Here is a 144,179-nt window from a genome sequence, read left to right as displayed (position 1 = left end):
GAAAAACAACCAGCTACTCCTGCCCTGGAGTACAAAAAGCAACCTGAGAAGTGAACTTTCCAGTGTGATTAAATAAAATGAGGTCCTTTGTCAAAGGTGCAGAGTCTCCTCCAGGAAGAGCCAAAGAAGGTTTCTGCTGATTCACTCTCTGCCTACCAGGACTGAATTATGACCCCTGCCTCAGAAAAGAGAAAGAAATTATCATCAGATGTTTTTTTCATGGAGATTTTTCATGAAGATCTATATATATATTTGGCTTGTTTGCTCTTCAAGGTCAGAACAGAATAATCGTGGGCGAACATTTACTTCCCCTGGCAGGCACAGAGTTTTAGCCATACTTTCTGTGCTGAAGAGTTGGAAGGCAAAGTCAGAGTCATGCTCAAATTAAGACTTGAAATCCCTGATTTCACAGTGTTCTTTCTTTAAATAGGGGTGCAGTAGAAAAGATCACAACCACAGCTTTGTTGCAAAGCTCATCCATACAAGCACCTCACCACTGACTGACTGTCACAGGAGAACTTGGGGAGCGAGGAGATAAAGAGTAAAGATGCTACTCCACAGGTCATGTTGCTTGCAACTGATTTGGGGAAGGTTTCAATTGAGAAAGAAAAATATGGCAACTAAATTTGATAGCACAGACCAGACCTAAAGCATATCAAGAAAGGGAGGTATCACACCTTTTTCATACCTTAACAGAAAAATGAAAGCAAGGTGGTATCCTTGAGTCAGCAAAGCCACACAATGTTATTCATATGGTATTTCTGAATGACTCACAGTGTTCTCTGTCAACCATATGGGAACTGATATGTTAATGCCTTCCCTGGAAAATGTCTGGGTAAATACAAATATGTGCCTAAAGAAACACAGAGACAGCCAAGCTAAACAAAGTCCATTTTAAAGGGCAAAGTGTATTCCATATTTCATACAGGGCTGTGGATAAGTAGGAGGGTTGACATCAGATAAAGATGCAAAGCTGGGAAAGGATTCTCAGCTTCAAAGGCAATGAGTTCCTGGGAAATTGAACACAGAAACTGGATTATACAGCTGAGGACTCAGCTGAGAAGTCCCCAGAATTGGAAAATTGTCTTTCTTTTGATTATTGATATATGTGGCTGATTTAATAAAAAGAATCTGAATGATGCATAGAATTGGAGCCTCCTTGTACTCCCTATCTAGTACAGAATAAATCAGTTTTCAAATATATTTCATATGGAGAGAGTTGAGCAAGACAGACAAGGTTAACTGAAGGAAAAAAAAAAAGGCTATCAGGTAAATAACACATCCTGACTGAACTGATGGCAGAAAATAGGAGTGTGGTGGATTTATGGGTGGATTTATGTAAGTATTTGTCAGCAAGAGTGAATCTGGTTGACTTCCCAAAACTACCACAGTACAAACAGGAGATCTCTTAAACTAGCCTGCTCCCATTAATATCCCATCAGGGACAACTCTCTGTGATACCATTATCCCAGGTATGCAAAAGGTAAAATAGAAAGGATGGAGTACCACACATGTAAATACAGGGACATCCAAGCCACGTTCTCTGTGAGAACTTCCAAAATTTTAGCTGAGTAAACCCTGTCTGCAGCTTGCTGACATTTCTTCCTAACTAAAATCACCTCTCTGCCAGTGCCCTACCAGTGGAAAAAGGAGCCACAGCCCAACCATTACCCCACATTTCAGTGGCCCCTGAGCTGTTGCCCCCACCCCCAAGAACATCAGACCTTTGCTATCAAGGTTATATCTTACCAAGAACATCAAAGACATCAGATGGAGTCAAGATTCCAGTGATGGCCTGTCTTAAGGACAGGCAGAGTTGTCATTTAAGCCTATCAATTAAATGCTACTGAACCCCCACCATCACACATGAACTTCCATCTTAGACTTTATACTTATATTTGAACTATTTTACGAGAATATCTGCAGGTAATTCAGGGACAAGAGTTTAAACTGAGTTCTAGAAGCAAATCTAAAGTTCACATCACTGCAGTGACCTCATGTATCTAATTGGTAATGCAATGACAAAAACATTTGGCACAGTGAATACAAATCATTATTTCAAGCAAAGAATGAGGATGCACTTTGTTTAGAGCCTTCTTGAAATTTGTAAGATTTAATTATGCATTTCTACCACTGAGCAGTACAAAATGTTCTTTAAAGCACTTCAGAGGTTTGTTAGGGTTGTAACCAGATCACAGGAACTGTTCAAACTCCAAGTCAAATGTGCTGGGAATGTCTCAGACTCCTGGTGTGGTTAGGAAAGAACTGAAAGGAAAACTGCTTTTTGCTGCCTCATCAGAGGCACTGCAAAACATCTATAAAGGCTCTCTAGTCCTACCCAGATAGATTTCAAATAGATTGGAAAATTCCACAGGAACAAGGTCTGCTTTTGGGCTCTGAGGTATCCCCACCCAGCCTAAATCTTATTTTTAGAAAACCTAAGCTCCCTCCACTCTGTATGAAGCCTGCTTATCCAACTCTTCCATCCATTTTGATGGATGTATTTAGGTCTATGTGACTAAACTTTGCCCCTTTCTGTCCAAGGAAGAAGGAAAATAACATCATTTACGTACCCGAGGTGACACAAACTGTCACAGTCACACATCAAGCCTTGTAATAGAGCTCAGTGCACATTTGCATGCTGAGTGTAATAAATATCATGAAACCTGGAAAGTTCTGAACTCAAACTACAGCTTCGGCCTAGAAGGTTTGCAGGAAAAACAAAATCCCTCAAGATAATTCTGTCAAAATTATGGTGCTGCAATTTGTCGCAATCATGCTTCGTTTTAGTTCCCTATTTTTTTTCTTCAGGTAAAATGTCTATTTTCCTTAAACTGGCACCCAAAATAAAAAGAAACCCAACTAAACAGCAGCAACAAACAATCGAACAAACAAACCCAACGAAAGAAAACAATAACAGGGGCATATGGAAAACACCTTCATTAAGCTACAGGTTCATAAGTTCAGCAGCTATGAAGACAACCTATTTCTATTTATTTAACTGCTATTCTGAACTGCATCCACAGCCACTGACTGTCCAAATCAGTCACATCAAACTCAGGCCACTACATGGTGCTCTCAGGCTGTTGTTCATCTGCAACCAAAAACCACTGTTGTTTTTTATTTGTTTTAATTACTTCTGCTTTCACAGGCTCATTTCTACTCACCCCCTTTATGTCCCAGTGATGCCACCAGTCCCTTCAGCTCCACAGCCCACTGATGACTCTGTATTTCTGTCTGTTTTCCAAAGTTTCTGGGCACTCCCTGGTGTGCATTGAGCACAAAGGGACTGTCACTTATTCTATCAGTCACTGGGCTGTCAAACAAGCTGGAGATGCATTATTTTTTTAATACCTCCCCAAGCTGACATGATTGGACTAAATTGCATTATTATGTAGTTCAGTGCAAAAAGATGGCCTGAACAATTCCTGCAGTTTCCTCCACACGCTTTTCAGAGGGCAGAGCAGTTTATTTTTGCAATATTACCACCATCAATTGCCTGTATCTTTTTTTTTTTTTTTTCCCAACATGATTGCTTTAGGAGAGCTAATTTTGATATTAAATATGGTCTTCCTGCCTGCCTGTCCTCAGGGTAAAGAGAAGTCAGGAATGAAGCATGGTATTACAATCAAGGCTGACACATGTACAGGGCATGACCTTCTCTGGGCTCTCAGATATTGTGACTTCCCAAGCCAAAGAGAGACAGCAAAGCCAAAAGGCAAACATAAGAAGCACAGAAAATGTTTGATCACAACTCAGTGAAAGAACGTTTTCTTCCAAATATTTCTGAAAAGAACAAAATTATTATTTTCCAGAGAGAACAAATGAGCTGCAGGACAGGACAACACGGGTACACTGTCACATTCTGTGGAGTTCATCCTGCTTTCCAACTTCCATGCAGAAATCACGGCCTGAAAAGGATATTTCAGAGGTTTGGCAGCACTTCTGAAATCCAGTTTACTATTTACCTTCAGAAAAGCAAAATGAGGGGAGGATTCTCAGCTCCACCCCTGCAGAACACTAGTGCACATCACAACAGGAACTATTTTTAATATAGCGTGACAGACTGGACCATCTCTTCTCTCTACAGAGCTTTCTTTACAGCTGACATGGATAATACATCAAAACCAGTCCTTGAGAAGTTGTTCACTCTAGGACAGAAATAAGGTTATTATTTTGAAATTAATTTTTTTGCACAATTTATGCATCTTTCCACGCTCGGACAATGAATAGACAAACGTTTACACGCAGAATTAAACACCTCAACCCATGGAGAAAGGCAGAAAATCAGGAGCCATTGGGAAGGGGGGGGGGGGCATGCAATAAAAAGAAATATTCTCAGAAGCAAATATATTAACCCATGGGAGGGTGACATAATTGTAATTATTTCCATGTTCAATGCGTGTTTCTATATTAAACTGACATATTTAAAGTTTTTAACAGCATTTTCCTGTTTAATGATAAAAATTCCCCTGGCGTCAGTACCCTGGACAGCAGCCACGCCAGAATTCTTTTTAATTCTCTTTTAAAGGGAGACTCGTTGCTCTGAGGAACAGGAATAATCATCTGTGTCAGCACAGCTCACGGATTTACCTCAGTGATCGAAGCTCATAATTTCTGGCTGTGCTACAGCACATCTTTCTATAAGTCACTGCACCTTGACATAAACACTAATTGTTAAAGGATTGTTTTCATTGTGAAAACCTTGCATTTATTCCCACTGTCACTGTAACTAGCTCCGGTTTTATCACCACAGTCCTTCTAGCCACTGGCAATACTTACCAGCTATGAACAAATAATTTCTGCCTTGATGAGCAGTAAGAAGCTGAAGAGCAAACTCCTCCAGTTCTCTCATTTTGGGATATTTTTCCAAAACTCAGATCATATTCTGGACTGCCTCAGGCATTTCACAATCCAGAATACAGAATTAAGCTGCACGTTTCACCAAAGCTAAAAGCAAAAATATTATCGTGTTTTCAAGTCTACTTAATATTCACTTAATCCCATGGCAGTTTAATAATCTCAGCACACCAGTGCAGGGCAGGCTGCGTGCACACAACTCCAGAGCACATTCCAAGTGAGCCCCCATTCCAGCCTATGTGCTGGACACACATCCTTTGACCCCAACAGCACAGTCCTGTGCTCAGTTATGCTAAAGCAGCCCACCCATCAAACCAAGCCCATTTTATTGGGATATCTTTGTTCTATCTGATTTTGATCACCATTAGTATTCCTTCTTCCAAAAGTGATTAATTCCATAGCTGGCAGCATGGATGCCTCAACCCTGGAAGTGTTCCTGGTCATGGATAAGGCCTTGGACAACCTGGTCTAGGAGGAGGTGTCCTTGCCTGTGGCAAAGGGGTTGGGACAAAATGATCTTTAAGGTCCCTTCCAACCTCTCATCATTCTGTGGTGTAGAAGCCTGGGAGATGAGGGGCTACTGGGTATGTCTCAAACACTGATATCCAAACAGCCATCCAGGAGCCATCCAAGGAGTGTTGGTAAGAACACACTGTCACAAAGGACAGGATGTGGACAGAGAAAGGGCCATACCGAGGTAGGGCAGCACTTTTCTGGGACAAACATCCTCGTTTTGGCTACTGGAGATAAGCACAACACAGTAAAGAGCAAGTGCAGGAATGAGGTCGAGAAGTGGGCATGGATTGTAGGGGGGAGTTCAAGACCACTCAAGACCCCTGAAGCCTCTGACACACTTCCAGAAAGGTCTGGAAGAACAGACTGTGTATGAGAACTAATTTGCACAGAAAGCAAGAAACTTCTCTCCAGGGTGGAGAAAACTTATCTATTAAAAGGTACCCCATGAAACCCTGCTGTGTGAACCAGGACCCTGGAAAGCCTATCAGTTGGATCGATACTGGAGCCAGCACTGGTGGGAGCGATAGGGGGAGAAGGTGAGTGAGGTGGGTAGGGAGGGGAGGGGCGGGTGCTGGGATGGGGGTGCGGGAGTGAGGTGAGGGGAGGGTGAGGGAGGGGAGGGGGGGAGTGGGCGGGAGGGGGAGGGATTGGAGGGGAGTGGCGAGGAGAGGCGCTGCGAGGGATAGAGGAGAGCGAGATGAGAGGGCTTCGACGGAGAGGCTATGCGCCTGATGGAGTGTAGAGGGGGGAGCGGAGCTCGAGGAGCGGCCTAGCTCGCTTCTCGTCGGGTTGCTCGTGCTTTGGCGTGTTTCCTTCATTTCTCTCTTTCTCCCTTCTTTTTCTCCCTTTCTCTATTTCTCTCTCTAGTTCTCTCTCTAATTCTCTCTTTCTTTTTCTACCTTCCTTTCTTTCTTTCCTTTCTCTCTTCCTCTCTCTAATTTTCCTTTCTCTCTTCTCTTTCACCATACTCCTTTATTCAAAACCCACCACCACGTGTTTACACTATAAAATAAGGGATTAATTACACCAATTTCCATCCCAAGTATGTAATTTACTAATAAAACACTGTTTCTTCTGCAGACCCTCTGAGTTTTGTCATTCCTTTCGACCACAAGCATCCACAAACTTTGTGTGCTCCCCTCCCCTTGAGGGTGGCACATCACACGTGGCAAATCCTCCCTAGTTTCCATTCCTTGGGCTATCCTAACGCACGGAGAAGGAAGCAGAACCTAAATTCTGCCCTCTCCACTTGACCCTTAATGTTGAACCCAAAGGTGAAGGAATATTGTGGTACATATTAATTTGAGGTGTGGCCTGGGGGTGGTTTTTGTAATCTAGTTAATGAAGTTCTGTGTAGTTTTTGTATGCTGATAAATGTTTTTAATTACTTTCATGACACTAAGTCGATTACTTAATGTTACAGTCCATTATCACATTACTCCTTTTCTAATGGTGAATTTAAAAAAAAATAAAGGGGAAAAAAAAAGAGCAGGATCAGATTTTCTGACAAAATATACTTTTCATAAAACTGAAAACTATGTTGCCATCTTTCAGTGCTTTGGTTCGGGGGTTTTTTGTTTGAGGTTTTTTTTGTTGTGTTTTTTTTTTCTTCTCTCTTTTTTTTTTTTATTCCCAGATCAGCCTGTCTGTGATTCAGAATGGAACTGGCAGTTGGTTAATACATTTTGAATTAGCATGAAATTAATGTTCTGTACTATATTTTGAGGGAATGAGTAAATCTGATTAGTACCAGACCTCCCTATCGTACCCTGCAATTGCACTTTGCTGAAAGCTACAACTGTATCTGGAATATAAACGAGATGAAACTTATGGAAGTGATCAGCAAGTTATGCAGAACTACATATAATTATCTATTAACTAATTATAGCAGGTTTTGAGTCAGAAATATTATTGAAGGGGAAAAAAAAAGCAGGTCATCTCAAGCATTGGAATACTCCAGTTAATTTTGGAGGGCTGAAAACACTTGCTGAAGGTCAAATTTTGAAGTCACAATGTCTGTCTGGAAAATAAATTTAAAAAAAAAATTATTTATAGTTATATATACACTTGGATTTATAGAAGGCAACTATGTTCCTTCACTTTTACATGATACATTTTGAGAGCAATTCTAAACCTCTTCCTTCTTCACTGCTACATTTTTAATGGAAATTTGGTAGAGAGAAAACTGATCTTTTCTCATGTCAACATGATACCAAAGCAGGATTTTGCTGGGGCCTTGGATCACTCCTGTTTAGAGGATAAATTTGTGCTCAACATATTCAGAAATTTCCCAAGACCTGAATGAAGGAATTCCATTCTCAGCAAAGCAAATAAAAACATTTGCTCACATAAGTAATTTGTTTATAAAAGCTTAAATGCCACTTTTAAGGTTTCAGCCAACTATAGGATGAGGAGCGTTTTCCAAAGAGCCAAGTAATTGCAAAGCTTTAATTTTCACATCAGAGCTTCTGATAAATCACTAATACATTGCAAGGAGAGTAAATCACAAAGGAAATAATAATAGAGGCAACGTAACAGGGTAAAAAAATAATTATAAACCTATATTTTATCATCAACAAGGGTCCAGCAAGACTTATGCTGGAACTCAGATGTCTTCATTCAACCTTAAGCTCTCTGTCCAGTTTGACTGGATTTATTTCCACTCATTCTTCTGCTGCAGCCAATAAACAAATAACTACTCAGCCACATAGGAAACACAGAAACACTTCCACAAACAGACTTTTGAGTTTCCTATTGCCAGTATATTCATGACACTGCTGCCTAAAAGCAAGCTGAGGTTGGTGTCCTTTGTACTGCTTGCTGTACACACATGTAATGAAAGGTGGTACCTGCCCAGAGAATCTTAAAAAGAAAAAAACAAATAAATAAAAAATAAATCAAAATAGAGGGGAAATAGAGACAGAGAGCAAGGCAGAAACAAGGCAAAATTTAGAGAGACAGAGAGGGTCTCTCTCCCAAACAAACACACAGAAAGCCAAGGACAGTCCTAAAAATATAATCAAGTCTCAAAACTTCTGGTCAGTGGTTTTGTTCAGTAAAAAGTTCAATCTACCACTACACATTTTATTAAATTGCAGTATTAGGATAAATTTGCAAAAAAAAAAATATACATATTTTAAGGATTTAAAGGTTTTCATTGACCTTATTTCCCCCCTTCTCTCCCCCAGCAAACTTCTGTCTCAGTTCCCCAGAAAACAATTGTCACAGTTCATCTACTTAGGCTTAAAAATAAAAACAAAAATTGGCAAGTACACACTCTGTATTTCCCAAGAATCAATATGGCATTTCAATTTAGCAAAAAATGACATGATGATGGGTTACAGAGAGATGAAATAAAATCATATTGCTCAACCTAACTTCCTAGGACACCCTGGGAATACTACATGAATCTTCATATTCATGAAGCTTAATTATAGCAAAATAACCAATCTGTAAAATACAGTCACGTTCAAGTGCTGATTTCAAGACTAAAACACGAACAAAGAGAAGATGTTTCCCAGGAGATGCCTCTACAAGATGTGCAGAGGCACAAATGTAAGCAAAAACCAAATAAGACAGATCAACAGATCCTATAACATGGAAGAACTAGAGCAGAAGCCAAGGAAAGAATTAACGTAGCTTTGGGAATTAAGAGAGTTTAAAATATAGTATAGCCTGATGGCATAAAAGGTCTGCAGCAGCTGCACTGCTTGTTACCTGGATATCACCAAAAAAACACCAAAGTAAAGCACAAAACAGAGATTGCAAAGCGTGAGGGGACAAAGAATGTGCATTTCTTTGCCAGGAACAATAGCAAGAGGTCACATGCTTTTCAAAGTCAATTTTCAGGTGCTACAGAAAAATATTGTCACTAGACAAGTGATTTCAAGGAAAACCACTTGGCAAGGATGCACAGTTACCTGCAAGGGCTGGCAACTGGCCACAGTCCCAAAAGTTTAGGCTCAATTTCTTTACAGTAATCAGTAAAAATGTTACATCCAAACCTAACTCCATAATTCATACATCTCTGGACAGAAAAGGCTTTTAAGTAGGGAATATCTAAATAATCTCTTTGAGGCACTTGAGGTCCTAGAAAGGGACGGGTACAGAAGATTTGAATCTGCATTTCATTAACCTGTGGTTAACAAACTGAATTTGTTGTTCCCCTAAGGCAGTATTTCCACCTCGCTTGTTTTGAAAGATGCCATTCCTTACCCACCTCCTCCAGCAAATCCTCAGGCAGATTAACATAAAAAGTGATTGTCTGTACAAAAAAAACTATGAGATATTTAGAGCTACTTTTCTAGTCCTGTGAACATCCCTCAAATCCCTCCTCATTTAGAATGTAACTAACAAACTATTCCCCACGCTATTATAGATAAGGCAATTTCAGAAAAGAATTACACACCTTTGAATGAACAAAAAATCCCAACTAATGCCTACACATCAGAGAGGTGACTTGCAAGGACCAGCCATAAATCCTATAATTTCAGAAGGGACTGGAAGTAAGTCCAGCACGATTTAGCTGCTGGCAAGGTGTCTGTAAGGTGCATCCTTGCACTCTCCTATTTCAAAAAGCACATCAAGAAGCAGAAGAGAATTGAAATTTATCACAGGGGGATAATTTCCCACGCAGAAAAAAAAAAAGAAAAGATCTTTCTTTGGAGATTGTTTGTTCTGCAAGTTCAAAATATAAAACATATCCCGGGTAATTATTAAAATATAATGGTAGCAGTGCAAGGGAGAAAAATAGTGGTGTTGTCTCAGTGCCAGCTCTGGTAGGAAGGGAAGAATGTTTCCACAAGAAAAAATGAGGGATCTCAGTCCTGAGTCCTCTGTAGAGTACTGAGCTTTTTCATAAACCTTGCTTTCTATTGTGCTTGATGAAATTTTTCACAACAAATATACGCACAAAAATGTTGCTTCCTAGGCCCAGGCAGCTTTTGTTGCACAGAGAGCCCAAGAACTGCCTTCACTAAAAATTCAGAGATGTAAAAGTCTATGGCTTCCTCAGGAGGGGCAGGCACTGATCTCTTCTCTCTGGTGACCAGTGACAGTGTCTCAAAGATACACATTTCAGTGTAAGAACCCTCAGAAAAGTCTGCCAAATTTAAGTCTGTAAGCACACTTGGTGTCTCTACCTGCATTTTTTGTCACTGTCTCCATCAAAACAAACAGAACTGATACATTTTGGCATCAACATTTTGTTTTGTAAGGAGGCCTGTCTTGAGGCCACCTGCATTTTTAACCTTTATTTTACTCTGGTGACCCTACCACAGTAGCATAGTTACCCCACAATGGTAAAAGTTTGAACACAGAAGCAAGAATTCAAGTCAGAAACGAGGGATTGACTAACTGCCAGCAACCACTGTGGTGTAAAAGGGGGCTTACAAAGTGCAGAAAACGCTGACTTCTGTGGAGGTAAGAAAACAGAAACTTATTTTTCTTATGCTGAATGCACTAAAACATGCACCTATTACCCATCCACTCTGTGTGGGAGCACAAGCTCACCTTTAAAATTAATTACCTTCACACCACTGATCATTTCAGTAAACTCCACGACCCATTTGCTTTCTCCACCTGAAGATCCTTCCATCCTAAACCTTTCCAAACACATCATTTACAGTCCTGGCTGGAGTTTCCCTTTCCCTGTCCTCAGCTCAGACACTCTCCCTGCTACCCTCTCACCTTGCATCCAGCTGAACCTGCCCTGAGCAGTGGCCCCTCATCCACAGTTTGGAGCTGATGTTCCTTCTCCAGCTTTCTTCCCTCACCAGACACCTCCAACTCAGGCACCATGGTCATCTTTGTAAGGGTTTTGTCCTCTCTTGGGCTCTGCAATCCTTTCTGCCCTAATACCTCCTTCCACTTGTCCTTCAGAGACTCCTCCTCGGCCTGACACGTGCGGATATTCCCACAAGATCTGTTTTGGGAAAGAATTTGCTCTTCTTTTGAAACTAAACTGCAACTGGAACACCTGAGCTGACTTATTCAAGGCAAGAGGGCATCAGGTAAATACACAGGGCTAAAAGTGCTCCATGGTTTGGGGAAGGGCTTTCCTTTCTACACAAAATATTGCCATGATTACACGTCTCTGACTGCTGCCCTCAGCCAGAGGGAACCAGGAGAACCTCTGAGGTCCAGGGACCTTTTTTGGGTCCTGGGGGTTCCAGCTTTTACTTCCATTACTGAAACAGAATCCTTGAGTTGCCACTGTTGTTGTGCTAATTAGTTGTGCCTTTGTAACAACAGAAGAGCACTGCTTAAATATAAAGCACCTCTAGGCTTTTTTCTATTTATTATAAGCACATGAGATACTCTTATTTTTAAGTTCATAGAAGGGTGGATTGCAAACCACTTCTGATTAACTAAGTAACACAAGTCAGAAAAACGTCTTCCCTTGGAAATGAGATTTTTTAAAATTTATTCAGAAGTTCTAATGCCCAACCCAATGTCTTTCTTAGAGTTTGCATATTTCTAAGTGGTAGGTGGAATTTTGCTTTTAATTCATTTAATTTAGTCAGTGATGTATTATTTGGGGCAAAGTTTTAAGATTATATGACCTCTCCAATGGCATATCTTTATGTTTCCCACTTTTTTTTTCCCCCAGCTACAAGGTTTTTGTCTTCACCCAGGTATTAGTGCATCACATTTTTAAAAGTCCTCCAAAACCACCTACCAACACACACTCCTCTATTCCACAGTTTAATTCAGCATCAAGTTTTTACACTTTACCAACATCCTGAGCAATGCAAAAGCTGTACTTCCACCAGCTTAAACCTTAAAAGGGAAAAAAATGTCAACTACGTATATTTTGAAACACAATGTATAATGAAAATAGGGGTCACAAAGCCTATAACTTCATTACCTACACACAGCAAGGATGTTCTGGGATGCTTGCAATATCTATTTTCTATAAGATTTTAGTTCTCTAACTTCAGACACTGGGGGGGGAAAAAGAAAAGAAAGCCCCAGCTTCCCCAGCAGCACCTGTTATTGAAATGCTAATTTTCATTTAAATATAAAAGAAATAATAACATTTGCATTTAAACTGCAGAGATTAATCTCTGAAAGGCCAGAAATTAAGTTATTTATCTTTTGGGGGGATTTTATAAATCCCTGTCTCAGTAGCAAGTGATGAACAGAAACAAAACAGACTAGTTCTGGTCTCTGCTTATTAAAATTTTTTACATCTGCAAACTAGGAGACCACAATATTTATGATTATGAAACTGTTCCCACAGCAGGCAGTAAGAGGGGCTCACTACAATACAAATGGAAAAGTGGGAATGGTTTCATCAGTGCTATAAAAAACAGAGGGGAAAAAAGACAGACGGACATCTGCCTAAGGAGCCAGAGAAACTAGAGGAGACTTATGGCTCAAAATAGGTTTTAAAATGGGTCTGAGAAAAAGAAGTGCAGTTTTGAAGAGCATAATATGCATTGAGACATTCAGTGTTAGATACCAAAATCAATCAGTTGTGTTCAAATCTAATCCTTTGCACTTTATTGCTTTAGTTGAATATATGCTGATAGGGCAGACAAAGGTTTTCCTTCAGTGTGATAAATATTTTGTGAGGCTCACAGGAAGCCTGATATCTTTTGTGCATCTCAGCCAGGGGAAGAATTGGAAAAAGCAGATTTTGATGCATATTGTAAAAAAAACCCAACAAAAAACAACCTTAAAAACTGATGTGTTTATTTGGCTTTGTAAGCAAACTGAACAAAAATTTGATTATTCATGCAGCTGCAATAAAAGCCCAGTTACAGACTTGTTTCACCTATTACTAAAGAACCAAATCAGCCATTGCCACAGCCAGTTCTATTAAATGCTCAAGTACAAACTTATATTTGCCCTTTCTACCAATACACAGACAGAAAACAAATTGTAGCTGTAAAAAAAAAATAAGTTATCTTTAAACAATAAGATTTTCAAAACTGCATCTGTCTTGAACCAGAAATGTTTTGATGCTGAAGGTTTGAGCTTCAGAGGAAGGTTTTCACTACTGTTCAGAGAATGCTTTTACGGCAAAAAATTTGATACTAGTAATTTGATTATAAAATCTCTCTAAAAACCAGTTTCATCCATTTCTGACCAAACCTTCCACGGAATGAACACAACAGATTTTCAGTGGCACCACAGAGGAGCTAAATCATACAGTCACAGAATCATGAGATGGTTTGGGATGGAAGGGACCTTAAAGAACATCCAGTTCCAACCCTCTGCCGTGGGCAGGGACACCTTCCACTAGCCCAGGTTGCTCAGAGCCCCATCCAGCCTGGACTGAGGTTTCTAAAAGGTTCCTTTCAAACGAGGAACACAAAGCAGGCGGCAATAAGCAAATCCATAAAATGAACTGGGAGCGTTCAAAGAGACTTAGATATAAAACCAAGAAGCCTGTTCTAAAGGAATTCTTCATCTGAAGGGAAAAGAAAAGAAAACAAAACCCAGGCAACAAGGAACTTTCTCGGTGTCAAAAGACTACTTTAAAAGGGATGTAAGTAACGATCTGAAAGAAATGTCACAGTGTAGCACATTCCCGAATATTTTCTGAAGGAAAAAGAAAAATGAAAAAGAAAAATGAAAGAAGAAAAAGACCACTTTTTTTTTCCATTTTTCCATTTTAAAAATTTAGAAATCTGTATGAGCTGATTGCATGGCAAATATCAGAAAGCTAGAAAATAACACATTTTAGTAGTGCAAAATACTGATTAGGAACTATGAACTATTTTTTTAATTCTTATTTTTATTGAGATTAACAACACAATACAAATATTGTGAATTAATCAATAATATAGTAGTAACTATAATCATAAGCAAGCTGGACTGACATTCTGACCCATGTTCAAATCCAGGGGAGAACAGTCAATATCTTTAAGTGAAGGGCTTTTATATTTTAGGATATTTTTTTAATACTAATGAGAAGGAACATAACTTCTAGAATCCTTTGCAATCTAAAGCTAGAATAAGAAAACATCAAACTAGTGTTCAAATATTCTTAATGTTCAAATTATTTTAAATTCATATTCTAGGTAATTTATATTTTAATCTTTTGGGGAGCATTAGGTGATTAGATTTTTGGGTAGCACTCGCAAGGAGTGAACACAGTACATACAATTAAAAGTAATTCTGGGGGGGGAAAAAGCAACCACAAACCAAAACAAAGGAAACCACCAACTTCAGCTCCTGCATTTTGATAAAACAGGCTGCTATCCCTCCTCTCTTCCCTCCCCCTCCCAAAACAGACATGTCAAACTTGAATATCTCTTGCTTTAGGCAATAGACTGATGGATGGTATAACCAGATGTCCTTTGCTTATCATTAGACAAGACACACATTTCTCTGACCTCCACGCTGAAATATGTTCCAAATTCTGCTTTTTTTTTTTTTTAAAAGCAAAATTCAAAGATAAACACGTTATATGAAGCCACTGTCTACCTCTGTGTATGTTTTGTTTGCACAAAACCAGCCAGAGTCTCTCGTTTTTTTAAATATGGGAAAGAGATTTTCCATTTTTAGACAATTGCTTGGAAGGCACAACCTTCTGCTCACAAGCAGAACACGCCAGTGACAGTAAACCACAGCCAGAAGGCAATAATCAATTTACAAAGGGCAACATAAAGACCACACTGTCCCCATTCATATTCTGGTGCTGTCACCTCTTGCTGAAGCATCTCTCCAAGTAGAGGTTTTTCAGCAAGGAGCAATTAATAGGAACACTCTCCCATTCATCTTTCTCTCCTCTGCCTTCCCTTTACCTGTCTCTGTACACACACACACACAGGTCACAGTCCCACGGTGCTCAATCTTCAGTAAGGTAATTTTTCTCAAGGTCTGCTCAGCACAGAGTGATGCAAAGCTCCCTTCCTTCTGAAGGACAGGCAGCTTTTGGGCTGAGAGACGCATCAGCATGTTGTGTTTGCTCCTTAGACAAAAAACTACAGGAGAAATCCCAGAGGAACAGCGGAGGACAACACACCCGATGCACCTGAGACCTTGATGGTCCTAATCCGGACCAACCATCACACAGCAACTACACCTCAAGTGATTATTACCTTCCACAAACAACAAACAAACAAATAAATAATTAAATGTTAAAAAAAAAGCAGATGTGTGCACTGCAGATTCCCAGTGCCATGTGTGATGGTGGAATGCAAACTGTTGCTAAATCCTCCCCAGGGCTCGCCTGTGCTGTGGGAAAACAGGGAGTGAGGCCAAGGACGCTCAGGCCCTTCTGGCAGCCCCTGCCCCAGGCAGTTGCCTCATTTGCTGAAGCCCAGAGACTGGCTTGTCTCATCAGAATACTGTGGTGAATAATAAAACGTCCCCACGTTTCCTAGGGGGAGAAAATACCACTGGAATTATTTTCCTCGCACAACATCGAGAAGTTTCGCGAAACGAGGCCACTCTGCTCGTTTTCACTCTGATTAATAACCACGGCTTTAACACGAATGTTAAGCACTTGAGGAGGTTTTGTGACGCATCTTTTTAGGTGAAATTGGGCAAAACAAAAATAAGCATCGTGGCTTTTACACAGGAAGAAATGGTTGACATTTCCAGTAAAAAAAAAAAACAGGCTACATGGGGATCATCATTAAGGTTATATATTAGCATGGCATTGCATCCAGACCAGGCAGGTACTTTGCTGAAATCTTCATTATACATCATTCTCTTGCTCTTTTCTGTCCTCCTCTTTCCTCTTGTACATAAGCAATGTGAATTTTCCTATCAGTGTGAATGTGATGTCTGGTCATGCACTAACTAAAATGCAGCACACACTGAAAAGAGGGAGGAATCCACACATCTGTGGAAGGGGAAGCAGTACCAGCAGCTCTAAATCTGGGTGATTCAGTCTTTTCCAAGACAAAACAACTATGGAGGTCAAGTGAATGTTTTGCTTTTAAAATGGAAATTGCCCATCCTTTGAGGCAAAATAAAAGAGCTATGCCTTTGCATAAAATGGGAACTCTGCCTTGCTTCTCAATAGGGAAGCCAGGTGGCATACTGGGTAACAGCTACAACGTTTTCCCAAACTTTCATGGTTGCATTTTTTTTTTTTAACCATCATCCTTCAGAACAAGTCATATTTTTTAAAATATATAATAATTGAACACATAATAGAGCAGTCAGTGGTGACAATCCAATGAAAAGAGGATTCCATTACAGAGCAACTTGCTTTTAAAAACATCCGTAGAGAACAGAATATTGAGCTGCTTCACATCAGCAGCCTTGAATACACTTTTTCAGTGACCTCTGACACGTACTGAGGTACTTACTTTACTCAGTTTTTAGTCTTAATCAGTTCTGTCAACAGGTATCATATTATAGTGCTTTTTATGTTCCTGTCTAGTCACAACATTTTCGGAAATTTGGTGTGAAATCAAGAGAACTAAATCTATTAGATTAGGAACACTACAGATAAAAATGTCAGGTTCCTTAACTGACATCTGTAGTTTCCCTACAAGCAATGGTAATACAAAACCTACAGAGTAGGTTGACATTGGATATTAGAATTAAATTCTTTACTGTGAGGGTGGGGAGGCCCTGGCACAGGTTGCCCAGAGAAGCTGTGGCTGCCCCATCCCTGGAAGTGTCCAAGGCCAGGTTGGATGGGACTTGAAGCAACCTGGGCTAGTGGAAGGTGTCCCTACCCGTGGCAGGGGGTTGGAACTGGATGATCTTTAAGGTCCCTTCCAACCCAGGCCATTCTATGAACAAAGAGATTTATGAGTATTTATGACTTCTCATGTGCAAGAACTGCCAGTATTACCTGAAGAATAAACTACCAACCTCTAAATTGAGGCCCACTGTTCTCAATGTGCTTTTCTCTCTTTCCCATTCCTGATTTTTATTTTTGTAAGGAAACAATATTCTTTCCTCAGAGAACAGAATACTTTTTGGAGGGAACATCATCCAAACAGCCAGTCAACTTAGAACAAGGTAGATGAAGATTAAAATCCAACTCAACCAGGCAATTTTCTTCCTGATCTAAGTGTTTTCCACTTTAAAGACATAAGGCAAGTTTCATAATTTCAATTCCCAGGAGTGAGCTTCTTCTGTCATTATGGGAATTTCCAAGGAAGACACACCCATCTACAGGGACAAACACATTTTGACCTGAGTTACTCAGTATCTCCCAAAGGCTCCTTATTATACACTGAAGGAACATGCTGCTTCCCCTCAAACTGGCAGGCAAGTATAAAAAGTGCCCCAAAATAAGCAGCTGTGTCATCCATTTAGGATTTGAGGGCCAGTGACAAACAGCTACAGCAAGAAAAATTGCCATTTTCTGATCTGTGCATTGCTAGATCTCCAACCTGCAGCCAGTGTAGCTCCATACAGGATGTTTAACAGGTGGAAGGCAAATTGAAATATCTGATTTATTATCTTTATGTACAGGCTGAGGCTCTTCCAAAAGCCTGGGCATCTACTGTCTAATAATTCAACTAAACTGGATGTTATTAGTCATGTTACCCACAAGGGCAAGAAATACGTAAAACCATTTATAAAAACAAAGAAAAAGTCATCAACATTGAATATTTTCCAGGTTGCAAAAACTTTAAATCATAGCTTTCTGTTCCTGCTGCAGCTCTTTCAATTAGTATCACAAAGTGTTTGTTTTTAGAAATGCAAGTCATTTAAGTCCCTTCAGTCATGGATGTCTGTGGTCTTTCACTGTTCCTCCCGTAAATCTCAGACAATCAATTCAAAAGGTCAGTGCTGATTAAAAGAAATAAATTATATAGAGAGACATTTGTTAGACTTCAAATTACTCTTTCATGTCTTCTGAAATAGTATTTCTCTTGTTTATTTGGGAAATGTGAGTAATTAAAAAGAGAAAATAATGAAAGCGTGTAAGGAGGAGCTTCCAAAAGTCCAATTTCAAATATCTTAAATGCCTTTAAGCTTGGCTCTGTCAGTCTGCTGTGCCCTAAAACAGGTTTTAGGCTGCAGCCACAGAAACAAGTGGTCATCCATGTTTAGAGAGCACAGTGCCAACAAAACAAAGTTACCCTTTGTCTCAAAGAGCTGAGGATTTTTCTGCAGTGTTCACAAACCCCTGAAATGTAGATTTAAGTTTGACGTTTTCCAAGTCAAATAAGAAGATGGAAAAAATTAGTATAGTTCCATTTTTCCTTAATATGCCTATTTTCTCCTCTTCACTCAGTTAAGCTTCTTTCATATAATTCCTTACTTTGCTTGTATTGCATTTTGCAATCTTCAGGCAGATTGATAAATATTACAAGAATACATAGGTGGTGCAAATGAGTACCAAGATAAAATAGGTGATTTCTTATATTTTCATGTCCTAAAATATTCAAAGTAAAATCCAAAAAGAGGCAACAATCGAGACAGAGCAGAATCAAACATAAAACACAAACTTACTGAGAGAAATATTTGGAACACAAGGCCTAAAATTTGTACAAAGGGGGCCTGGATGATGTTTACATACCGAATTTTAAACCTAGTAAAGCTTTGAAGCAAATTTGATGTTTTCTCTATGCTCATGCAAAATGGAGACAGCACTTACTGAATTACTACTGCACAAGAAGAGATTTATAAAGGAAAAGGGTAAGACCTTATGTGAGAGATAAATATCATTAATAGCCACTGCAGTACAGTAATATTCTGACTCTCCTAACTCCTAGACACAACTATCTGTTTTCTCCATAGTTTGCAAAGTGTATCCTCAAAGACAGGAGTAAAGAATGAGAATGCTGATTTGCTTCACTGTGACATTTTAGTATCCTTTGAGCCACTGAATGATGCTTGTGATCTATCAAAACAACATTTTCACGTTTTCACAAATTCGACGTTGTACAGACCAAAGGAGTTATCTGCACTTGTGTCCAGGGGTGGCAGGGAGAGGGAATGGCTACTTTTTTATCTTAAGTGTGCTAACTTTTACAGCCATTTCAGTTACAGCAGATCAGATGAAAAATTCTGCTTATTTTTGGAAAAATTGACTCGCACTCACTGCTATGACACGAGGGCCAAAGCGTGGAGGCATCTGAGGCAGCTCACTGAGTATGAAAGTACGTCAGAGTTTGTGGCCTGGTCGTTATCCTGGATCTCAGAATGACAGAACAGAATCACAGAATCATTAAGGTTGGAAAAGACCTCCAAGATCATCGAGTCCAACCTGTTCCCAATCCCAACCTTTTCCCCCAGCCCAGAGCACTGAGTGCCACATCCAGTCCTTCCTTGGGCACCTCCAGGGATGGGGACTCCAAACCTCCCTGGGCAGCCCCTTCCAATGGCTGGCCACCCTTTCAGTGAAGAAATTCTTCCTGATGTCCAAGCTGAACCTCCCTGGGCATCCCTTGAGGCCATTTCCTCTCATCCTGTCACTTGTTGCCCAGGAGAAGAGACAGATGAAATACGCTGATTTTACAGAGCAGCAAGAAGCAAAGTTTTGAATCAGCTTGAAAAAGTTCTTTAGCACGACTTACACTCATTTGCTTGAGTCTGTGCTCTTTAAGTAATGCAGTACTTTGAGGGGATGCACCAGTTTCAGCATTTTTAAACTAAATTTTATTATTTGGGGGATTTTAAGATACATGCCTGCTGGTCACTTTGGGTGAAAAGTTGTCAAAAAATGGGACAGAACCTCATGTTTTAGCTCCTTCTTTTCCATTCCATTCTGACTGAGACTGGCCTCCTCATCCCTTTGTTTTAGTAATTCTAACACAGGGGTGGCAGTGAGAGATTTTCCAAATATTTAAACTTAGGAAGCACAAACTGATGCCATCAGGCAACAGCACAGGGCCACCAGAGCTCAGTAAGGGAAATAATTCACAGAAAGTTCTCCTCAGCCCCTACCCAGCATTGCTCCTTGCTCTTCCTCCCAGCCACAATGTACACCCAAAGGGGGAGATAATTTGGGTAACAATAATATGGTGATTTTTATTCCAAATTCCCCCTCTAGCCTTCAGTTATGGAATGCAACAGAACATGTGCAGTTTTCTCTTCCCATCCCTGTCCCCTTCACAGCTTCCTTTTCCTCATTTGCAGTCATTATGCCATTTCTAAAATTTCCTTACTTGGGGCGTGATTTTACAACAAATTTAGTTTAAATTCAGACTTTTATGCTAACATAAGAGGTGAATTACACTGTGGGAGAGGAGACAAAAAGGAAATGGGGAAACTTTTTTTTGAGAATGTGAACTGTTAAATATTAAAGCTCTTAATGAAAAGGTTTTACCTGGAAAACAACTCTATTTGAATCACCTGCTCCTCTGAGCCTGCGGTACTTTTGGCTTGACCTCTTCCCCGGTGTTTTGGAAGTGGAGAGAAACATTTTCTCTCCTTTTGGGAACAGATGGGCACATTTGGACTGTGTCAGAGGCAGCTGGTTATGCTCAGACCTGGCCTAATTGCTTTCTCCTTAGTGTCTCCCCAATGTTTTCTGAGGAAAACTAATGAGACACCTACTACAGTGTGGGATAAAGTCACTTTATGTTGGCCTACACATTTTGCCACATTTTCCATTCTGAACTTGCTTGTTCTATTCCTTGTTTTGAAAAGCCGCTTCCCAAATAATAATAAAGCTAAACCTCTTTTTCTTCCTCTGCCCTTCCAGTTTCCTGCTCCACTCTATTCCCGTGGAATACACTCATACAGCCAGCCTAGACTGCTTAGAAGTTCCCATCCATATTGACTTGAAAGCCAGTAGATCATCAGTGGCCCAACAGATTGTTTGTTGTTCAAATTAAAATAATTTAGAGCCAAGTTTCCACCCAGATTATTGCTTTATAGGCATCTACGAACTCCAGAAGGGAAGAATTCTGAACACAAGCATTAAATGCTGCTCCATAACAACTGTCAAGTAGGCAAAGAGAGACTGTGTGAAGTATTAGAGAGGGAAGGGATTAAAATATACTCCAGATGAGAATCTCCAGTGACACAGTGCATCAGAAAGTCCTTAAAAATCCAGTAACCAAGTCACCCAGACATAGAATTGTGTATTCCAAAGTTCCTCATTGGATTGAATCCAGTGCTGACTTGCCCCTGTGATGTGTCTGAGGTTAAAAATGCCTTGTGTACTCAGCTTAACAGGTTCCCATGAGGGAAATGCAAAATTAGCATTGATTTTACTTAAGAAGAGCATCTCAGAAAAATGGTATCATTAAAAGGCTACACACAAAATTTTTCTGAACTCTGGCAATTTTGTTCCCTAGAAAGTATCCTATCTGGATGTGACAGAGGTGTTTGCCAGTGTCCATATGTTAATTACCTCAAAAGACTCACTATTCCTTTTCCCAAAACAGGAATTCATGAAGGAAAGTGAAAAATAAGTAGCATATCAAAAAAAAAAAAAAAAAAAAAAAAAAAAAAAAAAAAAAAAACCACACACCACTGCTAATTTTGGCAATGGAACTGAGCAATCAACCAAAAATCATGCAACCTCTTTATCCTAAGAAATATTTTTTTCCTAGAGAATTACATGGGTATTTTTTAAACAGTTTTCACTTTTAAATGAAAAGAGGAAAATACTTAATTTTGAAAATACTCTGGCTTTTTTGGCATCCCTTGCAAGCTTCTATTTATTTGTTTGTTTTGGCTGAAATACGACTTTTTCAATAGAAAGACATAATTTTTAGCCAAAAATATGTACACATTTTTCCTAACAAAATATTTGACAGCAAGGGATATCAACCATTAGAGAGACAAAAAAATTATCTTCTTCAAGACAGCAAGGAGGAAGAGATTTTTGATTCCAAATGCAATTAATTTTCATTAATTTAAACAACACGAAGGTTTGGGCAGAGGGAATTGGAAAATTTAGGGCATTCGTAATTATGGTCCTCTGTTCCTGTGGTTTCCTTCCAACAATTTATTATCAGCATCAGATGTAGTAAGAAAATAAATCTGAATGAAAGCGACACAGCAAAGGCAAAACACTTCATCTTCTCCCAGCTGACTGTGGTTCTAAGTCAGGTTTTACCAAACCCACCTCTCCCACTGAGCTTCACCTTTTACATCCTCACACAGGGAACTCCAGACCGAGGCAATAAGAGCTGCATAAGCAGAAATCTGAAGCAGTGGTACGTGGGTTTATTATAAATAATACATGAATATTAATAATATTATGTAATATGTAATATATAAAACATTCCCACCAAATTATCAAGGGTTCCAAACTTCCTTCACACTTAATTTCTGTCATTTCATATTTTAATACTTGGGAACAAACACAAAGCATGAATCCAAGTAAAGGACTGTGTTTTAGGAGATCCTCCCTGTTTGCAGGAGACTCAAGGAGAAACAGAGCAAGTCTTGAAGCTTCTTTGTTTTTCAGTTTCCCCCTCTATGAAATGAGCGATAATTCTAATTAACCAAAAGAGGCTTTGGGTTTGGCATAAAGAGAGATCTAAAATAAGCAGAAATAAAGGTTTCCTTGATTTTAAACAGAGTTCATGATACTTAATTTTTTTAGCACTTAAAAAAAAAACAAGTCAGCTCTAGAAAGTGCTATGAATAACCATTGAGAAGGATGCAAAGAATTCCTAATAATAAATAGAGCTCGTGCAAGAAAGGAGAAAAAGCATGAAAGAAAAGGAAAGCAAAAATCCAGTGAATAACTTCTTTTTCTTAAATCCCTTTTGAAAATGCAAAGAGCATCTCACAAAGTCTCATTGGGCCACTGACATTTAGAGGGGGTCTCTTTTCCTCACTCCTTCCATGGAAGTGCTGAATGGATGCTGTGACACAGCACACATTATCCTATCACTGCTTATTTATGGAGGCACTTTTGCTTCCCAGCCCTGAAATTGCTTTTCAGCAAGTCATAAATGTCCACTTTGAAAAGCAGATCAGTTTTGCTTCCCTTGCTCTAACTGAATTAATGGCTTGTTTTCAGAAAAAAAAAAAAAAAAAGAAACCATGATATCCAATACACTTACAAACTCAAAAAAAAAATTTCAGTAGATTAAAAATTATGCAGATGATCAATCACCTTATTTCTCTGGATTCTTCCTTAAGACTTCCCCATTTAAATATAATACAGTATTAGCATTTATTATTTTCCTTCTTTCTTTTGTTCCCCTGTTTTGTTTTCCTAACCTCTCCCCTCACATCGGCAGCTACTTCCATATTTTATTATAATTAGGAATTCATTGCAAAGTATTTCAGATAAATACATTGCAAATGGAAATATTTTCAATTCTGCTGCACATAAAGATTTTTATGCTTGTTGAAACTCCTGCACTCCTGTGAAATTATACATTAACAATTTATTTTATAGAAATGTTTTGCTTTCAGAACACGCTGACTACAATGCCTATTTCTTTGTATAGAATATATCTATATAATTTTATTAATAGCTTTAAATCTTTATACAGTTCTGTACATTTAAGGGATCAGGGTTACTACAGCATAGTTGTGTATTTGTACCTAGTAATTTTTAGCATTTCAGTTGGCGCCATTATTTTATTTTTTGTCTCAGATACACCTCCTGGTTTTTAAACAAATGCATTTCTCATCAGTTTTCTGTGAAAAACAGCTTTAAATTGGAAGGGAAAATGGAGCACATGGAAGGATTCTCTGTCCTCAGCACTGAGAAAGAACTCTTAGAGGCACAAAACAAATGTAAGTCTAAAAGAACAGAGTCAAATATTTGTTACATGATTATCACTCAGGTACTGCCTGGAGGATCAGCTGCAAGAGAAATATCAGAAGAAAAAGATATTATTTTTGTATGGTTTATATCTCTCTAAAGAATAAGATGTGGGTTTACTAAACAATGGTATTTCAGTCGGTACAGTTGGGCCAGATGTTTTATAAACTGAGGGCAGTAAAAAAAAATAAAATCTCTGCTGCTAGGAAATTAGAATCTATTTGTCTCTTTACTAGTTCAAAAATTAAATTAATCTCCACAGCTGAACCCCGACGTTTTTTCTGAGCGTGTCAGGAATTTGGTTCTGTGTTTTAATGGAGAAAGGAAGGAGAAAAAAAAAGGGGAAAAAAAAGTCCCTAGGCATGCAATTGAAAAACAGGAGTGGTGTATGTCAGTTCTGTTTTCCCTGCTGGAATATATAATCCCTGAACAGAGCCTGCCCTGACCTTCCACAAGTAGCAGGGCAATTGTTCCTGGGGATTTTGTGAATATCACTATCCATTTGCAAAGAAAGCCACGGATGAAAAGAGAAAAATGAATTTGAATTTGCAGCGAAAGTGAGCATCCAGCACAGGGCTGGCCCCCGGCTGGAAGAGAGCCAGACTTGATCCCCAGGCAGGGAGCCAAGGAGACATCCCTGTCCTGGTGCACGACCAAGTTCTGCAGCTGGAGAGTGAAGCTGGGACAGAGGAGGGACCTCTGCACCATCTTCGGGGGAGATAAAGATATAAAGATGTCAAGGTCTTAATTTTACTGTCCTTTCTTGCTACCAGCCCAGAAGCAGAGCAGCAGTAAAGTTTTGCATGGGGAAGCTGTACAGGATAATCCTTCCAGACCACTACAAGGAAGAATAAATCCTTCTGAGCAGAAGGAGACAGTGAAACCAAAACATAGAGCTGAAAACACAAAAACACACATGGGATGTATCTCTTAACTCACAATTCCTTGCAGTCCTCTCAAATGTCAAATTACCCCACCTTGAGGTACCCTTTTAGTTCAAAGAATATGCTGAGTTGGAAGGGACCCACAAGGATCATCGAGTCCAACCCTCAGCCCTGCACGAGACCATCCCCAAGAGTCACACCCTGTGCCTGAGAGCATCATCCAAATGCTCCTTGTGCTCTGGCAGCCTTGGTGCTGTGCCCACTGCCCTGGGGAACCTGTTCAGTGCCCAACCACCCTCTGGGGGAAGAACCTTTTCCTGAGATCCAGCCCAAACCTCCCCTGACACAACTTCAGGCCATTCCCTCAGGTCCTGTCACTGGTCACCACAGGGATGAGATCAGTGCCTGCCCCTCCTCTGCCCCTCCCGAGGAAGTTGTTCTCCAAGGCTGCACCTGATCGCTGTCCAGCCTCACAGAGCAGGCTGGGAAACATTTCCTCCTGGCAGTGATGTTCAGTGGCCACATCTGTGAGGCAGAGGTGGGTGTCAGCCCCAGGGAGGAAGATCTGGCCCAGGCTGGGGGGAGTTTAGCCCTCACATCAGGGCTCATCCCCCAGCCACGCTGCTGCACGAGGGCTCAGCAAGAGCATCCTCTCACCTGAGATGTCAGCAGAGCCAGCATGAATTTTTAACTCACTCCTCTGTTCACCGAAGCAGCAGCTGCTTTCGGTCCAATTCACTGCACAAGATGTGCAATGTTAAGTTTTACGCCGAGGTGAAATCCCCGTATTAATTCATATTGAGTGCACACAACAGTCGGTGAGGAATTGGCAGCGTGGAGAGAGAGAGACAGAGAGAGAGAGAGAAAAGGGGAATTTCTGGGATCAAAACTGAATTAGCTACTTCGAAATGACTTCTGAGTGTTCCATGAAGGCGCCCAAACAAACAGAGGGCCGCTCAGACGGCAGCAGGGGAAAGGAAACTTGCAGGCACAGAAAGGGACACGACGAGGCAGGAAAGAATAAGTGGCCATGGATATGTACCTACAGCCTTCATTTCATGAGCCCATAATTCTCTCTGGCAGCTGCATGATTAATTCAAAGATTATTGATTTTCTTTTTTTTTTTTCTTTCTTGCTCAGTCCTGTTGACCTGCTTTTGTTGACAGGGCTGTGTGGATCCCACTGCTCTGGCATCACGTCGGGCTCCGTGGCCCTCAGTAAACATTTCAGCTCGTTCGACACCAACGGTGCTCAAGTGCATGGTAAGAACACGCAGAATTTATTTCAAACCAAGCAAAGGTGAACAGACAAACTGATAAGCTACTTCTGCTGCGAAAAATACCTGTAATTGCAATTATAAAGCAATTTTGATGGCGATGGTGACATCTCAGTAGTTCTGTCTTTCTTCTGTACTCTCATTTTTGTGAAAGAATCACTGGCTTTAAGTTTTCTGGATATTTTGGTACAGCAACATAAAATGTTTAGCCTTTGCATCCACCACCTTTTGCAGCAGGACAGAGCATCTGCCCCTGTGCAGTTACGCAGGTCAAACTCACACACCAGATCACAGGCTTTAAAAACTCACTTTATTCTAACTAAAAGGTCACCTGGCCTTCATTGTAACCTTCCTCCAAAGAGAAAACATACATGCAATTAAAATACACCTTTACAGTTTAGCAAATCAGGTACAACATTGATGTCACAGCAAATGAAACAATCTCTACCAGAGATATATTTCCACTTCTTTCTAATGAGTCATTATTCTAACGAGCCTTTCAATTAAAACTGGACTCCCAACAGGGAAGACAAACCAAATGAGCACCTGTATGGCCATGTACAGCCCTAAAAAAATGTGGATTTATCAACTGAATAGCACCGTGCTCCACAAGGTTGTTTTAGTTGAAATCGGTGACTTATTACAACACATAAGACTAGAATATTTCTGTTTCTTCTAGATGTCACCTGTAAGTATGTCTGCTGTCACCATTCTTCTAGATGTCACCTGTAAGTATCTCCTTGGTGTTAAAAAGTCTTTGGTTATTAAAAATAACCTAAAAAAACCACAGCTGGTGGCAGTTTTGCCATTCTAGTCCTCTCAGAGTGCAGCTAAACCACGTACACAGGTAGAAGCTGTATAGTATAAAGAATTCCCAGTAGCAAGGCACAAACTCATTAAAATGGATCTCATGCATCAATTTTGTCCCCTCATATCAAACCTGTCAGAGCTCATTGGCTGTTTGCTCAGGTTAGACAGAGTTTTGATGGGAAACCTCAAGCATACAGTGGCTTAACGTGGTCACCTGCTTATCCACTGCCTTCAGGAAGGTGACAAGATCACAAGCTACTGGCAGAGCAGCTTTATAAGGAAGAAGACAATGCTGAAATCACTATTTATTTCACAAAGCAAAGAAATTAAAATAAATAACAAATTCAGACCTAAAACCAGCACACTGATTCATCAAAATGTGTTCCTGCTCTTAGAATTTTGATGCCAAATCTGAGCCTTGCTGTCTACAAAATCACCCCCCCCCCAAAAAAAAAAATCCTGCAATCAAACCAAAGCAATAAAAATACTGCTTCAAATATTTAAGAAAAAGTAGACGAACCAAAAACTGCCTGAAGAATCATAAACAAAGAGGGAAGACAAAATGGAAAAATGTTGAGTGAGCACCTGTGAAGGTTAGCAGTCAGTCTGCTCTAATTTCACCTTTAATAAAGATCTGGTAAACATCCAGCTAATTAAAATGCAGGCCATATTTATTTGAAGGTTTTGCAAAACCCCAGAGAGAATTAATATTACAGGAAGCGTGGGGGCTAGAAAAAGCTGGCCAGATGATAAAATGGGATTCAGCCAGGAAAATGAAAGAAATTTCAAGTACATCTGGGGAGAAAATAATGTGACACAGATATTTCCAGTGAAAGGCTAACTGTGTCACTGGATTCAACCATGCTGAAAGAAACCTCTTCATGACTGGCAACATCAATAACAAGGTGGTAAAACAGAACAGTTTGGGCATCAGATTGGATAATGTTATGCATGGTCCAACACACCCTCAGGCCCAGAGAGAGATGTGATAAGTGCCCATATATATGTATATGTATCTGTATACACACACTGATGGATACAGAGAGGGAAAGGGAGAGCAAGGCATATTTTATAAAAAAAAAAATAATTAAATTGAAACCTTAACAGAGAATACAGAGTTGCAATCTCCCCCTCTCTCTCTCTTTAATTCACAAGGCAAAAGCAATTCTAAAGAGGGCCTGAATCCAATCAAGTTTTTCACATGCTTTAATTTAAGTAGACAGAAAAATAAATTGAAGAGTTGAGATAAAAAATAGAGAAAGAGCACTAGGGGGTTGTTGGGTTTGGTTTTGGGTTTTTCAGTTGGTTTTGAAGTGAGTAGAGGAAAAGAATCCCTTCCAGTGATGGAAATGGAGGGCTGCCCGAAACTGAGCAGCAACAGAAGGGGGGGAAAAATTATGATACACTTGTCTCTTAGACATGCTTCATTATTGAAATGCCAAAGCCACTATTTGTGAATCCCATTAGTAATTAAAAGTTCTGGATATAGTGAGACAGAGCAAATTTTGGCTTTCTGCACTTTAAGCACCAAGACACCCCACCCAAAGACACTTTTCTCCTTCATCTCTCACAAACAGCCACCACTGTTCCATGCTGTCAGAACAGCCAGAACACCCAGTCACACCGAGGAAAATCTGCAAGTTCCCTCCACAGGAAAATAAGAGTTTCCTTGATATTAACACCTCCATTCCACAAGCTGATTAAAGAAACCACTCCTATAGCAGGATAACATCGCTCACTTTCCTCTGTGACATCAAAACGTGACTCTTTGACATGTGGATCAGATGTTTTCCACCTTCATCCCTTCGAGTCACTCCAAACACCCGCCTCCCACAAAGCTGCTGAAATCCTTGCATCCAGTTCTAAGGATACCACAGCTGCAATTTTTAAATTATCCACCTGATCAAAATACTCCAATGTAGAGGAGTAGGAAGCAAGCAGAGAGTAGCCAGAGGAAAGGTCACAGAGTCATAGAATCATTTAGGTTGGAAAAGAGCTCTAAGACCATCGAGTCCAACCATTAACCCAGCACTGCCACGTCCACCACCAAACCACGTCCCAAAGTGCCACGTCCACAGGGGTTTTTAGCATTTCCAGGGCCAGTGATTTCACCACTTCCCTGGGAAGCCTGTTCTGGCCACCCTTTCAGTGAGGAAATCTTTCCTAATATCCAATCTAAACCTCCCCTGCCACGACTTGAGGCCATTTCCTCTTGTCCTATCACTTGTTACCTGGGTGAAGAGACCGACCCCCACCTCACTACAACTTCCTTCAATGAGTAGTTTTAAATGCATCTCCTTGCTCAGGTACATTTTTAGTTTACAATGAGACAGAGTGCAAAAAATGTTTGCACAAGCAAGAAGTGCTAAGTTTTTACCATTTCCACTTTTTGGTACTATAAGAGACACTGTCCTCTTAAAAGAGCAGAGCTCTCAGGAAAAATGGGGAAAACCGTCCTTTTGTTAAATAATGTAGGAAATAACTTCTTCCTGGGTCCCTTAGGAAAATAACCTTGCTGAAAGGGAAAGTGAGGAAGCAATATATTGTCTTTGGAGATGGGCAAGTGCACTTCACAAGTCTTCAAGAAGCCTGGAAAACACATTACTGTAACAGCAAACCTGCAGCCTGACCTGAGCATGGCTGAATGCTACTCACAGTAGCTTTCCAGGGAGTCAAGGAAGTTCAGCAGATGGAGGGGGTTGATTGCTGTACTTTTTACCAAAACATTCTGTGCTGTCACAACTTTGAGCAGCAGAATTAAACCTCACTGACAAATTTCTGGTAGAAGGTAGTTTACATCCAGAATTTTTTTTATTTTATTTATGTTAAAATACCTAAGCATAAAAACATTGTCCTCTTCATCAGACTCCAGCTGGAAGCAGGAGAAATCTTGCATCTAGAGCATTCAGTGGCACGGGGTGAAATGTATGCTGAATGCCTGTTTTTTGGCAACTCTGGTTAAGCACTGATGACAAACTGAAGCAAGAAAGATCATAGCTCATGACTAGACACAATTGCAATCAAAGGGCTGGACTTCATCCTTGTGATCATCAACAGCAATCTCATTCTGATCACAGGACTCTGCACACAGGACCACTCTGCATAAAGAGATATTTTTTTTTCCTTCCTGTAAGTACAAACCTCTTGGCTGAAAAAACAGTGATTGCTCTGTGTGAGCTGAACCTCTGCTGTAATCTCCAAACCCCAGCACAAACTGCAGTGCTGTATTTCAGATATCACCACGTGATAACTACTGGCAAACACGGACTGCTTGACTGGCAACTGCAGCAGTTCAGAAAAGCCCTTTTGTGCACAAAGAGATCCAGGAGCCCCTGAGCCTTTTAAAGACGAGACTTGAGGAACTGTGTGTAAATAAATAATGCAATTCATTACATCAAATGTAGGTCACTGTACATCAGTGACACCTCTCAAGCCATGGTCCAGTGTGACTAATTCCTGGCTGATGGGAAGTACCGTGGCTGGAAGGCTCATCTACTGTCACCAGCACGTCAGTCACAGCCCTTCAGGGAACTCTGTTCCACCCGTGCTCACCCACCTTCCCTCAGAGCTGCCATTCCTTCAGTGCAGCATTAAATATGCTGCTGTGCACAGTCCATATTATCTGTCTCTCTCCTTTTCTATGTTTTTTTTTTAAGCAGTCACACTCCATGTATAAATCAGATTCTTGCATGGTATGTCATTAGATGGGAAAATGGGAATTCGGAGAGGTCAGGGCACAAACCTATTCATGATCCTGCTCTTGGCACTGAGCTATTCAGACACACAGAAAAACTCCAAATCCCTTGCATCAGCATCAGGATAGGAGGGATTCATAACAGAAGTACAGTACGTAGTGACAGACCCACGTTAATTCCTCAGCCTTTCTCTTTGTTTACAGCTCTTCTCCGTTCTGCTCTTTTCTCTCTGCTGATCCCTGGACACTGACCTTCAATTTTAGCAACCCCTTTCTGCCCTCCTTCCCCTACAGCCACACCCATCCTTTGATCTCTCTGGGACTAATTAAGACATGGATGGACTCTGCCCTCTGTTTTCACCCAGGCAAAGCAGAACCAGCAATTATTTTACCTTCCTTTCTAGCCCAGCTTCACTGTTCTGTGTGTGAAGAAGGAATGAACCAAGCACTGGACTCCCACCTGCCTTGCACTTGCTCAGTGGGAGCAAAAGCACAATCCGTGGCACTTTTCTCCACTATTGTCTCTTGATTTTATGGCTGTTATTACAAAAATATTCTTTGCTGCACCCTTTGGTCCTGCAGGACCTTGGCTGTTGTCAGCGGTTCCAAGGTCAACACAAACCTTATTCCAAAAGCCTCTTTCTTTGGGAATGCTTTGTGAAGGAAAGCTGTAAGAGGGAAAGGAAGCTTTTGAGCAAGATTTACGCAGCTATCCATCACAGTGTACTAGGAGGATTTAAGCTTTTATGGTTAGTGTCGTCTAATGAAAACACGTAAGAGCTGGTTACTGATCTGAGAGAACACTGCACATCATTACTCTCCCTGTTATAATTCAAATGAACTTCAGATTCAGTCTCAGGTCCACTGACAGTATCAAATTCTTTAGAATAAAGTGGGATCTTCAGAAGAGATCCTGAAGTTCCAGCTGTAGAGGTTGGTACAGCAGCAAACCTGCACTTTGTGAACCCCTTGAGACTTCTCAGAGCTACCATCAGTCCTTCTGTTTTGCTGACACCTCACAGGTCTTTAGGCAACACAGGCACCTTCTGCACGGTTTGACTGCTTTTGCTAGAGGACACAAAGAGGCAAATACAACACACTTGATGCACCTGGAGCAGACTGACAACTGCCAAGGTCTGCTGCTGTCCTTCTCTGTCAGAGAGTTTGTAACACAGCTCTACACAGTGGAGGTGGCTCAATATTTCATCTAATAATTATTATTCAAAATGGAGCTTTCCAGTACGAAAATATTTCTGGGTATTTGCTGTTGGAGGCCGGGGCTTTCCACTTTTCCTCTAGAGAAATTCATCCAAATAATTGGGTTTGCCTTGCTTTAAAAATCTTTTCTGTTTTTGCTACCTTGGCCCCAGAGGACACCCTGAAAAAGCTTTTTGGCCTCAGATTTGCTGCCACATGGAAAAGACAAAGTGTAGGAGCAAAACCCCAATTATGTAGCTGTTCCCCTGAGAGATAGACAAGCACATGCACACCTTTTCAGTCTGCAGCTGTCCTTGCACATGGAGAGTTCATAAAAATTGTTTTTTCTGCCTCCAAACGTGGGCACCTTCCCGTTTATTGAACATGGAGTCTGACCTAGTGGGATATTCCTTGGAAATGCTCCAGCAATGGGTCTTAATATGTTTCAACTCCCAATTACTTTACAATAACCTGGAGGCATGACATAAAATTGCAGCCAGGAAACAGAAGATGGTTTTGCCCAGCTCTATTTTTTCCACACTTTGATCACTGTGGACATCACTGCGCTCTCTGAAAATCAAGCATACAGACAAAAGCAGATATGCTCAGAAAATATAATCCTGCTTTAACCAAGGAATAACCTTCCTAAACACTCTTTCTAAAAGGGTGGGATATTTTTACATTATAAAAGTAAAAACACTGCTTTTCTTGTTTTTTTCGTTTAAAATTTTACATGTATATAAAAAGAGAGCTGATATCTAGATCAGTAACAGCTCCAATAAAGGATTCTGGTTTATCTACAGATCTCTCTATCCTAGTAGTCAGAATTGCACTACAGGTAGACAGGTATATGAAATATTTACTTTAAATTGTTTTTGGAAATATTGCATTGGGGTTTAAGTCATGCAGAAAAGAAAAAAAAAATCCTCTCTGTTGATCCACTTGCTTATAAAGCCTCCCCACTGAAAAGCTCCCCTATTTCTTGTCATAGGGTGTTTCCCTTTCCCTGCTGTAAGGTTTAAGCTTCCTGGGCTAGTTGTGTCTTCCATTTTAAATGTATATATCATCCCAATGAAAATCATGGATGTATAGAATGCTGTGGGTTGGAAGAGACCTTAAAGATCATCCAGATCCACCCCCTGCCATGGGCAGGGACACCTTCCACTAGCCCAGGTTGCTCCAAGTCCCATCCAGCCTGGCCTTGGACACTTCCAGGGATGGGGAATCTACAACTTCTCTGGGCAACCTGTGCCAGGGCCTCCCCACCCTCACAGGGAAAAAATTCTTCCTAATATCTAATCTAACCCCACTCTCTGTCAGTTTGAAGCCATTTCCCCTTATTCTGTCACTACCTGCTCTTGTAAACAGTCTCTCTCCATCCTTCTGGTAGCTCCACTCAGAGCTACTGTTCTTCTCATCTTGATCCTCTTCCCCACTTTTTTTTTCCTCTTTGCTTTTTCTTATTGTTCCACAAATACTACCTTGTTTTCCCAAAAAAGTCTCGTCCACCTCAAGCCATGGAAACCATCATTCTCCAAGTGTGTATCTTTTTATATTCTCGCTCTTTCACAGCAGAGGTTTTTTTCCCTCAAGGTGACTCTCATTTTTGCTGATGCTAATGAATAATCAATAAATCAGTTACATTAAGAAACAAGAAGAAAACAAATCAGGACTTGATATTTCCAATATTTAACGGTGAAATTAAAATCACACCAATGAATCCGGTCTAGCACATAGGAAAAAAAAAAACAAACAACCACCCAACATGCAAGCAGGGGCTGCATAAGCAAGAATATGCATTTCCTTGGAATATTGATCATTAGGGAAACAGCTCAATAGCCATGTTATGCCTTGCATCCTATTCATCAGCACTGGCATTCTAAGACAGGCTTGATCAATACCCCTCATTTGGGTTCGTGGCCAGATTATTGCAAAATTGATTATGGGCAAAACCTAAGCCAGTTGTTTTATGAAACACGTGTGGGTTGGGGTTTTTAAATGCTCTCACTGTTAAGCTGCTGTTACAGAGCATTAAATGGTGAACAAACAAATCTTGCCATCCCTGTGGTTAAAGCAGAGCAATGTTTTCCTGCCTCCCTCCTGCCCTTGCATGACAGGTAGCACTGACCTGTCATCTAACCTGTGATTTCATCTCTGAAACTAAATCTCTTCCGTGACATGACCCAATGTGATAAACTGAGATTTTTAATAGCTTCGGTTGTAATGAATTATGTTTTATTTCCATTTAGGGTTCTGCCAACTGCAGAATTAAGGGATTGTGAGATAATTAGAAACTTGTTAAAGTTTGTAATAGATATTTTATGATGCTAGCCTGGTCAACCACAGCCAGAAGTTGCATTAAGGAAAGTAAATTATTAGATTTAGGTCGATATAGTTAAATGTTATTACACACTTTTATCCCCCAAAAGTTTAGGGTTAAAACCAATATAATCCACTCAAAATAAAATTGTCTATAAGTAGAAGCCATGGTGGTCTGCAGAACTGCCATATTTTCTTCCCTAAAGAAGGGATTACAGAGACCTGTGTGCCCTACTCCTGATTCCAGGGGGAAGGGCAGGACTGAGCCACCCAGGGATATCACAAAGGTACAAGGTATTAATGTTCAGCTCAAAAAAAAATCAGATTGAGAGGATACAATCTATGTTGACTGAGGAAATATGCATTTTTTCTTATAATTCATAATGAACAAACTTAAAAAAAATAAAAATTGAGGTAGTTAACCACACAGACATACACTTTTTTTGCTCCAGGCAACACTCACACATACAGATATATGTGCATCATGTAGCAGTCTATTTTAAGATGAAGGAAAATAAGCACATCCATCCACTGTTGCATTAAATAATCATAGTTTTGATAATCCTAAACATATTTCTGTATCATTATTTAGAGAATAATGGAAAGCTTATTTGTGTATTTAAATACAAATCTGACTTGTGTTGGCTGAAGTGTTGGTGAGTCCTACAATTCAGGTATTACAGACCTCTTTGAGAGAACACACTCCATTTCAGTTGCTCAATGACAAAAATAATATTTCCTATTAAAATCCAAGAGCATAATAAGGAAGAGAATTCACCAAGCCTAAACAGTGAACCAATAATACAGAACAACTGCTCATCAGTTACATGGTACTTAAAATATCTACCAAATCCTTAGAAAGCTCTTTGAAATATATTTTTTGAAAAAGTAGAACAAGGTGATGTCAAGAATCAATAAAATACAGAGAGAAATGAAATCTATAATATGAGTCATATAGAGACATAGATATTCCATCAATGCCATGTTTGTCAGAAAGAAAAGATCATTAATATCCTGAGGCCTGAGGATGTTACAAAAACATTTCCACACACTGAAGGATCATAAACACAAATATATTCTTAAATATATTCTGCAGCAACATTTAATTCCAACTGTTTTTTTTTCCATTCTGCATCACTCTGGACCGACACATTTCCAATTTCTTCACACATAAATCATTTGTACAGGTAACAACAGCAGCATGTGTGTAATACATAGAATTTAGGTATGTACTATACTGAAAATAGTCTTCCTACGTTTTCCTTCTCCCTTGAATTTCTTAGAATGTTTGTGCTTTAAAACATTAGATATTCTTTGCCTGAATTCCCTGTACTTCCTGAAAAATGCCTCACATTTCCTCACTTTGCCAGTAAATAGATTAATGCACATAACTGCTTTAGTATAGATTGTTTCACTTCAATATGTTCAGATTATGGCACTGTGCTTAAGCCTCCAGTGTTATCTGTGAAGATATCTGAGATTAAAATGCTGTGAAAGTATAAATATCAATTACATACCTCATTTAAACATAACCAAACAAATTTAGACTCTGGGTTTCTCCTAATCCATGAGTAGCATTACGAGTGGAAAAAAAAACAATTACAACCCAGCACATGTTTTGTGACACTCAAATTTCTTCGGCACATGGGAGCTCTTTATCAAAGTTAAACCACAAACCCACTGCCACAGCACCAGAAGGTTGGTTCTGTGTCTGGTATAAAACAAAAACCACGTTATTTTTTCCCCCAAGCAGCGCTGTCCAAAGCCTTCACGTCACACACCCAGTCACAGGGATGCAGCAATGCTGAAGTGCAAGGATGACATCCCGTCCAGCTATAACTGAATCCAAGGAAACATCAGGCATTTGGGGAGCGGGGAAATCATCCAGAAACATCCCTGCCAGTGCCAGCTGGGAAGGAAAACCGTAAGAGCTTACCTGAGACAAGCGAGACTGTGTCTTTCTCCCATGAGACAACAGTGATGTATGCCTCCACAGAGGAGGGGATAATGCACTTGAACACTGCTACATTGCCTCTCATGGCTTTCTGGTCCTCCACACGGACTGTATAGGGTTCCCGTAAAACTGGAGGGGGGAAAAAGAGGTGCCATTAAACAAGTTGCCACCGTCTCATCCCTTTCTTCAGTCGGTTTTGCAGATCCCCCCCCCGAGAAGGTGACTCAAGCTGTGAGCTCTTCTGCCTCAGTAAATGACACCATTTCGCAAAGTTAACATCTGAAAGCGTTCCCGGGGCTTTTTTTTTTTCCCTCAAAATCTGCATTTCACCATTTCTGTGCCCTTCCCCCACCTCATCCTGGGGGCGAGGAGAAAGGCTGGGGTAAGAACTGTGTGTTGATGGGGGTAAATGGTGTTATGCCTTCTGTTAACTTGTCTAGTTTCCTGTGCCATGTTTCCCTTCACGAAGGGTTTTCTGCCCTATCAAAGAGCACGAGGAACATGCAGGCTCTGTGTGTGAATTAGACATCCAGAGGGGAGAAGAGAAGGTCAGTGTCATTTAGGATTTTGAAGAAGTGAGAAGCAAAGGAGAAAATCAATGGAGGTGACAGCAAGAGAAAAACCAAAGTGTCTCAGAAACACAGAGAAATGAGAGTACGAAAGGTAAGAGCTACACTGGATTGACCAGCCCTGAAAGAAATCAGATAATGGTAAGAGAACAGAAACAAAACCATGATTGCAGCAAGTGAAAACATGTTACATTAAAAACCAGCACGATTCAAAAAACACTTAGGTCCAGACTTATTTGTCTTGCATCTGAAAGAAATAATTTAATGAACAGAGAGAAAAAAGCACAACTGGATGGACAAAGAGGATAAAAGCACAACTGGAGAAATCCTAATATTGCTGGGATGATATGGAGCTGCATTGTGTAGGAGAATGGAAAGAAGGAAAATCCTGGCTCAGAAATAATTCCATGAAGAGTGAGGGATGAAAATTTCTGTGAGCAACAGTTGATGGAGAAGGTGGTAGAGCAGGGAAGAAACAGATGTTGTCCACTACAACATATAAATAAATGGGTAAGACAGGACAGGCAAAGCCAGTAAATCCTTTTCAGAGTTTACAAAAGCATTTCTATACAGCAGGAGCACTGGAATTTTTAAGAGTCAGCCCCATTTACAATGTATTTCATGAAAAAAAAGGCAGAGTACTGAGATGTAACTGTAGTCTTCACAAATGGAAACAGCATCAAGTTTTCAGGTCCAGTGCTACCACTGCAAGAAGGAAGAATGAAGTTCTCCACCCCAAACATTGCTATAACAATATAACTGTTAGAAGCCCTAACTAAAAAAATAAATGTAATAAAAATAAATTCAATTAAAAATTAAATATCTTTTTAAAAAAGAAATAAATTCCATTTTCTATTATACGAAAGGTACTACTAGTTTTTAAAAGGTAATTTATTTTTAATCAAAGGTTAAGATTCTTAACCCTGCTGTAAGTGTTGAACTTGTATTTGAAACACTTCAATACAGTGACTTTACAACAGTGGCTGCCCTGTGATGAAGCAGCCCCCTAATCTTGTTCTACACCGAGGGAATGGCACACAGATCATCTTAATGAGGCTGACTTTTGTCTAAGGCTCCTGCTTCAGCCATCATTTACAGAACAGGCCTGTTTAGCAGCAATGTCCTAACACACTGCTAAAGGTATTTGTACCTTTCAGACCAGTTGGCCATTTTGAAAATCTGCCCAAATACAGAAACCATGTGGGGCACAAAAACTGGAAAGAGGTTTATTCACATCATTGCTTAAAAAAATTTACATTATTGTGATTTACGAGGCCCCTCAGCTATTTCCAGATTGTAGTTTTGAGAGTTCCCATGAATAAATTGCTGATTTTTACTTCTTTCAAATTTTTTTTTTTTTTTTTTTTTTAAATCCCAGGTCCCCAGGTCATTAATTTATATGAGAATTTCTTGGCTAAAAAAATATACTCTTCCCTGCCATGACTGCACAGGGAAGCTTGAAGACAAAAAGGAGATATTCACCTTTAATCCCATGTGGGACAGGCCTGGAAGAGGGTTGGGTTTGGGTTCATTGGTGGAGGGGATTATGTTTTTGGAGAGGTTGGGGATATGTGTTGCACTACATGCAAAATTACATGAAAAAACACAATTACAGTAATTTGTGAGCTGGAACTCTTGTATCTGCTTCCCATATCCTTGGGGAAACAGGTAAATGAGGCTCAGACTTTCTCCAGCCAACTGTGAGAATGGACAGAGCTGTGCTAGTCTTTGTGCTAGGAACACAAGCTCCACAAAGCTTCTGCATTTTTAGGAAACTCTGTTGCTGTTGGAGGGGCACTGGAAGCAGGAGAAGACAGAGAAGGGATTAGAAAAGGCCCCTCCAAAATCATGCTAATTAGGGCCAATCTGAAATAGTGTTCAGATTTCACATGAAAGTACCACATTAACAAATGAAATTAATAATTTCACATTTTAACAGCACAGGGGTTATCACCTGAACATAAAATACACTTACTGCTATGCACAGAAGGCTCTCAAAATTGTGTTTTGCTATGAATGAGGGATTACACGAGCCTTTGGAAAAGATGCTCAATAACAACTATTCTCTGCCATCAGGCACAATGAGAGCTCTGACACACAGTACCAGTTCACATGAAGGAAAGGGACTTGTTTAACTTGTTATCCAAACCTCAGATTAACTGAGAAATTGAGTCAAATGGAGAAATGAGCGGTAAAAGGTTAAAAAAGGGAAAGAGAAGAGGTAAAGGGACATTTCTGACTTGGTCATAATAAAAAAATTGTTAACTTATGAGTCAAGCAGCTACAGCTGCTACTGCAAAGCCCTGTTTTGAGGTCCTTTTTCTATTTGCAAAGCTTATTGCTCAAACAGAGGGAGAAGATTTCTTTTGAGGTTCCATGGATTGATGGGTCACTGCTGGAGAACAAACAGAGCTACATCCTGTCACCCCTGTCATCTACTTTACACCTAAAGGAACACCAAGCAAGTCATTGCAATTTTTAACCTCCTTTACATCACTTCTAGTTTATCTAAGAAATAGAAAAATTAGAAACTAACACTGGGGGAAAAAAAATTATGCCCAAAAGATGTTCAAAATTGAGATACACAAACAAATCCACACATGAAAAAAGTATATTATGCTGTCTCTAAATATAATTCTTACAGACAACTTGTCCACAAATCCATGAAAGTAAAACCAAAAGCACAAAAACCAGAAGTGAGTTTCAACCATTAAGTTGGTTACAATGTGTTCTTATGAATCTTTGATTTTCAAGCTTTTCTTTGTGGACAACTGAACATTTTCATAAGGAACACGGACCATTATGGAAACTCCCTATATATGTAGCATGATAACTTGCTTCTTGTGCAAGAAAACCCACTTTTCTAGACTAAAATTTTAATGAGACATGAATTTCATGGAAACCTGGTTTTTATTCTTGCCTCCCCATTGTCTACCAGCTACAGATCTCTGAATGTTAATTTATTGTTCAGAAGAAGAGAATACATTTTCCTATTTAAAAAGAAAGTCACGGGCAAATCTACTTGCTAAGTGTCCACGGTTCTCCCTGTGAAATTCCTGTGAAGAGATATCTCCAAAGGAAAGATAATTCTCTTGTGGGAAAAGCCAAGCTTAGCTCCACCAACAACAAAGAGGTTCCAAGGATTGGCATTTGCCAAGGGTCAGCTCCCAGACTACTTTTTGTTTGTTTGTTTGAATATTTTAATTAACTGAAGTGGGTAGACAAAAATCTTCAAAAACAACGCAATCATGTGTTTATGTTTTGTAACAAAAGGCCTGATTTTGATCCCACTCTAATTCTCCACTTGCTGACCCAGCCAGTAGAGAAAACAGATGCAAAACCATTGCACTCATTTGCATCTTTCAGCTTAAAGAGGAAGCACTGCCTGTGGACCCACAGCAGTTGCAGAATCATTGCACAGGACACAAGTTTTTCCTCTCAAAATAGAGCACAAGTGACTACAAGGAAATGAGAAGGGATGTGATTGGGCAAATATCCCTCTTTTCTTCCAGCCCCTGTACAAAATATCCAAGAACTCATCTTTTTCCTTCATAGCTCTTTAATGTGTGAGCATGGTCTGATTTCATTATCAGTTCGTTTTTCCTTATACTTTTAATCCCAAAAATAATTCAAACTAAGGAGGAAAGAATCCAGTATTTTACTGAATATTGTTAAGAGTTCAGAGGTTACACTTCTGTCCATTCTCCCTCGAATTACAGCTGCTGCTGCCCTTTGAAACACCGAAATTTCCCCCCTCCTCAAGCCCCTTCGAACCCAAATAAAAGACAGTACTTACCAGCCTTAATGTGAACATCCTGACTCCTGATTTTCCCTGAAGGATTTTCAGCTGTGCAATAGTAAGTGTTATCATGGATTAAGTTATTAAAGCTTGAAGGAGGGAAGGGGAAAATTTGGAGAGTGCCATTGGGGTGGACGTGGCGGATCCCTGGGACATCGTAGATCTCCTCGCCCGTCGCTAGGTACCATCTGAGCGTCACAGGGGGGATCCCTGCAGCTGGACAGGGGACCAGTGTCCCTGTGGTGCTGGCAAACACTACCTCTTGCAGAGATGCATTGACAAAGTATAGACTGGCGTGTAGCTCTTCACTGAAAACTGCAAGACAAAAAAAAAAAAAAAAAAAAAAGAAAAAGAGAGAGAGAAGAAACGTTGAAAAATCGAAGGAGTTTTTTTCAGCCGCGCGCGAAATAATTCGACACCGAAATCAAATGTGATGCCCAGGGAAGGTAATCAAAGCATCTGGATCCTAAGGTGAGCTCTAATAGAATGTTCCTTGTTTTCAAAGGATATATCACCAGATTAAACACACTAAGTGTAGTTAAAACGAGAAACTCCTTTCAGTGTAAACTGATGCAGGCCCGTTCGCTTTTGCATTTGCTGGTGCAGCACTCTTTGTGAGCCCAGCAAAAATCTAGTAATCTACTTCTATGACATTTCTAGCAACTAAAGTTCTGCCTGGAACACAGGCATTTTCTGTTAGCATCTCTGAATTTATTTCTACAGTCTTACCATGGCAAAAATGACACATAAAGTAATAAAAAGAACTGAGCAAATGGTGGAAAAAATCCCCATAATTCTTCAGTTATAATACATACCTATACTTAATACAGATGCAGGTTAATAATAGATTATACCACTAGGTCAGATCTTTCTAACAAAGACCTATAAACCTGGGTACAAAGCATGATAATCTTGGTTCTGCCACCCATGTGACTGCAGTTCCCCTCCCAGCCTGAAACTGTGGATTCTATTACGCTGAAAAAAGTCTGTACTGGTCAGAACATAAGATTAGCCCTCATTCCTCTGAACACTCCTGCCATGGGTTATTCTGTTGTTACCCAGAGAGCTTGAAAGTTCCGGGTGGCTTGAAGGTTTCCCAATATTTCATCCAAAGTACCTTCCTAACCTTCTCTGTCTGAGAGCATATCAGCATAACAAGATTTTTGTTTTCCAGTAAATGGGAGGATACATTCCAATACCACCACCCTGAAGCAGGGTGAAGCACATTTCCTAATAGTGAAAACATGACAGTTTAGCTTGACACAAACACAGAAATTTGGATATTTCATTATATCTCAAAAGCATTCGATTCTGACATGATTTTCTAAATCAAGTCTGGTAAGGATTAAGTTTCTGAAAAGGTGACCATAGTGCAACAAACCCCAGTGAGCATCAGTGGGACATATTTGAGTTTAGCCTTCATTGGCCCAAAGTGGATTCTCTTATCCTGCAGAAAGCACTTGTTATTTATCCTGCATAAAGAACTTGCAATCCCAATCCTAAATCATGAAGTGCCTTGTCTACCTCTGTCTCTTATGGTAACCTGGAGCACAAAATAAGCTGTTTTATCCTTCTCTCTTTTGATATTTTGAGAATATATAAGGCGGGAAGATGTTGTCCTCTAAATGTCATCTTGATATTGACCATCAGGAGAGACTCAAAAGAGAGAAAAACTGGCTCTGGGAACCCCCAGAAATAGAAAAGTAAGAGAGACACTCCCCAGTAAGTAAAGATGTCTGGCACACAGGAGACAGACAGATAAATGAGCACCACAGAGAAGGATGAAAGGCACTTGGAGACTCAGAAAGGAGGAATTTCAAGCACTGGAGCTGAGCCCCTGCATATAGATAAAACAGGTGCTACTACAGAATAAAGTCCCTTGCAAAAAAACAAATTCTACCGAGTTGGTGCAACCCCAGGAGAAACGTGGGTACCTGGAAAACAAAAATAGTCACAATAGGACTAAGCCCAGGAAGAAGCAGGACTGAATAAGATGGTGCCACTTTTACATAATCACATTTCTAATTATAGTTGTACTTTGAAGCAGAGAACAGTATTGTTTGTAACATAATAGAGAACTAAAAAAAAAGGAAAGAATTTGGCATTGTTCATCTGCTGTTCAAGCCATTCTCCACAAATACAAATGAAACAATCAACAGGGCACTTTAATTTCCATTGGCCAACAAGACAGTCGTGTAGAAGTAATAAACACAGCTCACATTTGCCAACTTTTATTATGCTGTACTGCTTCTTAACACATATTCAAGCAAAACCAGTAGGTTCCCTGGCCAAGAACAAAGAGGTGAATACTACATTAGAAATGCCATAAAATTAGAGAATATCAGGAACTCTGTTTGACACTTCCATAGAATCTAACTTTCTAATCAAATGCAGCACAGCTGAACTAGAGACTCGTACCAGCAGCACATAACAATGAATTTTTCCAGCTGCTTTGCATCCCCTGTAGAAGCTTTCACTACTTTTGACAAACTTTCCATCCATCAGCCTATATAATAGTGCTTCTTTTTAAAACAGCAGCTGCTGCACATTCATCTTAATGGCAGCCACAAACACACCAAGATCCCTGGAAAATAATTGTAGTGCTGTAATGCACACACATAAACACGGAGCTGACAATCCAGATGCATTTTATGGTGGAAAACACTGTGTAAGATACTTGGATGCATTCAACAACAGAAGTGGGATTTCAGAAGCCTTTATTAAAAAGATATTTCTCTGCAACGTTCCATAGGAAGAAAGTGATTAACTGAATAACACAAGAAGTGATTTATCAAAACCTAACTGGAACTGAGACAATTTAAAGATGATATATAATTATATGTTACTTAATGGTAAAATATGATCCAGCTAAACAAGGTATTTTACAGCAAGCTCAGACCAATAGTTGCAAAGAAGAGCTGCAGAGGAAGTTGATGGAAGTTATTGATATAAAACAGCAAAAAGAAATATGTGAAGAAAAGAGAAATGCCCGAAGAACCAAGTTAACAAACAAATAAATGAAAGGTAATCATAAAAGAGGAGGCAGAACTGAAACAGTTCACAGTCAAGTGACTGCACTTGGCCTGGACAGAGATGACATCAGATGATGTTGGTTGGTGGTGCAAGAGAAGAAAAGGCAAAGGTGCCTCCTGAATAAGGTTTATTTATTACTAAATCAATAATTCTTGAGGGAAACAGGAGGAAGCACCTCAGCAGTGCTCAGTGGATGCCCCAACCGAAATGAGAGGGTGACAAACAATCTGCAAGAATTTTGGGGCGAGAAGACAAAGATCTGTGCCCTCAAGTGTGTGGTTAAAGGAGCACATCAACAGTTTATGAGATCAAGAGACACCGGACAAGAGGCACTTCTTGATTCTCAGGTTCAGCAGGTACCATTATCCTCCTCATACAGAAACAGGAGGGGAGGAAGGGGAGGAGGAAGCACAGGAGGGAGAAGGGGGTGGATAAATGTTTTGCAAGTTCAATCAGCATTCCTTAGACTCAACTGCTTGGAGCACTAAGGATGAACTGACAAAGTATAACAGCCAAGGAAGTTTCTCCTGCTTTTCAGGGACAGCACTGCCATGTTGTGCCTCGAAAATGCCATTCCTGCCTATAAGGGTGTGGTTTGTCAGGGCTTCACTGTATATTCCACAAGATAAAACAGGCTGAAACTGGTGTTTCACAATTCTCCTTCTTAATGGGCAGAAAGGAACATCAGCAAGATGTGAGAGAGAAGCTCCAACATTTAAACTACCAAACTGGGTCAGGCTTGGGCTTGCTCTGTGTAGGATTTAGTGACCAACAAAGGGATCAGCACCAACAAAGAGATGAAAGAAAGCAAACCATGAAACCACCTGTCCTTCACTTCCCTTCCTCCACCCTTCTCTACGTCCCCTTCAGACTGCTTTACCTGAAAGAACCTTTGTCCTAATGACACCAAAAGTGAAAACTTCCCTGGAGTTTGCATGTAATATAAGAAAATTTTATACTTTGTATTCCCAGAATGCAATGGAGAAACTTGGTGTTGCACACTTCCCTTTCATCATGTTCTCTTTCATCTTTCAGTAAGTTTAAATAACACCTTCGTGATTTTGAAGCTATCTTTTTGGGCCTCAGGTTCTTCCAAAGACCTCTTCCTATATCCTGCAACTGTCCATTTAAAGCCCCTTTTTTCTCTTCAGTTCTTGAAAGCAACACACAACTCAGCATACTCAAAAATATTAACAAAATATCTGTGAACAATTAATTGAAACTTATATTTAATTCACCTTCCCTGCCCTTTTCAAGGGCTAAATACTAGTCCTGTAATGCTTTTGCAAGTGGAAAGTTTGGTCCTGAATGAATAACAATTTCAAAAGTAAGGGGGAAAATTAGTTCTCATCCCTTTGATTAATCAAATCCAGCATGAAATATTTATGTAGATAAAATAAAAGATATGAATCAAAGTGAAAGTCTGAAGCGAAGAGACCACTGAGATTATTTAGATAAAATAAAAATCAAAGTAGGAAAGATAAATTATGTAATTAAGCAGTCGACTGCTCTCCTGCACTACAGCAGGTTTATAGCAACAGCCTTGACTGTCTTACAGTGGAACATCAGGTTTGCCACAGCCTTGGACATCAAAGTTTCATCTCCTTTTCTCTGGAACTGGGCTACAATCAAGTATTTTCTTCAGGTTTAACAGATTACATAAGGTGTCATCTTCAAATTTAATATTTTTTCGCTGTTAAATACAGCTACCTAAACACAAGAGTCACAGAAGCAAACAGAATGAGTATAATAAAAACAGAGGAAAAAAAAAAAGAAAATAAGACAACTACAGTACAAAGTCCAAGCTTTGCCTCTGTCAGAAATCAGTGATCCAAGAACACCCCTTTTTCTGAAAGTTTTTCCCAGTGCTGACACTTGCAGTCTGCAACTGGAATGGCAGACGCCTGGGAATGCTTTGTACCATGATGGGACAACACATTCCAGCAAAAGACAGTTCTGACAGTCGGGAAGATTTGTTCCAGGCACCTCCTCAGCCACATAAAGCAGGGGCAGAGCAGGATGAGGCACAGTCCCTGAAGTACTTAAGGGACTAAGAACCAAGACATTCTTATCGATGCATTGAGCTCTAATCAAAGCTTAAGAAAAACAATAAAATATCAACAGTCTGCCTGGCACGGGTATGAGCCTAAAAGCATCCATCTTTTGCCAGTCCTCACATCAGAAATTCTTAAATACATCTCCAGGCTTCAGAAAATTTGAAATAAAGGCTTTTTTTGTGTGTTCATTTTGTTGTGGTTTAGTGGGGGAGGCAGCACATAAAAAGCAACAGCAGAATCACTGCAAAAAAACGAGACAAAGATGTTCCCTTTTGCTCCCAAAACAGTGTGGGGAAGGGAGGCATAAAGGAAATTATCTGCCAAAATGGGAGGAAGAGGTAACAAGACAGGTGGAAGTCAGAAGGAGACCTCAAGAAGGGATTTTTAAAAGAACTCCTCGGAATCCCACATCTTAGGAGAGATCTGAAAGCAGCAAGACACCTCCTTTTTCACTGGCCTGAAATCAGAGTAGGAAGCAGACAAGGAGACATCATCTTAATCATAGCCATTAAAGACATATGGCTATTAGGTGGAGACCTAAATAAAATGAAAAGCCCAAATACAGCAGAACAATTGAGAAATTTAAAAAGCAGAAAAATTAAGACTCATTTTCCATATGGTCAGTGAAAAACATTGAAATCTTCATTAGCAGGGGAAAATAAAATATTGATTTCTCGCTGTAAAGACAGATATCTTCTAAGACAATTTAATGGAATTCATCTAAAAAGCACTCAAAAAAAACCCCCAAACCAAAACAAAAAAATTTGTAAGAAATACTGAAGACACATAAACAATAAGTTATATTTAAGGAAACTGAATTAACAGGATTGTGCTACAGGTTAATTACCCTGTCGGCACTCAAACAATACAGGATAATCTTTTTCTGCATAAACACACACAGAGAGAAGTGATAAATGAAATATTTCAGAGTGCATTGCTGTGCCTTTCAAATCAGGAGTAGAAGCATTACAAATGCAATCACAAATATGCAGATTACTTGATGCAGAACACTGCTCAAGAAAGAGTCTGGGTGAATAGCTGGGTACAATGCTAGTGAGTTATGCCACTGTTTAGGATGATTTTTAATTATTTTTTTCAAGATTCTATATTGTATTACCAGGACTGAGATTTAAAAAGGAAAAAAAAAAAAAAAGGGGGGGGGGTTTGATTGGCCATTTCTTTTTTTCATCCAATACATCTGAACCAAAAAAAAAAAAAGGCCCTTATTTTAAAAGAATCCAAACCTGATTAGACACTTACAAACAAGAATGTTGTTATCACTACTCAATTATCCTGTAACAGGCTATGCAAAGTGACCTAGAGAAATTGCTTCAGCTCCCGTGGAAAGATCAGAGTGATGAGGCATTACAATAATCCATCTGTGATCGTGTCTCCCTCTAGGGGTTTAATCTAATGACTAACATAGAAGGTTGATAAATATTGTAAATTTTATTAGAGTAAAGGTAAAAGGAATGTCCTTTTACAACTTCAGCTTTGATTCTGACTCCAGACAGGAGTTTCATTTGCCCCTCTAAATCAACAAAAATTGAATATTCCTCACTGTTTGGGGGGAGAGAGGGTAAAACACAGCTCACACAAGGAATAAGTAACTTCAAGAGCAGGAAAACAGCACTGGAGAAAGATGCTCTGACCAGACTCCAAAGCAAGACTTACTAAAAGGAATTAATAGAATGAAGAAAAGTGAAAATAACATTAAAGAAAATTGATGAGAGAATGCTAAAATCAAAATACCTTTAATATGGGAAATAAAATTAAACCAACTGCAGAAAATTGTCTGATATTATAAATATAACTAGCAAATAGATGAGGGTATTAAACTAACATACTAGAAAATAAATACAAAAGCACCAATTAAGCACCACCACCCACAACAGATTTAAAAAAATAAAAGAGTCAAGGCAAAAACATTTGTTTGCTATCGGTGACTTTGATCTCATTGATCAATGTTACTGTCTTTTAAACTGCTCAGAAAAACAGGGGAGCAGCCCAAATTTTTTCTGCAGTTATTAAGTCCTACAAAAATGAAGATAGCTCAGCACTGGTCAGATCACAGTGTTCATGAGAACCATGGGCAGAAGACCCTTTTTTTTTTTTGTTTCCCCCAGAAAAATATATCTTCCATCAGCGAATGCTGGAGCATCCACTGCTCAGTAAAATTAATTTCTCTGATACTTCTTACAGAGGCCTCCTAAAGAGTGAATGAGCAACAGCATGAAGAATCTTTATCACCAGTTGTTTAATTAGAAAATGTGAGGTTGCATGGGTGAGATGCTCATTGTCCTTGACCCACTGCACCTCAGAGGTCACTCTGAAACCCAAAATCTCTGAATTTGGCCAAAACATTCCTCGCTTCCTCTCTCTGGTGACTATAAGAGACCTTGATGAAGCCAAATGATAAAGTTAATTTATCATTAAAATCCCTATTACTCCCTGCCAGGAATTCTTCCCAGACTTGACGTCCAGGAGCAGTGGTAGAAGGTGCCCCAAGAAAGAGGGGACAGGGAAAATGGCATCAGGGAATAAGGAGAGGAGGGGAGGCCTTCCCTCTGCTCCTGGACCTGCTTCTCCTCTCATCTCCTCAGGGAAGAGTATAAGGGAACAAGAGAGGGTTGGCAATACAGGTGGGATAAAGAGACAAAGGACCTCTATCAGTTATTTATGTCTTTCTCATATTAAGAAATGATCTGAGGGAATCAGGATATTGATAACTTGCAAAATGTAACGTTTCCGAATCGTGCTATCACAGGATACGCCGAGCTGGAAGGGACCCGCAAGGATCAGCAAGTCCAGCTCCTGGCCCTGCACAAAGAAACGGAATTATTCACTAAATTCACCCAAGCAGGTGCCTGCTTTGAGTGGTCATCCCAGAGACTTGGCTTAACATATGTCCAAACAAAATTTCCAAGTAAGAAGTACTTCTTGGGTGTTTTGCCTTTTTGGTGTCAAAGCAGTCTTGTAAATTGTTCCAGTTGCTACTGTAGTAAAAAAAAAAAAAAAAAAAAAAAAAAAAAAAAAAGGGGGAAAAGAAATCAAAATGAGCAAACCTGGGGTGCACCGGTTAGTTTTTGTACTGTTTTAATTTATATAATTGCATAAATGGTATCATTCTGAAAGGGAAATTTCTTTCCACAGTGTGTAATCTCTCAACGTAGAACTGTTTCCCATGTAGTGTGCTGTGGAATGGCAGCCAGCATTTCAGGGCTAAACACTATAAAATTATGAGGTGTCCACCAAAAGGAACAAAAAATGAATTATGCTTCTTCAAATTGCTACTCTGATTCAAAGTGCCAGTGCTCAACCTTTTATTCCAAAGAGATATTCATTTGAATCAGTTTCAAAATCAGAGCCACTAATGAGGATAATTAAGTATGCAGTTGGTTTTGCCTACAAATAATAATCACTACAGAAAAAAAAAGCATGCAGAGTTCCATTATCATTCTCCCAGGACAGAAACTTCCATTAAATCAAAGCAGGATTCCACAATTAAAAGAAAAGGTCCTCAGGTGAAACCATAGAAAGAAGTAGAACTCACAGATGAGTTGCCTCTCTGGAAGGGGGAGAAGTGGGGGGGTTTGGGGCAGTGCACTGTAGAGACCTGAATGCGCAGACAAATGCAATGGATGGAAGTGATGGGAGCCCTTAATCAGCTAAAAAGGAATAATCTGTTTGTGGTTTAACAGTTTACTTTTATTTGCGTGTCCAATAATGGATTGAATGAAAAGGCAGATGCTGCATTCAAAGCAGGGAGGGCAGCAGGTGAGGGGGGGATTCTGCCCCTCTGCCCCCTCAGGTGAGACCCCACCTGCAGAGCTGCTCCAGCCCTGGGATACCCAGCACAGGAAGGACAAGGAGCTGTTGGAGAGAGTCCAGAGGAGGTATCAAGATGATCAGAGGGATGGAGCAACTCTGCTGGGAGGAAAGGCTGGGAGAGCTGGGGTTGTTCAGCCTGGAGAAGAGAAGCTTTGGGGTGACCTAATTATGGCCTTCCAGGACCTGAAGAAGCCTGAAAGCAAGATGGAGAGAGACTATTTCCAAGGGCCTGGAGTGATAGGACAAGGGGGAATGGCTTCAAACTGACAGAGAGTAGGCACAGATTACATATTAAGAAGAAATTTTTGGCTATGAGAGTGGTGAGGCCCTGGCACAGGTTTCCCAGAGAAGCTGTGGCTGCCCCATCCTTGGAAGTGTTCAAGGCCAGGCTAGATGAGGCTCTGATCAATCATGCTTCTCATGTCCTCAGGAAGCTTTCAGGAGCTCTCACTAGTAATGATGGCGAGTTCAGTGGGTTCCTGCATCTTCAGCCTGGAAGGAATCTTTGTTATCACAGCTGACAGTTGTCTCTGTTAAAAGCTTCTGTAAATCCAAAGCAGGGTTGAACATGTACCACAGAAAGCTCTGTCCCAAAACTATGAGAGAAAGGCAAAGGAAAACAGAGGGGAAGATTTGGATGATGCCCAGTTTATCCCACTCCCCTTCCACGCTGAGCCACTTGAGGGGAAAGGTTCTCCTTGGCAAGAAAATTATTGCTCTGAAAGAAAGATAAGGATGGAAATCTGGAGCTCGGCTGAGCCTGCACAGCTTCTACCCTGACACCATCAGCAAGCCCATCCAGTAAATCCAAGCCTGAGAATCTGAAACACGTGCTGACAGCCATCAGCATTCAAAGCACAAGGTTTTACTGTAAGAAATCACACAGAAGCATTGCTAAATGCATTAGTGTTGAAAGAAAACACAGGAAGAATGAGGTCAAAGCTTTGGGGGTGCAGTGTTTCCAACACAGCACACTGGGTAGTCCCTGCTAAAGGAAAATGCACAATCTGCCCACCACGGGAATAAGCAGAGCAACCTCTGCAGCTCTGCCTGAAAAAACCAGAGTTTCTGCCAGAAACTGCTGAAGAGATAAGTAGTGCTGAACTCTACTGTGTTTCCTAATTAGGAAATGCTGAACAAAACCTGTAGTCTTAACAGTCCCAAGTCATCCCCATCACCACCAGCACATGAAGGACAAAATGTTATATTAGTGGGGTGCATCATTTGCCTCACACATCATATAACATTGTGTTATAAGTGCCTTTCCATTCAAGAAGATTCATTCAGCTCTCTCTTGTGATTCTTCTCTTTTCATCTCAGATTTAAATGCAATTAACTGCAATTTGAGCAAGAAAGAGTCCTTATTCCACGAGTCTGCAGAAGTGGAAGAGATCAGGGTACTTGAAAATGCCGGAATGGGAAAAGATTCCTGAGTCACAGGCAAGAAAATACATATCCCTGTGAATTACTCTGCAGGGAGATAAACCTGGGCTCTAGAAAAGGCTCTGTGGAGCAAACCCTTGCCTGGATTAGAAATCCCTGCAGGAGAACAACCACCTGGCACTGGATTTCCTGGTGTGCTGTAGGATTTCAAGCCACTGTAGAACACACAGCACATCTTAAACATTTTGCTGCACTAATGTTGCTCCACAACTGTGCTGGACTTTTCCACCCATGGGGACAAGTTCTCCACTGGATTGTTTCTGACAGTTTGCCTGTCATATTAGACAGGGCTGGCTTGGGCTGAGTCACAGCAACAGCACAACTGCAGAACAAGAGCAGCCCTTCCCCCAGCTCCAAACAGCACCAGCAGAGGAGTGAAGAGGACACAGCTGCCTGACTTGCTCAGGGGATGGCTCTCATCCCCACAGAATTCAAAAAAAAAAAAAAAAAAAAGGGGGGGGGGGGGGAGAGGAGGAAAAAAAAAACACAAAACCCACCTAGCAATTACTTCTGGTCAGCATAAACAGCCAGTGCCAATAAGATCTAAGCAGACAGTCTCACTTCTGTGAAGCAGAGTTGTATATAATAATGACTACTTTAATAAAGAAATTGCTAAAACAGTGACTCACACTGCCACTGAGCAGCTCAAATACTACAGCACAATAATATCAAATATAGCTTTATAATATAAGGGTATCTATGTAATATAAGGACATATAGTGACAGGACAAGGGGACATGGCTTCCAACTGAAAGAGGTCAGGGTTAGATTAGATATTAGAATTAAATTGTGAGAGTGGTCAGGCCCTGGCACAAGTTGCCCAGAGAAGCTGTGGCTGCCCCATCCCAGGAACTGTCCAAGGCCAGGTTGGACAGGGCTTGGAAGAAGGATGACAATGTTCTACACGAATCTTAGTGAAAGGAAAAAGAACTCTTGAGTATTCAGTTTCTTTTCAAAAACAATAAATCACTAAATTTTTTTTGCATAACAGTAGAATAGGGGGTTATCCAAATGTTCATGTACCCATCCCTCGTGCTCCAACACTGGCTCATAAAGGATGTTTGGGGAAGAGTCTGTCACAATCCTTTCCTAGTGGTGACAGCTCACAGTATCACACCCCCACTGCAATTACCTTTGCTGTTTGCAGTGTTCTACATTCATTTCCTTCCCTGTGTTTTGTCCCCCATTACTGCATGATCTTTCCAACTCTTTGCAGCCCTGTTTCTGCCCATGTTGGGCTATCTTGAATAGTGTTACCCCAGAAGACTTTAATATTTATAACCTTCTTCAGTTCATTTATGTCAACCAACCCATAAACCAGCACAGATCACTGACAGTGTTTTCTCTCCAGCATGAAAATCAATTATATGTTCCCTATTTCTTTTCTAGCCTAACATTAATTTACATGAGGACCTCCCTTACCTCATGGCATCTTTCTTCCATACTGCTACATATGACACTTTGATGAACTCATTTTAAAGATCTAGTTATGTTACACTGACTGTATTTTCCTTGCCCACTTGTTTTGATTTCCTACCAAAAAAAGAATTGTAATAATGTGCCAAGTGTGGCTTTCCTTTGCTGTGTCAGATTTCTTTCCCCAATGCATTATTACATTTACTTATGTGTTCTAAAAACTTAGTTCTTTCTTAAGACCTGCTTGTAGTTCTCTACCTGAGCCCTTTAGGACAACAAAACCCCCTGACATTAAGTACCCAAAGCAAAATAGCAAAAAGTTACAGCAGTCACCATTTCTCCAAGTAATTATACACCTATTTTTATTTATAAATCTTGGAGGAATCTCATCCATGCCTGGGGATTCATTGGCATTCAGTGGATTAGCTCCTTCTAGAATTTCTTTCACTTGCAATGTAGTTTTGGATCATTCCTCAGAACTCCTTCTGACAAGTTTAGTTTGGGATCTCCTGTACACTTCAACCCCAACCCTAAAACATCTCTGCTGGTGGGACAATCACAACTGAGAAAGTCAAGAAGGTGGTTGGTGCAGAGAATTCATGTGAATTCATACCTCCCTAAACATTCCCTTTGCTTCTTTAGCAGGTTCACCTGATCTTTTATGCACAAGGCTAAGCTACTTCTCAAAATCTGTTTTAGTGGCTTTGCTGTGAACAAATGTTTCACTTGCTAAGGTTTATTAGCTTCTTTTACTGCTGGGATACAACAAACATTATGAAGGATGCTTTTAATAGCTCTGTGTACTCTCCTTAACCACATTCATGTGGGCTGTACAGGAAAGAATACATCTAACATCTGGCCCTTTTAGAAGTGTTAAAAATTATTCTAAATTAATTTTCTAGCATCAATTCCTTAGGGATTGAGATGCTTTGTCCCAGACGCCCATTTTCAAACATTTAACTCATTTGGGAATTTTCTAGGTTCACTATTTTTCACCTTCTCTGTATCACCATTTGTCCAAGACTGAAGGATTGAACATGGTTGTTCTTCCAGATTTCAGCCCTGGAAGACAAGTTTCCTCCAATTACATGAGAACTTCTTACCAATCACCTCCACAATTTTCAACTCCTCCTGTCTTTAAGTTCCAAACCATCTGTTTCTCTGTCCTGTTTTAGTTTGTATGACATCCTAACTTACCTTTAAAGATTCCCCTTTCCTCCCAGAGATCTTACTCCTTCTCAACACCATTTATTTTAGTTCAGTTATTGGGGCTGGGCTGATGACACAGGAGCCTGCAAGAAAAGGCTGAGTACAGAGGTCCTACTATTCAACCTTTTATTGGAACAATCTATTTCAAGCAAGTCTTTCTCCATTATTTGCTGTGCTGCTGGTGCTTTTTATAATGTCACAGCTGCAGCTCCAACCTCCTGTGCCAGACCAGGGCAAAAGCAAGAGGAAGGACCTTCCCTGGAAGATCCCAACCACAGCACATACCTTTCACCTCTCAGCTTCATGAGCCCAAACTAACCCCACCCAGCTGCAAATGCACCTTTTTCATTCATCAGTCACATTAAATCATAATATTTGAGGCTTGATACAGTAACTTTATGTGGCAAAATAGTTTCTCCCACACGCACTTCTGCTCCTCATCAGAGCTAATTAAGTATGTGCATCATATAAATTGACAGCAATGTAGATTCTGAAGCTGAGTTTAAAGTGTAAATAATGATGAGATGAAAGAGATCTTTTGAGCAAAATCAAAGTATCAAGTAGTCATTATGTGTAATCACTATTACAATTTAATGACATTTGTGCTGGAATAGGAATGTGAACAGGAATTAAAGTGTCTGATATGTTATTAATTTTTTTAAATTTTTTTTAACCGTATGTTTGTCCCAAATGCTTAACAAAACATCAACATCAGCCTTTACTTGTACCTTTAGCAGGTCAGTCTGCTGCAAACACAGAATGCAAGCCAACAATGGATGTGAGATGTGAGGAGGTCGTGTTGTGGCAAAGATTTTAATATTTATCCTTTCAGACTTTTCTGTGTAACTGTGGAGGTTAAGACTGGAAAGCTACAATAGGAGTCCACTATCCCATCATGCAAACAAATCCACATCCCTAATATTTAAATAGGTAACCACAAATAGATGTGACAGAGTAACACACAAACCTTGACTAAAGGTGTAAAGGAGAGGCAGGTGGAGGAAGAATGAGACTCCTTTGCTCCCACAGACCTGGGAAGCAGCAAATCATGACAGAGCAGATGAAAGCAAGGAGGAATCCTATCTGCTTTTAAACTTCCTCTGTATTTGTAAATACTTTTATTTCATGACCAGTTCAAAGGATAACTGGAGGAATCGGGTTTGTCCATCGTCAGGGACTCAGCAAGCAGCAGGTTTGCAGCCAACACTTAATTCATTGAATAGAATAAGTTTCTTGATAGCAAGTATTTGCATGGCTGGAATTTCCCAGGGCATCAAGTCCTGAGCGTGGCCTTGATATAGGAGGCTAGGCCCAAAAGAGTTAACTAAGATCAGCCTTACTAATATTTCATTGCTGCATTGAGAAAGTCACACGAGAAGAACAAAATAAATAAAGGAGAAGGCCAGAAACACTCAGTGACGAAAACCACTGATTTTCAGGCTGTCATTTCACCCAAAACTTCATGTGAAGAGGACAGGACACAAAGGACACATGAATCAGAAAATACTTTATGTAATCTTTGGAAACATCAGACCGTACAGCAACACCAGTGGAGTTCAGGACACTGACTAATACCAAGGTATCCCCAGGGCCTCTTTGCATGTCCTAATACAAAGCTCCTGATGTAAAAGAGCAAATTCTTTTTTATCTTTCCCCTTCTCCCCTTTCTTCATCTACATTTTAAAGAAAGGTGTCTGGCATTCATTGTTATGATCATCTTAACCCATTTCCTTGCACGAACTGAAAACACAGATAAGATGAGCTGATTGGTAAATTGAGATAGGAAGAAATCATAATATTCTTTCTTAGTGACAGAGTTACTGAGGAGTTAAAAAACAAACAAAAAAAACAAACAAACAAAACAAACAAAAAACCAAAAACAAAACAAACAAACAAAAAAGACAAAACAACAAAAACAACAACAAAAAAAACAACAAAACAAAACAAAACAAAAAAAAAAAAAAAAAAAAAAAAAAAAAAAAAAAAAAAAAGGAAAAATCAGAACAAAGTACAAACACCTAAATTTCCTCATCAAAATGTCTTGAATTTTTCACTTTGCTGTATCACCTGCCAAGGTTTACACTCCAAGCATCTGTTAAACAGGTAAATTAATGGTCAAATGTACAATGCTTGATAACATAAGGATTATTTCATTAGATCAAACTGATGGTCCGCCTGTGGTGCTGAGTGGCCAGAGATGACAGTGCAAGAAGCCACAGACATAGAGGTGCATCCTCATCACTCCCTCACAAAGGCCTTGACTCCATTTTCTTCTCTATAGCTAAACCACAGGAGAATTGAAAGGTTTTATTCCCTCCAAAATTTGTTCTACCCGTAGAAAATTTCACTTCCTCTTTGGTTGTTCTAAGGTTTCTGGCTTTAAAATCAAATAAATTTTAAAAAGTAAAATAACAATATTCCACCCAACCAGATCACTTCATCCCATACCCTATATATATTTCACAGATTTTTCCAATTAAAAATATTCTATGAACATTTTGATTTGCTTTATTATTCTACAGAGAAACTCAACACTTGGCTTAAGCTGGTACCTATTTTTAATGGCCTGTTTTTTTACTCTCCCATTGATCTGTTGTCATGTTTAATCAAGACAACAAAAAATAGAGTAGAAAGCAGGGTAAACTTCAAGTACCACACATTTAATTACATGAAGGATTAGTTGGGGAGGAAGGGGATAAATTGACCTTTGTATCCATTTTCATGAGCTTAGGTGTCCTTTTTTTAGCCTCCCAGAATGTTAACCCTGGAAGTGGGGAAACAAAGTGCTCCTGTGTTTGAATTCAGCAAAAGGCCATCCTAAGGAATGGTCTGCAGAAGGGTCAAGTGGCAAGCAGGTATTTTTAGGTTTTTCTAGGCAATGATTCGCCAGCACAGCACCTCCCCATCCTGAACAAGATGTGCACACACACACAAACATAAGAACTGGCTTTCACATTATTTGAAACAATAATGCCACGACAGGAAGATACACCAGACTGTGCAGACACACTGCATGCACCTGGACAAGCTCGGAAAGCAGGGCCATGGGAACATCAGGAGGTTTAACAAGATCAAGTGCAAGGGGCAATCCCTGGTGTCAGCACAGGCTGAGGGATGAAGGGATTGAGAGCAGCCCTGGGACAAGGACCTGGGGGTGCTGGTGGGTGAGAGGCTGGACATGGCCCAGCCCAGAACACCCTGTGTCCTGGGCTGATCCCACAGCATGGGCAGCAGGGAAGAGGGAATTCTGCCCCTCTGCCCCCTCAGGTAAGACCCCACCTGCAGAGCTGCCTCTTTGATTGTTAAGTGAATTTTATTATCAGATGGTCACTTAAGGCACCATCTAAACTAATCTTTAATCTTAAAAAGCTACAGTAAGATTTTAACTGCACAGTACTCAGACCTCTCTGCAAAGAGCATTCTGCAAATGCTCCCACATGTAAGAGTGTGGGATTGAGTACAGGGAAGGCTCAAAACAGGGTAAGAAAGAAGAATGAAAGCAAAGACAAGCATTGCAATAGAGGCACAAAAGAAACACTCTGGAGGCTAAAGATGACAGAGCATCCTCACAAACCCCAGCCCAGCATTTTAGGTAGGAGGATTCTTCAGAGATTGCTTTTCTAATCTGAATTATAGGCCTATAAACATATGCAGATAAATGTGAGTGCTCAATGAAGAAAACCTCCAAATAACCCTCAGCAGGAAAGGATGAATTTTGATCATTCAGTGAAACTGTGTTAAGAACTACATTCCCTTATACATCCCACACACTGCTCTCAGGACCATATTCATATGCAGGAAGGATTCATTGGCTACTGCAGGAAAACCCTCCGGGCTCAGGAGGTGCATCTTTTTATTGAAATAACAACAGCCCACTAGAAGAGGCAGCTGTGAAGGTGGATACTTCAATTTACTCAATTTTAAAGACCAGTTATCTCCATCAAACAAATGCAAGCATAATTTGATTAATTAAAAAGTAATTATAAGATGTGTTTCTTTTTCTTTTTTTTTTTTTTTTTACACTTGTGGGTTTTTCCTGTCCCTGTCTAGAGGTTTAGTTCTTTTTGTTGATCTTATTTTCTGTGTCTGAGGTCTTCCCAGTCAGGATGATTAGGATGCCCTCCATCCCCTCAGAAAACAAAAAGAGATACTATAACCTTACCTCATTCTTCATTTTTGACAGAAATTTTTCAGCCAGCTCTCCATCTCATAAAAACAGGTCTTCTAGTTCTGGATCTGCTAAATTCTCCCTCCAGAACATTTTGTGGTCATGAGCTGAGCAGGCTACATTCTGAGGAAAGAGGTATTTCTTTTTCATTTCCTTCAGTATCCTATTCCTCCTGGCTCTTAAGAAAAGGCAATCCACTGGATATCTCTTATATGTTTTCTACATCTTTCACCTCGGTCAAGTCACCTCCTCAGATAAAGAACTGTAATCATCCTCCTGTCTCTCCCCATCACTTGGAAGTGTCCCTTTCTTTTCAATCATTTTTATTGTATCTCTGGACTTCTTTTAGAAGTGGGGTGCACAAAATTCCCTGCTGGATGAATTCAGGGCTCAGTGAAGTCAAGTGGGAGTCCTGCCATCGACTTCCTGGGATATCATTCAGTATTCACACGGTCTTATTACTTCTCAACATTTATTTCCCACACTCCTTTGAACACATGTGCTACTTCCTCCTCTGATAGCATCCAACAAGCCCTGCTTCTGCTCTCAACCTCCACTTGGTCTCCCTTGCTTGCAGTGCTGACCCTTCTTTGTGTGCCCTTGGACCCTCCTGGCTCATGATCCTGAGCAGGAAGATTTGGGTTGGTTTGGTAGGTTTGTTGTTGTTGTTGGGTGTGTTGGGGGGGGTTGTTTGTTTTGGGGTTTTCTGGGGTTTTCTCCTCCTGTTCTGGCCACGCCAGTGGTCTGCTGGGCTTTCTCAATCAGAGGAGTAGAGGCAGCACTGTAGTCCACAGCGCACTAAATGCGGCCAGCAATCCTATCCAGTGGCACTGCCTTCTCTGAGAGCTTCCAGGAGGAGACATTCCCCAGAAGAACAGTTTTGACTCCTCTTTCATTTCTCTGCTGACCCTCAAGCTGCACAAACCTGCCTCTACTTGGCCTTCACAGCTCCATCCCTGCTGTGCCAGCACGGGGATGCCTTGGAGCCAAATGAGGGGGAGCACAAGGAACCAGAGGTGCCCGTGGGAGGACAGGGAGGTCACCCAGGCTGGGCACTCTCAGGTATTTAAAGCTGTCTGAGAGATGATGTGATCCAAAGCTGAATTTTCCTGCCTGTAACAGGAGGATTCACCAAGACAGGTTTTGCCCCCACTGCTGAGGAGCCCCGAGGTTCCTTTATGGACTCTGCTGAGCAGTTGGAACACAAACACAGGGAGCTGAAAACTAGGCAAGAGCACTCCATAAATGAGAGTTGTCAGGACATACACAAAGAGTGGCAGGTAAAGAGGGAGGAGTCAAGGGTTTTTAAGCACACTTTAAGTTTCTGGCTATTGAAGGCCCAGTAAAAATCATTCTAATCCAAATGCAGCATTACCTGTTTGATGCATTCAGGCTCAGATTCCTTTGTGATTTTACAGTTGGTTTGTAGAGTCAACAAAAACTAACGTTTTTCACACAAAAGCATTGTTACTTTGAAGAAATACCTAATGCTCTTTAAAATGACACTTGCTTAAAAAAAAACCCAAAGCATTTTTTTTTTACAAATAGATCATTCTTAAAGGATGTGTATTGTCTACACGGAACATGCACTTTAATTTATACAGAGCTGACACTAGAATGCCTTGTTATTGTTGAATTCCCTCTCTGAGCACACACAAACACCCACTTCTTCCTGGTCTTAATATCTCACTGAATAGAACTTCCTCAGTCCTATTTAGCATAATGAGGAGAAAACGCTTTGAAACCAAATGAGGGGAAGAAAATAATCAGGCTACACACATTAGGGTTTTACTAACTTTAAGGGCAGTTAGGCAAAGAAATGATCTGCTGAGGTGGGGGGGGACTGAGGGGCTGTCATTAGACCTGCTAAGAATATGATCAATGCAATACTCAAGGGATCAAGACAAGGTGGAGGGTGGGGGACAGAAAAAAAAAAAAAAAGGTAAAATAAAAACCCAAGCCACACTTCTTGCTCCAATTAAAGGACTGACCAAATGACCCAGGAGGTGGAGAACAGAATCTAGGCCCAGTACCTAAAATATAAGCATCATTTTTATCAAGATATAAGAAATAAACAAAATAAAAAGCCAAAAACAACAACTGGGTTTTTTTAAGAACACTGAAGCTCACCTGGTGTTAAAGGCAGAAAGCAGCAGCTATTTTTGTGCTTCTAAATGCCCTTAATGCATTTTCTAGTGTTTCATATTCTAGCAGTGTGCTTTTTGTGCACTGTACTTCAAGTGACTCCACTTAAATAATAAGGTCTTTGAACTGACCTTGTAAAAGTCTTCCCTTGGAAATGCACAGATAGAAATGAACTTTAAAGGTCAGCCTTAGAGGGGAGAGAAAAAGGATCTGGTTTCCAAGCTGCAGCTTGTATGTGCAGGTAAGGGGTGACTGCATTGCTTGCAAATGAGAGCTGTAAAATGGAAGCTGACTGATTTTCATTTTAGTTAAGGAAATTGAAACTAAAAATTCTAATAGACTGCTTATCCCTTTGCCACAAATAGACTTTCCTAGATATAATCTACTGGAGGTGCACTTTTTAACCAAATCAGTCTTTTCAGAAAATCATGGAGTACATTAAGCTGGAATGGACTCAGAGGGATCATCAAGTCCAACCCTCAGCCCTGCACAGGACACCCCAGGAGTCACACCCTGTGCCTGAGAGTATCATCCAAACATTTCTTGAGCTCTGGCAGCCTTGGTGCTGTGACCACTGCCCTGGGGAGCCTGTTCAGTGCCCAACCACCCTCTGGGGGAAGAACCTTTTTCTAATATCCAACCTAAACGTCCCCTGACACAGCTCCATCCGTTCCCTGGGGTCCTGTCCCTGGTCACCCCAGAGAAGAGATCAGTGCCTGTCCCTCCTCTTCCCCTCCTGAGGAAGTTTAGAGCCATTCAAGACTTCATGAGAGGACAACAAAAGCATCCTGTCCCGCACAGCATCACCCAAGGAGTCACCCACAGCACTGAACTACATCCAACATTTTCACAGTCAAAAGGGCTCATTTCCACAGACCAGTGCTACCAATGCACAGCACCAAAAAAAGGTCCTGTAGAGCAAATAAACAGCTTTTTCTTCTGCTGGCCACAGACTGTGAACAGGGGAGATGTACAGGTGTCTTTCCTTGCCTAAAAACCCAGCTGGGGAGAAGGGGGAATCTGCGGTATCTCCGCAACTATCCCAATCCAGCACCGCATCCGTCCTCCCCTCAAATGTCATTGGCCCAATTGAGGAGAAAAATAATTAGTTTCACTCTACTTCCTGCTAATTACAGAGTGTATAATCTGCCAAACGATGTACATGCTCGTGTTGGCTGTGGCCTGCTGCCTCCCCCTGCTATCACAGGCAGAGAATGGCTTACCAGTGACAGCTGGCAAACCAGCCTCTGGGAATAAAACATTTTAGCACTTCATAAATTTCTAACAAGGTTTCAAATTGCTTCAGTTTCCCTCCTCTCAGCTCTGTCAGCCCAGCAAAGGAGTTGGGGAGAGGGGAGGTGAACACTAATTAAATCTGCAGCTGAAAAGTACAACTAGTAAGATAGTTCATTATTTTTAATAAGCGGCAATTAGAACACAACTCCGAGGAAAGCCGGATTCTTCCTGCGACCCACTGGCAGCACAGGAAAGCCAAAATACATTGTTCTGCCTCAAATTTTTAACACAGGGACAAGTAAAGCTCTTTAAAGCACAGCTGCATGACATGTTAGAACTTAATGGAAGGTGACACACGAAGCAGTAAAAAGTTGAAGGGAACGTGCAGCATAGTTGGCATTAACGTTAAGGTTTCATAGCACTATTCAGATAACTAATGGTTTCCAAAGTCCTCCACGAAGCTGCCATCAGGATAAAAAGCTGTATTATCATTACTATTATTATTATTGATTAGACAACATACCACATTACACTAAATCTGACATCCTGTCCGTGGGAATGTAGCCGGAATAAAAATAATAGGATGCAAATAACTATAGATCATATCTACCTCAGCAACTTTCCATTCACTATGAATAGACAAAACACAGGGACTGATTTAGAGGTGAAATGTGCCAGAAAACCAAGTAATTGTGCATTTGACATTACAGAAAAAATGTAAAAGGTAGAGATTTTACACGGTAAATAGGATTATAGGAAAGAATTGAGTGGAAAGAGGTACTAGGAGAAAACAGAACAAATGTATTTAATAGGGAATAAACACCACAGTAGAATAATAGGGTCATATTGTTAGAGCTACACTTCCTTTGTAAAAATTGACCCTTAGCACCTATGTCCTCATTTTACTAGCAGTGGAAACAAAAAGCCAGTAACTGTGAACAGATGGATTCTTTTCATTATATTTAGCTCTGCAAAGTCAGAAAGGTGCTGCTTTCAACTTGGGAAAATAAAAAACAAAGAGCAGAAGAGGCAGAAAGGTCCCAAATTTGGGCTGTGTCACACCTAAGACTCTTCCAGTACAGGGCAAAATCCTGGAAATAAAAAAAAAAATAAATACCCTGACCCAAAACAAATGCACAGCAGAGTAGATGCTTTTATTTTACAAGAAGAAAAGATTTGCCATCAGGACCACCATCAGCTGTGTGCTCTTTCCAGCAAAATCTCTAACCACAGATGTCTTCCAGATGAAGATAATTGCCTGAAAATACTGTTTACTTTTAAATGAAAGCTGCATGTCAACAGAGAAAAGCTGTCAAAGACGTGGGCACCTTCACTGAAAAAGCTGAGGCACTGAGTGCCTTATTTGCCTCTGTCTTTACTAGCAAGACCAGCCTTTAGAAATTCTAAACCCCATAGACCAAGGAGAAAAGCTGGAGCAAGGAAGACATACCCTTGGTGCAAGAGGATGAGGCCAGGGAACATTTAAGTGAACCAGACATATATAAATCCCTGGGTCCTGCTGAAGTGTTTAACGTTCCTTCTGTAAATTAATTTTGTCTTTTTCTTAACTCAGAAGTTCATCCACAAAAAGTAATCAAAATTTTCTTCCCCGTTTCTAACATTTAATTTACTGTAAAGAACTCACAGTTCATCCATTTTGATTCTGCTGCTGCTTCATCAAAGGTAAGTAGAAGCAGGAGGGATGTTAACAAGCAGAGAAGATACAGGGAAAAAGGTGCAAGATGTAAGAGGAATAAAGGGAGGGAAATAGGAAGATGAAAAATAGGGTAGAAGGGAAGCAAAAATGAAAGCAAGGCAAGAGTAGTTATGAAAATACAGTGTTTCTGTCGGAATTTGATTCCAAAATAGACAAAAATTCCAGACTCAGGCCAACAGAACGAAACCCCAAACCTTTATTTCACTGTCATTTCTCAAGCACAGACCTGAGTGTCCTCAAAAAAACTTCTGAAAAAGAAGCCTACCACAAAGTATGACCTCTCTTTGTTGCAAAAATGAGTCATAAATGTATTTTAAACTAATTTTTTTGCTCATCTTAACTTAGAGACTGCTCAAGCAATAAATATGGAGACATTCAGTACCAAGCTGTGATGGAGACCTGGCTGCTGCACTGTGTGTTTTCCAGCCATAGGATTCCAAGCAGAAGAGGTGCCAGTCATTTCAGCCACAGCACCAAAAGGGCAAGTCAGCGAAATGACATACACTTAAACCAAATAAATGAATCTTAGGGGAAAAAGAAGTACAAAAACGTGTTTTGGAGACCTGATGCTGCTCAGGAAATAAATCTTCTGAGTTATTCAGCAATGAAGGAGGCAATAACAGTTTTTAAATTGACTTCTTCTTCTCCCCAAATGAGGGTATAAAGAAAAAATTTTATATTTTTCTCAAGAAAAAAAAAAATTTAAAAATCATTCAGTACAATTTTATTCTAATTAGAAAAAATAAGGCAGTTTTGTATTAAAGATGACACAATGGAACCTAACTTTATTCTGAAAGTACGTGTAAGAGTTCACCTGCACTAATTTTCATTGCACTTTTAAAATAAGTGATATAAAAAAATTGCAACTTTACTGAATATGTTGTTCAATTATAATTTCATCAAAATAGTTTTCCACATTTAAAACAGAGTTACGACATGTTACATCTGGAGCAAGTGTCAGTGGAAAATACAATTAAGAAAAGAAAGTCATAGTCCAATAGTGAGTGGGGGGAAAAGGACATTTTGTATTTGCTTCAGTAATGAGAGGGATTTTCTTTTGCCTCAGTTTTTGCAGTCGCTAAATTAAAAAAACAATCCACAAAACCCCACCAAACACAAAAGCACCACAAATCCCCTCGTATCATGAAAATGACCACACCAAGATGTTCCTGCCGGGTTCATTACCGGGTTTTGAGGAGTGAAGTCCAAACTCTGTCCCTCTGTGTTCCACAAACCATGGAACAACTTCAGCGTCAGCACTGGCAGTAATTTCCGGGCATTGAGAGGGTGGAAGGAGGTTTTTTCCTTTGTCCTCATGACAAAAGTTGATGGGACACCCAAACCAACCACCTCACAGGCACCCAACTCACGGCCCAGCCCACCAAGATGCCTCCACGAACCTGTGCACGCCAGGGATGTGGATCTGGCCTCAGCCTGGGCCTCCTCTCTGTACTAAAATGAACAGGTATACAAATACAAGATTTTTGGTTTAGCCTATAGATTTTTCCATTATAGCAACAAGAGATTTTTCTTCAGACAATCTGTCCTCTTACTGGTTAAATTTAACACCTCTTTTTCCAAGCAAGAAGCCAGTCAGTGGAGCCACCACAAGTTAACACCAGTGAAAGTTCACCTTTACCTAAATTCTCCTACAGCTGCATAAGGTCAAAATAAACTATTTCTGGGTCAGTCCAAAGCTTTTCCTTTATCCTGGAACACATGCTGCTTCTAATCCCCTCTCTCATTACAGCCAACAACACATACATAGGCTTAAGTAACCTGCATTACATAATTGGAGAGACACTGTCCTAATAATTTCCTGCAGAAGCACCACGGAAACGTGGCCATTAGGAACGAGGAACACACATCACCTCATCATCACAGCAAATTAAATAGCAGGACAAATGTGTAATTGGCAATATTTTGTGTAGTACAGCCAGAACAAAAACATAATTGTGTCACTCTTGCCTCATCCCAGGGCAAGCTGCAATCTTCTCCAGGGCCAGACCGTGGGCCACAAGGGTGACCCAAGTCTGGCAGGGCTCCCACTACAAGTTTGACTTTCATCTCTGACAGGCAGCAAGGCTGAACAGATTAATGGGTCTGTGTCTGAGCTGCCTGGCTGCTGGTGCTGCCTGCATGTGAATTCTGCCCCACAGAGCTGCCTGCCCGTGCTGTGCCCCCTCTTCCCTCGACCCCTTTATCCTCCTCTCCCACAGTGGTGGTAACACCAGTGGCAATGGCTACAGGTGTCAGTTTGAGACCAGTTATTGCACCTACACAAAGGAAACAAAGGCTGAAGGTATCTCATGGTTGTTCTATGTGTAAACCAGTTGCTTTGCTGGTCAGGGCTTTTTTTTTATTCCTTCATTCATTTTTTTTCCCTGTGTGCTCCACTTGTCCTATGCCCTGCCACTGCCAGAAATTCCTCTCCGCTGGATAATGCTGTACTCCATCTGGTTTTTATTGCCTATAATAATCTTTTAATTCCTTGACCTTTCCTTAACCCAAATTTTCCAGATCTCAAATCTAATTTCTTACAAGTCATTAGCTTAAAAAAATCGGAGTGCACTCCCATCAAAAATACTGACAGATCTTACTGCTGTCTGTTAAAACCACAGCAAACCCTCCTTCAATGTGCAAATTCAGGCTACAAGTGAACATTTGTAGAGAATCTCAAAAAGTTTTGCCAAACTATTAAAAAAAGACCACACACACGCACATACCAAAAAAACTCCTTTTTCTGGTATTGCTCTCTAAATGAAATGCAAAGGCTTTCATTTCATACCTGCTTTGCCTACAAGTTATCAGGGTAAGAATGCAATGGAGCATATTTTCATCAGATTGAGTCCAATATGGAAATCCCCTTCTAAGGGACATGTTTGCCCCATCAGCCCTGCCTTTACACCTTCCAAGCTTTGGTTAAAGGATAGGGGACAAAGAATATTAAAGCCCAGATGAGCCATTTGTGGGTTCCATAAATCTCCATCCTTAGGGTTTTCACCATGCCATCAAATATTAACCAGTGCTTTTAGGTTATTCCAAGTGCAGATACAACAATTTAAAAGTGTAAAGCTAGTGAAAGATCTTAATTCAAAAAGCTTTCATTCCAGATCTTTTATTCCACATGAATTCTTGCCACTGGAAGGGACTCAGGGTTGAAATACTACATGCCTATCTAAAGCAGAAAATTGGGAAATCTTAAAAATATATGTTTTATTAGTGCCATCAAACTCCAATAAAGGAGTCCCAATAAAGTACAGCCCCATGGATGAACATGGCAGATGTACAGTGACAGAAATTGGATTACCACAGAAAAGGACACATATAGGTCAACCAGCATATCAGACAACATCAGAAATACTCACATAGACAAAAGAAGCACTTACTCATTATTCCATTTACATGTAGATAGAAATCTTGCTATGATTTACAAAATATAATGCTGTTGCATAATGAAGGTGAGATAAGTGTTATTCTGATATAAGGAACATATGTTATGCCTAATATCTTAACAGAGAGTTTTAAGCAGGCCCATTACTCTGAATGCCTAAGAATAAAAGAATTAACAGCAAAACTCATCAAAATTTTAGCTTCATTTTAATGCAGGATATGAACAAAAACTGCTGGAGCTACAAACCACCAGAAAAGAATATACACCAGTGACCTGTCTTAAAAGAATATTATAACTTTTAATATTAATTTAAGTAGAATTTAGACATTTTTTTTCCTGATGTTAATGCTCAGTGCTAGCAATGTTTTAGGGTACTGCATTTTACCCTTATGAACACACACATTAAGGAGTAATTTTAATGGAGATATGAACATAACATTTACTGCTATTTTAAAACTGAAGTTGTGACACAGGAGAACAGAGAAGGACGGGGGCACATCTCCAAGATGTAAAATGATCTTACCAGGATGGCTTTTGAGTGATAATTTTATGACATAATTTTAAGTCATAATTTTTCATCTTTAAGAATATTTCCTCAGACTCCTGCAGCATCTGTGCCCTTTGGAGGATGCAAGGAGAAGGCAGAGAGAGGCTTTAGCAGATTCTCTCTGTGTACAACAAATGGTCATGTCAGGGACAGTGCAGAACACTAGAGGGCTGATAAAGGAACTAAAAAAGGTGTAAAATTGGGAATATTTTAGAGAAGAATCAACCACTACCTTAACACGCACTGATGAACTGCTTATCTGATTAGAACGTCAGATAATACAGCAATACAGGCAAATTTTCCACCCTATTTCCTGAGGTTATATATTCATTCCTGCACTAAAAAGGTGAGTCCCAGTGCCAGGATGAGCCCTGGAATGATTACAAGTGCACTGACACATACCTTTCTAAACCACAAAAGTATATCCACATCCTCCTGCTAAATGAAATGAGTGTTTTCCCTTGCATTTTGAAACAGCTGTTTTAAAGGGGATTGTTACACACACAAAAGAGTTGATTCTTCTAAAAAGGTGTGATTGAAAGAAAGCAGAGAAGAACAGTGTTTTATCAAAGAATTTTTGTGTGTATATTTCAATATCAAATTTAACAAAATTAAATGAAGTGTCAAAAGGTGCCAGGCAAATCCCACACAGAACTAAAATAAAATGCTCAGTGATTCATTTTTTACTCTATGATACTCTTTGGAAGAAAATGCATCTAATTTCATTCAATTATGTTTGTATCTGATTTCTAATGCACAGAAGTTAATGGATATATATAAATACTGTCCTCCTCCAAGCATAATTAAATCAGAGAGGTGCACACTAAGGGAGTAGGAGAGATGTTTAAGTTGCAGTAGAACTGGTAGAAGAACAAAGCTGGCTGTTAAAATATTTGGGATGGGAAATTAGAAGACTTGTTTAAATCCAAAATAAATCAAGTTCTCTCCATACAACTAAGAGGGCCAAACGACCCAACCAGCAAATTCAAGAGGAAGATTATATGAGGATAATATGACTGTCTGCTGTCACAGAGGGCTGGAGCTGAAGAAACAGGAATTATCTCCAGCTTCATGTCCTCATAAATACCATACAAGAATATGATACCAGTCACAAGTTAAATGACCACAGAAATTCTATTGGGATTGGCACTAAAGGAACCCTTCAGTAAGTCCTATGAAGCAAAGATCTGGGGATAAGGACACAGTTGATACTACTCATTGTTGGAAGAAATCTAAATTCAAACATTTTACTACCAGAAGAAATAAACTGTGAGTAGTCTGACACACTTCCCTGAAGGAAAACAAAGGAAGTGAACTAGAGGAAAGGGGCAATGAATGAATTTCATCTCCAAGACACAAGAGGTTAATGGGGTCTGGCCTATGCTGAACCTACTTCTGAATATGCAACAGCCTGTGATCAATATGCAATGATCTCCAAGGCTGCAGCTCCAACCTGCACACCTTTGACATGCAAGAGCCTCACATCAAAGCTGTAAAAATATTCCTTGAGAGGTTTCAGTAGCTCTGTTCTCTCCCTATGGAAGAGTCCAAAGCCTGAACACCAAAAATAACTTCAAGCATTTATGCTGTGGTAGGCCCTGGGGTCAAGCACAGTGGGACTAACATACCAACCTCAGGTAGTATTTAGCTGATAACCATCTATTTTGCAATGGAGCAGAAATTTTGGCTATAGTTTATAGGTTCATCTGCCTACCTATTAGCAGTCAGCTTCCCTGCTTTATTCCAGCAGCACCTGTGGATGCAGCCACTACAAACAATATTCACCCTCACCCCATTCAACACAATTCTACCATACTACTCAGAGGTCATCTTACCTCTTCAAACACAGAAAATGTTGTTAAGGAAAAAAACAACCACCAAAAACATAATGGAGGTGGAAGTTATGGCAGTGATTAGAAGCTTGGGTATGGACTTTAACAAAGATCTACAATATCTTCAAGCATTCGAGGTTTTCTCCACAGGATCCTTGAACTACACTTAACAGACAAGGTGAGAAAATAAAATGGTAACATTTTCTTGTTAGTAATTTTTTCTGAACTTCTGAAATCTTCCCATCATTCTATTTATTCCTATCCCTATCCCCAGCTTCCCAAGCGCTTGGATTTAATTTGATCAAATCTTCCTCCATTCTTATTTTAGACATTAATGTTTCTCATAGTAAATATTTTGGCCTGGACTATTCAGCTTTTACACTCTCCTCAGAACATTTTTGCCTGTTGTTTGTTGTTTTTTTTTCCCCACCCTCACTTTGAAGTTTCTGGTTCATGTCCAGGAGGGAGATTAAAAAAAAAAAAATCCACAAGAGATTTTTCTTGATTTCTGTCCCAATCAGTCTATCCCAGTGTAACCAGCACTGCTGTTTCAGTCTGCTGGAAGATTCTCCTATGAAATTTAGCAAGATCACAGTGTTTATTATTAATAGCAAAATTTCAACATGCAGCTACAAATCACTGGTTTCCACCACATTTTGATCATATTCCACTTGGAGACCTGCCATATTAGGACTACTTGACTAGATTTGCAAGACTGATGAGCTTTAGTTTGTGTCAATTACCAGCTGAGGCTCATTTTCAAATAGAGCTAATCAGAAATTATTATTGAACCCAGAAGTGAAGAGGCCAACTCTGTAACTGAGGCGCTCACCAGGGCTGCAAATGAATTCATAACAAATATTTCAACTACATGGTTTTATATATTCTTCAATGAAGACTTTTTTTCTCCTTTATTTTTCTTCATTTAAAAAAAATACACACACAAACCCCCCACAAAAAAACAAACCACACTAAAAACAACCAACCCTTCCCATCCTGCAATCAAAGGAATTATTAGAGGGGAAAATTCTTCCCCAGATATTTTATCACAAAATAAAATCACCACTACAGTGCAGCCTGTTGGTACTTCGGCAGCTTTTCATGCACCAGGTAGTAACAGGGGCTAAGACAACTGTCAGAGGACATAAAAGCAGATGTTGAACTAGATAAATCACAGAATCATGAAGGTTGGAAAAGACCTCCAAGGTCATCAAGTCCACCCTGTACCTGACGCCCACCTTGTCCCCCAGCCCAGAGCACTGAGTGCCACATCCAGTCCTTCCTTGGACACCTCCAGGGATGGGGACTCCAAACTCCCTGGGCAGCCCCTGCCAGTGCTCAACAAACCTCTCAGTGAAGAAATTCTTTCTGATGTCCAACCTGAACCTCCCCTGGTGCAGCTTGAGGCCATTTCCTCTTCTCCTGTCCCTTGTTGCCTGAGAGAAGACCCCACACCCATCTGGCCCCACCCTCCTGTCAGGGAGTTGTAGGGTGTGTTAAGGTTTCCCTTGAGCCTCCTTTTCTCCAGGCTGAGCCCCCCCAGCTCTCTCAGCTGCTCCTGGTGCTCCAGCCCCTTTCCCCATCTCCATTCCCTTCTCTGGACCTGCTCCAGCCCCTCAATGTCCTTCCTGAATTGAGGGGCCCAGAACTGGACACAGGACTCGAGGTGTGATCTCACCAGTCCCCAGCACAGCCCTGGTCGTGCTGCCCACACTATTTAATGAGGCAACTTATCGTAAGTGACACAGGAATTATTAGCCACAAACCAAAATACCTATAATGATACCTATATCATTAACACATGATCCATGAGCCCATAACACAGCCGTGGGAAAATGCTAAAATCTATCCAAGTAACAAAATAAACCCCCCTCAAACCCCCTTAAAAGCCTCAACTGAACAGATAAGAAGTAGAAGGAAGTCTAAGAGCAAAGAGATTTTTTCTTTAGCACTTCTCCTCCAGTACACCTTTAGCCTCAATTTAATTCTAAAACCTTGTTCTCCCTCCATCCCTTGTCTGATTCTTTCATTAGGCTGAAAATTGGGCTTTCCAGATCTGCACAATAAATGTACTTTGAATGAGGAAGGGAAGAAAAAAAAAATCACAATGCTTTTCCATCAAATGCTTCATCAGAAATGCATCACAAGCTCTTCTCAGGAAATTCAGAAGAGAAAAGAGTGGAAGAGGTTTATCAAATCATTAAACATAGATGTGCACATTTGGCCTGTTGGGCATCAGGATTACCATGTATCATGAAGAGATAATATAAAACAGAATTCAAATGAAAACTGGAATATTCAAATTTTTTGCATGAAGTCTCTGCTTTCTATGAGTTTTACCAAAATAACCATAAAATTATTTTAATAATAATGATATTCTTCAACACTGACAAACAAGTCTCTGTTTTGTAGGGTCGTACAGGACAGAACCAATGGTTGAGGTATTCACTCCTGCTGCTAATGGAAATAGCAATAGAAAAACTAATGCCTATAGGACTGGTGTTAAAATTTTACCTCAAGTACATGTCTGTGTGCTAATCACTTGCTGCCCTTAAGACAGCTAATTCATCTTGCTTTCGTAGATATCATAGTTATAGAATCACAAAATGGTTTGGGTTGAAAGGGACCTAAAGGATCATCTTGTTCCAAGCCCCTGCCATGGGCAGGGACACCTTCCACTAGACCAGGTTGCTCCAAGCCCCATCCAACCTGGCCTTGGACACTTCCAGAGGTGGGACAGCCACCATTTCCTTGGGCAACTTGTTCCAGGGCCTCACCACCCTCATAGCCAAGAGTTTCTTCCTAATATCTAATCTAACACTACTCTCTATCAGTTTAAAACCATTCCCCCTTGTCTTGTCACTCCAGGCCCTTAGAAATTGTTTCTCTTCCTCTTTCTTGTTGGCTCTTTCAGGTCCTGCAAGGCCATAGTTAGGTCACCCCAAAGCCTTCTCCTCTCCAGGCTGAACAATCCCAACCCTCCCAGCCTTTCCTCCCAGTATCTTGGGGCCTCCTCTGGACTCTTTCCAGCTGCTCCATGTCCTTCCTGTGCTCTGATTCCACCTCTGTTGATTTTGGTCTCCTCTTGACATTACTCCAATCAAGTTCTAATAGTTCTCATTTGCAACCATCCCCAGATGTAAGCATATACACTTTTCACATATCCTATAGTGGTAGTTTCCAGTGAACAGGAAAATTGCAAAGCGGAAACTGAAACAAAACAGGAGACTATTTACTGCAAGGAAAAGCAGTAATTTGAAGCAATTAGGACATATTTTGTGCTTCAGATGAGAGCCATCAGCATACAGATACTATATATACCTCTTTAAACTTGAAGAAAACAAATAAAAAGACATAAAAACATAGATCTATGGAGAAATAAACATAGTCCTAAATGTAGAACCCTTGAAATTAATAGAAGCAAGACTTCAGAGTAGAGGGGGTAAAAAATCAACATCAGGGACATCAGCATGAAAAATTATTTTTTATAGTTACAAACCACTGATGTAATTGCCAAATTTGAAGATCCTCCAGTACAGCAGAGTGAGCTTGGGTGTATTTGGGTACTAAGAGTGATATCTGAGGTGATACCACTGAGCAGAGGGGACAAGAACCTGCTAATTCCATGTTCTCACCCTTAAACCACCCAATTCCCACTCCATCCATCATGACTGAGTCCAACATAAACAGTTTCACAAGGTCAAAAATAAATGGAAAAACCCATCATCAGTAATACCAAGGAGCCAGTTAGGGCCAGAGGAGAGGAATGAATCATCTTTCGTTACTGTTGAGGAAATGGGATATTATAATTAATGGGAAAAACTGCATCTATTCCATGCATATAACATGAATGCCAAGGGAACCAAGACATTTCTGACAAATTGGACATCGCACACAACACACTTATTAATTCATAAATTAAAAATACATTCTGTTATGCTATCAAAGGAAATTTTGCTTGTTTCTATCTCAGCAATCTTTTTTTGTTTTTCTTTTTTGTCGTCCAAGTTGGGGGGGGGGGAGGGAAATCAGCTCACATTTTTGAAAGAAAATCATAAAGGGCTTCACATCCATCTTGAACCATCATGCTTCTCTGCATTTCAGATTGAGTTGAAATTTCTAATTGAAATGATTTTTTCATGAGTTAAACTATAAAGGAGAAATAAGTGATACATTTAAATTATTTATCCACCTTATTTATAATTAATTAGGTTTTTCTCCGTGCACAGTCGGGTTATACCAGAGCGTTTGATTTTTAGAAACTTCTCTATCATCAGGCAACAATGGATGACTGCTTTTCTCATGTCACTCTTGTTTCTGTTTGCTCTAGAGATTCAGAGAACTCCCATTCACATCTTGGTCAGCTTTAATGCATTAACCCTCTCAAGACACAGATGACAGCAGGAACCTTTCCAGAGAGAGGCATTAGGCAGAGCCACGTGCCAGACCACCTGGGTACAAGCTGGTCTAGGTGTGGAGGTGAGGAGGGCAAGGTTGGGATCAACCCCAGTTAAACATCGATCTTTCTTCCTCATCTCCACTGAAGGACGAGAGGAGAAAGTTGTACCTGGGTGAACAGACCCCAAGGATGTTTCTGGTACTGAGCAAGGAGAGCAGTTTCTTTTCTTCATCCGGGAATGAGTGGAAGAGAGAGACAAGAACTTCTGGATCACAGATTCATTTAGGTTGGAAAAGACATCCGAGACCATCAAGTCCAACCTTTGGCTGATCACTGTCTTGTCAACTAGACCCCATGGTCTAGACATGCCACATCCAGTCATTTCTTGACCACCTCCAGGGACAAGGACTCCACCACTTCCCTGGGCAGCCCATTCCAATGTTCAACAACCCTTTCCATGAAGAAATTCTTCCTGATGTCCAACCTGAACCTCCCCTGGTGCAGCTTGTGGCCGTTTCTCTTGTCCTGTCAATTGTTACCCGGGAGAAGAGGCCGACCCCCACCCGGCTCCAACCTCCTTTCAGGAGGAAAGAAGGGAAAACAGAAATCAGGTCTTACATATTGTTCTGGAAGAAAACCACATCCATATCACAGCTGGAAGAAAAGAGGGAGAAGGTCTTTTTTTTTTTTTTTTTCCAATTCACTGATGTCGGGTGAATAAGTGGAGGGAGGAGGAGTTTAAAACCCTCCCAGACTGACATCTTAAAAACATTAGAAAAAAATTTAAGGTCTCTTTTTGTCCCCAGTTAAAATTACTAGCTTTAAAATCCTAAGTAAAAAAATAAAATATTTAAGATTTCTTCTCTGGCCTCAAAGATCAGAAACATCCCTCTTTTTAAACAATGTATGTAATCACAGGGCTCCACACACAGGTGGGACTTTTCAAGGAAAAGAAAAAATTATTTCACTGTGCAATAAAATTCAAGGCATCTTAGGAAGGTTTGGGGGTTTTTGTAAGAGACAAATAAAAGTTGCCACACTTGTAAAAACTGGAGAAACATTAAAAAAAAAAAACCAGCCCTTAGTACTGGATAATTTTCATAAATATATTATTTTTAAAGAGGGTTTAAGAAATTGTTAAACCTCGTTTTCTCCCAAGGCATCTAATGACAGGGCAACAAAACCTGCATTGGCTCCTGCATAAATGACTAAACTCAGATTGTGAGGTGCCAAGAAAGCAGAAAACACTGCAAAGACAGTAAGATCTCAGCATGCAGTAACACCCTAGTTTTCATATAGAGATACTTTTATATTTTCTATTTGCCTAAGTTTTACAGTTCGTTTAGAACCAGTAAGACTTTCAGGTAATAACAGAATAATAGAGAGGTGTATTAAAATCTGCAGCACTGCATTGGGAGGGAAGGGAGGGATATCAGGGTTTTAAGATAACCTCTAAAACCAATAACAAAGACCCCTGCAGCCATGTCTTACAGGAGATAGAGAAGACTACATGTAAAGAATTACCAAGCTTTATAAAACAGCACAGGGAGCTACAGCAAGAGCAGAGAGAGGAGGAGTGGGGAGGGACAGCGAAGCAGCACAGCCCCAACAGTCTCACTGGGCTGGTGCTGCTGTTCCCTCTTTGCACCAGGAGGTCAACTGTGCACAACCACTGCTCTGAGGAGATAAACCTGCCAGTCACGTAGGACTGACACCCAATTAATGGATGGGGTGTGATGGAAGGTGCAATCCCCTCTGCTGCAAGCACTCAGGGAAGGGGAGGCTCCAGCTGGTGCACAGAAGGGTGGTTGTGTTGCTGCAAGGAAGGAGAGAGGAGGACTGAGCTGTCTCATCCTAAATCTGAGCTTAGGGGGAAAGCAGCAACATCCCTGTGTACTCCCAGCTTGAGGGAGGCTGCAGGCAGGTATCTCAATGTAGCTTAGCTGGAAGGTGTCCTTCACAGCCCCAGGCAGCACACTGAGCTCTGGAGCACAAAGCTTTCTGTGGGAAATGTGAAAAACAGGGTTCAGTTTGGGGGCTCAGCTGGCAGCAAGCCCAGAGGGGCCCTGGCACTGCAAATCCAGCCAACAGCCACAATAACCTGAGCACTCCCTGTGCCATCCCTCTGAACCCCTCCAGTTACTGTGTCCTGTGACAAATTTGCTCCTTTTCACACACACCACCTCTGCATTGGCTCCAGGAAACCACACATCCCCAGTCCTCCCCCCTGCCACATCTGACGAGAATTTGGGTTGGAAAAAACCTCTAAGTTCATGGACTCCAAGCACTAACTGAACACTGCCACGTACACCACTAAACCATGCCTGTAAATGACATATCCACACATATTTTTCATCATAGAATGATAGAATTGCTTTAGCTGGAAGGGACCTTAAGGATCATCCAGTTCCAACCCCCTGCCATGGGTAGGAACACCTTTTACTAGACCAGGCTGCTCAGAGCTCCATCCAACCTGGCCTTGAACACTTCCAAAGATGGAGCATCCACAATTTCTCTGGGCAACCCCAGTGCCTCACTACTGTCTCACAGTAAGAATTTACTAAAAATACCTCTAGGTCCTTTGTTCAAGACTGCCATGGTCCCAGGACCTGAACTGATAGGAAGTAATTAATAAAAGACTTCTTACCACCATCACCTTTTTAATGCACCTCCCAAACACATCCTGTGAGTAGAGTGGATCAGCTGAGTATCAGGATGCTAAAGGTCAGCAGCCAACCCAAATATAAAATGAAGGATAATGAAAACAGATCAGTTGATATTTGGGGGCCCATCTTTCCTCTACAGTGTGTGTTTTACTGGCACAGATAGCTCAGAATCTTTAGCAACAGTGTAAATGTGAGAAACACAACTCTCTGGGACACAACTAAATGTGAACCCAAGGTGAGCAATGCACCATATACTGCCATACCTGAAATGCAAGAACAATTCAATTGTCCCAAAAATTAAATATGATTTTCAGCCCTTCTATGCAAAGCTGCTGTATTGTACTGTTTATTTCTAATAGGAAAGTTATATAGGGTTACATGTGATTCTTCCTCCCCTTAGGGGGGCTCTGTTTCACCTTTTGATTTAATCTTGTTTGATGTTTCCCTCACCATATTAGAAATGTTTTCAAAGCAGACAATCTCCTATTGAATCTCCCTCCTAAAATAAAGCCTTATTATGGTTGATGCTTTATGTAGGTCAAGAATAGTTTTGCAAATCCTCATGCAAATAAGACTTGAAGCCACAAACCCCACAGGGATTCCCGTGCCCTCAGGTACTACAGTGTTTCCATTCGGTTGGTTACACAAACCCTACCTTTCCAAAAACGATTTTTGTTTTTCTTTGTTGGAAGCACAAACTTCCTCGTTGCCTGGCCTAAGGGCTCCTTTTGTTTGTTTGTTTAGTTAAAAAGCTGTGGGTTTGGCAGTCTGCCTGGTGATGGTGCACAGCACTGCAGGGAGTTCAAGTGCTCTCCTACCCATTTGCAGGTATTTTTTTTTTGTTGTCACAGATTTCGTGTCTGACCCTGAACCCCACGTTCTACCAACAGCTGCAGGAGCCACCCTGGAACACTGAGGAGGACCCCGTGTTGGGGGAGAAGACTCGTGATTCCCTCTCTCACAGCAACTCCCTGGCAAGTAGCCCTTTATAGAGGATTAATGTTTTATATAGACTTGTACATGAGAAACATAATCCCGTGGGTACGAGGGGACATCTCAAGGTGATCGGCCACTCATGATAAAAATAATTTTAAAAAAGGATGGAGGGCAAGATGGAAGAAAGGAAAACAATAAGTTATCTTGTGACTTGATACCAGATTTCAGTTTATGCCACATTACACTTCCCAGCTTTTAAAAGCCACTTTCGAACAGAAATAAGGAAAGACTAAAATAACACTGTGTAACTGGGAAGTCACAGACACTTAGAGACCTTCTGTGCCTTTCAGAGTCCACAAAGGTGGAGGCATCTTTGGAACCCAAAAAGAAGTTGAGCAAAAAATGCATTAACTGCTGCAGCAATCTCCAGTGCTGCTGCTATCTCACATGGAGAACTCCCACAAACTTATCTTCCAGATAATCATACCGATCCATTCTGCTGATAACTCTTCTTTGGAGAAGGGTTGCCGTGGAATTCCGGCATCCAAATTTTGGGAGAGCCTCCACAGGCTGACTTGTGCCCTCAGCGGAATGAGCAGGAAGAGCTGGGGGAATCCTGAGGTTTTCCCTATGCTGAGGAGCACAGGGAAAGGTGCACAGTGCAGGGAAATCCCTCCCATCACATTAATTTCCTGGAGCCAGGTGGAATTTTCTCTTTAAACTCCCACAACCCCACTCTGAGCTTTATAAGAATAATCAGAAGGGAGTTCTCACATGGAGAACTCCCATAAACTAATTTTCCAGCTGATCATCCCAATCCACTCTGCTGATAATTTCTTTGGAGAAGGGATGCCATGGAATTCTGGCATCCAAATTGCTGTTACAACCCTGATGAATTTTGAGGAATGATGAAACAGATAACAGCAATAACTAATAGAACAACATAAATCACATGGGAAAGAAAAACTTAATTGTTCACTCTGTTGTGCAAGATTTATTTCACCTACAGAGCTGACTTTTTAAAAGACTTGAAGATGATGCTGGGGAATTGAATCATTGTGTCTGAATATTGGCCTCAGACTTAAGAGAGTAAATCTCTCAGTCAAAAAAATAAGGGAGAATTCTCTTTAAGTAAAGGGAGCAGGGCAGGGGTGGAAGTCAATGTCCTTTTTGTCAGACAAGAAAGGCTTAATGGCATCAATTTTTTTGTTAATGGAACAAAATTTGCAGAACACAGCCCAGTTCTAATAAGAAACCACCTGCAGGAAGGAAGGGACAGCTCCTCCATGCCTGGACACCACGCTAGAGAAGTTTAGAGATAAAAAAAAACCTTGTTGCTTATTTGAGTGTCTGGGGGTTGGTTTATTTGTTTTAATTAGATCATACAGTTGAGTTGCAGTCCAAATGGATACAGATGGGACCACAACTGGCAGTTTTTAAGACTTCTCACTGATTCTCAAGTGATGGAAAACCAGATCTTCATACCAGCTCAAAATCTGTGGTGATGAGGAGAGGAAAGCATCAGGGGAAGATAAGAAAAGAAATCCACTCCTCCACAAAAGGCAGTGTCTCTTCAGGTTCTTGCCCCCGAGTATATTCAAAATACCACGACACTCCAATCAATCCTTTTCCTTACTTCTACTTAAGAGCTCAGAATTCCACTGTTTTAGAGTGAAGCAACAACACAGCATCACAGAATGGTTTGGGTTGGAAGGGACCTTAAAGGTCATCTCATTCTAAGACCCTGCCGTGGGCAGGGATGCCTTCCAATAGACTAGGTTGCTCCAAGTCCTGTCCAAACTGGCTTTGAACACTTTTTTTTATTACCAGAGGCAACTTCCCAGTTGTCCTGTTTTTTTTAGGATGCACCCACAAAGTCACACAACCAGTGGGCTGGGTCAAGACCATAAATAAGGATGCAGAGCAGTGACTTTCCATCACACAGTAACAACTTCAGGTTACTAAGAGTCACTCTTAGAAAGAATTAATTGGCAGCATATTACAGGCTCCAGAAAAATCCCACATCCCTCATCCACCTTGTCATTTTCCCATGATATTTCCTCTCCAAATCACGCAATCTGCATTAAAAACATTAAGCTATTTAGATCTATAAAACGAAGCCTGTTTTTCCACTGATAAATACATTTAGCTCATCAACATTAATGTGAGCTCCAGGCAACATAATTACAGAACATATATAATTTGAATTAGCTACTGTGAATCAAAAGTACAGCTCAGTTTTACCCTGTCTTCCTCTTCTCTCTGCGTCAATCCACACAAACCTTTTTGCCACATTCTGAGACGTGGAAGCTGCGAAGAATTTTTACTGGCAGAAACTTAAAAATACTTTGCTTATTTTTAAAGTATAAAAACATCAGCAATTTAGATACCATTTTGTTAAAAGGATATAAATACGTCAAATCATTATTTTTTTTCCTAAGTCTAACAAAATACTTGTCAGAAAAAAAGCATCACATGCAGGAACGTGTCACCACAGGTAGTGCATCCTTTGGAAATGTTCACATTAAAACCTGACAGGACAAGGGGGAATGGCTTCAAACTGAAAGGGAGGAGGGTTAGATTAGATATTAGGAAGAAACTCCTTACTGTGCAGGTGGTGAGGCACTGGAACAGGTTTCCCAGAGAAGCTGTGGTTTCCCCAACCCTGGAAATGCTCAAGGCCAGGTTGGACAGGGCTGGGAGCAACCTGGGCTAGTGGAAGGTGTCCCTGCCCATGGCAGGTGACAAGGATGCAGGTGCAAGTTATGTTGGGTTTATAGGTCAAAACTGGTGACAGAACACACAGCTGGATTTGCAAAGGAGGGCAGAGTTAAGGACACAAAACCACACTGTGATCTCTGACTGCTGAGGCTGGTGAACCATCATCTCTCGCTCTCTAGACACCAAGTCGTGTCTTCAAGTCTTATCTTCAAGTCTCATCAAAGTTCATGATGGAGCCTTTCTAATTTTAAGGACTACTTTTGTCCTACTGATATATAAATGGAATTTTCATCTTGTTTGCTTTTTAGCTCATTCAGTATCCTCAGATTCCACACCAGTGTCCTCTAACTTTGTCTTCAATGTCTTTTCTCCTCTGGGGAAGAGGAGGGAGATCAAAAGAAAGGAAGTGCAAGGAAAGCAGAGAAGAAAAATTGCTCTTTTGATAAAGCATAGAACTCATGAGAACCATATTTTGAAGAATAAAAATCTAGTTTTATTGGAAATGTACATTTCCTGAAACTGAAACGCTAAGTATAATAACTGTCAGCTTAATTATAATTGTTTACAACGTCTGAGAAACAAGCAAAATTCATCAGTAATAGAAAGTAGATAGATTGCCCAGCCCTTGAATATAGTGCAGAGGAGCTCAAGACTTTCACACAAGTAAATAAAAAATGAGGATTAAGCCTTTTTTTTCTGTAGAAAAAAAAAGTTCCAACACGAAATAGATTTAAAAATCTCATAAAATATCAGTTTCTCCTCCACTTTCTCACAGCATTTGTCTGCTGAAGTAGTGCAGCCAGATATTTTACACTCTGAAAAACAGCTTTGCCCCCACTTTTGCTTCCCCCTGTTGAAAATATTTTGTTTACCTTGACCAACTGGATGCAATCAGATATATTTGGCCAAGGCACTCATTTTGCACCCACCAAAGCCTTTTCTTTTCAGTTCAATAAAATAGAGCTGTGTTGTTTCAGTGGCTACTTTGCTCATAAGCTGTTGCTACTGAATTAATGGTATTAAACATACACACACATTAACTGCACAGATGATAAGTCAGAAAGGGGGTAAAAAGCAGTGGTTTTGTGCAAAGGAATACCAAGCTTCTGTAAAGAGTTTATAAACCTCAATAAAGAACACTGGCTTCAGACTTGACAGACCACCAAGAGCAAGTCAGCCGTGAATTCTCTCATTGTCAAATTTAATAGAATCTCAGCAAAGGGAAAATCCTCATTCTGTGCTGCAAACATTCAGAGTCACGGCCTGCTGCTCATTTCTTAATTATGCAAAAACCCATTTAACACTTACGTTCAGTATGCCATTTTCAACTGACCGAAACTTTCAGGAACTGTCCTTAAAATGGAGGGACTTAGTTCTCAGTCAGGGATTAACAGCAATTGGAGGCTTTATTTTGCACACACCAAAGCAAAAGTTTCTAATTGAACAAAACGTGCAAAAAAATTTTCAAATTACTTTCCTTTCTCTCTATTTTTTTTTCCTTAAAGGAAAGTTTTGTGAATATTTTTGTTTATTTGTAAAGAAATGGATCGAGTCTTTCTTCCATCCTCACTTCCCATTCTGTGCTCAGCATAGGCAAATTCTGAAACAAAGCTATTAATCATAAAGTAACCAAGGAACAAGAATACACTGGAACTTAATTTTTCCCAGCTGCTTGAAGAAACAAACAAAAAAAAAACCCAAAAACACAAAAGGCAAAGAGAAAAAAAAAAAAAGTAATCAATCTATAGAATAACCACAAGAAGTCTTGCCAAAATTTTGCAGTGGAAAAGGTGAGTTGACCAAGGTAAGAAAGTTATAAGGGTTAAAATAAAGTAATCTGAGTCGTGGTTTGTTATTTCATCTTTGACAACTACCCAGAGCTCTCTCCATCACCAGCCTGAATAACAAATATAAATAATAGCTTAACATTCCCTGTTAGCATTCAGTCTGAATACTATATTTTCTAGTAAATCTTTCTACTGAATCTAATAACAACAATTCAGGTTACCCAGCACTAGAAACACGCTGTGCCTCATTATGCATTTTAACTTCCTCTTCTTCTTTTCTCTCTTGATGCACAAAATAAAAAATACCTCGTGCAGGCTTATTGTTATTTAGGTTCACTATACAAAACTACTGCATTTTTATAGAACCACGATGCCATAAAATATTTATAAGGACAAACAAAACCAGCACAGCTCTTTGTAAAACCATTTAATACCGTCAGCTTTCTCCAACTCCTGCAGAAGTTGATTGAAGGAATCTTGTGAGTTCAATAGGACCGAGCCCAAACTAACAAGGCACATGTGCTGAACATGCTCAGATTTGGGTAAACAGCACAACAACACAACCTCGTTGTACTTTCTTCTCAAAAGATGTCTAAAAGATATGTCTAAACAGCAGGGGCACAATGAAGAGGGAATAATCCAGCAGGAGTTATTCCATAGAATCAGAATTTCCTTTGATTCAGCTGGTAATACCTGAGAACAATAAGGATTTCAGTTTTGTACAGGGCACCTTCAGAAACCTCAGGCTAAGTCAAGGATGTCAGAATCGAGCAACCCAGTTTTGCTAAAAGGTAACAAACACCATTCCTGGTAAAAGGAAGGGTGCAAGAGATTCCATCCTGGTGGCAGCAGGGATTTTAGACTGGAAAGAAAGCATCATCATCCATGACCCAGCAGCGGGGTGGAAGTCACCAAGGGTTCAACCCATTAGCTGGCATGACAGAGGCTCTTCCAAACATCCTGGATACAGAATAAAGCTCTTACTGATTGATAAGAGATTAAGACTGGAGAATGGATTGAGACAAGCCCTGACTGGAAGGACTTGGAGGTGCTGATGGATGAGAGGTGGGACATGTGTGTGTTGGCAGCCTAGAAAGCCCCCATGTCCTGGGCTGCATCAGAAACCTCTGGGCAGTAGGTGAGGGGGGGATTCTGACCCTCTGCTCTGCTCTGGTGAGACCCAACCTGCAGTGCTGCCTCCAGCTCTGGGGGCCCAGCACAGGAGAGCTTTGGACCTGTTGAAAAGAGTCCAGAGGAGGCCACCAAGTTATCACAGGGCTGGAGAGCCTCTGCTCTGGAGACAGGCTGAGAGACTTGGGGTTGTTTAGCCCAAAGAGGACTCCAGGGAGACCTTAGAGCCCCTTCCAGTACCTAAAAGGGGGGCTACAAGAGAACCAGAGAGGGACTTTTCCCAAAGGCATGTACTGACAGGACAAGGGGGAATGACCTTAACCTGAAGGAGGGCAGGGTTAGATTAGATATTAGGAAAAAAATCTTCCCTGTGAGGGTGGGGAGGCCCTGACACAGGTTTCTCAGAGAAGTTGTGGCTGCCCCATCCCTGGAAGTGTCCAAGGTCAGGCTGGATGGGGCTTGGAGCAACCTGGGTTAGTGTGAGGTGTCCCTGCCCATGGCAGGGGGGTGGAACAAGATGATCTTTAAGGTCTCTTCCAACCCAAACCATTCCATGATTCTATAAATATACATGAGAGGGAAAAAAGGGCACAAAATCTATAAGCAACCGATTACAGGACCTTAGAATTTACTTTTTTTTTTGCTGGCCCAGCATAGGTGAGACACAAAAATGTAACACCAAAGATTTTATTATTATTGTTTCATTAAATCTGGGCAGCACGAGGTGGGAGAGAGTGGGGAATCATCAATCTGTAACCACAAAGATGAACAAATAAAAAAAAATCTGGGAATGGTGAATATGAAAAAAAGAACAATACAAATTTATGATTTCATGGCAAAACCCCCACACTGTACCCGCTGATTCCAGCCTGGAGGTGCAGAGCATGAGGCATCACTGCCCTGGGCTGACCTGCAGCCCTTCCTCAGACACCAGCACTCAGCTCCAGAGCTGAAGCTTGGCCAGTGAGGATGACACCATCCTCCCACTGACATCATGCATCCCCCTGCAGCAGCCTCTGTGGCACCAAAGCAGTCTGTAAAACACCGTGTGTTTTAAAGGAGGAGAGAATGTTGGGTTTTTTCCTCTAAAAAAGCAGGGTACAACGAGCAGGCATTCAATTCTTGTTATATGGCTGGGGGGGGGACACACAGATTTCAGACTTTCCTGCTCAGTATTTCAGGAAACAAATGCAGGTGCCAGTTGTCTGTGGGGTCACTGAGCAGTATCACCTTTAATGTCCACAATGACACTGAAATTTCATTTCCCCAACCCTGAAATAATAAATATTGGATTCTGCTTGCCTTGTGGGGAAGCACAGTATTTCTTTTTTTTTTTTTTCCTCTCTCAAACCCATTGCCTGCTGTGACTCCTTAAATATCTGTTCAGGCTTTCTCTCTCTCCCTTAATTTTTACAGGATGCACCCTAGGCAATCTCTGTGACTATTTAAAAAATAGGTTTTATTAAAGAAATGAATGCACAATTCTCCCCTTCGTTCCCCTTCTACTTGTGCAAAACCTAAATATCAAGTTGGTTTCAAGGGAACAGGAAATGTTTACTTGGAGAGAGGGAAGAAGGAAAAGCAGCTCTAGTACTGAATCAGTTGTATCCCATCAGCTCTTCAAGAAGTCCCACTACCAATGTGTTTTTCAGTCAGTGCATGTCTGGTGTGGTAAAGAAAGGTAAAGAAAGCATATTCTGAGCATCAGGAGTAATTTGCAGCTGGTTTCAAAGGAAGGAGGGTCAAATAATCCCAGGTTTTTGACAGCAACACCCACGTTCTATCATTTTTAGTTTTTAAGCCATGAGTTTGTTTTCCAGCTTAACAGGAGGGCACCTTTGAAAAAAGGTGACTTTCTCTTGATGACTACCTGTCAGCTAATTATTAGGGTGCTTCTAAGTGCCTTTTTAAGTTTGCTATCCTCTGGTTTCCAAGTACTGAAATTCCTTAGAAACAGAATATGACATCATAAGGAGGTTTTGCAGAAGCTCTCCCTGTATGTCCATTTATATTAGTTTCATCATCCATAACAAGTGTTTAAAAAGCAGAAAAACAACCATGATGCATAATGCATTGTGTCATGATGCATAATAATAATAATTAAAACCCCTCCCCCAGCTCCTGAGGTTTAAAATATCTTTCCAAGTAAGCATTTCAGCGGAAAGGCTTTGACAAAAATGCCATTTAGGGACTTTCGAATTTACAGCCCTGCAATTTGTCATCATTTATATTAGCAAGAAGGTTTAAAATAAAAACAACAACAATGAAAGGAAGATAATACAATGCAATTTTGTACTTGATGAATCTCCTGTTGACTAAAAACCCCTATGCCTGGCAGTCAGAAAAGTTATTAACCTGCCAAATTACAGATGGAATCGGTGTATTTTTTCCCCCAGAATTCTTTTAAGCAGAAGAATATGGAGTATCCCCATGTTCAAGAATTAGCAAAGGTTACTTGCCTTTGGAATATTGATTAGCACAACCCTCGTGGGAATTATTTCGCTTTTCCAAAGCAAATTAAAGATCTGAAAAGCAATTCTCAACTTAACTTCAAATGCAGTTATTTAAAAATGGATGATTAACGCAATTACTGCCTGGCACAGAGAGCACAGCTTTCCAGAGGCAGCCAGCAGAATTCACAGTGCACGCTCAAATCAGATTACCTTGAAAGAGCTCCCTTGATCCAGGGGAGGAAAAAAAAATAAAATTGATACCTGGGAGCTTATTTCTCACCTGAATAACACTTTTTTTTTTATTTTTTTTTTCCTTCTAAAGCAGGAGCTGCATTGCAGTTTGCTCCAGCTCAGGTTTGCTGCCTTTTTCAGAGCAAAGTGCACAGGAGGGATTTGATTTATTTGCATCCCTATGACTTGTTCTTCATTCCCCTCCAAGGTTTCTGAAGTGCCTGCTGAACAGCACTAATGCTGCTTAAAATTAGCATTTCTGCGGGCTGTTTTCTTTAGCAGTGATTCACTCAACAGTAAATTAATTTGGGTTTTCTTTCGGACTTCCATGGAGCAACCACCAGCATGGAGTATACATGTGATGTTCCTGAGCACAATTATATTGTCATGTTTTTTGAGGAACCAGCATCCCTACAAGCCAAGCAGGTTTTTCTGACATCACATTTGAAACACATAACCAAGCAAGGATTTGAGCTCAGGGTTTCTAAGCTTATGCCTAAAATTTTTCTTCTGCCTCATTATGGAGCCATTAAGATCAAACACAGTTTCAAAATCTAGGCAGAAATATTTCCACTGAAACTTTGAGTCAATTGCTGCTCAGTTTTAAAACACCAATACATCCTTCTGCTAAAATAAGGATTTGATAACTCCAGTAATGCACATTTCAGAGGTAATTATTTTAGTCACTTTTTTTTTTTCCTGTTTCTGGTTCTAAAAATGTACCGGTTTTAAATCTTTACCAGAGAGCATAAGTGATAATGAGCTGTAAATCCACAGAACTAAAATGTTGCTGGGAGCACTACTTATGACTTGTCAATCAGAATGTCTAAAAGTGTATCAGGAGTCTATAAAGTGATGGGGTTTTTCTTCAGTCACATACATTAAACTGCAGGCTGTGAACACAAAATTGCAAAAATCTATATCTTTTTTTTTTTTTATAGTTCTATGAAATGGTCACAGAACAACTTTTTTTGTTTATTGACCAAAGGTGATGACTAAATGATGACTTTTTTTCTTTTTTTTTTCTGAATGAAGAATAGGGCAGGCTAGGAAGTGAGAGAGTGAGAGCTGTTATTTAATACTGTATTATGTAGTGTTGCATATTCCAATCAATTTTTTAGTGAATTGGGAAGTTGTAACAGCAAATTTAATTGCTAGCCACACCCAAAAGCAAGGAGCAACAATCAGGAACAAGCAAATCCTTGTTACGTGTACTAGAATATTTAGGAATTTCTATAACACAACAGTGCACAAAATCAAGTACCTTTATTAATGTTTATTACTTAGGAAGACCTCAAGAGCCTACAATGCTCCCAGAATCCTATTTCCTGGGTTCTGGAGCACCACAGCTTTCTATGATGTGGAATAAACTGTGTATTGCCCATTCCATTCAGAAAGAATTTTGAGCTACCACAGGTCAGCAGTGAAAAATCGCACACAAAGAGGACTTGAAGAGCATTTCCATCTGCATTTTTTTTTCTTAGTGGGGAAAAAAATATTGTAGAGAGAGACCTTTTTCCAAAAGCACAATTGTGTGTCTGTCATGTGTTGATATTTGCCACAGCCATCTTAAAGAAAGGAGTCTCAGTTTTTGTACTTAGAGGTGATTAGCTGTGGTTATAACATTCTTATCCTGGAATAAACCCCAAAAAATCATTTATATGCATAGATTAGACCACCAACCGCTCCTACCCAACACATACAGAACAATTCTATTATTCCTGAATGGATACAACAGAGGAGGACAGGAAAACCAGAATTTTTTAGGGGCCAAGTCCTCATGGTGTTTAGGTCAGATTGTGCAGGGTTGGAGGGCTAATGCAGATACTTTTAATCAGATATAATAAACTCTCTAGGGTCTCAGAAATAAGAGGATTAAAATGGTTTGGGTTCACTGACAAGGAAAACCAAGTCAAAACATACATTTTTCACTCTTTTGCTAATGACAATGTTGGCATGACTTGTCCCTTGAAAACTTTAGTCGTGAAAGGACACGTTTTTCTCAAACATTTTCACATTTACCATCATGTGCCACGGCACAACTAATTGAACATCACTTTTCTAGGACCCTCCCATTAGTTAGAGTTTGCCACCATCAAAAGCCATTCATGTTCATGGTTTTATAAAAGCACATATGTTCATTTTGAAAACTGCATGGCAGGCTTTGTTTTTGAGGTTTCAGAAAATTATTTTTCTGTGATATTTTTCTCAAAGAAGTTTATTTGCTAGAGACACCAGTAAAACATAACTGGTCCCAGATGTAGGATTTCTGGTTGATCAAATTAAATCACTTCAATTCTCTTTTCTGTGGAAATTTCATTGATCTAATCTGTGATCTCTTCCTTTGGCAGAAAGCATTTTTCTGAATGTTCTTTCTAACCATTCTCACACATGCACACCCCAAGCTGATGAAAGCACAAGCAGAACTTGAAAGAAATATTGACTTTGTAGAAGCACATTTATTTTCATTAAATCAGTTTTTCCAAGAGGGAATAAAAGGAAGTCACTCCAGGTGTGTGAATCCAAGCTTCTTCCAGGCAGAGCTGAAGAAAAATTTCTTATTCCATTTTAGTCATCTCTGAGGATGGATCATCCCTGAATATTTACATTTCTGGTGTGACTGGGGAAGGACAGAAGGGGAACAACAGGAGAAAGAGAAGTTAAAACACAGGCAAACTACTCTACTCACTTTCAAACCAATTTTTTGGGACTGCCAAGTGCTGTGAGATGGCACCAGAGACAGCCCTGGGCAGGAGAGGGGAGGGCAGAAGGAAGAAAGAGCCTTTCCTCCTGAGGTGAGAGCTCGCACTGCACTGGCTGCTAATGCAAGAGGAAAGGGCAAAAGACACAGAAATTTTAATTTTCCTGCCCTCCAGCCAAAAAAATCTTCCACACATGGGTGGCCCAGAGTTTAAGTGCATGAAGTGGCTAAATAGTTTTAAATTCACTAATTCCACTTTGAAAATATAACATATGGGTTATCCAGTGGCTTTTGGTGGTTGTTTTTTTTTTCCCCTCTCCCCAGACGATCTTATTTCTGCTCTGTTTAGTTGTTTCTAGGCATTGCTAATTGTCATTCATGGCAAACATAGTCAGCTGCTCATGGACCCAATTCCAAGGAGAAGCTGCGGGCTTTTTTTATTTTTTTTAATAAAGAAAATATCCAGGTTAGTGCCAGAGGATCATTTTCTCATTCTAATAACCTCCTGTCCCTCATTTTCTCCTGAGATGTACAGAAAATAGGTATTGCAAACAGCAGAGAGCTGAGACACCTGCAAGGTACAGAGAGTTTTTAGAGAGTAAGACTGGACAGAACTAACTGCATGTGCTTCTTCCAAACTACTCAAAGGATTTGGGGGCGGCCTGAAGCTCCACCTGACACAAGCCATACAAAAACAAGACAGGGAGGCAGCTGATAATATTTTTCTAAGCTTACCACAGCTTAGAAACACTGTCCAACACATGAGGGGTGATTTGGGGGTGGGGGAAATTTTTAGCAACTATGCAAACCAGATACAGGCAGGTTGGAGAGTGGGATAACCTTGGAGTGATGACTTTAGGTCTCGTGAGAGGGAAGGGGCTGCCCCAGCTTGCTGACCTGTTCTTTCTCCTCTCCCCACTATCAGCTGCATCCATGTGCAACCCCAACCACAACTCCAGCAACTATGAACAACCTGGTCTGAAGTGACTGAGCTGATGCCAAATTTAAAACAGCACACACAGCTGGAATCAAACAAACAAGCCAACCCCATACACATTGAGAAAGTGGGAAGGTCAGAGAGAGAAGCAGAGAAAGGTTTACATCCATTGAAACCAGTGAAGGAAGCGTGACTGTTCCCAGAAAGGGCAATATGTGTGTCAGGCAGAACACCAATGGTCTGAGAAATTTGCTGGTACTGAGGGTTGTTTCAGCATATGCTGCAACAAAGAACTTGAAAATCTTCAATGCCAACTTTAAAAAGGAGAGGAAGTTCATCAAGTGTATGTGTGTTACTCAGGAGGTTTTAACTGAGGTCAAAACTGTGTGTCATCCACGTCTCCCTCCTCCCTCCCCCGAGAAAGACCCTCTTCAGAATCTCTCTTTAGATGTTTGTAGCTACCTGGAGGTGAGAATTCAGACTAACTACAGCCCAGATACACTGAGCTCTGCTTCAAATGTATTCAGGAAGAGTTATACGCTTAAAACAGCAACAGCTCATCTTGTGGACCTGGACAATGTTATCCCATCAATAGTTACTAGTTTTTATATGAAGACATCACAGGAAAACATGTCTTCAGCATGTGACACCAGCAGCAATGAAGAGTGTTGTATTTCTGTACACAGTAGAGGCAGATAGGTTGTCCCTTCCCTCTTAGCTTAGGTTTGCTTCTCCAATGCAAATCAGCACTGACCTCTGCTGCTGGACTATCTGCATGTGTGCTTCCCAGGAAAAGAGCAAGGATGTTGCAGTAACACAGAGATGGCATTTTCAAAAGGGTTTTCATGCTGCACAACATGAATTCCTCTGCATTTAGAAGTTCAGGGCTCTGAGGATATTTATGGCCACCCGAAAGAGCGTTTGTCTAGTGGGCAGAGAAAGTGTTCCTGTCACACAGACAGGGAGAGGAGCTGAAGACTTCAAGGGAATAACTTGGAGTACCTCATCCTGCACAGCCATTTTGCCAGTTTCCCACTTGGATATGCTTCCCCCACTCCAAGATCACCTTTACACAGGTGATCTCTGTCTGCTGTGGAAGAACCACATGGAGGATGTTTGCCATAAAGAAAAAAAGGAGGCACAAAATTAATTCACATGGCATATCCAGTGCACTTCCCACACATATTTTAGCTCATTTTGCAGCCATGTCCTCAGGTCACAAGCTTAAGTAGCTTACCCAGGGCCAGGCAGAGTCTGAGGACCTGTCCACATGGGGATACTCAGGAAATGAATCTGAAATTAAACTTTTAAAAAGAATGAAGCTAAGCAGCATCCTAAGCTAGCACTTTCATTTAGAATTAGAGCCTTAATTCAGCTTAGCCTAATTCTTTCAGTTCTAAAATGAGGATGGTGACACAAGCCTGCTTCCAGACCTATTTATCTGGAGCAACTGAAGGCATTACTGCCTCCAGCTACTCCTCACTGCCTTCCTGATGGAGGTTTTTGCCCCACACAACTATGACAGCAGAGTGATCCATGGCAGTGGTGAGAACAAGGCTCACAGGGCATGGATCAGGCAGAGATTTGCCTAAACTATAAGCTTGATTAGATCTCAATATCCCATAATTGTCACACAACTGCACTTTAAAGACTAATAGCATGAAGGTGCTTTTGGCCTCTGTGACTATAATTAAAGGGACTCATTTACCCCATGTCGTTTTATAATCGGCAATAGATTGTAGGATGTCAGTCACCTCACAGGTAAAACTGTTTCCTAGACAGTCTGAAAGGGGTGAAATAAGATGTTAGAGGAGGTCTGTGAATCTATGACAGCTTTTAAGCTAAACAAAGGGAGGGAGAAGGAAAGGAAAACATCCTTTACATCCCTATTCCCTTGCTCTACCTTCCCACACCTGGGGTACAAAAAAGCAAAATCCCCCAAGACGGGTCTTGGCAACCCTGAGTTCAATCTGTCTCACACTCCCCCTGAGATAAATTCATGAGAGGGAGAGAGGGGAAGAGGGAGGGAGGTTGCTCCATGATAGTGTTTTTTGCCCTGTAGAATGGAAACAAACCAAAGGATTTAATTTTAACACCCTGTCTCTGAACTCAGGCCACTCATTACTATCAAACAGCCTCTGACAGAGGAAGACACTGGTGTCTACCTCCATAAAAATAGAGAATTCAGTTACTATATTTTGCTAACACCTGTACATATTTAATATTCAAAGCCAAAATATCTCTTCTTTAAAAGTATTATTATTATTATTATTATTATTGTTTTTCTCCAATATATAGAATTGAATCATATGAAATGAGATGACCTAAAAATGCAGGACCCCAAAGACAAAGAAAGCAATGCTGCAGCTAAGCATTAATCTCTTAGCAGCACCAAGTTTATAATTTCAGTGTGTTCTCTCCATTCTACACCCTTGTGGAGATTATCTCCTACAGATGACATGCAAAAATAAACCTGGATGAAAAGGGAAGGGAGAGTAGGTAGCAGGAGGAGAAACAACCTTCTCTCTTCCTCTCTTACACACAGAGAGAGAACAATTTGTTCAGTAAAGAAGGAAGTCTCTGGACCAAAAACACATTTTAGCTTTGAAAAAAGGAGAATTCTTTGGGGAACATACCACTCAGAATAGAATCACATAGAGGATTTAGCTGTACCACAATTTTTTGTCGTGGCAAGTTATGAATGGGATGTGAGGTCTGTATATATTAATGGGGGGGGAAAGACTTGGAACCTTTATTTTTAATCCCTAGCAACATTCAGATCATCTAGGGGTAACCTATCTATTTCTGGGTCTGTTCAGTAGAGTAGGAACACAAAAAGCCCTTTCCTTTTGTATCCCAAAGTGTTTCTAATACAGAAAATCCATTAGATACAGGGAAAGGCAGGAGCCTCCTATCAAGCTGCAAACAGGAATGCTTAAGCACAAGGCACTGAGGCGATGGAAATGCATTCAGAGCACTTAGCACGTAGGATTAATCGAATTATAATTTAATCATCTGATCAAACACTAATTAGCATAATCACTTGAGGGGAAAAGCTGCTAGAGGAGCAGATGAAGAAACACCTTGGGCACCCAGCACATTTTAATGACGCAAGATCATGCACAGATAATTTTTTTCTCCTTAATAAAACACAGCAGAGATTGAGGATGGTGGTGCTGAAGAAGCAGTTTAAAGAGGTGTCCTGGATCACAGTTCTCCAGCATGAGAGCTGTTGCAGCTGGGTCTGCAGACCTGAGTTGATTCAGGTTGTACAAGCACAGGAACACCCCACTACCCTGGTTTGCCTTATGAGGACCTGAGCACGAGCACGGACTTCAGCCCGCTGTGTTCCCATTATAATCATCCCTCCTTGTTTCCCCCAGAGCCTCCCACATGAATGTTTAACTATGGATCAGCCAGATGACCTTCAGGGATACAGCAAAGTATTAGTGTCCTTTTACACACTGCATTTGAAATAATTAGTCTGAATCAGCTGGGTTTTTTGGCTCGGAGTGGGAGAGAATGGAAAAGCAGGAGATATTAAGGGAGCTTTGCTTTGTAATAGTGTCTGGCTTCCCTGCTAAAATCATACCACTTCTGTAAAGCAGAAATCTGGAGAGACCAGAAAAATCCCCCCTGGTGTTTACCCATGCAATAAAATGTCACTTGTATCTGGAGAGTGGGCAGGAAGAGATGTATGGACAGAAGGAAGCCTGGAAGACTGCATGGAAAGGAGGAAGGGTAGAAGCAGGAAGTTGAAGAGGAAAAAGGATCTTTGGAGGGGTCTCTTACTTGAATTTTTACACAAAACAATGTAATTGACTTACTCTTAACAACTGTTTAGGTCTTCAAATGGATATTTCTTCGGGACATTAAAAACATTTAAATGTAATGAACTGCAACATTTATAGATAAGATCACAGAATCATTTAGATCAGAAATGACCTCCAAGATCATTGACTGCAATCACTAACCCAGCACTGCCAAGTCCACAACTAACCCATGTCCCTGCGTGCCACAAGACTGGACTTGGAAAAAGTTTCCTACAATGTTATGTAAGGAAGCAAAATGATGAGCTGCTTACCTACATTTTAAAGACACCAGATCATACAGGCTCAGCCGCGAGCTAATTTAAATTGATTATATCCTTCTTACAGAGCTATTACTAATAATCCTTTCAGCTCCTCAGAATGACTGTACATTGATAAAATAAGGTAACCAGTTACAGCACAGGGCCAATTTACCCCAGGATTTGTCCACACTGGGCACCCTCCTGCGTGCAGTCACTGTGCAGAGTCTGGGAACTCTCAAGAGAACAGCAGCCCTCCATTGCAGGTGATGATTCCAGAACACATCCCAGCAACAAAGAGCTGAATATCACTTTAAAGCATTGTCACACTTTTAATAAGTGACTGATGGATGAACTAATAGTAGAATCATAAAATGGTTTGGGTTAGAAGGGACCTTAAAGACCACCTAGGTTCCAATCCTCTGCCACGGACACCTTCCACTAGAGCAGGGTGTCCAGAGCCCCAATTAAAAGGCAATAAATTTGTTTCTCACTGACATAAAGGTAGAACTACCACACTGCAGCATTCCTGCCTCAAGGAGAGAGATCATATGGCAGCATACATGGAGTCCACTAAATTAAAAAGTGAAAGTAATTCCATTAAAATTTTAAAAGTTACGGGGTTTTCAAATGTTTAAAACATCTAGCTTTAAATTCCTGCTTGCTTCCTTTCCAAGCAACAACTTAAAAGCAAAGTCGGCAGATTTTGCATCACCTCTCAAAAACTGCAATATGGCAAAGTGAGAGGGGAGTGACAGAGCTGGTGACACTACTTGAGACTGCACCATGCTTAGATACAGGCTGGAACACAAGAGAACAACAACCAGCTTCCCAAAGTGATCCCTAAATCCCTCTTCTCTCCCTTCCCTCTGAGAGGACAGCAGTCCTGAGCCAAATGGCAGCATCCCCTGCTGCAATCACGAGTGCAGCTCCCCCAGATCTTCCACTTGTAAGAGTACCAGCACTGTGCCATGTCATAATGCCTTCATTTTCCACTTGGAAGCTATTTAATACATGCTACTTATTTTACATAAAATTTTCTGAGCACGAGGCCAAATGCACTTGCCTTAGGAAATGCCAGAGCTGAGATGCTCAGCCGACCTTAACCCCTACACCAATTATTCCAATGTTTACCCACACCAGGGACTGAAAGCAGCAGAAACAACGTGGGGAAGAAGAGTAACTGCATTACGTGGTGGGCAAATAAGGCTGTTATCTTTGAACACAGACAAGAGAGAAACACAATTTATTGACACCAAAAGTTCTCAAAAATTCTTGAAATTAGGTAGCAGTCAGACTACCATTATTTAGCAAAATGTTTGTAAAAATCCTCATTAACTCCTTTTGCCATTACTAAAAATCAGCATTACGCTCTTCTATAGAAATCCATTTTGAGACATGGTAGCAATACTGTAATTGCTTTTGTCCACTAGGGAGTAACTTTTGAACTTAATAAATATGCACTGAACTGCTACAGCAAGAATGTCTTCAGACAGGCATTTCTTTTCCCCTGCATTGGCTTCATGTGTGCCAGTGGTAAGATATTCCAAAGGCCTCCAGCTCAGTCACTAGTGGGACAAACACAGCTTGAGCACATGTAGCACTTTAACAGGACAGTCACATCTCTCTGCAGTCACCCTGCTCCTTCTCAAGCATGAGTGCACTAGATAAAGGCAAAAAACAGGGAAGAAAGGAAGGCATTTGTACAAGATTTTTGCTCTAGACCAGGATAGAAAAGCCAAACCTAAACCTTTCTTCCCCAGGAAAAAACAAACAAACAAAAACAACAAAAACAAAAACCAAAAGAAACATTCCCTACTCCAGGCTGTGTTCCCACCCTAACTGTTCCGTCTTCCTCAGGACTTGCTAAGCAAGCAGCTTTCCAATCTGATGTAGAGACAATGTAGAGCTGTTCTCCAGTGTGGAATTGGAGACATCCTCCTCCAGCCAGCAGTGCCCTCAGGAGAACACATCCAGAGCTGGGTGTTCGGGCACATGCGCTGAGCAGCCCCCGCTGCACCAAACCTGCCAGTTCCAGCTCCAACAGCTGAACAGCAAATCACCACTGCCAGTGCCTCTCTGGAAGCCTGACAGCTCAGCCTCTATTCCTGAGGATTAATTATCTCCCTCCTGCCCAATAAAGGAGCTCAGCTCCTTCCTCCTTCACTCAAACCAGGGACTTGCACATCCTGCCCTACAGCAGCGCTGACATTTGTAGGATTGCTTTCCATCCTTGATCCGCCCCACACTCCCCCCAGATCTGTTTGCCTCAGGGAAAAGCTTTTAGGGACAGGAGAAATACTTTTCCTACCAAAATACTTATAAATAACTAAGAATAATAGGGAGAGGAGGGGTGGTAGGCCTCAAACTAAGCCTATATCTGAGATGGAATAGCAAGAGCAGACAAAAATGGGAGAAAAATCAGAATGCAGGCAGTGAAGGGCAAAGGCAGTTGGGAGTTTGAGCACCCCCTCCTTAGGCTCAGCGGGATCCATGGAGAGCACCAGCTTCCTCCCTGGTACAGACTAGCAGCCAAGAACACAGTGATGGGGACCAGCACTGGGCAGTCCCAAAGCCATGTGCTGTTTTGTTCCCCACCTCACAGGGGAACAAGCTCAGGTATGCCTTCCCCACTGCAAACTGGAGCCAAGACCTTCACCATAAACTGTCCAGCTCAAACTTTGCCTTCAGAGACTGGCCTCCTACTGTCCCACAGGGATTCGTGCTCTTTGAATGCCCTGCTCTCCTTCTTCTTATACCTTGCAATGTTGTCTGGGTACCATGTAGTTTCAAGATCACCCTTTTTACCCCTTTACCCTCCACACTAAAATTCCAGTTCATACTCCTATCCCTCCCTCTCCCCTAAGCATTTGTTTTGCATTTTATATATATATATATTTATTTTTTTTTTTTTTACAAAAATCTGAGACCAAAAAACCTCAGCCACATTTGACACAACAAAAAACATGGTCAGCATTGCCCATCACTCAGTTCCCATAGTTAGATGAATCTTGCTCTGCATTCTTTTCATCTTTTTCCTTGAAATGCTTAAAATCTGGTTTCTAGAACCCCTGCACAACAGGGCTGTGGAAAAGGTTGTCATTGTGGAAGAGAAACCTTCAGGTCACACAATAAAACCAGAAGATACAAACAAAAGCTTCCTAAATATACACAGCTAAAAGCATGAACTAGTAAAATGCAAATACTACTCTATACATCTGAAAATCTCTTAACTATGAAAAAAAACCTCTACACTGGATGTCTACAGACATATCTAGAGAACTTGTACTTTACTGACAGTTTCCAAAATTGCTTCCTTCATATCATGACTTAGCAAATGCTTCGCTTTTTTCTTCACAACTGCAGTTTCAACACAAAATATGGTTGACCTGCCTAGAAATAATGTGTGAACTGGCTTTTAAACTGCCCCACTGAAAAATCACCTAATGGGAGGAAAAAACTCAGTTGGAGGATGTGTAGTGTGTGCAGGACCTTCTGGATGGTGAAGGACAGGAAGGTTTTTTCTGTTTAAGTTGAGGTCTACCTAAAGCCTGGTTTGCTTGAATAACATTTTTTTCCACCAAGATCCCATGCCAGGGACACCTGAATCTGCTTTTCATAATAAAAAGGACTTTGTCAAGGACTTCCTCTGTCCTTAGCTCAAGCCAGAAGCAGACTAACAGCATGTCACATGCCCACCTCTTAATTATCCAGGGACTGACTTTATGCATTCACAGTATTTTCCTGAGTCAGGGCCAAAATTCCTGATGATACTTATCCAGAAAACCCCCAAAGACTTCAGAAGGTAATACCATAAAGCAAAAACAAACAGACCCCAACACACCATGATTTCTGATAGAACAGCAATTGCAGAAGAGAATTTAGGAATAGCCAGAGCTTACAATTCATGCATCACCTTTCCATGGTCTGGGAAAAAGCACCCAACCAGCATTTTGTGCACTCAAATCCTGCCATGTGATTTGTGGAGTCCAATACGTGCTGTAACAACAACATATGGGTTCCTCCAAGCCTGCACATTCCAGCATCCCAGCAATTCTTCTCAGCTAAAACAAGAGGCAGCTTAACCAAGAGCCACACGTCAAAGGCTGACATTTGTTATTTGAACTCCGCACTAACAACTGAACCTCTGGAAAACTCTACTGAACAACAGCTTATTATCACAGAGACACCTCTTAAGAACAGAACAGGAAACAAACCTTTCCACCAAGCCCCTTAATTCTGTGGCACCTATAAAATGGAGCCATTGAGGGCTGGCACTCTGCAAATCTGAGAGACAAACACCCTTAGTGTGCAGGCTCAGCATAAGCCACTCAATTTGCAAAACCACATGAGAGGATTTCACGCCAACAGATATTTATATAGACAGAGCAACCCTACAATCTTATCTATAGAATCACTATGAGTAGATTATGTAGATAGGCAACTATTTGTAGCTGCAGTGCCACATAATTATATTCCAGTTTATTGAAATATCCCCGGTCATCTCGATAATCGTGTTTCTGATATCCTTAAAATGCTGGAGGGCTCCCCAAAAAAAAAAAAAAAAAAAAAAAAAAAAAAAAAAAAAAGATGACAAAGTAAGTGAGAATAATTTTTAGCCTAGTGCAAACATAAATGTTAAGACACAAATCTTCTGCATGGGATTACTGGGTAATTAATTGGGAGAAAATAGCATCAGTCAGACAGCAAAGCAAGTGCCAAATTCTCCATACACAGTAGTTTTTAAGCAATTATAAGCTATACAGATTCACATATATATATATATCACAGAATATGCTGTGTTGGAAGTGACCCACAAGGATCACCAAGTCCAACACTTAGACCTCCACAGGACCATCCCAAGAGTGCCTGAGAGTACCACTGCATTTGCCTGTAGAAATACATATATATTTTAAAACCTCAGAAAGAACTGTATCCCAGATTTACATGGACGTGCATTTCTGTGTAGAAACATGTATATATATATATTTATTTTTTTTTTTAAATCTCAGAAGGAACTGTATCCCTGACACAAGAGCTACTTGAGCAGGATGGTCCGTCCCCAGCTCACAGGGTGTCATGGGCATAGAGGCAAAAAATTCCTCAGCTGATCCTTGTCTGTGCTTTGGTATGTGCCACCTCGATGGGTAGCAGAATGCCATTTCCAGATGTGCTCTTGGGCTGCCCCATGGCCCAATATCCTGCATTTCTGCAGGCTCTGTCCTTCTGGAAGCTTCGGCAGAGGCGCATCAGTGATGCGGCTCGGGTCGCCGGGCTGATCTCTCCCTCAATTATGAGGAAGCTCCAGGGAGGCTGGTGTTTAGGATGGAGGTGACTCTCTTTCTCAAAGCCTTTGCACATAAAAATGGCTTTCTATAAATAGGATTGCTGGCTCACTCTTAAGTCTTACTCCCTGCCTTCTAAGTAAAAATAGCTTAAATAGGGATGCTGGGAAGACTTGCTAATCTCTGTCAGCCTGTCTGTCCATCCATTTGCCTTTCTTTCTTTCCTCAGAACATATCATAACGTTGCCCACAGCACTATGAAAGGCATATATTTATGTACCCTAGTTTCTCTTTTTCTGATGAGTAATTCAATGCCCTGATGGGAAAAAAAAAATACTTATGAGGAAATAAGGACTTTTTTTGTGAATGGCAGTATCAAAAGACAAGCAATGACAAGAAAAGTTCACAGTGCTAACAAGTGCCTGAGGAATCAGGGGCTTGCTCTTGAAGGTATTCTCTTCAGTGCTCTAAAATATTGGGCTGTGAAAGGCTTTTATTGAGAAATATCTCCCATATTACGTTTTATTTTTGAAAACACTAATTGATGAAATCCTTACAAAGGACACGGAGGTGAACACTGAGAAGATAGGGTTTCTTGTGAAGAATAACATAATTTGAAATCCTAATTTCATTGATTTCATATCAGTTTAAATGGATATAAAGCGATGATTAAATAGGATTGTGAAATATCTCAAACTATATTGTGAAACAAGTAATTTAACTGCAGACACCTACACATTCACCTTGAAATAATTAAGTATTCTGATCTACAGACTTATGTTGCTTAAATGGATTTTTGTAGAATGTTTAAAATATCAATGACTCGAAAGAAGTAACATTAAAAAAAAATAAAAATTTGTATGTTAAGGTGAATATAATGTTTTTTTCTGCCTCCTTCAGCTTTTAAAGTAGAAGATGGAATTAGTCTTTCCTACTGCAAGTCTGAAAGACTCCTAGACCAAGAGATTGATAAATGGTAGCAAATAAAATCAAAGGCTAAATGAGTGGTATGTTCAAATAGGCCTTGATCCTACACACTTGTTAACCAGAGTATACTTTAAGGGGAAATTCCATCTATTTTGCTCTTCAGTCCACTACCCTGACCTCCCACCTCCAGAAAAATGTTTAGTTTTGTCGCTTTCTGCTTTTTTTGTCACTTCAATATTTATTAAATAAAAGAGATTATTTACCCATCCCAAACAACTCCCTCACCCAAGAGAGCAGTGTGTTTGTTAAGACACTTATCCAGGCAAAAACAAAAACTGAAGGCCCAACCTGAGTCCAGCTGCTCCCATGACCAGAGGCTCATGAGCTGGAGGAACTTTCTGGATGAGCTACTCATCAAAACCCATGCGATTTTTCCAAATAATTCAAATTATCAGTATATTACACGACAACAGTTTACTAGAGAACAAACAACATTAAAACCAGCTTCTAAACTTTTCCAGATGCAGCAGCACTGCGGAGATGCCACTGAAATACACCCTGAATCCCGTGCTGAGTTTTGAGCCCCCTGTGACAAGGAAGACATTGAGGAGCTGGAGCGTGTGCAGGGAAGGGAAATGGAGCTGGGGAAGGGCCTTATGAGGGAGCCTGGAGAAAAGGAGGCTCAGGGGGAACCTTCTCACTCTCTACAACTCCCTGAAAGGAGGTTGTAGCAAGGTGGTGGTCGGACTCTTCCCAAAATGTAACAAGGGATAGGATGAGAGGAAATGGCCTCGAGTTGCACCAGGGGAGGTCTAGATTGGATATTAGGAAAAATTTCTTCATGGAAAAGGTTGTCCTTGGAATAGGCTGCCCAGGGAAGCAGTGGAGTCACCTTCCCTAGAGGTATTTAAAAGACCTGCAGATGTGGTATTTGGGGACACAGTTTAGCGGTGAACTTGGCAGTGCTGGGTTAACATTTGGACTCTATGATCTGAAAGGTCTTTTCCAACCTAAACAATTCCATGATTTTATAAAAAAAATAAAGTTGTAATAAAACCCTATTTAACAGGGTTTATGGGTTTGTTTTTACCATTCCTGGAAAACAACTTCTCTTCAAACACTACCAAAAACACCTTCACTGTCACGCGCGTCTGACGTTCGGTGCTGTGGAAAGAAGACGCAGCGTCCACCAGTTAAAAAGTTTAGTGAGCATTGATAGAAAAAACATGGACAAAATGCCTCTCCGGGCTCTGTGTGCTCCCACAGCTTTTCAGAATCGTTGTGACTCGTGTGGTTTGCTGCCCACTAGTGTCGTGTGTGACCAGGCAGGAGGCACAGCACATTTCCCACTCCGCAGGGAGGAAACCCCACCGGCCACCCCCAAAACCTGGGTTGGATCAGTACACCCCGAGCAGAGGAGAAACACACCTTTAGAAACAGATCTAGATACTTCCAACACACTGACTGCCCAGCAATAACAATTTTTCTCTATTTGGCATTTGGTGATTAATTAATAGCTATTCATAGCTCAAGCAACACCAGATTAAAAACACCATCAGCTGTACTGCCATCCATAAACACACACCAAGCTGAATGCTTTCTGCACATAAACTTTCTAAATTAAATTTGGTTACACAATTCCACATCAGCTATGTACCTATCACAGTACGTTTCTACAAAGAGAGCCCTTTGCTTTTTTCCTCAAATGTTTCATCCCCAACACTGAGAGTCACCATTTTCTTTGGAGAGTATCATCAGCACCACCGTAGCTTTTGCTACTCATTCTCCAGCCCAGCCCCTGCTCTCAGTGCAGTGTGATCCTTCTCAGCCTTCTAATATGCTGCTAAAACCCATATTGATAGATATACAGCAGGGAAAGGATTCAAACAGGAAATCATTTTAATGGAAATTTATTTTTAGTGTCATCTGTGCTGTACTGGGTGCCTCCCGATGCTCAATTGATTTCAGCAGAGCATCCATGGACAACAGGCATATAAGAAATGCAGCCAGAGAGAAGCCTGCAGATGGGTTCAGCATACCTACAGCAGGGACTGAATGATGCTGAGAGACACTCGTTTCTGAAAACAGCAGCCTAATTCTGAACTAGCTTGATCACTGTAATTACAATGAAGAGCCAGGATTTTGAAGGAGGCCATTCTCCCCTCACAGCCTCCCCTGCCTTCTCCCTCCTCCTCTCACAGCAATTAGTGAAATGCCCCCTCACTAATTATGACCAGTAGACTTCTGCTGTTCATTTGAAATGCTCCCTCCTGGAATACTTAGGTGTAGTAACACAGAAGGTAGTGCAGGTAGAGTAACCCTGAAGGTAGCTCAAAAGCATTGCTCAGGATTATAACTGCATGACTCAGGCTTTCAAGGTAGTGAATTCAGCTGCAGAGCTCCCACTGATGTCTATATCATCCCACGCACCCTCTAAGGCTGCAATGAATTTATGGGTAATAGTTACCTGTATTTTTAAGGAACTCACAGCAATGAGAGCTTAGAGCCTTCACAAAATATATAAACTTTAGCCAGGTACTCGGGGAGGTTTTGTTTCACGCTTCTGAAGTACTAATTGGATGTAACAGCGTGTCAGTATTTTATTGTCCCCAGAAGGAAGCTATTTCACAAACATAAAGCCTACCCATTGACACTGCTCATATCTAATTCGACAAAATGTATTTGTGCTGAGAGACCGTAGGGAAACACGGGGGCCAACCTTGCTACTGTTATTCAGATGGTTTCCATTATCTTCAACAGAAATTTAGCCCAAGATCACAGCTGCAGTTAAACCCATAGCATGGGATTGTTCTTCAAGCTATTCCTCTCCCCCCCCCAAAAAAAAAAAAAATCAAAAAATCAAAACCAAGACCAATATGAATGATCTTACACATTTTAAAGTTAAATTAGAATGAGATGTAACACATAGTTGAAAACTACTTATACATGTGCCTGTGTTTTAAGCAAATGTAGCTTGGCTCCGTAAGGGGTTCAGAAATGGCAATGGCAGAAGCCAAGTAGAAACATGCCCCCCCCCCCAGATAAAGCCATAAAAGAATAGTGCCTGTCACACAGTGGAGTTCAGACATAGTTATAGACAGAATAATGAAAATAAATGTGTACATGACATATCTATTATATATGCAGTCATTTCCTTCAAAGAGATACATATCTGATATGACTTTGCATTACAATCTGAAGTCCTTTAACAATATTATTCCCTGACTCTTGACTCTAATATAATGGTCCTAATAAGTGCTACTAATAAACAAACCCATGTTATTGAGTCTGAACATGAAGGTACGTGCTGTTTTCAAAAAAAAAATCCTCTAAAAAGACCCTAAAAACATGCATTTTGACATCAAGTATGATGCCAAAAACAAACACACTTTTTAAGTTGCAAATAATCACTAAACCACCTACTATAGGTTTTTACAATGCTTTCATCTTAGAATATTGCTATACACAAAAACATTTAATTTTAGTCCTCCAAGAGTCACAAATGTACAGATGTTGCCATGTGGCAGCACAGAATCCATGCAGATGCATCCATCATGTACATATTATACTGCTGTATTTTTGGGATACAAATTCAGGTTTGACTGTGATCCAAAAACACATGGAAAGTGAAAGTGAAATTACTACTCACTTCATAGATCAAAGAATAAATTAAAGTGATTTTCATAGTATTTCAATCTCATAAAGCAAAAATTACTCTGTTCTTCAAAAACCCCTGGAATGAGGACTAACTAGGTTAGAACATGAATTTATAGCATCAGTACAGTAGGAAAAAAATACACGCTTTTTCATTTTTTTTTTTTTAGAAGTATAAGATTTATGGAAAGAAATGAGGTCCTTTGCTATGCAAATCTAGTTTTAAATGAACAGCACTGGTCAGAGCATACACTTTCAGACTGATTCTTTCTGTCTTACAACCAGCAAATCTCTCCCTCCGAGGTATCTGGCTGAAGAGGTTAGAGAGAAAAGCACAGTGCTGGTTGTCATAAATAAATAAAAAAATAAATAAATAGATGGATAATTTCTTAATGTTAGAACTTGTTGCAGATGTCTTACTGCTAAAAGAAATTCCAAAATTTTGAAGTTTATAGTCTGGGGTTTTTCAATCCTTTTGCATTCCGTGGCACCCAGAACACGAAAATGTTTTAAGATCGCTCTAAATACCCACTTAAGATTCACCTCCCAATTTCTGACCTACCCAGCTATTCACACTGGACTAGCCATGCCTGTCAATGTGTTTTCTCATCCAGTGTATCCTTAAGAAGATGTGAAGGCACCCTCATCCAGCATTCATTCCTCACCCTCTGCCAGAGGTTCAATTATTTCTATCTTCCAGGAAAATCTTACACTTTGCCCTGTGCTCCTCTCTCATTCAGTCAATACAAGAAACGTTCTTTCTATTCTACCTGCTTTGCCTATTTGGAGAACCGTGTGTTTAATCTTTCTGATTTATGTGTCAGGATGTAAAGCATTACAGGCAACGTTACATTCTCAAGTCTGAAAAGAAGGAGGCAATGCAATAGAATAGCTGGAACCCCAGCATAATTTGTTTTCTGTCCTTAAAACTGCAGTGCTAACGTGCATTTTACTAAAACTTAAGCAATTTAAACATATTTTCGTATATGCCATGGTTTGCCATCACATATATCTAAATGTTCCAAAATACCCCCCATCCACTACTAAAAACACCCTGCAATAAACGTTTGTCAATCAAAGAGTTGGCAGAATGAAGAAGGGGGAAGAAAAAAAAAGGAAAGAAAAAAGAAGAAAAAGAACAGATTTACCCTTATTCTATCCCCACTCTAATATCGTCTTCCTAACTTTATAATTGACTGAAAGTCTTCAACATTTCCAGATGATGTAATGCTTATCCGTGCATATTTTTACATAAATGAGTGAGGAAAAAAAAAATTTCAAAGCAGGTACCTTTACGGTGAAATGATGAAAGTGAAGTAAATTTAAAATATAACTTCTTAAATATATATAGAAAAAATTGTAAGGTGAAAGCAGAGGGCGACTTAAAAAGAAAAACGTAAAAGGAAGCAATATCTCAATGCGACCGCTTAGGATGAAAGCCCTTCAAATTATCCCCGTGTACTCTGACGGATTTATACGGCACTTGGCGAAATTCTGTACTTTTCCAGATGAGAAAGAAAAGAGAAGAAAAAGCGCTTCTCTCCCTGCTCTCTCCGAGCACCGCGGTGTTCCGAGGGAGGCAGACGCCGAGGGACGCGGCTGGTGACGGGGCTGTCACTTCGCGAGGTGAGCGAGTTTAAACGATCTCACACCGCCAGCGCGACGCTTTTTTAACACAAAAGGCACCGCCGCGACCCGCTCCCCTTCCCGGCCGGCAGGAGGGGAAGGATGAGGGAGAAGGGAAAAAGGTGCCCGCGGCGGGGGGCTCACCATGCGAGATGCTGTGGAGCAAGGCGACGGCCAACATCCACATGCCCCCGCCGCTCCCCCGTTCCCCGCTCCGGGCTCGCCCTCGCCCGCCGCGCCCACGGCCGGGCCGGAGCTGCCAGGCAGCGCGCACCGGGTCCGGCCGCCGCCGCCGCCTCCTCCTCCTCCTCCTCCTCCACCACCACCTCCTCCTTCTCCACCTCCTCCTCCTCCTCCTCCTCCCTCGGCTGGTGGCTGCTCGGAGCCTGCGGGGCCGCTCGTCCGCCCAGCGAGCGCTCAGCCCCGCCTGCAGCCCCGCGGCTCCGCCGACACTCGCCCGGCACTCGGGCGGGGGAAGAGGCGGCCGGCGGCGGGGGCGGGAGGCGGGTGCGCGGCGCCCAGGTGTGTCCTTGGCTCGGGGAGGCGCCCGCAGGGCGGCGGGGGCAGGGCCACAGGTGACAAAATCCTCCGGCGCGGCCACACGAGCATCCCCGCCGGCGGCGGCCGGCCCCGAGCCGCGGCGAGCCCCGAGCTCCTCGCACGCCTCCTCGCACGGCTCCTCACACGGCTCCCCTCGGCCCGGCGGCGGGCGGGCGGGCAGGCGGGCACATCTTCCTTTTCCCCTTCTCTCTTGCCTTCTCTCCTCGCTTCCCTCGCTCCCCTCGCTCTCCGGCGGCTCGGAGCGCTCGGAGCCCGCCGCTCACCTCCCCTGCCTGCCGGCGCGGCGGAGGGCAGCGCTAACCCCAGCCCTCCGCAGTCTTAAAGCACCACCGGGGCCGCACAGTGGAAAAACCCAAGACCAATAGAAGAAGGCAGCAGAATATCCCTGCCTCTCAATAGTTGGCTGAACTGCGGCCGTTTGGCATCAGCTGAGTTGTATATGACTAATGTGTTGACAAGTCGTGTAGGGGGGACTGGAGGAGGGGGCCCTTCTAGAAGGTCACAGCCCAGACAGGCGAGCACATCAAATAATTGACTGAGAGCCTGTGCAAAACTGAACGAAAGCACATATATATATACACACACACGCATCTTGCAGTGCTTACACGGATCTAGATACTATTTGGTCTTTCATCTGCGTCTTTTTCTGTGGTAAAGAAATTCTTTTCCCCCTGTAGTGAAAGAGTAAATTACAGCCTCTCTAACTAAAAGCAATTTCTGCGTCTATTCTTTCTTCACATCTATGATGTGAAGGTTGGTCTAAAAAGGAAAAGAAAAAAAAATAAAAAGAAAAGAAAAAAGGGAAAAATATTAAATGAAGACAGCTGAAAAAATCAATATTTTGAAATACATAACAGCATTAGGGCAACTCTGAATTTAAGCTGTAAGATGAAAAGCAAACAACAAAGCAATAAGGAATCTCAACCTGCAGAATCCCCAGTGTGTTACCAACAGGATGACTTCACATTTGGGAGATGACTTTTTTTTTCAAAAAATGCTGTATAACACCAGACATTGCCACGCTGCCAACACCCTGTCTTCTGCTCTGCAATGAAACCCAAAGAAAGGACATCCCCCAAAAAGACACTGGGATGAACACAAAGAGAAAGCTCAGCAACAGAACTGGACAGGGAGGAATATCTATTTGGAGGCATTTCTAAAGCCATACAGGGCAGATGATAATGCCCTCCCAGAGTGTTGTATAAGGCCCTTCATTCTAATTCTTGAGAAAATCAGAGTCTCAGCTGAAGCACAGTGAAAGCCATCATGCAGGAACTGAGTTCCCTGCATCCCATTTGAGCTGGGCTATCAGCCAGGAGGGACTGAAGCCCTGAAGTGAGAGTAGGAGAGATGAGACCAGTATTGGGCAGGGACTCATGGCTGATATGGGTAACCAAGAAAGCTGCTCAGGGGAAAATAGAATCTGATGCCATTAAACAAAAGTTAAAGAGAGAAGTACAAATGTCTTGGGGGAGAATAAATAATTTAAAAAAAAAAAAAAAGGGAAAGAAAAAAAGGAGAGAAATTTGGGTTTCTTTGAAGTTCTGTTAAAAATAACAATACTTTAATCTCTGTTTAGAAGAGAGCTAGTGACTGGCAGAAACGTTTAAGTCTAGATTCAAGAGCATTTTGGAGAAGTTCATGACAGATTTGTTCAGGCAGCTCTTTCAGGATTGCTGTTTTTCCCTGTTTGAAGCCCAAAACATGTTTGGGGCTTAAGAGATACAATGCTCTACCACATAGAATAAATATACCGTTGTCTTATACCTTTCTACCTCCTTTACTCATCTACATAACTCTGGTAGCCCCTGGCAAATTTCAGCTTCCTGTAGAGCAGTCTCAAGCAAGTTTCTGTGCCTTTCAGTTCATTTAAAACAACAACAGCAGATGCAAACTAGAAAAGTAAGACTTCAATTTGTTCTTCTGTGCACCAAAAGGCAAAGGGACCAACTTTCAGCAAGTATATAACATTTTTTAGCAGCAGCCAGCCAACCAGGCAGAGTGATCAATGTCCTGAGCTGGGTTTAAGGAGGGAGGGGGAAGGCAGGATGCAATTTTGCATGAAAGCAGGGTTCACTGGTTCTGCTGCTCAGAGAATAACTTGACTGAAACCTAAATGAAACAATCTGTCAAAGTGGAGAAAGAAGACTATATGATAACTTCCACACAGAGTACATGAAATCAGTCAGAATGCTACTTTTCAAGTCTGAAAAAATCAAGCATGATCAGGCTTCAACTGCAATCAAGGCTAGTTAAGGTCATGAACCAAGGAGAATCCCCATTTATGCTTTTCTGTTGCTGTTTGTTTGATTTAAAGAGAATGTCCTAGATTAAGTGGCTGGAAATTACTTAATTCTCCCCAAACCAAATTCAGTCATTTTCCAGAAAGATATCTCAATTAGACTTTGCACATAATTATATCTTCTCTGAAAAAAAAACTTATGGAATTATTGATTTAATTGTGATTAAGGGTAGAAAATCTAAAAATAGTCTAAATTTAAATGCTTAAACTGGATTTAGATCTTGTACTGGTTGATCGTATCAGGTTGACCATCCTTGCTTTCTGCAGTTATCACACAAACTTTGTGAGGAACATCTCTCGAAGTTAACAGAGGTATGGCAACAGTGCCCATCAGCTCATGATCACCCTAAAAGTATCTCAGACTCAGCATTTCACATTATCCTGCAGGAAGCATGAGGGGAAGACTTCTGGATTAGGACCTCACTGAAACTCTAAGGCATGTGAGCCATCTGACTCCAGTGGGATATCCAGAACATCAATATACCTTCTGAGAGTTCTGGCCACACATATTCCAGTTCTCCCCTGAGCCACCAGGATGAAGCACATCCAGAAATATCCCCAGCATGAACAGTCTGACAACAATCCACCCAGTCACCAGCTTTCAGCTGAGCAGAAATCTCAATGGAAATCCATGGAAAGGGTTAAATGTTGAGGTTGCAAACCAATTTTCCAGTGCATCTAAGTCATATTCTCATATTAGGTGAGCAGACACACACAGGAATAACCACAGCAGACCAACACACCAAGTAAAAGCTGCCTTGTGAAAAGATGACTTTGTGAAAATTAAGTAGGTTACAATGATCCAAGTGGCTGAATGTTTCACATTCCCATATTGGAAGATGATATACTTGGTCTCTAACTTCTGTAGCCAGTCTTGCAGGAAAATTCTTTTTTTTTTTTTTTTTTCCAAAGAAAAAGATAAAATGGCCTGTCTGCAATAAACCTGCATTGATTGGGACTTTAAAAAAAACAAAAGAATCTTCCAAGGAGAGGCCGGGCTGGGAGCAGCAGGAGTAATTGGTTCTATTCAGATCATGGATGGTTTCATAGGCTTTGGGCTTTAGGGAACTCGGTCAAATATCTGCCATTGAAGCACTCAGCTATTCAAACACAGCCCTTCATTGTCATTCAGGACGCAAAAAAACCCCTCATTTGCAATTTCAGCTTTGAAAATGATTTTAAAAGTACCTGGAGGAGGAAAGAATGGGAGGGAAGCAGAGAGGAAGTGAAGAGAAAGCATGGGGAGAGAGGAAGTTCTCAACAGTCAGAAGACCTGGGGGGGGTGGGAATAATAAAAAATGAACATGCATGAAATCAGAATCTAAATGGCTGATCAGCCCAGTGTCTGGAAGAGATGATACCTTGGCTCAGCCATCCCTCAGTTTCTAAATCATTCTGTCTCTCCTCATTATTGACCTTGTTCCCCGACTGTAGTCTACATGACTATGTTCTTGCAGAGCAGTTATTTGAAAGGAAAATATTGGTTATTAGTTTGTAGATAAGATAAAGATAACCACTGGCAGCTATCAACTAAGTAAACTGACTTCAGTTCTACATTTATTCATAATTTTCATTTTAAAATAAGATTTAACAATGTTTTCAGTTCTACTGAGAAAGGAGTTGTAGTCCCAGTCAGTTAAAAAAAAAAAACAAAACAAGAAGCATATTACCCTGAGAAAACAGTAAAGCAACAAAACCTGGAGTATTCCAGTAAACAATTTTTTCCCCTTTTTTGATGAAAACATGCAAAGATGTGTCATGCAAAGGATTTGTGAATATTTGGCTGAAATACAGTCCAAGGCATTCAAATATCAATCTTCCGAACCAAATATTTTCCATCTTCTTTCTGATTCACATCTATTTTAAAGCTGAAGATGGCAAGTTTGAACCACTCTCCCCCAGATTTTCAGGTAAACTAAAGTCCTGTCGCTGCACCCAAAATAAAGGAAGATAATCTCAAAGACCGATAAAGGGACCAGGGGTTAAGAAGGGAAGAGGAGCAGAAGTGGGAAAGCTTTTTAGTAGCTTCCATCGGTCTGGAAACAGGAGAATCAAAAGCCTTGTGAGAACAGGTTTTCCTCAGAAGACTTCATGCCCGATTTGATACTGGAGAGATTCAGATAAATGTTGAATGCTTGTCAAAACCAATCGCTAAACCTTCTGATATTCACTGGCTACCAAGCTTAATGCTTATATCTATAAGCTCACAGTCAGCCATTTTTATCAGGGCAAGCTGCAAAAATTAAATATTTGCCACGAGACACTTCAGAGTTGCAAAGGAATTCCTAGTTCTCTAAGTACCATTAAGAAGATATCTGTTGAAAAGCCTCTGTTTGTTACTGTGAAGCTGGGAATACCCGGGAGGGAGAAACAAAATCTTAGCATCTGCATGCAACTACTTGTTAAAGCATCTATGCTGCTGGTACCTATGTAGTCCACCCAAAAAATACAAGGGAATAAGTACAGTTTGCTTCCTATACTTCATCTGGAACCACTGACTACTCCAAGCTGATAATGTGCAAGAATATTGTTATCTGGCAAAAAAATGTGCTCTCTCGCATGACCTGTTCTTACAGTATACACACAATTAGCCATTCAGTCTTGATATGCTCATGAATTAAAGCAGCAGCTTTCAAAACACTCTAGATGGCTTAATACACACTGAGCTTTAAACCAGAAAATTGAGATTTTTTTTTTCCCCTGCCTGGAGTTATTCTTTTCTCGTGCAGCTCATTCCCGGGGTTCCAGTAACATCTGGAAGATGTGAAAAAGCAAGCTTACCCCATTAGGTGGTTCTGTGAGCACAAAAGAGTGGAAAAAAAGAATTTCCTCTGGATATTTGGTCAGAAGACTCGAGACCTAAGTCAGATGTCTGTTACTTTTTCCAGTGCTTCCAAGAAGTTGGAATGGGATTAGTCTCTCCCTCTCCTCTGCCCGGGTGAATGTTTATACACTTACACACATATTAAAGAAATGACTTAATTATATTGTGCTTACACCCAACAAACAAATGGATTGAAAATGGACAGCAGGTTCAAAAGTTATTAGAGAGAAGGAGGAGAGGAGCTGACAAAGATGTTTCTTAGAAAACCATGCTAGAGTAAGGCATGGAAAAATCCAGTCTGTGGGAAGGATTTTAAAGCCCCGTGTATGATTCATGTTTTCTTGAGAGAATACCAGATTTCTCTATTTAAAGTAACATCATCAAAACATAGGGCAGTGATATTTTTTTTTTGGTGGTGCAGACTTCTTTTTGCGTTGCACCTTGCAAACAAACAGAGAAGGTAAGATTCTTGCTGCTGAAAGAACAGTAAACTGAAGGAAAAATATTTCCTTTCAGAAGGGAGAAGCCAGGAGAAATATGTATTTTTTTTTTTAAATTTTCACAACTTCATACAAACAAGTTTGTTCCCGACATAGAAAAGGGGAAGGGGAGGAGGGGGGACATGTGAAATAGCTAAAGATGAAGGCGGGGGACACAGCACAGAACATATCAGACAACTGTCTTGGGTGAAAATCTGGGCTTGCAGAAGGGCAGAAAGGTTTCTCTTGGTGCTAATTGGTTCTCATGAGAGAAAGTGGCACAACATGACATACAAGCATTGTGGCACTGAAGATATCCATTCAAAAGTCTCCAAAAAAAGACTAAACCTCTCTGTGTGTCTCATGTATGTGCAAAAACAAAACATTAAAGACCACAGCATTAAATGATTGTAATGCCAAGGTATTATGGAATGATTTACATATACTGAAATCATAGGCATAGCTGTGCCACACAGAACATATCACAATGTTGCAGCATGAAAGGGCTGATTCAAGAGCACTATTTCATTTCTAAATCTGATTTTCCATTATTTGGATTAAGAGTTAGAGCCTTTTAACAAGACATCTAGGACCACTCTGGATTTGGATGTGGGCATGTATATATACTCATAACTGCTTCTTATTAAGAAGTAGTGTTGGGAAAGAGGAAATTTGAAGGAATATCACAGCTTCAACAAGCCTTTTTAAAAAAAAAAAATTAACGATGGTTTCAAACCTCTGCAGACCTGTCTTTAATAATTGTTACAGTGCAATCCATTAAGTGCTGTAATTATGTTGGAAGGAGGCTATCCCTGGTCCTGAGCCAAAGTCTGATTTCTATTACCTGCCCAGGATGCCAGTGGCTTACACAGAATAGCAACCACATAAACAAAAGAAGAATTGAGCTACTGGGAGCCAACACCCCCCTGACCAGAGTCAATACATGGGAGGTACCAGAAGAGCAGAGCTGGCCATGCCCCAAGGCGATGCACAGAATCCTCAGGTGGCTCCCACGTGCTTCCAAGCCCTGATGAAGAGACAGTATCTCCGCTTGCAGATTGCTGGGAGCTCGTGAGAACATGGCTCTTCCCAACCCTGGTGCAGAGGAGGGGGCCAGAGGGGAGCAGCAGCACAGCAGAGCAGCGGTGGAGCAAGGATGCAGGGTTGCCAAGCAACAGCCAACCACGGGAGGGGGGAGTTAAAATGGGGAAGGGAAACAGATATAAATTGTATTTGCTCCTGTGGGGCCACAGTAGCCCTTCCATCTGCTTCTCTTCCTGCTTCCATGGAGTTATGGGTGTGGATTCCACGAGGGGATTTGGCCACAAGTGTGTCTTGCATCATGAGCTCCAGCCGGCTCCTCCAGGAGGTTGCAAGAGGGAGAACCGTAAGAAATACTTTCTTTGCCAACTTGTTGTCATGGATAATACAGCAGGAACAGCAGCAGGCTGCCGTGGGTTCTCCACACAGCTTGCCCCAAGACTCAGGAATAAAAAGTAAAGCCAGACCTTCACCCTTCACACGTCTGCATCAGTGATGTTCCTCCTGGTGCACCCTCGTTTGCCTCAGAGACACCACAAAGTACAGGAGATATTTTTACCTTCATACCATACAGACTTCCTCTGTGACAAGTGGAGCCTGTGTATTATTTCCACACAAAATTCTTATTTCTATTCTGTGAGACCATAAACATCTGATGAAGTAGAGGAGGAGACCTTCACAAAATGTTTAGGCAAAAGTCTAAAAGCTTTTTAACCTTCAGCTACTCTGGTAAGGAGGGACCAGTTAGAGAGGGGATGGAATATACAAAAATAAAGACTCCTGACAGCTCATGGGGCTGGAACACATATGCTGGAAAGACTTTATAAAGCCTGACCTCAGAGATCCCAAGCCTCTCTCTGCAAGGACAGCCTACCACTAACCCCACTCCCCATGGCCATTCCCCACATCACAGCTTTCACCAAACCTGGCTCCTGGTTCCAGATGCAAAGCTTTGCTGCCTCTTACTTGGTGCAATTCAATGTTTTCAAGTCCACTCACAAAAAAATCTATTTGTGGTCCCCCTCTTTTTTTGACCCTTTCTATTCTGCCCACACTTTATACCCATTATCTCAGCTCACCAACAAACTGGGTGCTTACGCACCACTGCACAAATAATTTTGTCTCCATAATGCATTTTCTACAACCTATCATTGCTTACACTTACAGAGGAAGGAAACAGAAAACTATGGAGGAAACTGCATTTGCATTTACTTTTGAGTACAGAACATAAGTTTTACCAATGCAAATTGTTCACAGGTAAGATAGAGACATTCTCTGTGCCTTTCAGGTCATGGAGTCACCCAGAGAAACGAAAAAGGTTGTAAAGCAGACAGTTCTCTTTCTTTCATCCAGGTACCTGTGCCTGCTTTAATAGTCAAAAGGGAGGAGTAAGCACATTTAAGAGATGATTTCTCCCATCCTACAGTGATTGTCCAAGGTAAAACAGAAAATGCACCCTGGAAGCCTCTGTTCCTCTCTCTCCATGTATTATGTGGAGAAGCTCCAGTGAATTGCACCATAAACACTTTAAATTAAGTGAGATGAGCAATGTCCACAGCAGCCAACTGTTACTGAGTTTTTAAATAGCAGCAAGTCCACAGGCAGGATTTGAAGGCAGCTAATGGAGATCTTCCTTTTTGGGGAGGAAATTCTTATACAAGAGCAGAAAAGTACTTGACTGTAAGTTTGGCAAACAAGTGGAAATTCATATGCTGGTTGGAGACGGAAAAGGACTCCAAGTACTTCATGGGAGAAGTTTGGTAGGGCTGTGCTATGGAGGACTTCAGCAGTAGAGGAGAATAACCTGTAATAGAGAAAAAATGGGATATCCTGTCCAGTGAAGGGTTTCACCTTAAAATGAAAGGCTGGGTAAACATGAATGACAGCAGCACATTCGACTGGGATTAAAGGAGAAAAATCAAAATTGTCTTGTCATCACCTGTGGCAACACATCTGGAGCACTGTGCACCAGCTCTGGGCTCCTCAGACCAAGAAAGACACAGACATACTGGGGTGAGTTTAGTGAAGGATCACAAAGACTGTTAAGAAATTGGAGAATCCAATGCATGAGGAAAGGCTGAGAGAGCTGTGACTGTTTAGTCTGGAGAAGAGAAGGCTCAGGAAGATAAAAAATCCTGGACGGGGTGGTGTAAAGGAACTGTAGCCTGACTCTTCTCAGTGGTATTCAGTGAACAGACAAAAGGCAACAGACACAAATAGAAACCAAGCAGCCCTATTTAAAAAGATTTTTTTTATATATGTATGTATATATATATATATATAAATAAAATGTGTTTATTTTCATGATGAGGGTGGTCTAACACTGGCACAGGTATCCCAGAGAGTTTATGGAGTGTCCATCCTTGGAGTTATTCAAAATTTGACAGGACACAGTCCTGCTGTAGTCGTTGGCTCTGCTTTGGGCAGCAGGGCTGGTGTAGATCTCCCAAGGTCAACCTCTTGGATCTGTAGCAAAACCACTGACTCCATTCTCCACGGAGAAGCTGATCTGGGTCCAACACAGACTGCTGCTGTGGTACTTCTTGTTCAGTTCCTTGGGAATTGTTTTGTGAGTTTGGTTGGGTTTTTAATTTTTTTTTTTTTTTTTTTTTTTAAAGTATAGCCACCTATCAGAAGCGATCTCTTCACCACCAACACTTATTTTTAGATAATGGTGGTTCATTCAACAAGCCTACATTTACTAGCCATTACCACAGTTGGGTTTTCTCTGAGATTAAGTGCTCATAAAGTGACTGCTACTAAGTAAACAGCATCAATATCATCTGTGCAAGAGACAAAATGGGCAAGTAAAAAGAGCTCACCTGCCTTTCCTGGAGAGGACTGTGCTTCAGCGGAGTGGGAAGTAGGTTGTAAATGCATTTTCTCCACTATTCTGGAACAGTTCTTCCAGAACTATAAACAAAACAAACCCCCACGTGCCACCCCACACGTCAGCACACAGAGGGGCTGTGCAGGCCACAGTCCTGTGGAGGGCAGGACTTGGGTACTTGGCACTGGGCACAGAATGCCAGGGTTTGTCTCCAGAGCAATCAGGGATGCACGTTTCATACATCCTGTTTCGTACACAGTTTTCACATCCTTGCTGATTCATCTCTTCCTTGAGCATACTGTTTCCTCTCTCCCCACCTTACATTCCTCTCACACAGAATTCCTTCCTGCTTCTGTCACTCCTGTTGTGTATATCTGGAGCCTGTCTATTCCTGCTATCTCTTTCTTTGAAATGATATGACCACAACACAATGGGCTTTAAGCATTTTTTAGCTGAAGGTTAAGCTAGAAATCTCAAAAAGATACACCTGTCTTGCATAACATCTCCTGTCTTTCCTGCACAGCAACGTTGAGAAAATAACTTCTTGCTGTTTTGGTCTCCCTGTTATTGCTAGAGACATGGACATAGAAATACAAAATTATGCTTAATTGGTTACAAGTCTGTAAATGGCTCAAGAAGATATTCTATCAAAATAGGTTTATTTAAAAAAATAATCCAAAGAATATGCTAAATGCTGAATTACTGAACTGTACTAACTTTCACATCTAGGTATAAGTTTAAGACTGATCAAAAAGTTAATTGGCAGAATACATCCTTTTTGAAAAAAGCCAGATTCAGTATGTTTGAAACATTCTGCCATATAAATTCAAAATTTCAAAACAGTTTCTTGACTGGAATCTTCAAATGACAACAACTGTTAAAGAATAAGATAAACCACAGCAATTTAAGGGATTTTTCCATATTAAGTTGGGGGTTTCTATGAGTTTAGAACTGAAATTATAGCATGTTAGCATTTGTCATTGAATTAAATTTCTGTCTTTCAAATAGTTTTCATACACATACCAAAACCTTCACTCTAAGGACGGGTTTTCTAATTATTTCTGTGTTCAGATTTTCTTCCAGATACATATGAAAAGAAGCCTGGTGACCTCACTTTAAGCCCGTGGCACAGACAAATCTCTGCACTCGGAGTTTTCCAAAGTGATCAGCAGCTGTTTCAGGTCGTGACTGATGGGAGTTGGCAAAGCTTTGTGGGAAAATGGCAAAATGCCTACATGTATACGTCCAGCTCAAGCGTTACAGTCTGCTCACATAAGTAACAATCAGATTCCCCTAAACAACCTTTACAAGACGGGGGGGGGGGGGGGGGGTGATGGGGTATTGGCGAGATCTCATTTGTCTTCAGCAGTTAATACTAACTCAAGAAGTCAATACTTCCTAATCATGAAACAGAATTTTCCCCCGTGCCTTGGAAGTCTGCCCCAATGATTTCTTGTACCCAATACCCTTCCACGAGTGCAAAAACCTATTTTTGAATTCAGTTTCTTGGAAGATACGTTTATATAAGGATTAATAGGAAACCGTTAGAGCCCAGCAGAAATAACACACACAGCTACCAAGTATAACCTTTCCAATAACGTAGGAGACAAACTAATAGTACAAACTAAGACCTCCCAAATACTATATACGTTAGTTTTCTTTCCTTTGCAAGGTGGCAAATGACAGATGTTCCAGAAGAACACGTCCTTTTGCCAAATGAGGAGGGGAGGAGGAACGGGAGGATGACAGGGGAAGATGTCCTTAGTGCCTCCCCCCCACCCCGCGCAGGTTGCTCTGATGTTTGCAGAGATGCCGCTCACTCGCGGGCTGTCACTTTGCTGGGTAAGCGAGTTTAAGCGCTCTCAGGGCGAGCCCAAAGCCAGCGCGACGCGTCCAACCCCGACAGGCACCGCCGCGACCCGCTCCCCTTCCCGGGGAGGGCGAGGATGGGCAGGAGGGAAAAAGGTGCCCGCGGCGGGGGGCTCACCATGCGAGATGCTGTGGAGCAAGGCGACGGCCAACATCCACATGCCCCTGCCGCTCGCCCGCTCGCCCTCTCCTCCTCCTCCTCCCTCGGCTGGTGGCTGCTCGGAGCCTGCGGGGCCGCTCGTCCGCCCAGCGAGCGCTCAGCCCCGCCTGCAGCCCCGCGGCTCCGCCGACACTCGCCCGGCACTCGGGCGGGGGAAGAGGCGGCCGGCGGCGGGGGCGGGAGGCGGGTGCGCGGCGCCCAGGTGTGTCCTTGGCTCGGGGAGGCGCCCGCAGGGCGGCGGGGGCAGGGCCACAGGTGACAAAATCCTCCGGCGCGGCCACACGAGCATCCCCGCCGGCGGCGGCCGGCCCCGAGCCGCGGCGAGCCCCGAGCTCCTCGCACGCCTCCTCGCACGGCTCCTCACACGGCTCCCCTCGGCCCGGCGGCGGGCGGGCGGGCAGGCGGGCACATCTTCCTTTTCCCCTTCTCTCTTGCCTTCTCTCCTCGCTTCCCTCGCTCTCCGGCGGCTCGGAGCGCTCGGAGCCCGCCGCTCACCTCCCCTGCCTGCCGGCGCGGCGGAGGGCAGCGCTAACCCCAGCCCTCCGCAGTCTTAAAGCACCACCGGGGCCGCGCAGCGGGAGAGAAGAGGAAGCAACACCAAAAGAAACAGTCGTTGTGATATATGCTGCGATATAACAATATTAGTACGTGCACGGAAAGTGCTCTCTTCGTCGTGATCAGCACATCCCGAGTGGCACTCTGGAGGAAGCAGTGGGAAGATTAGCTTAGATTATATGTAAGACAGTGTTTACTTGTTTTAAAGGACGTTTGATCAGTCGTACAAAATTGTATGTGTTGTATTGTATTCCAGCTACTGACCTTTCTCACTTGCAATATCCTTGCTGAGCTGTAAATACTTCAGTGAATGGAAGAGCTTGATTTTCTGCTATAAGTCAATGAGAGGGTGTTGGAGCTGTCCAGAGTGTAGTATTTTCTCCTCGACTGATGACAGCACTAGTTAGACTTGAGATCCAACCACAGATCCCAGACCCAGATCAAACAGACATTTAGTGCATTCTCTGCATGGGAAAAGTGAAACATCTTCTCTTTAGTTGCTCACACAGATAAACAGCAGGGTAAAGTAAATAGACACTAAAAATTATTTTCCCTAGATGGCAACAGGGTAGAAACTGGCCTTTCAAGAGGTCACAAAGGGAATAGGTCTTGGGAACTTCATGATATGCAGAATCACTAAATCATCAAGGTTGGAAGAGACCTTCGAGATCATCCAGTCCCAGCAACTCAGCAGCACCCAAAAGAGGCTGTATGAAAGAAAAGCTGAAGTGGTTATATAGGGAGCTGAGCAAGAGACAGTGATAAAGGCATAAAACTCCTCAAACAAAGCAACAGCAACAACAAGAAAAAAAAATATGGACAGTGTAGTAGTTGAAGCAATTAATAAGACAAAATAGCAGGTGCAAAGTTACCAAAGCTTTTAAAATATCAAATTATTTATTGTTTTTGGACTGGCAGGGAAAATTATCTTCTGGGATATATTTTGGCAGGAGACAGGTCTGTACATACATGCTTGGATGGCCAGAGAGTAAGCTCCTACAATGATGGAATATCTGCAGTGGAGAACAGGACACATGATGTGGTTAGTGGGGGGAAAAAGGGCAGATAATGTTTATGCTGAGTAAAAGGCAGCATGTTCTGGATACATGAGCTGAGAGAGAGGGTGTTGTCAAGAGCAAACTCCAAAGTGTGGCTTGGAGCAGCTGTAAGGATGGAAATGTTGGCAGTGACAGAGAACAAGGAGGGAAATGAGAGACAACTGAAAAGATGGATATGGTTGGTGTCAATAGGATTAGCTGCTCAACAAGAGCTTTAGAGATAGAGCTGAATGATTTATATGTACTCTCTATGACATGTTATGGGTGTATGTGGCAGGATTTGGGGAGCAGAGAGATGCAGGGTGGGAGGACACCAGGGAGTGTCCCCATGCTGGTGACATGGAGGAGTCAATGCCCGAGCAGAGGAAATGAGTGAGAAGGAAGGATCCATGGAAGAAAAGAGTCAATAAAAAGGAGTGACAAACCCCCCTGCAATGTGCAGACCCCAATCTCCATTGCATCACTGAAGGGACTGAGTGTAACCTGCAGCCAGACAAGGGGAGGGGAGACTATGAGGCTGGAGGGCAAGTGTCTGGAGTCAACTTGACTCTTGGGCTTTCCCAAGAGGAGAAAAGATTCCCTAAGTTTTTGTTTAGTTGAATGTCTTCTTTTTTTCTCAATATCCAAATCAGTAATTTTCAAATCAGTTTATTTTCATTGGCAATGAATTAAATTCAGTGGAATTCCCCGAGTTCAGTCTTCTTCTGAGAACATATTAGTAGCCCTACAAGCAAATGCAATGTTTCATAATACCTGCTAAAGAGCTGTTCAAAGAAGAAGAAAAGGAAAAGAAAAATCACCAATTTTCAAATTAAGGCAAGCTGCAAAGACACTGAATTAATTATTAGTAAGATTCTAAACAAGATTCCTCTTGCTTCTTACATAAATTAAGAAAAATATCAGCAAGAATTCTGTAGAACAATACCCTTTTCTTTACTGTAGGATGGATAGCAGGAGTTTTCTGTCCAGAAGCATTTTCCTTGGTATTTTACATACACTTTTGTCAAAAATGAATAATGATCAGTTGTGAAACAAATATTCTCCCCTCGCTTTGAAATTATCAAAATGGCTTCTTAAATCAGCAAAGGGGGGGGGAAAAAACCAAAAAACAACTTGTCAGATGGTTTCATTGTTGGTTCTTGTATTCAATACTTTTCCTGTTGGCTTCCTGATTGCATAACTTGGAAGTTCTACTGCAAAAGCTTTTGTGCAGACAAACAGTGAATGTCTAGAAATGTATTTTAGTGCTAAAATATGATGATTATGCACAGGTATTTTTCTTTTAATGACAAGAGGATCATTCCAAGTTCTCAGTGTTTTGTGCTTATCATTTTTTTGGGGAGAGAATTCCCAGTGGTCTTGCTGATGCATGGCCTGACCCTGCAAGAAGCATTCCTGAAAAGATTAGCATCTGAATATGTGCAATCCCATTACATAGGCAGTGCTTTGGGCTTCCCCAGGATGGGTAGACTGTGGTCATACCTCTGTTGTGAGGGGATGTGGTCCAGACTCTTCCTCATGACTTACCTTATAGCTGCTTCTGTTGCCTTCTCAGAACCCCTGGCAAACTTTTTTGCATTTATCTTCCACAGCATCCCTGTAGGTTTGGAGTTTGTTGTTATTCCTGTATCAAAGAACTGAAGCACAGGGAAGTCAAGGGCTAATCCACTAAGGAATTCAGGTACTGAAACAATCTGTGCTGCAAAAGTCAAGTTCTAAGTGAGCTCCAAGATATTGGAACTCACAACCTTAGGTAGTACCCAGTGCCCTGGTAGTTCATGTAGAAGAGTTAGGCACTGCAAAATGGGATTCAGGGAAAATAAATGGAGAGACACATCAACTGATGGGAAACAGCTAAAAGAGAAGGGCTTTAACACTCACCAGGCAGAGGCAGTGATGGGCTGGGTTCTCTCAGGAGAAGCAGAAGAGGAGACAATTGACTTCTGCACTTGTTCTACACCCAACAGAGAGAGAGCTGGCTGCAAATTATTACCTGACAAAAATCACAGAAAGGGTGGTTTATCCTGGTTATCCTGTGTTCTTTGTGGTAGTTCACTTGCCTATGAGACTTAACACCCAGCTCCTGCTTTTTTCCAAAGCTGTATTTTTCCATGCTTTCTTCACATAGAGCAAGGGTGACTTAGAAGATGTCATATGATGCCATAGCAACCTCATCTTCTCTGAGGCAAAAGAGCTGGAGTCCTTCTCCAAAACAAGCTGGAGCGCACTGGAACATGGATCTCTCACCTTCAAAGCTGGAGCTCTCAAGTTTTTGGGTATGGGGTGACAAATGGGGACAAGAGGAAGGACACCTTCTCTACTCCAATTCCACCTTCCAGTTGGCAGAAGTGCAGCAGAGCAGCCCGTGCTGGGGAGCAAGTCAGGGTTGTCAACACCCTCAAGAAATAAGCATCTTCATGCATGTTCTGGGGCAAGAAATCCAGGAGGTGACTGCAGACATATCTAGTCTTACAGTGATACTCTGTCCTGAAGGTCTTTCTTTTCACAAAAACATAAAGAAAGATATATAATAACAGGAGAATTTATAGGGACTCTTCCATTCCCTGTGATTTTCTAAACATAATTTTCAATTTCTAATTCATGAAAGCCTCCTTGCAGTTTGTTCTCAAGTCCTTCTGTCGTCTGCCTCGCACTCTCTTTTTTTCTGAAAGTATTCAAGGCATTAAAAATGCAAGTACAACTATATATATCTCTCTAATACTATATATATTGTTATGGAGATAGTTCTAAGAGATAACATTATGAAGGATCTTATGAAAGATCTTATCTTCATGTGAAAGCTATTTTAATACCTTACCAGAGGTAACTGGGGATCAGTTTTGCCCTCTGTAATTAGCTAAAATTACCTCAACCTTCTCTTTAGGCTGGATGAACAACATGTAGAACTGTTACCTCAGGTATTCTTGGTTCTAAATCTCTGCATGTTAAAGAATAACATGTGAGAAGCAGAGAGGAGGGGAAGAAAGAATAGAGAAGGAAGATGCATCTGTACCCAGCTAACTCCTCCCTGCCTCAGGGTTTATTACAATATATTTCAGCCTGTCTGCCTACAGTTATTCCACAGGATCCATCCTTGCAGAGATTTATGCCACAATTCCTGGATTCAAGTCCTCTGCAGAGGGACAGGAACGTCTGAAACCTGTAGGCAGGTGGAAGAAAAGCTAATTCAGTGAGTGAACAAGGCCCCTTCCCATCCCCAAATGAGCGTATTTTCAGCAACCCTGTTCGTGCTCATGCTCAAGTCTGTCATTTTCCCCCCTCTCCTTAGAGAATCTGGATCTAGTTAAATGTGTCTGAGCACATGACAGGTTATGCCAGGGTCTCTCTTCACATCCAGGCTGGCTGAAGTTCCAAACAGTCTCACGTCGAGCCCTGACATCCCACATTAGGAAAAACAAAATAGTTGCACAGATAATAAAACACGATCTTGTCAACAAGTTTTAACTAAACATGCAAAAGGAGCAGGTGTAATTTTAGAAAGCCCTGAGTTATAGACCTGAACAGCAAGTGGCAGGTGCACACTCTCAGTCAGGGATTCTGATGTAATTTCTGCCAAATCTTCCAGTTGTTTTCCTCAGTCTTCATCAGACAGAGGGATCAGCCAGTTGGCATTTATCCAAGCCCCAACCCCGCTTGGGCTCCAACCAAAACGCTCATCCCAAGTATCAGAGCTGGATTAGATGAACATCAAAGTTAGGTGTTGTGGGTGAGCTTAAGGTAGCACGGCCTGTGCTTTTATTTGAGCTCACCCCCTCAGCTGCCTCAGCTGCTCATCAAACATCCACTGTGGGGGGATCACTTCATACCTGTGAATTCTCCTCAAGCAGAGCCTGAGGACAGGTGAGGGACTGCACAGTATCACTCCCTGTGTAGTGGGTTGACCCTGGCCAGGTACCAGGTACCCACTAAAGCCACTCTCTCCCTCTGCAACTGGACAGAAGAGAGAGAAAAAAAACAGCTAAGAATTCATGAGTAGAGATAAGGGCTGGGAGAGGTCAGTGACTGATCACCTTCACGGGCAAAACAAGACTCAAAGTGGGAATAATACTTATATTTATTACTGGCAGGATAAGAGCCAAAGAGTGAGAAATAAAACAGTCTTAAAAACACCTTCCCCCCACCCCTCCTTCCTTCCACGTTCTCCCTCCTCCCCCCCAGCGGTGCAGGGGGATGGAAATGGGGGTTCCAGTCAGTTGTTGTTTCTGCTGCTGCTCAGGGAGAGGAGTTGGAGCCCTTCCCCTGCTCCTGTGGGGTCCTTCCCACAGGAGACAGTCCTTGATGGACCTCTCCAGTGTGAGTCCATCCCTCGGGCAGCAGCTCTTCCCAACCTGCTGTCCCGTGGGTCACTCCTCCACGGGGTCAGTCCTTCAGGAATGAGCTGTACCGATGTGGGTCCTCCACAGGGGCCACAAGTCCTACCCGGGAAAAACCTGCTCCAGCCTGGGCTTCCCTCTCCAGGGGCTGCAGGTCTCTGGCAGGACCCTGCTCCATCCTGGGCCTCCCACGGGTCACAGCCTCCTTCATTCATCCACCTGCTCCAGCATGGGCTCCTCCAAGGGCTGCAGGGGGGTCTCTGCACCCCGATGGTCCCCCATGGGCTGCAGGGCCTCAACTCCAGCACCTGGAGCACCTCCTGCCCCTCCTTCTGCACTGACCTTGGTGTCTGCTGTTCCCATGTTCCCACTCCACTCTTCCCTGGCTGGAATTCTTTTTGTGCAGCAACCTTCTGTTCTTAAATATGTTATCCCAGAGGCGTTACTGTCACTCCTGATTGGCTTGGCCTTGGCCAGTGGCAGGAATTCCACCCTGGAGCCAGTGGCATTGGCTCCACGGGACAGGGGACGCTTCTGGCAGGTTCTAACAGAAGCCACCCCTGTAGCCCCCCCCCCCACTACCAAAACCCAACCACAGAAAACCACTACACCCTGTGATGCCATGAAGCAGAAATGTGATTTTTGCTGTCACTCCCTAAATAAATTTAAAAAAAAAATAAAATTAGGTTGCATCAGCTATACTAGACTTGGCCAAGAAATCTAAAAAACCCCAGGGCCTAATAAAAATCTCTCACTGTCATCTCTACCTGACCACTGCTGATATGGACAGCTCAGTTTCAGGCTTTACCCAAGACTAAATCAAAACAACCAATGTCTTTCATAGTGCTGTGGTTGACATGGGAAGGTTTTCGAAGAGCAGGCAACATTAGAATTTTTGTCACAAGGAACTGTTGCTGAGGTGATTTTGCTGCTATAAATTAAAGAGCAAAGTTGACTTGCTGAGTATCCCTCAGCTCCAGTTCCCTTTATTATCCCAGAGAACTCATTAGGTTGCTGGAGCTGTGTCTTGCCACAGATCACCTGTGAAAAAAAGAGAATGAAAGACTCAAAAATAGGGCAAGACATTTTGGACAGAAGACAGTTTCTTGAGCAGATGTTTAAATAATGTTTCCCCCAAAAAAGGCAGGCCTCATTCTCCTGAAATAAAACACTAACTGTATCAACTAAGCAGATCTAGAGTGTTTTTAGTGATTCTCAGCAACTGCAAACAGTAGGAGGTACCAATAAGGAAACAGCATGACTGAACTAATTTCCTTTGACATGGCAATAACCCCAAGTAAATCTGCTTTCTCTTCAAAGAGGCAAAGCTCAAGCCAGTACTGCATGTGGAGAACTCTTCACCAGGGTCAGTTGTTTCATGTTCTGGTGTCATATTGAGAAAACCCACATGTGAAAACTTCATTTAACAACAGATCAGTAATAAACTGTTGGTGGGTCTGCAAATGACTCACGAACCAGGTCTGCCTTTATTAATATTACCTTTTCACAGTGATGCTGTTAGTGTGCAGAGTTTTTTGAGGGAATACAGAGGGGTTTTGATCACACAAAAGTAATTTCTCTATGGACAAATTTTCTCCACATTTCTTCATGGACAAATTGCTTTTAGCCTTCTGGTTGGGCTCCATCTGCCCTCACCATCCTTGTAACTAAGAGGGCTGTGAGCAGACAAGAGGTCAGGTGGCTTCAGAAAGCGAACTGTTCAGCAGGCAGGCATCTCAAACTGATCAGCAAATAGCCTAAGTGTTCAAAAACAGGAATATACACACACAAACCACAGTGGGAAACAATGTTGTGGGTCAACATCAGATGAATGCTCTCTTTAAGTTGACTGGCCAAAATATCACTGGCCAAATGCCAGCGAGAACGATGCCTGGCTTAGAATGGCTGTTAACTGACCACTCCATCATGGTTTATTGTGCCTGAACATGCCCAGGCAGGAAAGCACCTACTGGCATGGCTGTACCCTCTGTCACCCTGTGATGGATGGGAGAGACCTTTTGCCTCTTGTTTGGTTCCAGTGGTGTAACTGATACTGTGATTTCAGCCACACAGAAATGTTGGAGCACCTGAACCCCACCACAGGGCTATTTACTGACAAGGGAAAGGGCTCTGAATACCCAGTAAACCCACTTGAGTACCACGGGACCAAAGCCCCAGGAGAGGTCAGAACTGGTAGCCCTCAGCCACGTATTTTATGTCTCTCTATCTCAGTGACTCCACTTGCAGAGCTGAAGGAGAAAAAACATTTCCTTCTTTGCAAAGAAGTGGAACTCTCCTGACAGAAGGGCCACAGGGATCCGGGACATGGCACAGTCTGACACACACTGAAGAGAGGGATGAGGGAAGGAATCCTGCTGAGATCAGGTGATTGCTCAGGCAGGCAGGGCTTGTCAATGAGTGCATCAAGAATGTGCTTGATTTTCAGTGTCGTATGAACCCAAGAAAAGGTTTCTCCGGGGAATTTACAGCCTTTGTTTCCAAGATGAAAGCCGTGATCAGTAATTCTGGAATTTCGTAAAACAACATGAAACTTACTGCACAAAATGCTGCAGTTTCGTGAGGTTCACCCCAGGACAAGGAAACTGCTCCTCAAAAAGTACCAACACAGACTTTGTCACCTTTCCCTCAAAGTAGGGGGTGGATTTCTTTGGTTCTGCCTTATCTGAGGTGAAAACAAAGCAAAAGCAGATCTGTGCATGATACAAACTTGTAACACACGTAGGAAGAGAATTAACAGGCACAGGTATAAATTACAGATCTGAAAGTCTTGGCCTGTGACATATGCACAAAAACTGGTCAATAAGTAATTACATTAAAGAAGTGTGTTTAGTTATCTCAACTAGTGCAGTTTCTTGGCTGCAAGACACTGATGCTTTTTTTATGTTATTTGTTTTACTGGCCTCCTCAGTGAAGAATTGATGGAAGGTCCTTTTCCCTGACCTAATTAGGCAAAACTAGGTCTTCATATCTGCTGCTTTTGGAAGGCTCAGGTTTCTAGGTGTCCAGTTAAGACTCACAGTAGGAACATTGTTTTAAAGCATCATCCAAGAATGAAATTTGCCTCAGCAAAAACATCCATGGGGAGGGACAGCTGTTTGTTTTTTCTGTTGTCTGATTGGAGCAAACCAGGTTATTAACCCTCCTGGAATTCCTGATTTACCAACACTGGCATTGCATTGTGCAGTCACCGCTCCAGGTAGAAAATAATGCCTGAAAAATGTATTGGTTAATAAATCAACATCAGATTTTAATATTAATTGTCGCTTTGAAACTGATTCTCACGAAGTATCACAGTTAGTGGCTGCTTTGCTAACATGTTAATGGGTCATTAACTAAAACCAGTCATTAACTGCTGCTGTTAGAGTTTCCATAAGGATTTATTAAGGCAATTTCATGTATTATTAAAAACAAAGTTCGTGGCTCTAATGTTCTGAAACTTTGTCTCCCTCAGGCTTCCACTGATATTGCTTCAAAAGTAGAAGCATCTGCCAAACAAGTAATTGTGTCATTCAGTTCAGTTCAATTCTTTACAACAATACTTCTTGCTCTTAAAATTCCTTTTTCCAGTGTTCTTCTCAAGGAGAAAGTGACTGTGCATAAAATAAATGTGAATGCAAATATAAAAGTATATATAGCATTGTAAATATAAAAGTATATATAGCTTTGTTAGTTTTTGTAGCTGCTAAATCAAAAGGAGGTGGACCTGGTCTATCAAAAAAAAAAGAAGAAGAAGCTTAGAGAGTTGGGTCTGTCAGTATGATTAAAACCACTAAGAGCAAATTCTTCCTCACACATGTTCCTAAACCATGAAACTCATTGCCCGCAGAAGTCATCAGGGCCAAGACCATATCAAGGTTCTCCACAGAGTTCAAACTTCACATGGATCTCAGGAACTCTACTCCTATAATTAACAATAGTCTTAAACTCTGGAACATGAGGCTTAGAACTGCCTTAATTACTTCCCGTGGTAATTAATTCCACAGTCTAAATAAAATCTGTAATTATTAGCAGAGTGACGTTCTTAGGTCAAAAGTTTTATATTTGCACTTATACGGTCTTCCAATGGACCATGGATGAAATTAAGGTCACTCCAGTCTGAGAAGGCTTAAGCTCCTTTACACCTCTATTTTCTGGACTTTGTATCTCTCTCTCTCTCTCTCTTTTTTTTTTCCAGTGGAGAAATATCTGAAAACAAGAGTTTCACACTTACAGCTCATCACTTTCCTAGTGTTCTACCAAGAATTTAAAATACTGACAGCTTCCATGTGGTGAGATGAAGAGAAAAAAAAACATTTTCCCTCCAGCCTGTAAAATCAGACTCACATTCACAATCAGCTCTGTGCTGCCCTACTCGATGTCCTTGAGCACAGTTGCTTTGGATTAACCTGGACCCTGGGAAAACCAGGTGAAGTTTCAGGACAGAAGGGGAAAGGACAAGAGCCTTTGTCTCACCTCAGTGCAAGAGCTGAGCTTTTGTGGCTACAGTTCACTTTTCTCAGAATTTCACTAATTGCTCTGTGTTGGACAGTGCATGAGTACAGGCTGTTGGCCTCAAGAAGTGTTGAACATTCAGATTCTTTTAATAACATCAGCCTAAAAATCATATTGTCACAAAAAATCGGCAGATTTAATTCACAGTTTATGTCAACCCAGACAAACCAAGCCATTAAAGCACAAAAATTCACATTGCTGCAAAAAAATAAAACTCTGATTTACAGGCTGCTAAAGGTTTGTAACGTGGTAGTAAATGGTTCAAATTATATCCCCTATTGTTATTTGTGGATAAGCTGATATTAGCTATGAATGCTGAGTTTTCTCCAAATGGCCTGGGTTTATTTCATCTGTGCAAGGCAATGCTGCAGAGATTCATCTACGAGTACTGCAGTGATAATGTCTTAATTTATATCTCTTGGGGAAAAAACAGAGAAACACCAGGCTTCTGAATGATATCTGATGATAAAACTTCGTGACTTCACTTTTTTTTTTAAGAAATCATCTGTGAAACGTTCTTCTATACCAAGAAAAAACTTCAGTGCTATCCCTAAAACACCTGTTCCCACTGAGATTCCTGTGGCTTCATGGAAAGCCTGGTTTTGTGCCTGATTAATTATAACATCTATAGCGAGATCTGCACTGCTTTTATTTTTATTAGCAACTGCTAGTTAACTGAATAACTGCTTGCTCTCAGAATGTGCTGTACCTTTGGAAACCAAGAATTCATCTACAGGGAAGTGAAAGTAGGATGTATATAACTGCTAAACTTACATGCACCTGCTTTTACATAAGCCAATGTGTTTCTGGTGATAAAAATCACAGTCTTTCAGCTCCAAATGAATCCTTTAAATTGGGAAGATTCATGTTTCATCGTTAGAAATACCTCCTATGCTGACAAGATGCATAGATTTCTTTCTCAACAGAGTTGTCTGAAAACAACTGAGCTTAAGACCACTTTTTAAAAAGAAGAAATTTGCCATCCACTGTACTGTGGAAATAAAAAAACTGCCTCTGAATGCATTTGACTGTGTGAAAGAAGGTGGCACGAAAGATGCAGGAAAAGATGCCAAGGTTCACAACATAAAAAAGTCTTCAGGTGAACATTTCAGCACCATGATCTATCAAAGGCAGGTCACAGAAGCCCACTTAGTGCACATCCATTCATAACCCTCTAGTACAGCAAAAAATAAAGAAAAAAACCAACCAACCAACCAACCAAAAACCAGACAAGCAAAAAAAACCCCACCAAAACCAAAATCCCCAACCTTTCCATTTTCCAGTAAGAAGCCTGAATATGAAGCTATTTTCTAATTTTCGTGCTTCCAAGTGCTTTGTTTTCCATGGGAGGAAAAATATCCTGCAAGATTCACGAAAACCATTCTCTGCTCCATCTGTTCTCAGGTCCCTGCTCTGTCACAATACCTTGATGATGTCATGATGTTGTCATTTATTAATTAGGAAAGGGATAGTCTGTAACTTTTGCTGAATTCTTTTCTAAGCATTCACTTGCCTTCCCAAAACACCCTGTTGACTTTGTTTCTCATGCCTACCAACCCTTCTCTGTCTGAAGCACATTGTTTGCTCTCTACAACTGAGAATATATACATACATATATAATTTTTTTATTTAGTTTCCTCTAATGACCGTAATGCAACATGTATCTGCTTCTTAGTTAGGGCTCAAACGACACAATAAATGATTACAAGCCTCCAGGAGCTCACCTATACATTAGTGGCTTTGAATTATTCTGGTAATGATGAAAAAAAATGGGCACGAGTGATTAATAGGAAAATAGCTCTTGTACATTACTGCTCAGTAACTATCTCTCAAAGTAACTTTAGTAAAAGGAGTAAATAGTTGGAGGGTTAAGAAAAGTCACAAGGCTAATTCATAGCATACCAAATTATCTTTCAGAGATTCACTACTAGTTGATAAAATAAGAAGAGTAAATCAAATGTATCCATGTGCCTAATACATATTTAAGAAGTTCATTTAACAAAATCACTGCCCCTCCTCAAACAATGGGGTTGTTAGCAGGGGTATTGTGCTTTTATTCAGTATCCAGACTGTATTTGCATGTTAAAAACTCGATTATAATCAGTAGTCCAATATCAATCAATCAATCATCCTTTCCCTAATTTATTTACAACCTAAGGCCTGTCTATGTGGTCACACACAGACAGTTGTGTGTTAATTCTACCCATTCCCTGATCTGGCCAGGCAGGAGTCAGGTCCAGCCCAAAGGCCATAAATCCCCATTAATGAGGCACTGAGAGATAGGTCTTATCACCATGGGCTAATTACAGCACTAACAAGGCAAGCCTTGAGTCTGGCTGAAGTCAGGCCTGTCTATCAGAGTAGAGGCATGAGAAACACTGTTGATGCCACGAGGACTCGTCAAACCCGTTGCTGGAATTGGTTCCTTGCATAAAAATGACATGATAATAAACATGGAAATGTCACAGGAAACATTCGTTTGTGACAAAATTCAGAGGAGGTTTGGGCTGTGGGGCAAACACAGCATGGGCTGCGTTAGGAAACCAGTGCCAGCAGATTGGTGGAGGAGGTCCTTCCCCTCTGCTCAGGACTTGTTGAGACACACCTGGAGTCCAGTTCTGGGCTCTCTGCTACGAGAAACATGGACATCCTGGGGAGAGCCCAGCAAGGGACCACAAAGACAATTGTGAGTGTGAAGAAAGGTTGAGAAAGCTGGGACTGTTTAGGCTGGAGAAGATTCAAGGGGTGCTCTTATCAAAGTATAAAAACAGCTGATAGGAGGTGTAAAGAAGATGCTGTGGTCTCAGTGCTGCCCAAAGGACAAGAGGAAATGGGCACAGGCTGAAACACATGAAATTCCACTTAAACATAGTAAATATGGTTTTTTGCTGTAAGGATGGTCGAATACTGGGAACAATATTCCCAGAAAAGTTGTTGAGTGCTCCATCCTTGAAGATACCAGAAACCTGACTGGACATGGTCCCAAGGAATCACAGAATCACAGGATATTCTGAGTTGGAAGGATAATAAAGTTCAACTCTTAGCCTTGCACAGGACCAATCCCAAGAGTCTGCTGTAGTTGACCCTGCTTTGAATAAGGGACCAGAATCAACAATCTCAAGAGATCCTTTGTAACCTCAGTTATTCTTTGATTCTGCAATTCTGTAATTTCTTCAAAATAATAATAAAAAAAAATTTAAAAACATGAAAGTAATTTATAGAAAGAAATCTAGTCACTGGAGAAAAATAGTCAACACCAGAAGAAAACTCATTCTGTGCTGAGCCAGAAATGAGGTTGGTAAAGTTAGCTGCACCTTTTTTCTCCAGTGCAAACGAAGCTCAGCCGTCCAAAATTAGAAGAGATGAATTCCAACCTTCTTCACCAAATCATAATCAGCATCCACATTGCTCCACAGGGGGTGAAACACACCAATTAAAGACATACTGTGTGGCACAGCAAGGCCGTGTATCCGGAGCTAGTTATTGGAGGACCACCAGGATCTGATTTTCATTCCACACTGCATTCTGTGTGCAAAAAGACTTGCTGATATTTCAGTGTGAGGTATGAAATGCTCAGTGGCAGCAAAACCTGGTGCCAGATCTGCAGCTCAGCCCTGTGCCTGGGGACTCAACGTTCTGAAAAGAGGGAGATGGATCATTGGAGAGATCTCACCTTGCAAGATCTTCACAACAAAATCCTGACTTGGCTGGTAGGGGAAAACAGAGGATCACGTTATCCACCAGCAGGATGAATCACAAGGAGCAGAATCTGTGGCAGTTAGAACAGAGCTATACAGCTACTCATGCTTGCATAATCCTATTAAACATTTTCATTCATTTCTGCTTGTTAAAGTAATGTGATGACTTCGTCTAGTTTCAAACATGGCAATGAAAGGAAGCTTTACTTTCCTCAGCCTGCTGTGCTGCTTTACCGCCAAAGGCAACAGCTTTTTAATCCAAAGTAAGAGTTACAAGATGAAATGCACTTACCAGCACGAGGCAGGGGGGGAGAAAAAAAAAAGAAATGAAAAAGGGAAACGGGCCCTTCTCACCTGCCCGTGTAGAACCATGTGAGCTAAATTAAAAACATACATTGTCAGCTGGAAGCTCATTTGCGTGGAGAGCCGTTGGCAGGGTTTTGACAGTGCGTGGCTAGAGCAGGGCTGCAGAGAAGGGTTTCTTTCCCCTTCCCTTTGCCTGATCAGCAGCACAGAAGTGAGAGCTGAGGAGCAATTTTACTGCAAGGCTCAGGCAGCTTTTGTGAAGGTAAAGTCACAGGATTCAAAGCCAGAGTGTGTAAAGGAGAGTCAGCTTTGGAGTCCATTTATAACACAGGGCAGGACAGAACTAGACGTGGAACGGAAGCCTGTGGCTCTCCCTCAGGGACCCGCTGCACAAAGAAGGAGATGGCAATTTCTAAGCCCAAAGATTGAAATGTAGCAATCATGAAAGTGCAGGCACCTTCTCCTCCAGTCCCCTCAATCCTCTGTCACAGAGGATTGCACAGAAAAGAGCAGTGCACAGAAAAGAGCAGCAGCAGTTTGCTCCCCGCCGCTCCCAGCTCCCAAATGCTGCGTTGGGAGTATTAAAGAATTAGAAGTGAATTGACAGGGATCAATAAACCTCAGTTCAGTACCACCAGAATTAAAGAGATTTTTCCCCAGTAACTTCAATGGAAGCAGCACTACTGCCTGAATAACAACAGTGCTTAGGACTTATTCCTTCACCATCAACTATGAACAATATGTTAAAAGACTTGAGTCATAATTACAGTTTTTAATTCGCCTGATCAGCTCTGTCTCACTGGTGACACAACGATGTCAGCCTTTCTCTCCTCACCACTGTGGCAGCACCTTCATCTGCCTGTTGTCTGAGTCTCTTGAACAAGCAGAACTTGCAGAACTGTTTTTAGGCAGCAAAAAGGCAGCTTGGTCGTTCCCTCACAAGGAACCTGTAGTCATTTCTACTTAGTCAAACAGGAAACCTTCATCTTTCTGGGATTAAACTGTGGAAATGAGAAAGGGCTGTTTCTCACTTTGTAGAGACAACTTTTTCTGATGCCTTCTGTGGCCTTCAGGAGTGGGGAGTTTTGCAGGATCTGACAATGATTATCCCTTTATCCTGCATGTGCTTCCAGCATCCTGTCATACCTGCATTCCCTACAGCTTCTATTTGTTACTGATGTCTGGCCACGCTCTGCATAGGTTACCTATCCTCTCCCTCATAACTATTCTTCATTCCACTTAATTTTTTGTTTATTAATTTTTTCTCCCTTTTTTTTTTTTCCAATTTATTGTCCCAGACTAAAGGAATCAGAATGCACATTAGATGCTTATTTTCCTGGAATTATTTTTAGACATAAACTGAAACAAAATTAACTCAATTTTTCTGTATTTCAGTTAATTACTCTCCCCTTACATTTCTGTTTAGACTGTCAATTTGAACTGTGTCTTGCTGTCTATTTGCAAGTCATTATGAGACCAATGCAGCAAACAGAGCAAATTCATAGTTGGAAGATATGTTTAGTAAATAATCTCAGGTTGACTGAGGATCATTTAAAGAGGTGATTTTTCTCCTAGTGAATTTTTTTCTTTTTTTTCTTTCCCTAAAATTGCCAGCCTTTGTCTCAAAAGCTATACTGAACTTGTATCTGGGATGTAGTCCTAGATCTTGTAGTTCTCCTCAGCTAAATTTTAAGACTTAGGGGAACATTTGACTGGAAGCCAGGATTTCTTTGTGTAAGGATGGAGTAGAGAAAAGAATTGTGGTCACACTAGTAATGACTGATGGAAGCAGAAGAACTGCCAATTATGAACTTAAATTAATTTTTGTTTTAAGTTGCTTTTAGAAATGGCTTCTTTAAAGCTGTGTAGGAATACCTGTTAGATTGTAGGGAACAGGAATATATAATCTAATCTCGCAGGTCTTTATACTCTCTCAGAGATTGCAAATAAAATTTAAACAGTTATTTTAATATATATATATAATAGAATTTACCATACCCACGTACTGAAAAGGCATACAACAATATTGTTCTCTCAAAACCAATATCCAACTCGGATTTTAGTTGAGAATTTGAGAACCTCCATTTGGTCTGCAAAGTACTTTAGGAGGGCTGTTCATGAAGGTTTGTGTGAAGGGCAGGTATTGCATGGTACTATTGATAATACTGTGTATTGTTCATAGAATAGGGGGGTGAATAGACTAAGAACAGTCATGTTGGCCACCAGAAAAGGAGCATTTCTTTTTTTTTTTTTTCAAGGAACTGGCATAATTATGTATTTCTCTACTAGTTCACAGATCAGCTTCTCTTTCCATCCCTGTCATCAACTCCAGGTAGTGGTAGAGTACACCAAGATCAAAGCTGAGACCTGAAAAACGTTCTTCTTTTCCTGACAATCTGCAGAACAACTGCAAAATAACTCCACATTGCCACAGAAGGAAGAATGGCAACATGCCCTTGCATTTTCCCCCTTCCCATTGTTCCTTCTCCCAGTTTCTCTGAATTTCCTCATAACATAATAAGACAATCACAAAAAATGCCAAGATTAATTTATGGGAGGATGGAAAATGTTGTTCTCAGATGTGCAACATGTTCAGAACAGTTGAGTATAACACTGTTATTAGTGAGAAAAAACTAAGTTGTGGCTTGCAGCTGCAACTGTTAGTTGGCTGATTGTGCAATTAATTACTTTCCAGAAAATTCCAGTCAGTATTTGTGACAGGAATATTTATTGATAATCACTCAGGAGGAAAGCAGTCCCCCACAGCTGACCAACACAGAATCATATAGTCTCCAAAACACCTGAATATTGTGACCTGACACTTTTTGTGGGATATGGTGTGGGACAAGGCAAAGCTAAATCCAAGAACATATACTTAAGCAAACAAACAAAGGAAAATTTTTCTTTTCTTTTTCTTTTTCTTTTCTTTTCTTTTCTTTTCTTTTCTTTTCTTTTCTTTTCTTTTCTTTTCTTTTCTTTTCTTTTCTTTTCTTTTCTTTTCTTTTCTTTTCTTTTCTTTTCTTTTCTTCTCTTCTCTTCTCTTTCGTTTCTCTTTTCTTCTCTTCTCTTCTCTTCTCTTCTCTTCTCTTCTCTTCTCTTCTCTTCTCTTCTCTTCTCTTCTCTTCTCTTCTCTTCTCTTCTCTTCTCTTCTCTTCTCTTCTCTTCCTCTTCCTCTTCTACTTCGCTCTCGCGTCGACTTCTCGTCTCTCGCTTCTCTTCTCTCTCTCTTCTTATCTCTTCTCTTCTTCTTCGCTTCTCTTCTCTCTCGTCCTTTCGCTCGCTTCTACGTCTCTGCCTTCTTCTCTTCTCTGCGCTTCTCTTCTCTTCTCTTCTCTTCTCTTCTCTTCTCTTCTCTTCTCTTCTCTTCTCTTCTCTTCTCTTCTCTTCTCTTCTCTTCTCTTCTCTTTTCTCTAACCTTCTCTTCCCAAACCTTCCCTTCCCAAACCTTCCCAAACCTTCCCAAACCTTCCCAAACCTTCCCTTCCCTCTTTCATTCAAATCCCAGAAGGTTCTCCATGAGAGTTCCTATTTTGATTCATCCCTACCTGGAAAGTCAGTACACATCTCTCTGTCAGAGGACACATTCAAGATACACCCACACTCATATTTGGAGTTAATCTTGCATCCACCTTCAGCCAGATCCAGTAAAATGAGCTTCCCTTTCTTCGTCAGATCGGGGGTGGAAGGCAGGATTTCGGTGTGAGATTAAGGTTGATCCTACCTATCAAAGCAGGTATTGACAAACATGGTGCTTCTTATCTTCTCCCTCCTGAGACTGTCTTGTATCTGAGGAGCCTGTGAACAGAAGCCAAAACGTGTTTGCCACGTGCAGATTTATGTTCCTCCAAGGAGTCCAACCTAGCCCAGTATTCCAAAGACTGAATGAGGGACATCAGGATGAAAACCCCACTTCCAAGAGTGACAGTGGTGTTTGGTGTGCCATAATCACTGGCATCACTCCTTGGAGCAGCATTCCTTTTAGAAGGTCCAAAGGAAACATTAAAACCCACATCTGAGTCTCCTGTGGAAAAGTAGGAACAATCACAAGTCAAAAAGTCTTGCCCCAGGCCCCAGATTTGGAGTTAACCTTTGGAGTGTCTCCCAACTCTTAAAATCGTGATTTAGCTGTATGTTCTAAGGAAAAGATTTCTAATTTTCTCTTACTTAATAAATAAATTCTCGAGAAAGAATAACCACTTGTGCTGTAGCACATTTTAAAATGGAAGCTTCCAGAAGTTTTTGTATCTTGAATGTTTTCTCTTTTATGGAAAGGTTAATTGATCCAGAGACCTATTTTGTTGTTTACACCTCCTTCTAAAATAGCCTCTGTTTATAGTTTCACTTTTTCCTTGTTTTTAACAGTAGGTTTTCATGAACTAAAATACTGATTCTTTAATTACACTGAAACCAGGCAGAGGATTTTTCACTGCTAATCTAAGAAAAAAAAAAAAACAAAACCACAACAAAACTGAAGAGACTTGCAAAGTGTTTAAGCAATGAACAATGAAACACCCAGAGAATTTGCAAATTAACCAACAGTTACATGAAAATTTACAGTTTCATTTTTATATAATCTGAAAATCTCAATTTCTGTGTTATCTGGAGTTCAAGAGTCTGTTGTACTAGTATTATGTGAAGTGATGGCAAAGAAAATATACATAAACTTCAGCAAAACCAATATTGCTTGGTGCAATAGTCTGTTCAGTGGCTGCTTTGCAATTTTTTAGAGTTTTATCTGTTCTTTTTTTTTTAATTGTATAGAGAAATACTGAAAAACACTTTCAGCAAAAAGACATGATTTCACTGAAAGAAAAGACAAAAGAAAGTACTAACACAAGGTCAGAAAGATGGGCATTTGTACAAAATAAAGAAAAGCTGTATTTTCCTGAAAGGGAAAATTCTAATGATTCTTCCAGGAACGACAAGGAAAAAAGTCAAGGGGAAGGCATTATACATTTATTCTGAATATACCAAGAATATATAACAATGGGGATGGAAATAGTCATTTTATTAGTGACAGAAAAACTGCACAGCCTCTCCTCTGTTGCCTGATATGCAAGTCCATTCTTAATACCTTGAACTCACACAAACACACACATACACATATAATTGTACATACCAGGGAGAAAGGAAGTAAAAGGCAAGCCAGAAGTGCATTCCATGACAGAAACAAAACATGACAAAAGAGGAGAGAAATAAGAAAAACTCAAGTTAATTAATTTTATAATCACACTTTTTACAATATATTTTTCTATGATTAAATCAAGAAAACACTGAAACGTGTTTTGAAATTCAGCAGCCACAAACTCCAGAATTGTCCCAGGGTCAAACATCCTGCACTGTTCACTGTGGTGAGATGCATTTCCACCAGAATTCCCCCAGCAGCCGACTGGTTTTACTGTGAACTTTTGTAAATCCAGATGACTCCACGAGGAACTGACTAAATGGAATCGCTCTGGCATAAACCTCCAGTAATTCAGAGGAAACTCAGACCCAAGAGACGAAAGGTTATGTGTGAAAAACTCTGGGTAATGGGCTGAAGTATCTACATGGAAATATAAAAAAAAAAAAAACAAAAACCAGAAATATATATACCGCAAAGATTTTGTGTGAAAGCTCACCAAGCTACAATTGAGACTTTTTTTTCCCTGCTGTTTTTTGTTGATAAACATTTTTTTTAACATCCAAAAAATTAATTTCTATCCAGGTCTGATTTCTGAAATAACAGTACATTTATAATTTTCGCAGTACTTAGCAAAGTCCAGAGACTACTTGCTTTATTAAACAACACTCGAATAATCAAAACAAGGTAAGTAAATGATGGAAAAGGTAAAAAAAAAAAATCTGAGAGTAAAATAGCACATTTTCTCAATAACCTCACAACTATGTAATTGTGAAAAATTGTTGCTAGAATTACAATAAAATGCTGATGCCTGTTTTCTAATTTTTTTTCCAAAAAATAGACATCTTTCTAGGTGGCTGCTGCACAGTGTGAAAAACACCAACAGTGTACAAACCCGTTAGCAAACCAGTGGAGAAATGTATCTCATCCCTGTCTGGGGACACCATGTGCCTTATTTAAGGGTAATTTATTTCTGTCCTAGGACCCTGAATGCCCTACTTGTTATTTAAGAGCATTCATTTATGTTATTAATTCCTTTAAATCAAATTTTACAATGGTAGCAAACCCTGAACTTTCACTACACTGATGTAATGACTCTCCTTAAGGATGTAAACTCTCAGTAATTTTGCTATAGCATCCAGAAAATGATTTCTTATGGAACTTAGAACATACATTGGAAGCAGGTCAGCAACTTAGTTTACCTCAAACATATATTACAGGATTTTGTCATCATTTTTCACTTTGAACCATGAAAAATTCTCCCTCGAGTAGCACGGCTTTGTATTCCAATTATCTTATTTGTCATGGCCAAGACAACTCTAATTTAGCAACATCCAAATCATTGAATTTCCCATCCTGGCTGTTTAGTTAATCCTGAAACAGTCTCAAAAAAGCTACCCAGGGTCAAGTTATGCCAAAACAACATCTAAGGAAGGAAGCTCTTGCACGTTACAGCTCCTTTTATGTGCTCAAGAGATCCCTGAAGGTTGCAAAGCTCTGATGAACGAGGACTCTTGAGATGCCAGGACAGTGAGGAGGCTGCAGGGGTTGCCTTAAAATTGTGCATTAATGTATTTTTGGTGCTTTTGAAACCTTGCAGCCCTAAATCTCAGGAGACAGGGGCTCTCTGGGTGGATATTAATACAACAGCACGAACTGCTCCATGTTTGCACACCAGCGTCCTGCACAGAGCCGTAAGCAAGGAGTGATGCTCGTATTTTGGGCAAAAATATCAATATATCAAAAGCACAACTTTTCTTGAGGGTTTGTCAGGACCACGGAAACAGAATTCTAGTAGATAACCTAGGATTAAGTAATGGATTAAACCCTGCACTCAATGAGGATACAGGGAAAAGTCTCATTTCTTTCAAGGGCAATAAAATTTGGCCAAAGCTGGGAGTGACTGAAAATCACACTGAAAATCTGCACTGAGTCTACAGTCTTCTATTAGAGAAAATACATGTGAATGTTTGAAAAATCAGTATATTTTACATTTATCCACCCTCACCTAATTTAAGAGCATTTCATCTTTCTTTGATAACATCATTACCTTCAAAATCTACTGTTCAAGCAGCTGAGGAAACACTGTGAAAACCAGTAAGAATTCGTAGGTTCAGGGAAGAGAAAGAAGAGTTAACCTTGAAAATACAGATTTTGGCAACAGGTTAAGTCAGCAGTATTTTATTTTGCACACGTCTCTGTTTAATGATCAACAGCTTTGAAATGTCTGCTGGCAATACATATTTTTAGGGAAATCTTAATTTAAAAACCTGCACACAAATCATGCCAATTAAAAAAAGAAATTAAACAAACAAACAAACACACAAAAAACAAACCCAGATCAAGCCTGATTTCTTCCAGCACTATTTTTTAGCAGTAACAAAGATGCAGGAAGAAAGAATTTTACTTCTGACCACAGATTTTCAACAGGCAAGTCCTCCAAAAAAACCCCAAAAACCTGAGACTTTGTTTAGTAGCCACAAAACATCAAAGTTTACCAGCTGGGCACTTCCTCATATTTTTCCCATCACTCTTTCCCAGTTTTATGGGTGATCTCTCAGTCACTTCATAATCCCCAATGTCACCAGGGAGGACTGAGAGAGAATATTTATCCCAGTCTTTTTCTCCCCCTTCCTTCTCTGGGATTTGGCTGCTCCTGGTTCCATGGTGTTCACACCAAAGGAGGTGGGTTATTCCCCTGCTTGATTTCCACACTGCAATAAATCAAAAGTGCATTTGCATTATCAAAATTCAAGCAAGATTCTTCACTTAGCCCAAAATATTCTTTTTTTTTTTTCCCCCAAGAAACTGAGGTTGCTGGGTCCAGCACGATGATGAATTGCAAGCTGCTCCACGAGCAGAGCTTTTCTGATTAATATATTGTGTGCAACAATACACAGAGTAAGTCACCTTGGGTCTGCCTTCATTGGGGTTATTAACTATGTCAGAACACATTGGCTAAGGTGATCATAATTTCTCCTGCAGATTGTGTGCATGTGGCTGAGTGCAGATTTAAAAGTTGCCTCCTTAAGGCCTCAAAACCCAAAGGAACTCACTTATGAGGTGTACAGTAAATTTATGCTTCCTCCTAAGCATGTTGGGATTCACAGCATCTTCTCCATTAATCTCTCCAAAGTGACTTCCAAGCAAAGACAGTCCTCAGAAACTACCTGTACTCCGTCCCCTGGTGATAGAACAGCTCCAGAAAAAGTCATTGGTTAAAGCTTTCACTCCCACACCACCATAACTTTGTTTGTTTTAAGTAGTTTGCAGGGAAATCTGAAGTTCAGGTAGAATAAATTGGATTTTCCCCTCTTCTCAGCATGGGCTGGTTAAAAGGCAATTGAAATAAGTTTATTAAGAGGAAGAATTTTTTTTTCATAGGGAATGCCATAACTTTGGATTTCTTTCTCCCTGTTTCAAAAAAAAAAACAGAAAAAGAAAAAAAAAATTAGAAATTGTCCTGCAGAACAAAATTAGACTGTATTTTGGGTGAGGTTGTAAATAAAAATAAGACACTGGAATGATAAGCAATATTTAAGATGGAAGTTCTTTCTATCTCTTCTGGAAAGATCACTAAGATGTACTTTGGTCATGGTGCTAGCAAAGGAACCTGCTTAGTTTTTACTCCAGAAATGTAATTTATTATAATAATTCCTGTAAAAGTCTTGGGTTTCAAGGAGTGAGGAGACCAACCCATTAGAACACCTCTCACCATCATTAAATATGAACTTGCTACCACTTTTAGATTATTTTGATTTTCTAGAGTCTCAAACGTTTACATCAAGACATCTGGCATCCAAACCCCACTGATACCCTGAACTGTCTAATGACTGTTCCACAGCAAAATTTTCAAAATCATTTGCTCACTGTTGTGGAACAGAACTTCCTACTAGTTCTATATAACCCCTTTCTGCTCTTATTATAGATAACAATCAAAAGGAATCCTTAGAAAACAGAGAATCAAACAAAGTTCCTTGCAAACGGATTTACCCCTGCAGGCTAGTTAGAAGTGTTAAAATCACTATAGATTCTGGATATGAATGAGATCATATCAGTTCATCAGAAACAAAAAAATTCTGACTATGAATAAACGTGATATTAATAAAACACAGAAAGGTCCTTTTTTGTGAAGCCTCAACATTGTCACAGCACAGTCTATGTCATTCTTTATTCTTTACATTATAGGTTGGACTACTTAGTAAGATCAGGTCCCTGGACTGAACCAAAAGCCCTGTCTAGGAAAGGGACCTGCAGCAGATACAGGGCTTCCTGCACTGGAAATTACCTCAAGATCCTTCCATCACACCAAGAAAGTGGCAGTTCAGTAAATATGTTCAGTGCCCCAGCACACCTCGACTGCAGAACTCAATTGACTGAAAAAGAACTTCTAAGTCATCTCACTTGTAACTCCATCTTATCAGAGAATTTTAGAAGAACTTCCTACTCAAACAATTCCTTTCCAAAATTCATGAGAAGGTTTTTGTTCTGCTCTGGCCTCAGATTTTCTCTTGTCTGCTGGTTTAATGGCTCAGAACATCTCCGTTCATAATGGATCAGGTTTCTTTTGGCCTCTTTCCCCCACAAGACTGAATAAGAAGATATAGCCCTGCATCTGAAGCAGCCATACAGACACAGTTACAAAACTTATTCACAGTATTCAGAAGATCAAGAGTACACTGAACAACATGAAAGAGGTGTGAAATAACAAAATTATTTAAATTAACATAAAGGACTATTTGTCTTCAGGGGAAAAAAACAAGAGTTGCTAAATATTTCTTCTGCAATATAGCCAAAAAGGCATAAAAATGTGGACTTCCAGGGTTTTTCAAGTCCAGCTCTGTTTATTCTCTCGAGAACTGACAGCTTCACAGGCTAGTGAGTGTTAGAGGCAAAGAGTGAACCACCAGGTGCCATTTTTGGATTCTGTTGCTTACCTTTCTGATGCAGCTTTTCCACCACCACCTCCTTCCTGCACAGAAATGAGGCTTGTCTTCTGCTTGTATCATTTTCACACAACTAATTTTTCCTCTCAATTCACAAGTTAGATGAACCAATAGTAGAAAAGAGGAAAGGAGAAATTTTGCTTGCTGTGGGACACACGTTCTTCCCTGGGGATTTGTATCCACCTTGTAGGTCTAAATCTTGCTGTGCCCTCATTTTGGAAGACATTACATGTCTCTATAGTCAGAAGGAATTTTGACATTAAGAGGTGGCACAGGAATTATTTTGTGTGTAAAAGGAGGAAATAGCAGAAATGTGGTTTGTGCCAGAGTGTGAAACAACAGTTATAACAAAGGGAATTTTTGGGGGGCTTGGGGGTCAGAAAGGTTTTTAACTTTGGTATAACCAAGCAGCTTAACAAAATGAAGGGAGGCAGGGGAAAAAGCTGGAAAACTGCCATGGCACTAAAGAAACATGTTCTGGAGTAGTGTCTAGATGGCAGCCTTGGAATTGTGGCAGCCCTGACTGTAATTGGAAAGTGCAAAAAACTTTGCTTTGCCAGAGGAGAGGCAGCACCAGAGGGAAACTGCGTCATCAACAGACAAGTGATGGCTTGGCCAGGCACTGAAGGCAACTGTTACCTGAATAAGCTGCTGAATCAGCTGATCATGATTTCAGTTTTCCAGATCATAATCTTAGTCTCTTAAGTAAATCCTCTGCTTTGATGGACAAAAATAGTTTGGCCCGTTTTAAAGCCAGAAGGCTCAGAACTTGGAATCAGGGGTGCCAAAAAGCATTGCTGAAGAGGTTTCATAAAGCTTCAGAGAGTTTCCCCAAGTCAGTAAAGTAATACCAAAATTTTGGCCTTCTGTTCACAACAGAATTCAGGATACCTTGATTTCTATGATCTGCAGAGTTGCAAACTGAGTTCCTCCTCAATTTCCTGTGAAGAACCCACTAGAGATAAGGTCCTTTCATCCAGGGGAGAGGCTGTTCTTCATGAATCTTCTTTCTTGGCAGACTTAGTATATTTTGATATGATCAGTTCTCACAGCATAAAAAAACAGGTATTACAGGGAAATGCTTATTTAGTTGCACTGATGAGAAGGCAAAGCTGTTTTATAAAGTTCAGTAATGAGATACCTTACTCAAGAACATCACCAGCTCTATCAAGTTGATAGATGTTGTTTGAGGCTTCACCGAGCACAAGATGTTTGCTGTCTTGAATCATGTCAATCTACAGAATATCCCTGGATTAAATTCCAGTTTATTTTGAGACTTATCTTCCTGTTTCCTCCTCATTGTAACCAAAATGATTTTCACAAGCATTTGTAGATAATGACCTGTATCTCTCTCTTGATCATCTCAAGCTTGGGTCAGATAAGCCACATAAATGTTATTTATGATATTCTGTGCTGTTATTTTCTGGCCTTTTGCATTTCATTGTTGTATGTGACAGCACAATTATATATAATTGATAGACAGCTTCATATTTCCCAGAAAGAACTTGATAGGTGGCACATAAACCAAACTATTTTTGTTTCTTAGGGGTGTATCTTTTAAAGCTTCTCAACCTGGTCGTATTTTGAAAGAATTCTTATATTTTTCTCTCAATGCCTGTGGCTCATTAAAGATACACTTTAACTGATTTATTATGGAGATAATTTTTCGACAAAGAAAATATCATGCATGGCAAAGCAGATTAAATTCCTCAGCTCCTCAGGTTCCTTCCTTCTACTGCAGTGTGGAAAACAAGGCACAGGATATATCCATCTCCCTGTATATCCCAACCTGCAGAAATACAATGACCTCAGGACCCAGAATTTGCTGCAGAAAAATGTTGGCTGCACAAGACACGCAGTTTTTCACTGATTTTGTGTAGAACTAGAATCAAACTAGGCACTTAAATAAAAGGTTGCGTGCCTTCAGTAGGGTTCCCAATCATGACACACTGCTGAGCAATTCTTAATCCAAAAATATGCTTAAAGGAGGGAATCAAGGTATTGAAGACAAGCCAAAGACCTCCCTCTGTGACTACAGGTTTGCTGTGTGGGTATTTATCACTGTTTCCATGTCAGGTAATTGAGAACAGGTATTCTCTGCTAAACTAAACACAAATTTTCAGCCTGCTTTCATCCCACTTCCAACCTCAGGCACCTACTTGAGGTGTCAGGAGAATATTTGCCCTGGGCTTCTGCTGCAGTCAATGACAAGATACAGGATAAACTGCCAGTGCTTTAAGCACCTCTGTGGCTTTGACAGTCCTTGACAATCAAGGATATCTAAACTCCTAACTCTACATCTTCTACATAGCTAAGTGTCTTATGTTAGTTGGGAGAAATCCAGACTTTCAGTCATAAGAAAAAGTGAAAGGAAAGAAATGTCAGCATCTGATTCATCCAACTTCTCCCCACTGTGCAGATCAATCCTTAATTATACTATCTTCCTGAGAACGATTTCTAGTCTTTGCCTCAGGGCAACTTTCCTAAAAATAAAAATGTGTTTCTTTGAGTGGAATGATAAAAAGAAGCAGTTATGATCCCATATAAGTCATAGATGGTTAGCAGTTATGATCGATACAATCTGAAAACACAGACATGGCTGATAATGCCTCTGCTGTTTTCAACAATGTTTAATTATTTTTAATCAAAAACATGGATTCCACGTATTTTTAATACACTTCACAAATTTCTTTGTATTCTGCTTATGAGACTTACTAAAAAAATAATTTTAAAGGTGTTTCTGCAGTCTTCCACATTGTAAGAAAGAGCAAGTTCTTTTGAGCCTCAGAAACAATTAATGTTTGGCAGCATTTAAATGTGCAGAGCAGAGCAGTGTATTGTAAAGTGCATTCACTTGTGTTAGTCAGCAACTTTTCGAATTTTGGAGAAATCTGAGGCTCCTCTAGTGTATCACATGCTGAAGGAACTAACAGTGTGCTGAACTGAGAGGGGCCAAGCCTGAATCTAACACTGTCCTTGATGATGAGCTAAAGAGACTGAGGTACTGTAGAAATTCACAACAGGGAAAATGGGCTGTATCCTGATCTTCCCTGCACTGAGCGATTCCACTTAAACCAACACACTCACAAAAAGAAAAAGAAAAAAAGGATCATAGCCAAGAAAATCATATTTACTCACATCCTGAATAAAAAGTCAGCCTAATGCAGCAGCTCATCGTGGAGATGTGGGGAGAGAGAGTTATCTTCCATGACACCACTGAATATGAGAAAAAAAGCTATAGATGCAGTTGTAGTGTGGAAAACAATGACTATCAAATGGCTGTGCTTGGGAGTTATCCCACTGGACATTATTTCTGCCTGAGAGTCCTTTAAATTTGAGATGTATCCATGATTCTGCTGGGGAGAAAGGTCATCATTGCTCAGTCGCTGGCTCTCAAAATGTAATAACAACATATTTTATAATGATAAATTATTGGCCACCCAGCCACAGTGGTACACTAATAAAACAGTCTGATCTGCCAGGGTGCATTGTTTACACCTTTTCCTCTTTCACTTAGAATTAGTTTGCATTGAA

General features: G+C 40.9%; 1 protein-coding gene and 1 long non-coding RNA gene across 3 annotated transcripts in view; both read right to left on the bottom strand.

Moving 5' to 3' along the window:
* Positions 1-36,040: 36,040 nt before the first annotated feature.
* Positions 36,041-116,683, bottom strand: LOC113998867 (Down syndrome cell adhesion molecule homolog). Of its 2 annotated transcripts, none has more exons than XM_039385798.1 (3): positions 116,073-116,683; positions 40,495-40,812; positions 36,041-36,258 (listed from the first exon to the last, which is right to left on the bottom strand). In XM_039385798.1, the coding sequence occupies exons 1-3, from the start codon at positions 116,113-116,115 to the stop codon at positions 36,056-36,058; spliced, it is 564 nt and encodes a 187-aa protein (XP_039241732.1). In that variant the 5' UTR covers positions 116,116-116,683; the 3' UTR covers positions 36,041-36,055. The 2 variants fall into 2 exon arrangements, with proteins under 2 accessions (XP_039241732.1, XP_027597725.1); XM_027741924.2 differs by lacking the exon at positions 116,073-116,683 and adding an exon at positions 104,193-104,313.
* Positions 116,684-142,287: 25,604 nt separating this feature from the next.
* Positions 142,288-144,179, bottom strand: part of LOC120324149 — a 10,206-nt gene continuing 8,314 nt past the window's right edge. Inside the window, exons 4-5 of the long non-coding RNA XR_005565191.1 lie at positions 143,784-143,861; positions 142,288-142,434 (exon numbers count right to left, since the gene is read on the bottom strand). This is a non-coding gene — a long non-coding RNA (uncharacterized LOC120324149). The remainder of the gene's footprint in view (positions 142,435-143,783; positions 143,862-144,179) is intronic.

This window comes from Pipra filicauda, unplaced genomic scaffold (assembly GCF_003945595.2).
Source record: "Pipra filicauda isolate LSUMZ 115617 unplaced genomic scaffold, ASM394559v2 scaffold436_size1054928_pilon, whole genome shotgun sequence".
Classification (NCBI taxonomy): domain Eukaryota; kingdom Metazoa; phylum Chordata; class Aves; order Passeriformes; family Pipridae; genus Pipra; species Pipra filicauda.
This window is presented reverse-complemented; position numbering and strand designations above follow the sequence as displayed.

What these genes read in the sequence shown, in the direction of transcription:
- LOC113998867 (XM_039385798.1), bottom strand. Translation starts at nt 116,115, where the DNA reads ATGTGGATGTTGGCCGTCGCCTTGCTCCACAGCATCTCGCATG. An exon ending in GCTCCACAGCATCTCGCATG is followed by an intron (nt 40,813 to 116,072) that starts GTGAGCCCCCCG and finishes TTTGTCTTGCAG; the next exon opens with TTTTCAGTGAAGAGCTACAC. An exon ending in GGATGTTCACATTAAGGCTG is followed by an intron (nt 36,259 to 40,494) that starts GTAAGTACTGTC and finishes TCCCCCCTCCAG; the next exon opens with TTTTACGGGAACCCTATACA.